The following is a 143,269-nucleotide window of genomic DNA, read 5'->3' on the forward strand; positions in this document are numbered from 1 at the left end:
TAGACCAGCGAATGCCTGAAGTATGAAACATCAAAACGCCGGCATACGTTTGATAAGTTATGTTTTGTTTAAGTTATGAAGACGCTGAAACATGACATACGGCGAGAACGTCCCGATCTATGCCAGCGTACGTACGCTTATACTCGAGCTTCTACAGAAACTATGAGTAATGGAAGGTGGCTCACAGGAGGAAACCGTTAGTTCTCCTCCAGACTTCATCCCCATCATAAGGCCTGGTTATCATCCTGCAGCAGCGTGTTGCAGATATTTTTTTATTTATGCCCAATGTTGAAGCGTGGTCTGCGCTGTTATTCCACGCCACAACGCCAGAGGGCCAATCAGGAACTAGCTGTGGGTCTAGATACGGCCGAGGCGGTGAGGAAGTGGGGACGACAACGGAAGGACATGAGGGCCAAAAAGAGCGGGGATCCAGGTGGAAAAAGGGTCCCAGCGTTCTGGCGCACCTCGCTCTGCTAGCTGCTCCATCTTCACCAGTCGTTTTCCAATATGGCGGTCAGACAAACAGAACAAGCCGATAAGGAAACAAACAGGAAATACGCATAGAGTAGAGCGGATGTAGATCTGACCAATCAGAGCCCTCCTGTCTGCGCTCACCTATAATTTTTTAGAGGTGCAGCAGAGTGACTGCGGAAGGGGGCGGGGCATATCTGCGTTAACTGCGACGCATGCAGACGACCTGGTTTCTGAGCATAAAGCAGCCTATAGGGCAGCTAGGTTAATACTGCGATCAAAGAAATCTTTTTATGCAGACGGGGCGCCTGCAGGCGCATCGCTGCTCCTGTGGGGGGCAGCAATGTTCCTGAGAGAAGCAGCTTTAACTGACGCTTCGTAATGCCGTTACACTGCTGTACGTGATGCATAAGTTAGGCTGTCGTCGGACATAAGTTCTGAATGTTTTAGGAGATTCTGGGATGTCGGGCATAAACTGGCTAAATCATCATGGTGTGAAAGGGCCTTAAAACTCTAACTCCCAGCATGCTTTAGGTTATCTTCTGACCTGATCTAACAGCTCTAACCAGCTCTCCCGCTTTGCTTCCTCCAAAACAGAAAGCTTCAGAAAAACTAAAAGAAGAAGAAAGAAGAAAACTGGCAGAGGTTCAGGCTGAGCTGGAAAAGCAGAAGCAGCTGGCCGAGGCGCAGGCGAAGTCCGTGGCCAAAGCAGAGCAGGAGGCCCAAGAGCTGAAGCTGAAGATGAAGGAGGAGGCGGACAGGAGGCAGGATGTGGCCGTGGACTCGGAGAAGCAGAAGCAGAACATCCAGCAGGAGCTGCAGCAGCTGAGGAGCCTCTCTGAGCAGGAGATCAAGTCCAAGAGTCAGCAGCTCAAGGAGGCGTTGGACAGTCGGACCAAGATCGAGGAGGAGATCCACATCATCCGGATCCAGCTGGAAACGACGATGAAGCAGAAAAGCACGGCCGAGTCCGAGTTACAGAACCTCCGAGACAAAGCGGCAGAGGCGGAGAAGCTCCGGAAAGCAGCTCAGGACGAGGCGGAGAGGCTCCGCAAGCAGGTCGCAGAGGAGACCCAGAGGAAGAAAAACGCTGAAGATGAGCTGAAGCGCAAAGCTGAAGCCGAGAAGGAAGCGGCCAAGCAGAGGCAGAAAGCTCTGGAAGAGCTGCAGAAGTTTAAAATGCAGGCCGAGGAAGCAGAGAGGCGCGTGAAGCAGGCCGAGGAGGAGAAGCTGAGGCAGATCAAGGTGGTGGAGGAGGTGGCGCAGCAGAGCGCCGCCACCCACTTGCAGTCCGAAGCCAGGTCGTACAGCCGAAAGACGACAGAACTGGAGAACTCTCTGAGGAAAGAGCAGGGCACCGTCCTGCAGCTGCAGGAGGAGGCGGAGCGGCTCAGGAGGCAGCAGGAGCAGGCAGAGAAAGCCAGAGAGCTGGCAGAGCAGGAGCTGGAAACATGGAGGCAGAAAGCCAACGAGGCCCTCCGCCTCAGGCTGCAGGCGGAGGAGGAGGCCCAGAAGAAGAGCCAGGCTCAGGAGGAGGCGGAGCGGCAGAAGGTCGAAGCCGAACGAGACGCCAAGAGGAGAACGAAGGCGGAGGAGGCGGCGCTGAAGCAGAAAGAAAACGCTGAAAAAGAGCTGGAGAAGCAGAGGCAGTTCGCAGAGCAGATAGCGCAGCAAAAACTCTCCGCCGAGCAGGAATGCATCCGGCTGAAGTCCGACTTCGACCACGCTGAACAGCAGAGGGCGCTGCTGGACAGCGAGCTCCAGCGTCTGAAGAACGAAGTGAGCGCTGCAGAAAACCAGCGCAAGCAGCTGGAAGAGGAGCTGGCCAAAGTCCGCAGTGAAATGGACGCCCTGCTGCAGATGAAGGTCAAAGCGGAGAAGGAGACGCTGTCCAAGTCGGAAAAGAGCAAGCAGCTCTTGGAGTCCGAAGCTCTGAAGATGAAACAGCTAGCCGAGGAGGCCGCACGGCTCAGAGCGGTCGTTGAAGAGGCAAAGAAGCAGAGACAGATCGCAGAAGACGAGGCGGCGCAGCAGAGAGCGGAGGCCGAGAAGATCCTCAAGGAAAAGCTGGCCGCCATCAACGAGGCGACGCGATTGAAGACAGAGGCGGAGATCGCCCTGAAAGCCAAGGAGGCGGAGAACGAGAGACTGAAGCGCAAGGCGGAGGAGGAGGCGTATCAGAGGAAGCTCCTGGAGGACCAAGCTGCCCAGCACAAGCAGGAGATAGAGGAGAAGATCACCCAGCTGAAGGGCTCCTCTGACTCTGAGATGGAGAGGCAGAAAACTGTGGTGGAGGAAACTCTGAGGCAGAAGAAGGTGGTGGAGGAGGAAATTCACATCATCAGGATCAACTTTGAGAAAGCATCGAAGGAGAAGTCCGGCCTGGAGCTGGAGCTGAAGAAACTGAAGGAGGCGGCGGATCAGACGCAGCAGAGCAAACTAAAAGCTGAGGAGGAGGCGGAGAAACTGAAAAAACTGGCAGCAGAGGAGGAGAAGAAGAGAAAGGAAGCCGAGGAGAAGGTGAAGAGAATCGCTGCCGCAGAGGAAGAGGCGGCGCGGCAACGCAAAGCTGCTCAGGAGGAAGTGGAGCGACTCAAAAAGAAGGCGGAGGAAGCCAACAAGCAGAGGGACAACGCCGAGAAGGAGGCGGAGCGGCAGGCGGTCCTGGCCAAGGAGGCGGCGCAGAAATGCGGCGCTGCCGAGCAGAAAGCTCAGAATGTTCTCAGCAAGAACAAGGAGGACCTTCTGGCTCAGGAGAAGCTCCGAGATGAATTTAAAAACGCAAAGAAGCTCGCTGAGGCTGCCGAGAAGGACAAAGAGAAGGCGGAGAAAGAGGCAGCGCTGCTTCGACAGAAAGCCGAGGAGGCCGAGAGGCAGAGAAAAACTGCTGAGGACGAAGCCGCTAAACGGGCCGCCGCTCAACAGGAAGCAGAAAGACTGAGGAAGGAGGCAGAGGAAGAGGCATCGAGGCGAGCCGCCGCCGAGGCAGCCGCGCTGAAGCAGAAGCAGCAGGCGGACGCAGAGATGGCCAAACACAAGAAAGAGGCCGAAAAGGCACTGAAGCAGAAATCCCAGGTGGAGAAGGAACTTTCAGCCGTCAAGCTGCAGCTGGAGGAAACAGACAAGCAGAGAGAAGTGCTGGAGGCGGAGCTTCAGAGAGTCAAAGGAGAAGTCCACGATGCCGTCAAACAGAAAGCTCAGGTGGAGGAAGAGCTTTCCAAAGTAAAGAATCAGATGGATGAGCTCCTCAAAGTCAAACTCAAGATCGAGGAGCAAAACCGTCTCCTCATGCAGAAAGACAAGGACAGCACCCAGAAGTTACTCCAGGAGGAGGCCGAGAAGATGAAGAACCTGGCAGCAGAAGCAGCCCGGCTCTCTGTGGAGGCTGAGGAGGCGGCCAGGCAGAGACAGATGGCGGAGGCAGATTTGGCTGAGCAGAGAGCGCTAGCTGAGAAGATGCTGAAGGAGAAAATGCAGGCCATCCAGGAGGCAACGAGACTGAAGGCTGAAGCAGAGGAGCTCCAGAAACTCAAGGAGCAGGCTCAGGAGAAGGCACAACAACTGCAGCAGGACAAACGCCAGATCCAGCAGCGCCTTGAGAAGGACACAGAGGACTTCCAGAAATCTCTAGAGGTGGAGCGCACCAGGCACCGGGAAGCTTCTGCTGAGGCAGAGAAGCTGAAGCTCAGAGTCAAGGAGCTCAGCGAGGCTCGGTCCAAAGCCGAAGACGAGGCCAAGAAGTTTAAAAAGCAGGCAGAAGAAGCTAAAGGCCGTCTCCAGGACACAGAGATACAGGTGAAGGAAACCGTTGTGCAGAAACTGGAGACTCAGAGGCTGCAGAGCAGCAGGGAAGCTGATGATCTGAAAAAAGCAATAGCGGAGCTGGAGGAAGAGAAGAAGAAGCTGAGGAAAGATGCCGAGGAGCTTCAGAGGAAGACTCAACAGGTACAGTCAACAGAAGGAACGACACAGTCCGGTTTAACCCTCACGTTAGCATGCTTTAGCATATTTTATTCATGATCTTATTTTCATAATAGTTAAAAAGGAAATTTCATCTAGTAACCGATTTGGGCTAACAAACAGACAGAATAGCAAATCTAAAAGCCTTTACCATCAGCCCATTTTTGGTTTCTCCCGAATGGGAAGCCGTGTCAGTTCCTCACTCAAAGCAGGACTAATGCTACGTTCACACCGAACGCCATCAAAGAAGCTTCTGTTGCTTTATTTCTGAAGCTTTTCCACATTAAGGTCAGACGTCCAGTAAAGTGAGTCCAGATGCTTCTGCTGCTCCTGTGTTCAATGCCAGAGAGCAGCTATGCTATATTAGCTGTGATCAGCGGGTAGAAAGTAGTTAGAATCTATTTTTAAGTGAGAAATTCCTCCTGAAAACATTATGATCCTGCCTTTGAATATTATTTCGCTATCGGAGGAGCATGAAACCCCTGTACACCGGCGGAGTGCTGTCACTGGGAATCCCCAGCAGCAGCTGCCTCAGGCCCGCTCGCCTCTTGGGGGTTTTCCCCTCCTGTTGATGGCGACTGTTAGCTCTTTTGATGGACGTAATCCAAACTGCAGGCACCAAGAAATAAACGCGAACATATTCTGTCGGCAGGTTTCTACATTTGAAGTTAATTTAGGCGTTAACAAACTGTTTCAGAGAAGTGATCATAGCGCTCTGCATCAGCAGTGCTGCGTCTGACTCCCTGCCAGCTCCCAGATTAGCTCCTCTGATTGGTTGATGTGGGGCGTCCAGCAGCTGAAGGTCAATTTTTCCAACTCCATCCATCCGTCCCGCACCTCAAACGCGCAGCAGGATCTTTTGTTGCTCCTTGATGCACGTCAATTATGTAAACCTGCTGCTTCAATTGCGTGCGGAGTGAACGAAGCATTAGACCCTCAGGGTAGTACTCTGATTTTTTTTTACATTGAGCCCTTATAGTGATTAGCTATGAAAGCTACAACTTTTTTAACCAATTTGTTAAATATTTGATCCCTCTCTTTCTGAAAGTTGTGCCTATAACTAAGAGGTTATACCCCTTCTCTCCCACAGATGGCGACTGCCCAACAGGAGCAGATTGAGCAACAGAAGGTCCTACTTGAACAAACGTTCCTCTCTGAGAAGGAGCTGCTACTGAAAAGAGAAAAAGCCGTGGAAGAGGAGAAAACAAAGCTGGAGAAACAGTATGAGGAGGAAGTAAAGAAGGCAAAGGCATTTAAAGAAGAACAAGAGCGGCAGCTCACACTCATGGAGGAGGAGAGGAAGAAGCTGCAGGCCATAATGGACGAGGCTGTGAAGAAGCAGAAGGAGGCTGAAGCAGAGGTGAAAAACAAAAAGAAGGAGATGGAGGAGCTTGAAAAGAAGAGACTGGAGCAAGAAAAACTCTTGGAAGAGGAGAACAAAAAGCTCAGAGAGAAACTGCAGAGTTTGGAGGTTGCTCCTAAAAAGGGTACGTCCAAAACAAAGGAAATAGAAGTTCAGACTGAACAAGTTCAGGAGGAACAGCTGGGAACCACCAGGAAAGTTCTCAACGGCTCAGTGGAAGTGGACGGGGTGAAGAAAGATGGCGGATCCCCATTTGCATTTGACGGAATGAGAGAGAAGGTTCCAGCAGAGAGACTTCTGGACATTGGTGTCCTGAGCAAGAAGGACATGGACAAACTGAAAAAAGGCAAAGTCACAGTGCAGGAGCTTATGAAGACCGACAAAGTCAGATCGTGTCTCAAAGGCCAGAGCTGCATCGGAGGCATCCTGACTCCATCCAAAGAAAAAACGAGTGTCTACAAAGCCATGACTGAGAACAAGATCACCCCGGAGGCTGCTGCAATGCTTCTGGAAGCTCAAGCAGCTTCAGGCTACATTGTTGATCCAGTGAAGGACAAACTTCTCTCTGTAGACGAGGCTGTTAAGGAGGAGTTAGTTGGACCTGAACTCCATGAACGTCTCCTTTCTGCTGAGCGAGCGGCCACTGGCTTCAGAGATCCATACACCGGAGCTCGAATCTCTGTGTTTGAGGCCATGAAGAAGGGCCTAATGGATAAAGAGCAGGCCACCAAATTCCTGGACGTGCAGCTTGCAACGGGTGGAATCGTTGATCCCATCAACAGTCACAGAGTCCCACTCCAGACGGCTTACAAGCAGGGGCAGTTTGATGCAGACATGAACAAGAAACTCACAGATCCCAGTGACGAGTCCAAGTTGTTCATTGATCCCAGCACTCAGGAGCCACTCACATATAAACAGCTGCTGGAGAAGTGTACCAAAGACCCAGAAACGGGCCTGCTGATTTTACCGGTTACAGCGCAAGCTGGTCAGAGAGAGAGAACATACACGGATATGGAGACCAAAGAGGTGTTCAGCAGCTCCAATGTCAACGTTCCGTTTGGAAAGTTTAAAGGAAAAACTGTCACCATCTGGGAAGTGATCAATTCCGAGTATTTCACTGAGGAACAGAGAAGAGAGCTGATCCGGCAGTACAAGACTGGTAAGATCACCGTGGAGAAAGTCATCAAAATCGTCATCACTGTGGTTGAAGACAAGGAGAAGGAAAGCGGAAACCTCTTCAAGGGTTTGAGGGCTCCAGTGACCGCCAATGAGCTCCTGGAGTCTAAGATCATAAATAAAGACTTGTTCAACAAACTGAGCAATGGGAAGATCTCAGTCAAAGAGGTTTCTGAGATGGATGCTGTAAAGAAGGCCCTGCAGGGTACCCCCAGCATCGCAGGTCTCCTGAACGAACCAACTAAAGAGAAGATGCCTTTCTATCAAGCCTTGAAGAAAGAACTACTGTCCCCAGAGACAGCTGTGAATCTTCTGGAAGCTCAGGCAGCAACAGGATTTCTGATCGACCCTGTGAAAAACGAACGCATGCCTGTTGACCAAGCTGTTAAATCGGGTCTCGTTGGTCCAGAGCTGCATGAGCGTCTCCTGTCAGCAGAGCAAGCTGTCAGCGGCTACAAAGATCCCTACACGGGGAAAAAGGTGTCCCTTTTTGAAGCCATGAGCAAAGGCCTCGTAAAAAAAGACCAAGGAATCCGTCTGCTGGAAGCCCAAATTTCAACGGGCGGAGTTATAGATCCTGTTAAAAGCTGTCGCGTCCCCAATGAAGTCGCCTACAAAAGAGGATACTTTGATGAAGAAATCAACAAGACCTTGAACCAAAGCACAGATGAGACAAAACTGTTTTATGATCCCAACTCACAGCAGGAAACCACCTATGCACAACTTATGGATCAATGTGTCAGAGACAAAGAGACCGGACTGCCATTACTTCCCCTTTCAAAGAAGGCTCCAAAGCCGAAAGAGGACAAACAAATAACTGAGGCCAAAACCAAAGAGGCTCTAAACGAGAAGACAATGGAGCTGGAATATGGACCTTTCAAAGGAAGAAAAGTCACAGTTTGGGAGATCATAAACTCTGAATACATCACAGAGGAACAGAGAATAGAACTGATCCGACAGTATAGAATGGGACTGATAACAATCGAGAAGCTGATTAAGATTGTGATTACGACGGTTGATGAAAAAGAGGAAAAACCAAAGGAAGAAGCTTGTTTTGAAGGCCTGAGAGAACGGGTCAGTGCCAGCTCACTTCTTGATTCCAACATTATTGACAAGGCCACATTTGAGCAACTTCAGCAGGGCAAAAAGGCCCCCAAAGACATCAGCCAAACTGATAAAGTCAGAAAGTACCTGCATGGCTCGGACCGCATCGATGGCATCACCATGGAAGACTCTGATGAGAAGCTGAGCATATATGAAGCAATGAAAAGGAAGGTCTTACAGCATAACACTGGACTGGAACTTCTTGAGGCCCAAGCTGGGACTGGTTTTATAACTGATCCAGTGAAAAATGAGAAATACTCTGTGGATGATGCTGTTAAGGCTGGAGTCGTTGGCCCCGAGCTTCACGAGAAACTTCTGTCTGCTGAAAAGGCAGTGACAGGATACAAAGATCCATACACTGGCAGTAAGATTTCCCTGTTCCAAGCCATGAAGAAAGCTCTGGTGTTGAGAGAGCACGCTATTCCTATTCTAGAAGCTCAGATGACAACTGGTGGAATCATCGATCCAGTCAGCAGCCATCGTGTTCCTGTTGACGTTGCCGTCCAGCGTGGCATCCTCAGTAAAGAAATGTTAAAATCATTCAACGAACCGACAGGTGATATTAAGGGCTTCACCAACCCGGGCACCAATGAAAGGGTAACCTACAAACAGCTGCTGGAGGCATGCATTCGAGATCCCAACACAGGTCTGTGCTACCTGCCATTGCCAAAGGGTGAAGCTCCTGCAACGACTGAGAAGTCCTACGAGTACACAGAGGAGCAAACTCAAAAAGATCTAGCAAACACTCCTATTGAAATCCCACATCAGAGCTTTGCAGGAAGAACCATGACCATTTGGGACGTCATGAACTCAAACATGCTCCCTGAAAGCGAGAGACAGCGGCTGCTAGAACAGTATCGCTTGGGACAAATCACCAAGGAAAGGATGCTCATCATCATCATCGAAATCATTGAACAAAGAGAGACTCTAAAGCTGGAGCAGGGCATGTCGTGTGATGTGATCAGGAGAAGAGTCACTATCGAGGAGCTGTACAGCGCTCGAATTATTGACCTTCACACATACAACCTCCTGAAGCAGGAGAAGATGAGTATCCGAGAGGTGATGGAGATGCCATCGGTCAAGCAGTACCTCTTTGGGACAGGTTGCATTGCAGGGATTTTATCAGACAGTCCTCCTAAAATCAGCATTTACCAGGCTATGAAGAATGGCAAAGTTAAGCTTGAAGTTGCTTTGAAACTTCTCGAGGCCCAGGCAGCAACGGGATTCATGATTGATCCAGTGAAAGACGAGCTCCTAACAGTTGATGAAGCTGTACGTAAGGGCCTTGTTGGCCCTGAGCTCCATGACAAACTCCTCTCAGCTGAGCGTGCGGTAACAGGATACAGGGATCCATACAGTGGGAAGGTGATTTCTCTCTTCCAGGCCATGAAAAAAGGCCTGGTTCCTGAAGATTATGCCTTAAGGCTTCTGGAGGCACAGAATGCCACTGGAGGTCTGATGGATCCTGAATACTACTTCCACCTTCCTGTAGATGTTGCAATGCAGCGCGGATACATTAATAAGGAAACGCTTGACCGGATAACCGAACCTACGGCGGATGTTAGAGGTTACATCGACCCAGCGACCGATGAGGAACAGACCTATGCACAGCTGCTGAAGAGATGCAGGGTTGATAAAGAAAGTGGAATGCGGTTGCTGTCCCTGGCCGGCAGTCAGCTCTTCAAGGGTCTCAGAAGACAAATCACTGCAGACGAGCTCCTTCGTTCACAAATTATTGACCAAAAGACCTACAACGATCTCACTGATGGCCTCATCACAGTGGAGGAGATCAGCAGAGGACTGAAGAAGTACCTTGAGGGCACCAGCTGTATAGCAGGTGTGTATGTCGAGTCTACCAAAGATCGCCTTTCTATCTACCAAGCAATGAAAAAGAACATGATCCGGCCAGGAACAGCCTTTGAGCTGCTTGAGGCTCAAGCTGCCACAGGATACATCATCGACCCCATCAAGAACCTCAAACTGAATGTCACAGAAGCTGTTAAGTTGGGTGTCGTTGGCCCAGAATTTAAAGACAAACTCCTCTCAGCTGAACGAGCAGTCACAGGCTACAGAGACCCTTACTCTGGACAGATTGTCTCGCTTTTCCAGGCGATGAAAAAGGATCTCATTCTAAAAGACCACGGCATTCGGCTGCTTGAGGCCCAGATCGCCACTGGGGGGATTATCGATCCCCAGGGGAGTTACCGTTTGCCAGTGGAGACGGCATATGAGCGTGGCCTTTTTGACGAGGAAATGAATACGATCCTCACAGATCCCTCAGATGACACAAAGGGCTTCTTTGACCCAAACACAGAGGAAAACCTCACCTACCTGCAACTGATGGAGAGGTGTATGACAGATCCAGAAACAGGCTTTCGTCTGCTGCTGATGAAGGAGAAGAAACATGAGAGGAAGACGTCGTCCAAGTCTTCGGTTCGTAAGCGAAGGGTTGTCATCGTTGATCCAGAGTCTGGCAAGGAGATGTCTGTGTATGAAGCATATCAGAAAGGTCTGATTGATCACCAGACATACATAGAGCTCTCAGAGCAGGAGTGCGAATGGGAGGAGATAACGATAACTTCATCTGATGGAGTGGTAAAGTCCATGATCATCGACAGAAGGTCCGGACGGCAGTATGACATTGATGATGCAATCTCAAAAGGCCTGATAGATAAGTCTGCACTGGATCAGTACCGAGCAGGATCCCTGTCCATTACAGAGTTTGCAGACATGCTTTCTGGAAACATGAGTGGAAGCAGATCACGTTCCTCCTCCTTTGGCTCCTCCTCCTCCTATACCTCAAGCCCAGTACCTTCCATTAAAACACCAGCAACCACCTGGAATGACCCATCTGAGGAAACTGGGCCTGTAGCTGGAATATTAGACACAGACACACTGGAAAAGGTTTCTGTCACCGAGGCCATTCACCGAAACCTGGTTGACAACATAACAGGTCAACGGTTACTGGAAGCTCAGGCCTGCACTGGGGGGATTATTGACCCAAACACAGGAGAGAAGTTCTCTGTAGCTGATGCGATGAATAAAGGACTTGTGGATAAAATCATGGTGGACCGCATCAGTTTAGCCCAGAAGGCGTACAATGGATTTGAGGATCCCAGAACTAAAACCAGAATGTCTGCTGCCCAAGCCCTGAAGAAAGGATGGCTTTACTACGAAGCCGGACAGCGGTTCCTTGAGGTCCAGTATCTTACTGGTGGGCTTATTGAGCCAGATGCCTCAGGCAGAGTCTCCATTGATGAGGCTATGAAGAAGGGCACCTTAGACACCCGCACAGCCCAGAAGTTAAGAGATGTCAGCGCATATTCAAAATACCTCACCTGCCCAAAAACCAAGCTCAAGATCTCCTACAAGGATGCCATGGAAAGAAGCATGATTGAGGAAGGAACCGGTCTGCGGCTGCTCGAAGCATCGTCTCAGTCCACCAAAGGCCTTTACAGCCCGTACAGCATCAGCGGTTCTGGCTCTGCTACCGGATCACGATCCGGTTCCAGAACCGGTTCCAGATCAGGCTCCAGGAGAGGCAGCTTTGATGCCACGGGATCCAGTTTCACAACGACCTTCTCGTCGTCCTCCTACGGTTCTCCGAGCTATAGCCGGCGCTACTGAGGACGGATGTGCTTTAAAATCACAACGCTCACCAGATGCCTACTTCCCTGTGGAATAATAACTTCTTTTATTGTGTTCTGCATGGGGTTGTTACAACACTTGCAATTTTTTTTATTTTTTACCAGCTTATTTTTTTTTTGTTTATTGTATATTTGACTCCTCATTAGATTCATGATCATGTACTGTAAGCAGTACAATTGTCTTGGTTTGACTTTTTTTAATATTCATTTTAAGATACGTATTTAGTCTTCCACAAACATACAATCATTTCCCAAAACCTACTGTCGGACTGTTAACCCAACCAAATCGGATGTACAAACTAAGGTTTCTGTCCATGTGTATATTTCTGAAAAGTCAAGAGAAAACTCTTCTCTGCAGAGCAGAATATGGAGTCAATGGATAGTCTGCTTAAAGGATGCAAAGCTTCAATATCTTTCCTCTCCTGGGCTTCACTGCCATATTTACTCTGAAATGCATAAACTCAGCTTCATCACCAGGTTCTGAGCGCTGCAGTTAGAGCGACGTGTGCACACAGTGCAACAGGCACCAAGCAAGGAACATCTGCCTGTTTGACTCGGATTGTCTAAATTCCTGCTTATCGTGGAGGCACAGAGAGCCGATTATAAAGAGAAACTTTGGATTTAGTTTGATATCCGATTTCGAGGATCGAGTGTGTTGAATATCTGTGTGCGCTACTCGGACTCGTCTATCCGGGAGCCAAACGTGTAAAAGAGGGATATGAAGCTAACTAGAGGGAAACGCGCTGCCTTGGTAATTTGTGCAGTTTTGTGCTGAACGCCCTAAAAAGAAAAGGCGACGACGGAGCTACTACGATAGGAACTACTCTGGTAGCTACTTCGGTCAGTCAGTTACAGAAAGAACTCTATGTAACTCGCGTTCCCACCATGCTTCTGTGTTTTCGTCTGAGAGAAAGAAGAAGAATCCTAGTTTGCGTTGTCACTACCCGATCCGTCCCGGAAGCACGATCCGTCCTGCGTAAACAGAATAACTTCTGGGTAGGCGAATACTTAGTTTTTCTTACTTTTTTATTATTTTGTCCTTTTCGTGCCGGAGGGCTACCCACCTCTCCCCATTTATATCACGGTCTAACAGTTACTTTGTTCACCTGAAACTGACCTTTTTTCAGTTTTGTTATCGATCAGGTAAAACTTCATTGGTCATTAGACACGCTAACGCTACAGATGCTCCAGACTCGGCACACTGACGCTGCGGGATGTTGTTATCGTTGTCTGTTTGACATCATGTGGCAACGTTCAGCCAATCATGTAGCGTAACGTCACTGGCAGGAAGCAGGACCAGAGCAGATCTGGTAGCTACGGCGGCTTTAAAACGCCACATCGCTGAAACACCAGCGCTGCTCTGCTGCTCGGTTCGGTCGCGTTGCTCTAAAAATCTGCAGAAGACTCTTTGAGCTTTGGTTGTTCAGAGAAGCATCCAACTGATGCATGACTCAAAGCTCAGCTAAAAAACAGCTTCCAGCCGTAAAAACCCTGCTGGTTACAGACGTCAGGCCTTCTTTAGCCCAGGTTAACGTCACTCACTCACAGTTTTAATCCCTAGACTTCGTATTCAGACTGTAGGGATGATAAATGAACAGCAGGAAAAGCCATAAGTTAAAATTTTTTGAGGAAGATCTTTAAGCTTTGCAGCACATCCAGTATTTGTATTCGACACTAAATGTACTTATTTCATGTTAAATCTTCTTTGTAAAGCAGCCCATTGATCTATATCTCATTTTATTTTCATATTCTATATTTCTGCTTCGCATGATTTACTAACATATAATAGAAGCAGCAGGTATTATATCCTTCCAAGCTTATTTTTTGCTGTTTCTAGAGGCTTGAAGGATTGTATCTTAGTGAGGGTTCATCAAGCCTCGTTTGGTGTATTTATAAAAATAAAAATGGGTTGTGGAAGTTTGTTGTTACACCTTAAGCCTGTAAATAAACACAGAAACTAAAAAGAAAAAAGTGTCTTTTTGTTTTTATTACTTTTTATTATCAGCTGTCGTTATCAGATCAAGATGAATGCCTGCTGTAAAACAAAACGTGTTTTTTATAATTGAAATATACTCAGAAAATACAACAAAACACATAATCATCAACATTTTTTTTTGTTTAATTTGTAATTTGTTTAGTCATTTATTTTAAGATGGATACTTTATTAATTCATTTAAAACACTTAAACTATTTATGACATAAGAGTGTTTTATTTGTGACACTTTTTCATGTAAACAATTACACTAAAAAATTATCTTGAAAATTTATTTTGATATAAAAACAAGATAGAAATAATTAAAGCTAAATGAATGAATAAAGTTTTAAGTAAAGAAATGCATAAAGTTAAGATTTTTTTTTTTATAGAAAATGTTTTATTAAATAACAGAGGTGTTAAAACTATTCATGTTTATTCCTCTAGAATAAATCCTGCTGTTTAAAAACACTTTGGTAGAAGTTAGAGGATCGACTTCAGTTTTTTACTCCAGTAAAATGTAAAAGTAGCATTTTAAAAAATATACTTAAGGTATAAAAGCAAATGCAGGCCAGAAGCTTTACTGTATGGAAGAGGATTAGGGCCACTGAAAAAAAACAAAAAAGTTAACTGATTTTTAAATTTTATTTCAATTTAATATGGGAAAAAAGTCAGAATTCTGAATTAAATCTCAGAATTGTGGATCTTAATGTAGATGGTCACCATAAAGGAAGAGATGTGGAGCACTCAGCTTCACTGACAAAGATGTGAGTTGTTTGAGGTGGCCAGTGACACATTGGTGGAAAATGACGGAATTAAGCAACTTTTTACGTGCCTGAGGGGTCCCCTCATTAATGGAGGAGCAGAAGGTCATTAAAATTAGAGAGCTAGTCTCTAAAACAGACATGGCTATGGCTTGATGCTAACATGTTTGTTAGCGGTCAGAATTCTGAGAAAAAAGTCAGAATTCTGTGAAAAAAGTCAGAATTCTGACTTTTTTCACATACTAAACTGAAATAAAATTTAAAAATCAGTTAACTTTTTTTTTTCCCCACTGGCCCTAATCTTCTTCCGTATTACTGCCCTACTCTATTAAAGGAAAAAGTTTCTACAATTCTGGATGATAACTTTCTTAGACTTCATTTTCTTAGTTTTAAAACTAATGGTAACAGAGTCACATTTAACTTTACATCATCTTGAAAAACTATTTATGTTGGTATGTGGTGAGCAACAAGTTGGGGCAGCACCAACCTAAATTAAATACCAACAGGCTATAATGAAAATTAGCTTAAATGAAACAAAACTAAGGAATCTATTTTTAAAATGTAAGGAGTAGAAGCAAAAAGTTGTCGATAAGATAATTACTCCAGTAAATTATAGATAAACAACATTTCTTCTTAAGTATTTTATTACTTGACACCTCTGATAAACAGTATTTTACATTTAATTTTTAATAAAGTGTCTCCATCTCACCTCTGCACATGACGTCATGTATGACATAATTCCAACGGGTTCTTGGACCCTCGTGGCCCTTTAACACCTGGTTTTGGGGGAATCTCACTGATCTCTATTCACTGGATTGCTGATTGCCCGAAAAAAGTGAAGCTACCGTCGGCCATCTTGGTACTCCCCACTCCCACTACAATGCCTCCCTCTGCAGAAACCAGCAGTTTCCTGGCAGTTGGAAGTTTTTTTCACAGGTAATTTTACAGTCAGGGTCAGTGTGAGCATACATGCTTATATGTATAGTTTTTCAAATGATCAAATTCTTGTAACTAAGAGCAAAAAGCAAAATATGAACTTGATGTTTTCTGTTATTTTACCAATTGATGTGATTCTGCTAGTGTAGAAAGTGAAGCTCTGGAGTGATCAAACTTTTAAATCTGTCAGACTTAAAGGAATAGTACACCCAAAACATGATTAGCCTTCATTTTCTACTCCCCCCCATGCTGAACAACACTCTGGAGTACTTTTTTGATATCTCAAATGCATCTGGAGATCTGGGAGGCTTCTTGCTGTCTGCTGACATTCAAATAATGGAGGTCTATGGCGCCCGAGACAGAAAGGTCCACAAAAGTCCACAAAAACTTGTCAATATTCCTCCATACTGCTCGTCCAATGTAATCCAAGTGTCCTGAGTGGGTAGCATCCAGAATTTACTCGAAACGAAGTCATTTAGAACGTTTTAGAGCATAAACAGTAGTGTATAGGATTTCCTAATAGCGCCCCCATGCGCGCTCACGATTCTACGAAAGCCGGCAGACCAAACCAGCGCATTCAGCTCGGCAAAGAACTCATGCTCTTCCTCAACACTGAAGTCCTCAGACATTTTTCTTTCGTTGTTTCTTTCTTTGCACAGGTAAACAGCACATTTCTTCTTCTACGCTTGCATTATCGGCAGACCAGACGCTGAATGCGCACTTTCTTCCGGTTTGGTCTGCCGGCTTCCGTAGAATCGTGAGCGCGCATGGGGGCGCTATTAGGAAATCCTATACACTACTGTTTATGCTCTAAAAACATTCTAAATGACTTCGTTTCGAGTAAATTCTGGATGCTACCCACTCAGGACACTTGGATTACATTGGACGAGCAGTATGGAGGAATATTGACACGTTTTTGTGGACTTTTATGGACCTTTCTGCCTCGGGCACCGTAGACCTCCATTATTTGAATGTCAGCAGACAGCAAGAAGCCTCCCAGATCTCCAGATGCATTTGAGATATCAAAAAAGTACTCCAGAGTGTTGTTCAGCATGGGGGGGAGTAGAAAATGAAGGCTAATCATGTTTTGGGTGTACTATTCCTTTAAAGGCTAATTTAAAGACGCGGCATAAAGTATACGGCATCATGCATGCAAAATTTGCAAATAGAAAAATACTACAGCATAAACAGACATGTGCTTTTAATTCAGTCTTTATGTAAATGTTTTAAAATACATGTAATTATTGTAACAATGACTTCATAATGACTCTGCAATGTGATGGGCCGAATTTTTTATTCTCAGTTAAAGTTAATCTACTGATGCTGTGAAACAGCCAGTCTGTGTCAAAGTGATGAATTTATCCCCCTGAAAATGAGAACATCATTGCTGTTCGATGCTGTGGTGCACAGATTGTTTACATTGAGACTGGTCCAATGAGGGAGTACCAATATGGCAGCCGGTGGCTTCACTTGGACCCCTTAATACCAACGAGCAATCAGCAATCCAGGGAATAGGGGGTTTTCAGTGACGTCACTGGCCACCTCCCGGTCCGCCATCTTGGGTGGCATATTATCGTATATTAAATATATCATGTCGCGAATGGATAAGTACGCCAGCACGCTAGAGCCACCAGATCATGGAACATATCTGAGGAAATGTTCCGTGATCGACCATATGGACCCCTATGCCCTCCACGGTGCCTTGTTTAGCACTAATCCAGATGATTGGCCAAATGTAGAGCACGGTAACATAGTTCATTACCCGGTGTTCAGTGAAAACCCTCTGCACACTCTGGAGGGAATGAGAGCGTACAAGGGTCTAGAGGCTCACAACCAGTTCACATCTGGTTGGGTACGAGATGTCGAAGTGATGTACATGAAGGAAATCGCCATCATACGTGGACGGGTGAGTTTTAATAAGATGGTAAAAATGTAAACAATCCGACGCAGGGCTCGCTATGCTAGGTGGCTAACGGCCGGCGGTGCGCGAACAGTTCCAAAGCTACAAGTCCTTGGAGTCTCATGTGCAGTTTACGAATGGATGGGTTCAGGAGCTGCAGCTCATAAAGCCAGCAAACAGTGCTAACCGTTAGTGCTAACAACCACTCAGGCATGTAATGTACTTTTAACTAGCTGCTATGTTTTTCAAAGGTTTGGTTAGTAACGTTAACTGCCAAACCTCCCTAAACCCTCCGGGTTTCTCACATATTTGAGCCTTTTCCCGCCGGTTGAAATCAAGTTAAGGTGAAATTAATCAAATTAAAACACGGCTGAGAGAGGGAGTCCAGTACGCGGTGGTCATAGGCAGTAGTCTGAGTAGCGGCGGCGGAGACGGTCAACATTGCGGCCACGGAAAGTAATACGTCATGACGCCTAAGCCCTATTATTAATATATTCTTACATGTTTTAAATGCTTGACAGTTAATTACCTGTGACAAAGTGAGCACTGCAGACTCTGGCGTGTTCCAGCTTCACACCGTCCAAATCGGACCTGGATATCCGTGTCAGCCATAGGTGACGGCGTTGTTCAGATAGCTGTTTTGTTTTTTCACATTGATTCACGATTACGGCTGGTATGCGATAGAAAGAGCGTTGATCTCCACCTCCACGGGCCGTGCAACCAACAATTACACACGATTTCACCATTTTTCACTGTCAATACTGCCTAAGGCTACCACCCAATATTGCGGACGCGCTGAGTAGTCACGTGAGCGCGACGTCACATGAAAACCCCCTATAGAGGTCAGTGGGGACTCCCCCTGGAGGTCACAGGTGGCACCATGTTGATGGAAAGGCTGCGTCTGATTGGTCAGTTTATTGCTAGATTAGTTCCCACAATCTGGAGAAAAAAAAATCCAAACCCGGGCTGGATTATTACCGCCATGTCAGAACCAAGGTGGCCCGAATGCTCCCGGTCTGCAGCCTCCTCACCCAGCAGAGCCGGGTCCAGAGAAGGGTCTGAAATGGTGACGGAACCCGGAGCGTCGAACCGAATCCAGGGCCGCTGCAGAACAGGCTGGACCTGCAGGGCCCCGGGGCCCTCAGAGTGTCTGGAGCCACCGGCCTCACGGTAGGAACTGCTTCCACACCTTTGGTGGATTTCAGTGAAAAAAAAAAGATTTTTTGAATCAAATTTAGAAATCAGAAGAAAATATTTGGTGATAAAATTTTCCATAATTAGATCAAATTTACTTCTAATTAGAAATTAGTGCAACAGAAAATAACAAAAGCAATATGATCAAAATAAAATTTCTACTCATCCAGTGGGATTATCTACATTCAGATTAAAACCTTTAGCACAGATTAAAATGCTGATATTTTACATATTTTCCCAGAAATTAATCATCCTTTAACAAATTATTTTACTAAAGTGAAAATCAGCTGCATTTAGAAAATGTTATTTTGCAGATATTACATAATAATTAAGAGTGTGTGAATTTAGGCAATAAAAATTTCATTAAATCGAATATTTGCTAACAGCATTGAGGCTCCACTGTTTTACACTATTATAACTGAAACTATCCAGTAGATATAGATAAATTAATAAAAGTAAATAAATTAAATGTTGTGGTTCACACAATAAGCAATGCCTCGACCCTCTTCCGGTTTAATCTGGCTGAAATTTTACATGTGCAATTATTTATAACTCTATAGATTAAGTGGTAAATTTAAGCTCTGAACTAACGTTTGATGATGCTCCATCATATGACCATATAAGGTCATATAAAACGTGGATCAGTGCTCAACACTCAACATTTCAGACATGACTCAGCTCAAACGCGTCTAAATCAGAAACCCCAGTTAGTTCAGAGCTGGAATTTACCACTTAATATAAGGAGATATAAATAATTTTACATGCAAAATTTCCACTAGATCAAACAGCTGGAAGTGCGACAGAGACATTATTGAATGGCTGTGGTCAGAAAATGTAGTTTCTCTTATTTCAAATATTAATTTATGCTATTAACTCACTAAAAAAGTTTTTTACTCAGTCAGTTTCACCTGCAAAGCCACACATTTCCTGAGTGAGGGGTGTCTGTAGACATGACATCCCTCACTGGTCCCTTAACAAGCTCATTTGTTGATCATTGAAATGGAAGAAAAAAACAAAAACTCAATGAAACCAAGATGGCTGACACACAGAGGAAAAAGACCAAACAGCTTCAGTTTCTACAGAGGAGCAGAGGAAACAGCATCCAGCAGAATAACATATTACAACTGGAAAACTAAATTACAACTATATCTATGCAGCTACTTTCTTGGTATGTTGATTGTTTTTACTGCATAAAATGCATAAAGTACACTTTACTGGACAGATAAATATTTCTGAAGAATTAAAATTTGTTTAGCACCTTGTTTTAAATGCCTATGGATGTATAAAAACACTCAGTAAACAAAATCCTGCCTGAGTTTCCCATCATTCATGTCCTGCAGAGCGTCCTGTCATCCCCTCCTCCACCAGCAGAGGTCAGACCTGCAGCTGTAAACTGACTGCTTTCCTCAACAAACGGTTTGTTTTTGATGAAAGGACGAATATGAAGTGAATGTTGCTCCATTAATGCTGTAAATGGATATTTAAAGAAATACAGTCCAGGAATTCTTATTCAAAAAAGGGTCTGAGAGAAACTTTGCTGTTCAAATCTAAAAATGTATTATTAGCCTTATTTTTTTATTCTTTATTTTTTATCTCTATTTCTTTTTTTTATTTTACAGATTTCTTTTTAAGCTTCTGTTTTTCAGGGACAAAAAAAGTATTCTTTTCAATTTTTCTTTTCCCAGATGGTATTTTCCTGACTTTCTGCCTCCTGATCAATAAAATGTTCTGGTTTACATCCAGCAGACTAATAGACACCAAATGAAGCCCCGCCCCCAGAAAGAGGAAGCCCCGCCCAAAAAAACAGCCCCCGCCCCCAGACTGGATTTAAAAACTATTTAAAAATCATCCATCCATCATCCATCCATCATCCATCCATCCATTCCTCATCCATCCATCATCCATCCATCCATCCATCCATCCATCCCTCATCCATCCATCCATCATCCATCCATCCATCCATCCATCCATCCTGGAGTTTCTACCTACAAATATTGAGCCTGATGGACTGAAGAGACGTTTCTTTCATCTTTTATCTCTCAGTTGATGTTTTTTTCCATCCTTAGTCTAAATTTGTTTCAAACACAGTTTCTTGTTCATGTCTCCTAAACATGTGAATCTCAAGTTTACCTCTGAGCTTCAGCCCAGAGTTTATAGTTGGTTGTTTAAATTATACTAAAGAGTCAAAGTTCTGGTGTTTTAATCGTAATCTAAAATAAATGCTGCATAAAAAACAAAGAGATTGAAAATTTGTCACAGAACAAAGTAGAAAAAGGTTTAGAGTTAGCTGTAAATAATGTAAGCTTTATATTTAAAACTGAAAATAAAATTTCAAACTGCAAATAGTTAAGCAATTGTAAGCACAAATTATATGGAGATTAACTGGAGTCATACGTTTTTCTCAAAAAAATTTATTTTTTTAACCTGGAAAAAACATTAAATTATAAAATATTTTAGAAACGGAAAAATATAGTTTTCGAACCAAAAAAAATAAATAAAAGAAAAATAAAAGAGCAAGCTCAGCAGGGAGTGACCTTTGAAGGTGGAGGTTCACTCTGAGTCAGCTGATCAGCTCTGGGTTCACAGCCACCTGCAGCTGACCCGCCATGGCTGGTGTCTGGTGTTGATATTTGTAGCCGAGGTGTCAGAGCTCCATGAAGCCTTCCAGCAGGAATGATGAGGAATGCTGTTCTGTCAGATGAGCATACCCGATCAGACCAGCATACCTACAGTCAATACCAGTTTATCTCTTTAATTTTATACGAAAAATAACTTTAAACTACCTCAATGTGCATTTTTCTGTTTAGTCATGTACAAAAAACTATTTAATTACTTCGTTTTTGGTGTTTTTTGAAGCGTATGACGATCTGACCTTAAATAGTTTTTTTGCACATGACTAAACGTAGTTGAGGTAGTTTAAAGTATGTTTTTCACACAAAGCTAAAGTGATAAATGCAAATCTGACGTCTTGTGCATGCGTGTTGACATGCTGGTCTGACAGAACGCCTCCAGCAGTAGAGTCTCCGTGGAAGGAGTCTCCCTCTCTGATAGGTTTGTCTGATCAGAATTAGGGGAACATTCAGCTTCCTGTTGCTGCTGTTTGTCAGTGAGGGCCTCTTTGCTGGGAACTGAGCAGTGATCTGATCGTATAGACGATAGATGATAATAGAGAAAAAACGTCTGTCGCCATGATAAGAGCTGTCTGAATAGTGCTGGCAGTGAGGAGGTAAAGTTTATAAAATCTCTTTTACAGACGGAGTCACCAAGCGCTGTTCAAAGAAATCAGGACCAGATAAAAACATAGAAAAATAAAATCATATAACTATAAAATAAGAAAAACATTAGTATGGGATCAGATGACTGTCAAAAGAAATGTTTTTGTGTGGATTTATGAGTTTTTAAATGAGCTTCGTCTGCAGGGACGCTGGACTCTCCTTTAGCGAGAGGGTGAGGAGCTGCTTCTCCTCCACATCCAGTCAGCTGACCTTCTGTTTAAGATGCCCTCCCCCCTCTGAGGCCTTCCAGGCAGGTCCCACCGGGAGGACGACAAGGGCACCATTAGGTGGAGGTCTATGGAGGGAGGGAAGACCAAATCTGTTAGGGCAGCTGGAAAAACAAAAAAAATGTTTTAATAAAGATAACTTTGAATCAGTGATTCATGCTCCTGTGATGCACTGGAATCAAAATCTAGATAAGTCAATTAAAATATCTAGATAAGTAATTTTTTCTTAAAATAAGTGCATTTGTTCTCGAATTGAGAAGGTAAAGGAGACCTTTTGCCAATGGAACAAGACAATTTAAATTTAAAATAAGAAAACACAGTTGCATTGTCTTATTTCAAATGCATTTTATCTAATTATCCTCTTTTAAAAGTTAAAATACTCATTGCATTGGCAAATCATCTCATTTAACTACTCAACTTAAAGGAATATTACACCAAAAACATGATTAGCCTTCATTTTCTACTCACCCCCATGCTGAACAACACTCTGGAGTACTTTTTTGATATCTCAAATGCATCTGGAGATCTGGGAGGCTTCTTGCTGTCTGCTGATATTCAAATAATGGAGGTCTATGGCGCCCGAGGCAGAAAGGTCCATAAAAGTCCACAAAAAAACGTGTCAATATTCCTCCATACTGCTCGTCCAATGTATTCCAAGTGTCCTGAGTGGGTAGCGTCCATAATTTACTCGAAACGAAGTCATTTAGAATGTTTTTAGAGCATAAACAGTAGTGTATAGGATTTCCTGAAAGCGCGTTCATGAGTCTACGGAAACCGCGGCAGACCAAACCAGATGAAATTTTTTCCAATTCCACAAGCTGCTGCGTCTGAAGCGCGTCAGATGCTCATGACGTGCTGCTCAAAACGCGCTGCAGGACCTTTTTCTGCGCCTTGATCTGCATAAACCATCGACTTTGCATGTAAGCTAGCTGCTTCTGCTGCCTCTGCTGCAGCATTAGTCCTGCAGCCATCTGGGTTCTAGAGAAGATATTTTCTCCATTTATCTGAACATCCATGTTGGTTTCTGCTGTAGCATCAAATTTTGGATCAATTTCTCTCAAAATTTAAGTAAGAGTGAAAGAAAATGAATCAAAACTGAGTTAAAAGGCTTTAGAAAGATGGCGGACCTTGGTTTGCGTATCTAAAGGTTATTGCTACTGTCTTACCAGCCTGTCATTGGTTTATTTAGACATTGTTTACATAGAGCTCAATCTGTGCAACTAGTAATCAAAGCTCTGGACTCATTTCAGTACCTAGATCGTGCTTTTCAGTCCTGATTTGATGAACTCTTGTTTAAAATGCTAAAAAGCTTCTAACTCATGCACTAAAGTAAAAAAAAAAAATGCTGAAGCCTGCAGAATCTGTTTCTGCAGGAGGAAGTTCAGCTTTTGTCTGTAATCAACAACTCAGGTTATAAAGGGATCAGTCTGACTGACAGCTTTTCATCGTTCATTAAATTTTTCCTTGTAATGGAGGCAGAAAGCGGCGGCTGATTGGGTGGGGTTACTGGCATCTACCCCTCGTCTTCCAGAGAACTCCATCAGGGGAAATTCCTCCCTCTGCCTCGCCCTGCAGGTTGAAAAAGAGACATGCATTCAGACGCAGAGCGGCTCACATCTGAAGGCTGACAAATATCTGTCTGAGGAGGCTCGTCTTTACAAAAACACATTTGGTGAATCAGTGAAGGAATAAAAGGCCCGTAAGGCTGCTGATCTACATTTAAATCAGGCTAAAAGAGGGATAAAATGATCAAATAACTGATTATAAAGTTATTTGATTCTGGAGGGTGCATGGGAGTTTGCCAAACCAGTCTACATGTGTTTTGCGGATCAGGAGAAGGACTTCGACCGTGTCCCTCAGGGGGTCCTGTGGGGGGGTGCTCTGGGAGTACGGAGTACCGGGCCCTTTAATAGGGGCTGTTAGGTCTCGGTATGACCGGTGTCAGAGCCTGGTCCGCCGGCAGTAAGTCGGACTCTTTTCTGGTGAGGGTTGGACTCCGCCAAGGTTGCCCTCTGTCACCGATTCTGTTCATAACTTTTATGGACAGAATTTCCAGGCGCAGCCAAGGAGTGGAGGGGGTCTTGGTGGCCTTAGGATTGCATCTCTGTTATTCGCAGATGATGTGGTTCTGTTGGCTTCATCAGGGCGTGATCTGCAGCTCCCACTGGAGCGGTTCGCAGCCGAGTGTGAAGCGGCCGGGATGGGGATCAGTGCCTCCAAATCTGAGACCATAGACCTCAGCCGGAAAAGGGTAGAGAGCCTTCTCCAGGTTGGGGAGGATGTGCTGCCCCTAGTGGAGGAGTTTAAGTATCTTGGGGTCTTGTTCACGAATGATGGAAGACGGAGCGGGAGATCGATAGGCGGATTGGTGCGGCGTCTGCTGTGAAGCGGGCGCTGTACCGGTCTGTGGTGGTGAAGAGAGAGCTGCACCAAAAGGCAAAGCTCTCGATTTACCGATCGATCTACGTTTCTACCCTCATCTATGGTCATGACCGAAAGAACGAGATCCTGGATACAAGCGTCTGAAATGAGTTTTCTCCGTAGTGTGTCTGGGCTCTCCCTTAGAGAGGGGGAGGAGCTCAATCATTCTGGGAGGACTCAGAGTAGAGCCTCTGCTCCTCCACATCGAGAGGAGCTAGTTGAGGTGGCTCGGACATCTGGTTAGGATGTTCAGGTCTACACCTCTCAGCCGTAGACAGTTGGAGATAGACTCCAGCTGCCGTTGCGACCACAGCTGGGATCAGCATGACGGAAAATGGAATAAATATGTTGTCTAGAAGGTAGTAAGGAATGGAAATGAATACAAAATAAAATCATAATATAAACCTGCTGGTGAAGGTTCTTAGTCATCCAGGTTATAGTCATTCCAGATAGCGTTTAGTTCCAGGTTTTATCCAGCAGCCCAACAAAGCCTGGTTTTAGTTTAGAAAACATGCAAATAGAAACGGATGAACGGGCCCCCCCTTTGGAATGGGGGTCGTTTGGCTTCTTTGTTAGCCTGCAATGCCCCATACCTGTCTATGTCTCTGAAAGGGGGGTCGTTAGAGGGAATTGTTGGCCTGGCTGAATAGGTGAGGTCTTCTGTTCTCCTGTAAAGGGGTTGGAGCTGCAATGACAGCAGGCAGGAATCAACTCTATTGCTGCATTGTAGGTTAAAGGGAAAAGCCTTTAAAGGAAGTTCATTTACATTGGGTCCTTGATTTTCCGTTATTCCATCATGTTCTACTCTCCCATATGAGTTTAGTGTCATTTGGAGCCGTTCTGGAGATATTCCGTTAGGTTATATCCAAGTAACGTCTTCCTCTGGGCAACGACTTGAAGGCACAAACTAAACTGTTCATTTATTCTTTATGATACGCCAGCATTCAGAACATGGAGGCCAATCACTGTCCCACAGACATCCGCCGTTAGATTTTTATATCTTTTAAAACAAAGAGGAGTGTGTATGACGTCCTATTTTTTTTGGAATAATATAAACCTGTATTTAAAAAACTGGAGCTCCTCAGAGTTAATTTGACTTTTCATATATATTTATGTAAAAGTAATTCTATTCAGTTTATTTCTATAGCTCCAATTCACATCATGTCATCTCAGGTCACTTTCCAGTTCACCAGATCATCCAGTCAGATTGATTCAAAGTTTTCTATCTAAGGAAAACCAGCTGATTGCATCGACTCATTGACTCTTCAGCAATGCCTCACACTAAGCATGCTTGTAGCGACAGTGGAGAGGAAAAACTCCCTTTGAACAGGAAGAAACCTCCAGCAGAACCAGGCTCAGTGTGAGCGGCCATCTGCAGAGGCCCACTGGGGTTCAAGGAGACAGAAGCAGACATAGAAAAAGAAGCATAGATACAAAAGGTCAACCAGCTCCACAGGCGGCCCCGTCCAGGAAACACACAGCCAGGCAGACGAGCTCCGAGCCAGCTCCCATGTCAGAGGATGAAGAGAGCACATCCAGTTAGTCACAGTCAGAGAAACAGGACTACACTGGAAAACAGGCCAAGCTCCAACATCTAGAAACAAAGGTGTTGATGGCAGCAGCACAGCTGATATTTCTCTCCAGGATGGAGTCACAGCCAAACAGGAACAGACCAGATGAAGCTACTATGAGAAAAAGCAGAGAGAGCAGAACGTTAGAGATTGAACTAACAGATTCTGCAGAGTGGGAGAATAGAGATAGAATGAAGCAGAATGATGAAAAAGGGGTCCCTATGTCCTCCAGCAGTCTAAGCCTATAGCAGCAGAACTATAGAGATAGATCAGGATAACCTGAGCCACTCTAACTAGAAGCTTTATCAAAAAGGAAAGTTTTAAGCCTAGCCTTAAAAGTAGACAGGGTGTCTGCCTCACGGACTAAAACTGGTAGTTGGTTCCACAGGAGAGGAGCCTGATAACTAAAAGATCCGCCTCCCATTCTACAAAGTAGAACCTTCTAAGTAATACCTTGTTTGCACCTTGTAACTTGTGCTTTTTTACTTCTTGGCCAGGACATTGTTGTAAAAGAGATTATAAATCTCTATGGATTTCTTTCCTGGTAAAATAAAGGTTAAATAATTCACTGGGATGGTTCGCAGCCCTGATTTCTTCATGATTGATTTTAAATTGAGTTTCTAAATTTATTTTCTACGCGTTTTTTTTGGAGACTTTGCCTGTTACTTTAAGCAGAAAAGCAGCTGTCTGGAGGAATTTCTCTTCTTCTGCATCTAAAAGTCTTATCTAAGCACGATGACTGTAGCTCTGACAGGACTGTAGTTGTGTAACATCTGTGTAACGATTCCCTCCTTGTCAGTAAGGCTGCCAGGACCTTTGTTATCCGTTCCTCCATGAGAGGAGAAAGGCCGGGTGTGTCTGAGATAACACGGAGGATGAAACCAGCTCGGCGTGCCTCTGGAATGCAAAACACGTTACTTTCACTCAGACTCACTGGATTGTTTCAGAATTCAAACTTGAGGAGTTTTCCAGGAACTAAAGGAGCGGCCTTATCATCCGAGGCTCAAACCTCTGCAGTCTGAGACCCGATGGCATGACAGCGGGTTCAGATGGTCAAACATGCAGCTGGGAGGATTTTAGTTTGTTTTTGAAGGGTTTACTGTCTAAATCACAGCTGATGTATTAACAGCTTTCTGAGCTTTTTTCCTTAAGCCTTTGTGCTTAATTGAGATTTTACATTCCGCATAAGAGATAAGATCTGCAGAAACAGAACAAGAAAAGCAAAGTGTCTGGGTGCGGTGCCAACAGAGACCCTACAATGAAAACATGTTTATAAAGTAAATGCCTGAGCTTCAGGAAGAGCCCAGCAATATCCTGCTGGACCTGAACAATGAGCAGGTCTGTGGAAAAAAATCATCTTCCAGTAATCAGCCCATTGGAAACATCTGGCATCTGCAGGAACACAAGTCTGCTTTTCTGACATTTTGGTTTTTCAGATTTAAAAAAACATTTTAATATCCAAAAAAAAAACCTGATAAAAAATAAAAATGAACTTTTTTAAATTATGTTGAGGAGAAAGAAACTGAGGCATTGCAGAAGTAAACCTCTTCCGTTAGTCAGACGCTTCACCCTCATTATGTTACGGTTTAAAATGCAACATGGCTTCTCCTCTTACTGAATAAATCAAAACTTTGATTTCTGATTTGGATCAATATGGAGAGATAACAATCAAAAACAAAAATGTGCTGACAGGGGCAGATTTAGGAAATGTGAAGACAACACATCAAACAGCCCCATTCTCCAGATGTAGAAATGTTAATAGAATAGACATCCATTATCTGTTCTAGGTTGTGTCCCTCTCTTCTTGTCCCTTTTCTTCTTGTTTTCCTCTCTATGTTTTGTACTCAGCTGACTTTTCATGCTGTCTCTAAAGGAATGAAAGATTTTTTCCAAGCACTAAGCTCACTTAGCTGATTGCTCCTTCCTGTGTTTCCAAAAAGGCCAAAGTAAATAACCCAGTCCTTCTTTTCACTGTAGACAAGCCATGATCTGCTTATCTGTTCTCCATTTTTCATTTGGATGAAATAATAGCTGCATGAATCATGACAGCAGACAAGATAGAGGAGAGCAGGAGGCGGGGTTACCAATCTACTCGCTCTGGAGAGCAGAGTTCGCTGCTTTTAGATGTTGTCTCCAAAGTCTCCAGTAGCAGAAAAAAGTCTCTAGATTTGGCGCTAGGAGCTTTTTAGAAATCAAAGTGCTAGAGGGGTCTGAAAAGTGGCTAAATATAGCGACTAAAGCGCTAAGTTGGCAACACTGCTCTTTGCATGGTTTGTTTTCAAATGGTTTGCTGCTGTCTGTTTGGACCTTTCTGAACATGTGCAGCAAATGGACTGATCCAATATGGTGGACACTGAAGGGGGGGGGCTGAGACACACTTAATATTATCAGCGTTCTGATGGCATTTTAGCAAAAGAGTTTTTATCAAAAAATAATTAATGTGCATAAATATGGAATAGTTGTATTACCATACATGGAAACAGAGTTTTATGGGGCCCCCAGGAACTTGGGGCCCTAATTTCGCCTAATGTAGATCAGATCTTCATCTGTGAAAATACAAGTTTAAAAGTTATGGATACAAGTTATAGAGTTAGAACTTTGCAACATGATGATGTGGATCAACATTTGCTTGGATGCGGAACTAGAAAGGGATCAGGATAGTCTTCCCCCCCGGGGGCCCGGGGATTGGAATGCGAGAGGGACAGTCCGAGAGGGAGGGAGGAGGAGGGGGTGTAGGAGGGAAGAGTTGATTGGCTGGAGCTGAGTGAGGGACATGGCAGGTTTTTCAAGTGTAGCTGAATAATCTAGAAATGAGTAAAAACTACTTAAATTAAGTGTATTTACACTTAATTTGAGCAGATAAATATGATTTGCCAATGGAATGAGTATTTTTACTCTTAAAATAAGATCATTGGATAATATACACTTGAAATAAGACAATGCACTTATTATTTTAAATGTAAATTGTCTTGTTCCATTGGCAAAGTGTCTCAATTACCTCCTCAATTCAAGAAAAAATTGCACCTATAAGAAAAAATTAGTTATTTTTGATTTAATTGTTTTGCATTGTTGTTTTTTTTACATCAGTAACATAACATATCAAAAAATCCATGAATTTACAAATAGAAAATACTAATAAAGAAATTAATAAATGTAAAAATACAAATCGCAAATCAACAAGTACGAATCGAATGTTACACATATTTTTGATTTGTATGCATAAATTTGGAACACATGCTCATATGTCATGATGTTACGTGATGTTCAGACCCAAATGCAGAAAACCGAACAGAGAGACGAGGGAAAAGGTTTAACAGGATTTATTGAAGAGGTTAAACAGAGGGAGAAGTGTTGCTCTGAACGCAGCTCAACCGGAACTGTAAAGTGAGGGGAAGACACAGCGGTTAGTTCAGGCTCAGTGGGGAATTTGACTCGTGAAACTTGGAGAAGAGGATTTAGTTGCCGACTCACGTTTCCAAGGAAGTTCTTGAATCCTTGATTCCTGTCTGTGTGCCGTGGTTCCAGTGTTTGTCTGATTCGGTGGAGGGCGGAACAGGGTTTACCCAGAATGCGGTTGATAGTTGGTGAACGGAGAAACTGACTGCCACTCAGATTTCCTGCGGTACTTGAATGGGTCGTAGTGGAGAACAATCCCTTTCTCAGTGTGAAGCTCAAACGATCTCTTGGGGAAAGTGGATCCAAACCTTCTGTTTGAACCCCAGCTCAGTTTGAAGCTCAGTTGATCCTTCCAGGGAGAGAAGGTCCGAGAAAACCAGTTTGCAGGATGACTTCCTGCAGAGAAGCAAAGACAAAAACAAAGTTAAACTCAGGTTTAGAAAAACTCAGTTTGACTCAGCAAACACTCTGGCGTCGAGGTAGTGGCAGTCAGCAGCTTAAGAACGCTCCGTTAACGAGGAACCATCAGCAGGTGTGTGAGGAGGCGGACCAGAACCAGGCGCCTCCTGGTGGAGGAAGGGAGGCAAACACAGACACAAAGACAGGAGTCTTGACATCATAAATGTGTTTCCTATTTGTAAAATTTAGATTTTGTTTTTATTTTTTACTTGCATTGTTACAAAGCTGTAAGGTTCTAACTTGTTTTTATAACTTCAAATTTTTTCTGAATTATAAATTCTGTGTTTATCAACTAAAATTACCTTCAATTAATTCCGATATCTACTCAAACGTATAAAGTGATAATTATCTAACCCCCATAGGGGAACAGGGCGGAGCCTCAGTGTTTTCTGCTGGAGATCTGAATGACTTAAGAGATCCTTGATTTAAAGTTCTGCTTAAAAAACTTCAGAGCAGGAATAGAATCAGAGCAAATAAAGTTCAGTTCAATAATGTCCAACTTTCTGTAAGAAGCACAGCTCTGGGTTTTTCTTCTTTCCAAACCCTCCAAGTGGATGCCCCACTAAATCGGGAATCCAAGGTGAAAATCTCATGGTGAACAGGTGAGAGCGCACAAATGATCTGCAAGATCTGCAAGAGGGGACATGCAGAGAAATGAACAAGTCAAGTGTTTCAAAAGAGACTAGAGTCACAGCTTTATAATCAGGCTTATTTCACTCCCACTGAAGCTACAGACTAAAGGAAGACCAATAAATCTACCAGTTTCCTGCTCCACTCCCTGACCTGAAAAGTCAACAATCCAATCCAAAACATGAAGTCATCATTAATGAGAGTTTCAAATGACAGCACGGGTCCAGACACATCCTCAGACATTTCGAGTCAGCGACTCAAGGACTCTTCTGCCTCCCACTCACAGTAAACAGCAGTCTAAGATGGAGACGATGCCCTGGGAATCAGTGAACCTCAAACAGGGTCTGCTGAGGAGGACTGAGATCATTGTTTACTGCTGACTCCCATAGAGGTCATAGATGAGGGGGCTGAGGAGGACAAACCATTAAGCCGCAAGAAAATGATACTGAGCCTCACTAACATACCATAAAGGAAAAGCAAAGCAGACGGTCTCCCTCCAGCTGTGCAGGAGAAACCAGCCGAGAAAAACTCCCAAGAACTCTGAGTTTGACATCATATATCATTTTATTTAATTTTTTTAGTGTCATGTCTGGCAATGTGGCAATAAGACTAATTGTCTTGATGCCAAAAAAGGGTTCAACAGATTTTACTTTCACATGTGGAGCAGTACGGCTATCGCCATCGTGTTTCAGTTTGATTTATGCATATAAATAGCTTTATTATAATTAATGCAGGGAGTTTTAAAGATTATTTGGACACTGAAATGTAAGTAGAACAGGAAATGAAAATTATATTATAAGAAGTATTATTAAATCTGACATTTATACTGTTTTAGCTGAAGAAAAGTGTTTTTAATTCAGAGTAATTTTCATGTGAATGTGCTTTACTGGAGGCATCCATGTTTGTCAAAGAACACTACTGCCACCTACTGGTTAGTGACATTGTCACGGTGCGGTATCGGCTGTTGATCAAGTCCCAGTGCTGTATCTGGTGTTTGTCACAACGCGCTATTATCCAAGTCATCTTGAAAACATTCTTCTTCCAAATGTTGGCTACATATTACGGGTTTTTTCTCTGGCCAGAAGTTCGATGGCAAATCCTCCCTCTTCAAGTTGGCGATCCAACGACCAACCCGTCCGTGGAGGATCAGGAATCAGAAAGGTGGAATAACTCTTTTTTTTCACTTTCCCCCAATGTATTCCAGCATCCAGCTGCCATGCACGTGGGCATTGTCAGTTTCACTATAGCTCTGGTGAATTTCAATGGTGAAGTCCTCTGGAAATCTTCAATAATTGTTGTTGATTGCAGATGTGTCTAGTAGTTCCCATTGATTTAGCTTGGAAAGCGGGGAGAATGGCGCTAGGCTTACCGCACCGTGATGTCACTGCTGGAAGATGGCAGGAGGGAGGGGCTACCATATTTGGGTAAAAATGGCCGCTCTCAGACTCGGTGATCACGATGAAAAATTATTGGCCGTTTCTCACTATGTGTACTTGTGCGTTCTCGTTCCAATTCAGAAGAACATGAAGACTGAGAACGGACAAAGTCCCCGGATGTTGTTCTGGCCCCTCCTTCTTTACCCAGCATGCATCAGAGCAGACTTGTCCGTTTTCCAAACTGACAGCAACCAGACTCAAACCTTCGGACCTCCGGGGCTAACAGCAGCCAGGGCTAACGTTAGCCCGTCTGCAGTAGCCAGGGCTAACGTTAGCCCGTCTGCAGCAGCCCTCTCTCTCCATAGCCATGTGTGAAGTACCGCTGGCTCTGATGGAGGTTTTTTTGTTTTATTTGGCAAAATGTTCATTTTAATCGTGTTTATCTGGCTGTTCATTATTATTTCTGCACTAAATGAAAAAAGTCAGAATTTCTTATTATCCAGAGACTATTAATAACAGGAGTTGAAATGCAGCTTCAGAGGAGCTTTGATCGTGGTGATGTCATCAGTACGCTGATCCAGTTGACCCAGTTGTATTCTGCATGCTCCCGTTCTCCCAGAGTCCAGACTTTACTGGGTTCTTCTCAAGAACAAACTTGGCGAGAACACGAGTTCATACTCATATTCTAGTGAATTGAGAAATGGCCATTGGTAATTCATTAAATCACAAGGAACCTTTTAGTTTTAGGTATAGATAATGATCCATTGATCATTCTTTGCAGACCGGACTTTTCCTTTAACATCTGAAATGGTTTAAAAGGGCAATTCTGTCGATTTTACACTTTGTCAGCTTTTCTTTACTTTGTCTTGTCGCAAATCAGGACCTTGGATTTATGGTGAAAGGAAGGCAAATAGAAAATCACCTTGTTATCACCGTGCTAACATTAGCCTGCCTTGCATTAGCCTGGGGGAAAAAAGGGAAAATCTGCAGAAACCTAAACTGTCTGACGTGAGGGAGACTCTGACCCAGTCAACTGGAGATCAGTCACTCACCTGAAGGTAAACAGCACAGAGTTGTGTCAATACTGGGAGAAAAACAGGTGTAATAGTCAAGAACCAAGTCCTACAGCATGAGGAAGAATTGCAGGTTTGATTTGGTAGAAAAGCTGTATGACATTCTTCAAACAGCTAAGCCATCTTTTAAATGAACTACCAGATAAATACATGAAGGTTTACACCAACCTGACCGAGGATCTCTGGTGGAACAAACGTTACCAGTTGAAAGAGACATCAGTCTCACTGGTCATGCACTGGTCAGTTGTCCAAGTCCCAAAAAACAACATATTCCAGGACAGGCCGTGAGTGACAGCAGGTGGTTTGTTTCCTGAAACTTTTAACCAGTCTGACTGTATTTAAACTGATTCTAAATGACGTGAATTGCCGCTATAGAAACAAACTGAAATGAATTCTTTAAGAACCATGATGGACATTATGAAATGCTAAAGGCGGCGGGTCTTATCCAATCAAAATAAAGACAGATGGTTCCATCTGTCTCATTATGTGTCAGTTTAAATGTCCAAAGAAACCAGACAGAACGATACAACAAGAACATAGACCAAGAAAACCAAACAGTGCTATTAGGAATAAGGATGGAAAGTCAGAGGTCATGTTTACAGGACCTCCCCCCTCCAACCCAAAGCAGATGGTTGAAAGAGCTGCATAGATACACACTACAAGGAAGCTGCCAGAAATGCAGGGACAATAAAAGTAGATTTGCCTAAATGGATTATCCTTATCATCGCTGTTCCATCCTGTGGCACTTTGAACACGGTCATAAAAAGCTAAAAATAAGCTCCATAAAAGAGATTAACAATAGAGTCTCCTCCGTCATCCATTTTTTATTTAGAGGAGGAAAGCGGGGACGAAGATGTTGTGGAAGAGGACGCCAGGGCGGCAGAAGCTTGGTTTGGTGTAGAAGGCTTCCAGCCGTACATGTTTGAGCCCTTGCCTCGCAACGCTGCCAGTTCTGTTAGCTCTACGCCTGCCGAAGACACAGACGTCCATCCCCGTGAACACTGGGACGCAACTCAATGGGAAAGGAAAGGATTCTGGTTTCAACCGTTGCGTATATTAGCTGCGACACATGAATCAAGATGCTATGACTGAAAACATTTGATTGACAGATGAGCGTTGATATATGATTGGCCGAATTTAGGTGTTCAGGCTGACGTAGAACTAACTCGCCTGCAGAAGATAACGGAAATACAGATTTTAAGACAGGATTAATTTTCTAAATTTTGGGACAATATGGACTGATAAAGAGTAGATTTATAGATTTATATACATGTTTAAACCAGAATGATTTAAAATAAATATGACTTCCCTACGACTTTAAAGTAAATCATCCAGCCAAAATCTTAAATTGGTCCAAATCAGTAAAAGTCTCTTCTTTCATTTTTTTTAATTAATTGCATCTGCTAATTGCATCAATTTAATTGTGTGTTTTCAGTGCAGGGGCCATAAACGGGGTCAGGACTAGTTCTACAGGGGCACAGGCCCCTGTGGGCCCCTGTCTAGAACCGCCTCTGGGCCTGATACTCTGTACTTGATCAGCGTAGCTATTCTGATTGTTAAATTCTGTTGTTAATTCGTCACATTTATATAAAGAGATTTTCTAGCATATTTTTAAATGATCATCAAACCGTGATTTTATTTTTCTTCTTAGTTTGTAGGTTTGGAGATTTTCGCACTTTTCCACCACAGGGCAGAAGCAGCAGTCGCTCCGCGGTGCTGATGTTGATCTCAGGTGACCCTCACCTTTCCTACGCTTTTGGGTCACTGCTGTTGTGATCAGAGAAGCTGAACGTCAGAAGCTCCTGAACTGGGATGTGAAGATCTGCAATCCCTCTAACTAAATGATCTTCATAGGAATTTAATGTGTCTGATCTTGTCTTTGTTTAAATATGCTTCATAAACCAGTTTGCAGCTGTTCCACAGCTGACAGGTGATTTGACACGTTGACAGTTGCTCTGTGGAAAACTTTTACGGTCCATCAAGTGATTGCGGTGTAAGGTGAAAAAGGGACGGATGAGACGTGGTGCAGATGACGCCGCTCTCATGGCCACCCCTGGCCCCCCATCTAGCTCCGCCCCTGTGATGCAGAGCAACAAACATCCTACTGCTGCAAATATGGACCTGCCTCACATCAGGCTGTTATTAACAGTTAATTTTGTCGACTGTGTGGCTGTTTTATCTCCCGGGCAGAGACGCCCACGGCTCTCTCATCCAGTTTTAAGCGAACCGTGAAGAAAACCATGGTTCTTCCACTGATTGCATTTATAATGAACACCTTGATGAGGTCAGCCTCTGTGCTGAGGTGTGGAAGGAAGCCCGACTCGAACAAAAGTATGAATCACACTTTTACTAGTACAAATTACAAATTTGCTAATCAAAAATTCACATATTTATGAGAACAAAGTATCCCAAAGTCAGGAGCATGAATCACTCGTACTTTCAGATGTAATTCACATCCGTCAGTTTGTGAATTTCTGAAAAGTTGTACTTTTCTAACTCTTATTCCTGACGTCTAAACTTGAATCCTCAAAAGATTCTCTGGTTTTAGGTGCATATATGAGATGGCAACAAGTAAGAAATACAAATCCATAATTTATTTACATTATTGACTTTCATTAACAAATCCTGATATCTGGTTTCTACTGACGGCTCACTAAACCTAAGAGGACGTCCATCAGCACAGTCACAGTGTTAGAAGGGCGGCCATGTTCAATCTATAAGACATACTAAAGGTTATCTGAGTTACCTTTATGTGAAGCTCACTGGAAAATATGTTTCAAAGTACTAAAGCGACGTCTGGAAATGTTTAAACTTTATCGACATCTTAGAATAGATTAAATGCTCATCTTAGATTAAATGTTCATCTTAGACTAAATGCTCATCTTAGACTAAATGCTCATCTTAGATTAAATGTTCTTCTTAGATTAAATGCTAATTTTAGATTAAAAGTTCATGTTTGACATTTGTTGTTCTGCGCTTTAATCACCTCAACAATTTTACCCAGAAAATAATTTAGTTTGACGTTCGATCTTTATCACTGATTAGGCCCTGAGGGATTCCCTGTTTGTAGGACGTAGAACAAATATTTCAGTAAAGGTAGAGGAAAGTTAAGCCAAGTTCACAGCAGTTTGTGAGACTCAGGGACCTTTGGTGTTCTGCCAGGTTTTGCACTTCTAAGCTTTACAGTAAGTGGAAAAAAAGTCTTTTTTCTCTCAGTGACAGAAGCTGACTGATTTATTGCCTGATCTGAACCCGCGGAAACACAAAGCAGCGTCTTCCAATCAGCCTTAAAGGAATAGTACACCCAAAACATGATTAGCCTTCATTTTCTACTCACCTCCATGCTGAACAACACTCTGGAGTACTTTTTTGATATCTCAAATGCATCTGGAGATCTGGGAGGCTTCTTGCTGTCTGCTGACATTCAAATAATGGAGGTCCATGGCGCCCGAGGCAGAAAGGTCCATAAAAGTCCACAAAAACGTGTCAATATTCCTCCATACTGCTCGTCCAATGTAATCCAAGTGTCCTGAGTGGGTAGCATCCAGAATTTACTCGAAACGAAGTCATTTAGAATGTTTTTAGAGCATAAACAGTAGTGTATAGGATTACCTAATAGCGCCCCCATGCGCGCTCGCGATTCTACGGAAGCCGGCAGACCAAACCAGCGCATTCAGCTCGGCAAAGAACTCATGCTCTTCCTCAACACTGAAGTCCTCAGACATTTTTCTTTCGTTGTTTCTTTCTTTGCACAGGTAAACAGCACATTTCTTCTTCTACGCTTGCATTATCGGCAGACCAGACGCTGAATGCGCACTCTCTTCCGGTTTGGTCTGCCGGCTTCCGTAGAATCGTGAGCGCGCATGGGGGCGCTATTAGGAAATCCTATACACTACTGTTTATGCTCTAAAAACATTCTAAATGACTTCGTTTCGAGTAAATTCTGGATGCTACCCACTCAGGACACTTGGATTACATTGGACGAGCAGTATGGAGGAATATTGACACGTTTTTGTGGACTTTTATGGACCTTTCTGTCTCGGGCGCCATGGACCTCCATTATTTGAATGTCAGCAGACAGCAAGAAGCCTCCCAGATCTCCAGATGCATTTGAGATATCAAAAAAGTACTCCAGAGTGTTGTTCAGCATGGAGGTGAGTAGAAAATGAAGGCTAATCATGTTTTGGGTGTACTATTCCTTTAAGGGAGCAGCTCTGCAGCCTTTCACCTCATCAGACAGGAATGTTGTTAATTGTAGTGTAGCAGAAGACCTGCTGCAGAGCCGTCGATGAAAACTGTGATTCTGTAGCAGTTATAAAAAGTCTGGCCAAACCCTTAAACATAATTCCTTAATCTCATTTTCTTTATATACTTTACCACTGATTCAGGAGATGATTTCAGGATAAAAACACTCTGGTCGCATGTTTTTCACAGCCCTACATTTCATCTAAGCCCCTTTCTGTAACAGAGCTTCCAGATTATTTAACCTGTAAAGATATTTAAAGGAAAATCCATCAGGAACAATCAGGTCTCTGATATCAGATGGAGCTTGGCCATTTAAGGCTTTATATGTGAGAAGGAGGATTTTAAATTCTATTCTGGATTTAACAGTAAGCTTAAAGTCGCAGAGAAGCGGCCGTTCCAACCGTTGCATTTCCGAATTCTCCCCAGTGGTGCCCGACTTTACACGAGTAAATGAAGCGAATGTGATTGGTCGATTATCAAGGGGGCGGGATTGTTGTGGCGAAAGGTTCTCAAGCATGTTTGGTTGTGGCCGGTTTGTGGGAAGCATCTTGCTAACCAGTTAGCATCTTAGTGCTAGCAGGTTCCCAATGGGAAATTCCATTGGGACCAAGTAGCACTAAATTGGTGACTTAGAAACGACGCTGTCAAGGAACGCTATGGACAGCGGAAACATGCAAGAGGAGGAGAGTTTAGTGTCGGAGGTCGTGGATGAGTCTCCTCCGTCATCCATTTTTTATTTAGAGGAGGAAAGCGGGGACGAAGATGTTGTGGAAGAGGACGCCAGGGCGGCAGAAGCTTGGTTTGGTGTAGAAGGCTTCCAGCCGTACATGTTTGAGCCCTTGCCTCGCAACGCTGCCAGTTCTGTTAGCTCTACGCCTGCCGAAGACACAGACGTCCATCCCCGTGAACACTGGGACGCAACTCAATGGGAAAGGAAAGGATTCTGGTTTCAACCGTTGCGTATATTAGCTGCGACATATGATTTAAGATGCTATGACCGATCCCTTTGTGCATCTGGGGCTTTGGGTCCCCCGGCGCTCTCCTCGGTGCTCTGGCGGGGCGTGTCTTTGGCTCCTCACAACCACTATTAAGCTTTTTTCCTTTGGATAAACTTTACATGCACAAGTGCACTTTCACAAACAACTACAGGTGCTTGGTTCCAGGTACTTAGAGATTCACTTCCATACAGAAAGCCCATATTCTGATCTTCAGCTCCCACAGTATACATGTCAGATTAAATAATACCACATATACTTCAGCGATAGTATCAAGGTGTTACTTTATTGCATCTCTTATACTATATCCGTTAGTTGTGCCGTTCTTTTTACATCTCTTTGCAGGTGATGAAGCAGACTGCCTTTCATCTCCTCTTTCTTTCTTTTTTTCTCCTTTTTCCTGTTTTTTCTTTCCTGTTCTACCTACATTGCAGTGTCCATATAATCTGTAATACTCCCTGCATAATCAGAATAAAGCTATTTATATGCATAAATGAAGCGGAACACTATGGCGATAGCCGTACTGCTCCACTTGTCAAAGCAAAATCAGTTGGACTCTTTTTGACATCAAGACAATTATTCTTATTTCCACATCGCCAGACAGGACACTGTAAAAAAAAAAAAAAAGATAAAAAAAACTATGACCCAAAAAATGTGATTGACAGATGACCGTTGATATATGATTGGCTGAATTTAGGTGTTCAGGCTGACGTAGAACTAACTGACCTGCAGAAGATAACAGATATAAAACATTTTTTAAATAGATATTTTCTAAATTTATATACATGTTTGAGCCAGAATGATTTGACCTTTAAATATGAATTCCCTGCGGCTGTAAGGAACCTGCCTTCTAGTCACGCCAAGATGCTTTTCAACATGTTTTGAAGCTTTTCTTGGGTACATTTCCCTGCAAGGCTCTGCCAGTTTCTCAGGAGCAGCCACACCTTCCCTCCTGCTCAGATGCAGGTGTCAGATAATTAATGACAGATGAACTAATCGCTGCAGTCACCAAAAGTTTGTTTTTTTAAATGAAGGTGTGAAAGGGGAGTTAAAAATAAGGCATCAGTTTGGGAGATTTTAAAAAACAATTATGGGTTCAGCGTTTCCAGTGAAGGCTGTGCCTGAGGCTGACCGCATCATTAAACCCGGTGGTTTCACCCTCAGACGTGAAATATAGGATCAGAGCTGAAGATTAACACAATATGAAAGCTGATAGCACCTGCTGTCAACAAAAAGGTGCAAATTTCTCCTAATTAACAGAGCAAAGCTGCAAATTAACCAAACCACCTGCTTGAATTTGAGTTTACATAGAAATGTTTGGGTGTGTTTTATGGAGTGACAAGCATTTCAAAATAACTTCTAGATGACTTTTAGGACGTAAAAATTTTTTCAAGAGGTTGAAGTTAGATCACAGAAAGACCGTGAAGATTATACCAGCTTTCCTATATCCTAAACCAGGGGTAATAAAAAATTAGCGCGGTCCGAATAAAGAAAACCATCAACCAGTAAAAGTCCGGAGGTAATTTACAAATGCTCTCTTTTTCTCATGGTCTTCTCCTTCTTTCCCATCGCCCGGCTTGCCACAGGTTTGCCTGCTGTGTCTAAAAGTAGCAGCAGCAGCAACCCAGACTGACAGCTCATTGGCTCATATGGATCACGTGCAGCCTGGAGCCGGACGCTCCCCAGGGCTTTACCGTATTAACTGGAGAAGAGGCGCAAGGGAAGTTAGACACTGCCGTCGGACAACGTGCGGTAATCTATTAATACTTTAAATCAGGGTCGGTCCGGATCAGGGCCCAGGTCTGCTAATCCGTGACCTCTATCCTAAACCATGACAGCTAAACGAAAGTTTTATTTCTTTATTAAACACTTGAACCTAATATATAACAGGTGTTTGGGACTAAAAAGCTCACCTCCCTTGCTTAAAAATAGGCAAAAACTAAAGATTAGCAAGAATAAATTACTATCAGAACAACAGCAGAAGCCTTCGGTCGGAGGCCATCTGCACCTTTAACTGTCTCAGCCTGCTCCACTCAGTTCAGCTGTTATGCTTCACCAAATGAAAACAACCAGACATGCCCATGCAACGTTATACTGTATACTTAAAAAAAAATTCACCTTATTTTATACAGTCCCGACTGTCTGAATAGTGAAAGAGACGATGGCAGGAAGAGTTTCTGCATGTTGTCCTTTGAGCTTAAGTATAAGTAGAAACCTGAGAATTAAGAAACAATTAGAATTTTCAAAAAGAGAATCTGTGCAAATTCAAAGCTTAATGCAAAGTATGGGGTAAGATAACTGTCAAAAAAAGGTGTCTGAAATTCAGGACAAGTTAGTAAGTTATGATCTCTAACAAATACACAAAAAGAACAAATTAGAAAGTTACCAATAGGAATAAAACATTTCTGGTTATAAATTTGTGTTTCCTGTTTGTCAATCTCACGCTCCATGGAACATACGGAACAATCGCATCTTTTTGGGGTTTTTTTTACACCTATTTTATTTAGGTATAAAGAACTTAATTTGGACTAATTTCTTCTATGATGTCACACGAGGAAGCAGCGAATTTGAGGCGTCGCCCTAAAATACATCCACAGCTGTTAACATATCAAAATGTTTTCGTAGATTTTAGTAACGGGTTCTCTAAATAGCTTCAGCTTCACCTTCAGCTGGTCCAAAATGCTGCAGCCAGAGTTCTGATGAAAATGAAAAAGAGAGATCATATTGTCGTGATCTGGCCTGATTCGGAGTCCTCAGGGTTTTGGCTAAGAACGTGGGGAGGATCAGTTTTATCCCCGTAAGCCTGGCTCCAAGGAGGAGACCAGTTTAAAGTTCTGTCCATCCTGGTTCTACGTCTTGTCTCTGTTACCCTCAACCACTGAGCCGTATCGACCAATGAGCCTGTTCAGTATCTGTGCGTATCCACCTGGTCACGCTTCTGGACTCCTTCGGACTCTGAACCTGTCTGTGAGCTCTGAGGATTCCTGGAAGCCTGGATCCAACTGTTCCTTTCTGATCTGTCTTCCCTGGACTCTGATCGGCTTCCTGCAAGTCCTCCGGGGCTGCAGCACCGAGGACACTCTGGGTGACGTGCGCCAGAGATTTCAGAGATTGGACTGAACTGTTAAACCAGGTAAGAGACTCACTCTGATAATCATCTCCTGTCAGATGATCGTGGTCACTTACCTGTGTTTCTCCCACAACCAGAGTGTCTGTGATTGGGCGGCTTCACTTCCGTTGTTTGTTTATGTTTTTATTTTGATAAACATTTTGAGCTTTCCTACCTGCTGTCTCACCCTGAATACTGGGTCCATCTGTCCTCCTTCTCACATATAAAGCCTTAAATGGCCAAGCTCCATCTGATATCAGAGATCTGATTGTTCCTGATGTTCCTAACAGAGCACTTCGCTCTCAATCTGCAGGTTTACTAGTGGTTCCTAGAATTTCTACAAGTAGAATGGGAGGCAGATCTTTTAGTTCTCAGGCTCCTCTCCTGTGGAACCAACTACCAGTTTTAGTCCGTGAGGCAGACACCCTGTCTACTTTTAAGGCTAGGCTTAAAACTTTCCTTTTTGATAAAGCTTCTAGTTAGAGTGGCTCAGGTTATCCTGAGCTATCTCTATAGTTCTGCTGCTATAGGCTTAGACTGCTGGAGGACATAGGGACCCCTTTTTCATCATTCTGCTTCATTCTATCTCTATTCTCCCACTCTGCAGAATCTGTTAGTTCAATCTCTAACGTTCTGCTCTCTCTGCTTTTTCTCATAGTAGCTTCATCTGGTCTGTTCCTGTTTGGCTGTGACTCCATCCTGGAGAGAAATATCAGCTGTGCTGCTGCCATCAACACCTTTGTTTCTAGATGTTGGAGCTTGGCCTGTTTTTCAGTGTAGTCCTGTTTCTCTGACTGTGACTGGTTCTGCTGGAGGTTTCTTCCTGTTCAAAGGGAGTTTTTCCTCTCCACTGTCGCTACAAGCATGCTTAGTGTGAGGGATTGCTGAAGAGTCAATGAGTCGATGCAATCAGCTGGTTTTCCTTAGATAGAAAACTTTGAATCAATCTGACTGGATGATCTGGTTGAACTGGAAAGTGACCTGAGATGACATGATGTGAATTGGAGCTATAGAAATACACTGAATTTAAATATGAATCTTTTTATTTTTCTTTAATAATTCTGTTTATCATGAAATACCTAAAATGGGAAAAGTTTGTTCTGTTTTGATGTGTTTTTTTTATGCAGTTGGTAAAACTCTTTGCTTTGCCCTGCAGATGTTCGTGCAAAGTGCTGAAATCAACCATATTTTGGAGGGAATCCGGCATCCTTAACATCTACCTGTAGGCCATGTGACCCGGTCTCCTCAGAATGCGTGAGGAGAACCCTGAGTATCGATGATGATGACGGTGAGAGCTTGAGGGGAGGAGCAGTGACCTCCTCCCAGTTTCCTCCCTACTTATCCTCAGGATGCCTCCAAGGTCACACCGCCTTCTGTTTATCTAACTTTCCTTCAGATGGATCCAAACCCATCCTCCTTTGGATCATGACGCATGTCGATCCATGTCCTATCTGCAGATACAGATGTTCCCCCTCATACTTTGGGTGTAAACCAGGACCTCTCTGAAATCTGACAACCTGCCAAACCTGAGCGACACTCTTGCACAACCATAGAGGCCCTGCAGCTATGCTTGTCCCAACTTGGCTGCCCTGATAAGAAGCTAAGCCCGCTGTCTTTGTGATCGGACAAATCATTAACTGGTCATCAGACTGAGAGCTGGGGACCATTATCTGTAAGAAACGGAGAGATCACAGCCGCTCAGTGTTACGTTCTCACCTCCTGCACAGCTTACTTTGTTTGCAGCCATTGTTTGAAATGACAATAGAGAAGTTTTGAGGAAATCTGCAGGAATTCTCGGCATCCTGACGCCGTTACTCCCTGTCAGCTGACAGAGAGGAGGCCAATCCCTGCAGCTGGAGGAGGGACCGGGGGAATAAATGAGCAGCGCACTGGGAAACTCCTCTCAGAGGTTCAGATGGACTTCAGCAGGAAAGAATCTCAATCCAGCTGAGAGAGAACGTCAACTCAGGTAAGAGCCGATCCCTGCAGCGTTTATGGAAAATTGATGCAAAAGATCTTTTTTTTATATTCTGCAAAAGAGTTTCCATTCATTCAATGCCTTTGAAAGGGGAAGAAGTGTATGAGGAAAGTTACAGTAAAGCCTAAAGTAAGATCTAACTGTCAGCCCACGCCCTGAGATAAATAACAGAGAGCAAACATTACTCCATGATCACCTTTGACCAGGCTGTTAGTTTAAGGCTTTTCACAAAGCTTTTTTTTTTTTTTTTACTCCAAAGGTGTTGAACAAGTTTGAACTCCTGATGCAAGCCAGAAAAGTTCCAGAATAAAAACCCCCGTTGCGTAACGGTGCTCCATGAACTCATGTATTCCAGTTTCTGTTAATCAGGCATTTCCAGGGTTTGTAATGATATGATGCAGCCGGCGGGTCTTCAGCTCGTAAAGTGAGATCATCCGGTGGCTGTTTCCTCTGAGGGGGGAAAACCGGCAGCTCGGGCGGTTCTCACGCCTCCTCCTGACGCTCAGAGCTGCCGTTAGAAAGTCGTCTGAAATACGGCTGCAGCTTGTTACACGTCAGGATGATTAAACTCTGTCTGAGAAAAGCTTAATGCTCCTGAAAATAAATCAGTCAAACATCTGCTGATGTCATCACATTAAGGAAGATTAAGCTGCAGCGATGATCAGGAATCAGAAGCTGCAGCATTTTGCTGATGTGAAAAATGATCCGCTCATTTTTTTCTTTAAGGTGAAAATATTCATTTGATCAAAAATTCTTTGTTTTTTTCATATAATTATGAAGAATTTCTGGGTCAACATCTGCGTTTCTTTTCAGTGCACTTTGACTAGGCCGTTTCAGGACCTTGATTTTTTTGACCCGTGTTCAAAATTCAGTAGCTGCAGAACAAACCAAAATAATTAACCCCCCCAGACTGGTCTGCTGTCATAACCTTTGACCTCCTAACTACTGCTCTGACCTTTGGCTGAAACTGGTGGGACGTCCATTACTGGAAAAGATTGGCAGCTGTCTGAGATCTTCTCCTCCTGTGAATAATTCTCATCTCTGTTGGTCGGTTTGGAGATGACCTCATAACCCTTAATGATGGACATCAGGTCATCGCTGTGTTTGGTCTGCAGCACTTGGCTGATACTTTTCACACTTTTGTCTGCATTTATGCTCCGGAATGCAGGTTCAACTGACTGCGGTCGACAGCAAGCGGCTCAGCTAACTGCAGAGAGGTGATAAATTTGCTTATGATAAGCTTCCACGGTGCAATAAATGCAAAGCAAACGCTTCAGCCACTAAATCGAACAGCAGCCTGGCGGCTGAGGAGCTTCTATGGTTAGAAAAAACAAGTTCATGCTGTGGGTGTAAGAGCTGGAAACCAGTGGCCCCACCCTGGATCCTCTGCATGTAAACACTCCTTTGGTCCACTGACCTGCGGACGACTGCCAGAGGCTTCTATTTTGGAGACTCTGAGTATTTTCAATCGTGTTTCTGGTAATTTTTAACAGAAAAAGATAAACAGAACTTTGTACATCGTTAAGTAATAAAACAGCTGTTTCCGCAGCTTCATTGTTAAACTGCATCACAGAAAGCAGCACGAGCAGAAACCTCTCCCAAGGTTAAACTCAATATGCATCAAATAACTCCTTACAGACTGCTATTTTACAGTTTAGATAAAATAAATAAATAAATAAATAAATAAACTTACTCTTGTTAATTTCCCTCCTGGTGACATTAAAGGCGTCATAGATGCAAAACCAAGTTTCCATTGTCATAGATGAATGATGGTAGTTCAGTGGGTGAAATGGACGTACAGAGAAGTTCAAACCCCATCATCGCCTCCTTTCTCTGCAAATCTCACTATTCTAAACTTCCACCATAAAACAGGCGAATTTAAATGAAGCAACGAGTTGACAGAAACTTGGGATGTTGCCTTATTTGGTTCTGACTTGTAATTTTGTCACGCCCAAAGTTGACATCCTTGACATCCAGACCAGTTCACAGATTGACCGGTCCAGTGGTGGGGGCGGGGTTATGAAGTGTCGACTGGGCCAATGACTGGACCAGACCTCAGCAGAGAGCCATTAGCCACCTGTCCTCAGCCGGAGAAGGGGGGGCCGCCTGTGTCCAGGCTAACGTCCCCGGGTCGGGTTTGGTCGCACCTTCCCCCACTGGCTCCCTGCTCCCATCCACCGAGCTTCTCGGACCAGCCCCGGAGCTGAATGCTTGGTTCTGCTTCACTGTAGGCGACCAAAATCCCAGACAATTTTGAAATTCCCCCCGGAAATTTTTTTACGTATGAAAAGTAGGACATATCCGGGAAAAAGAGGCCGTCTGGTCCCCCTACCATATCAACAATCTGATGTTTCAGTGACTGAGTGCTTGTTGCTATGACGCATTTTTGCTCAGCAGCTTCGCTGGTTATAAACCAACCAATCAGAGCACAGCTCATCTAAATATTCATGATCAAACCATAAAAGGAAGAAAACCTGTGGTTTCATTCTGGGGCTTTTAACCAGGCTGCATTAGGGCTCATAAAAAAGCTAATATGCCATTTTCAGTCCAACCAATGTTACACAGTTTTGTTGCAACCTGAAGTGTGAAATAAACTTCAGTGGAGTTTGAAAACAAAATATGTGTATAGATTTATTATATCTGGTTGAACGATGTGTGTGCCCAGTTGATTCTTTCTTTTTTTTTTTGTGAGGGGGGGGTGGGCGTGGACATTATATTGTAATCCAAAGGGGGGCCCAGAAGAAAATCTTTGGGAACCACTGCCCTATAGAATCATTCTATCACCCTATTAGAGACCTGAAGGACCAGATACCCTATAGAATCATTCTATCACCCTGTTAGAGACCTGAAGGACCAGATACCCTATAGAATCATTTTATCACCCTATTAGAGACCTGAAGGACCAGATACCCTATAGAATCATTTTATCACCCTATTAGAGACCTGGAGGACCAGATACCCTATAGAATCATTCTATCACCCTATTAGAGACCTGAAGGACCAGATACCCTATAGAATCATTTTATCACCCTATTAGAGACCTGAAGGACCAGATACCCTATAGAATCATTCTATCACCCTATTAGAGACCTGAAGGACCAGATACCCTATAGAATCATTCTATCACCCTATTAGAGACCTGAAGGACCAGATACCCTATAGAATCATTCTATCACCCTATTAGAGACCTGAAGGACCAGATACCCTATAGAATCATTCTATCGCCCTATTAGAGACCTGAAGGACCAGATACCCTATAGAATCATTTTATCACCCTATTAGAGACCTGAAGGACCAGATACCCTATAGAATCATTTTATCACCCTATTAGAGACCTGGAGGACCAGATACCCTATAGAATCATTCTATCACCCTATTAGAGACCTGAAGGACCATATACCCTATAGAATCATTCTATCACCCTATTAGAGACCTGAAGGACCAGATACCCTATAGAATCATTCTATCGCCCTATTAGAGACCTGAAGGACCAGATACCCTATAGAATCATTCTATCACCCTATTAGAGACCTGAAGGACCAGATACCCTATAGAATCATTCTATCACCCTATTAGAGACCTGAAGGACCAGATACCCTATAGAATCATTCTATCACCCTATTAGAGACCTGAAGGACCAGATACCCTATAGAATCATTCTATCACCCTATTAGAGACCTGAAGGACCAGATACCCTATAGAATCGTTCTATCACCCTATTAGAGACCTGAAGGACCAGATACCCTATAGAATCATTCTATCACCCTATTAGAGACCTGAAGGACCAGATACCCTATAGAATCATTCTATCGCCCTATTAGAGACCTGAAGGACCAGATACCCTATAGAATCATTCTATCGCCCTATTAGAGACCTGAAGGACCAGATACCCTATAGAATCATTCTATCACCCTATTAGAGACCTGAAGGACCAGATACCCTATAGAATCATTCTATCACCCTATTAGAGACCTGAAGGACCAGATACCCTATAGAATCATTCTATCACCCTATTAGAGACCTGAAGGACCAGATACCCTATAGAATCATTCTATCACCCTATTAGAGACCTGAAGGACCAGATACCCTATAGAATCATTCTATCACCCTATTAGAGACATGAAGGACCAGATACCCTATAGAATCATTCTATCACCCTATTAGAGACCTGAAGGACCAGATACCCTATAGAATCATTCTATCACCCTATTAGAGACCTGAAGGACCAGATACCCTATAGAATCATTCTATCGCCCTATTAGAGACCTGAAGGACCAGATACCCTATAGAATCATTCTATCGCCCTATTAGAGACCTGAAGGACCAGATACCCTATAGAATCATTCTATCACCCTATTAGAGACCTGAAGGACCAGATACCCTATAGAATCATTCTATCACCCTATTAGAGACCTGAAGGACCAGATACCCTATAGAATCATTCTATCACCCTATTAGAGACCTGAAGGACCAGATACCCTATAGAATCATTCTATCACCCTATTAGAGACCTGAAGGACCAGATACCCTATAGAATCATTCTATCACCCTATTAGAGACCTGAAGGACCAGATACCCTATAGAATCATTCTATCACCCTATTAGAGACCTGAAGGACCAGATACCCTATAGAATCATTCTATCGCCCTATTAGAGACCTGAAGGACCAGATACCCTATAGAATCATTCTATCACCCTATTAGAGACCTGAAGGACCAGATACCCTATAGAATCATTCTATCACCCTATTAGAGACCTGAAGGACCAGATACCCTATAGAATCATTCTATCACCCTGTTAGAGACCTGAAGGACCAGATACCCTATAGAATCATTCTATCACCCTATTAGAGACCTGAAGGACCAGATACCCTATAGAATCATTCTATCACCCTATTAGAGACCTGAAGGACCAGATACCCTATAGAATCATTCTATCACCCCATTAGAGACCTGAAGGACCAGATACCCTATAGAATCATTCTATCACCCTATTAGAGACCTGAAGGACCAGATACCCTATAGAATCATTCTATCGCCCTATTAGAGACCTGAAGGACCAGATACCCTATAGAATCATTCTATCACCCTATTAGAGACCTGAAGGACCAGATACCCTATAGAATCATTCTATCACCCTATTAGAGACCTGAAGGACCAGATACCCTATAGAATCATTCTATCACCCTATTGGAGACCTGAAGGACCAGATACCCTATAGAATCATTCTATCACCCTATTGGAGACCTGAAGGACCAGATACCCTATAGAATCATTCTATCACCCTATTAGAGACCTGAAGGACCAGATACCCTATAGAATCATTCTATCACCCTATTAGAGACCTGAAGGACCAGATACCCTATAGAATCATTCTATCACCCTATTAGAGACCTGAAGGACCAGATACCCTATAGAATCATTCTATCGCCCTATTAGAGACCTGAAGGACCAGATACCCTATAGAATCATTCTATCACCCTATTAGAGACCTGAAGGACCAGATACCCTATAGAATCATTCTATCACCCTATTAGAGACCTGAAGGACCAGATACCCTATAGAATCATTCTATCACCCTATTAGAGACCTGAAGGACCAGATACCCTATAGAATCATTCTATCACCCTGTTAGAGACCTGAAGGACCAGATACCCTATAGAATCATTCTATCACCCTATTAGAGACCTGAAGGACCAGATACCCTATAGAATCATTCTATCACCCTATTAGAGACCTGAAGGACCAGATACCCTATAGAATCATTCTATCACCCTATTAGAGACCTGAAGGACCAGATACCCTATAGAATCATTCTATCACCCTATTAGAGACCTGAAGGACCAGATACCCTATAGAATCATTCTATCGCCCTATTAGAGACCTGAAGGACCAGATACCCTATAGAATCATTCTATCACCCTATTAGAGACCTGAAGGACCAGATACCCTATAGAATCATTCTATCACCCTATTAGAGACCTGAAGGACCAGATACCCTATAGAATCATTCTATCACCCTATTAGAGACCTGAAGGACCAGATACCCTATAGAATCATTCTATCACCCTGTTAGAGACCTGAAGGACCAGATACCCTATAGAATCATTCTATCGCCCTATTAGAGACCTGAAGGACCAAATACCCTATAGAATCATTCTATGAACCCTTTAAAGGAAAGTCCGGTCAGCAGGAATAATCAATGTATCATTATTTATACCTAAAACTAATACGTTTGCGGTGATTTAATGAATGTAGCGTTAATTAGTAAAAAAATAAAAGCAATAATTTTCGTTGCGATCACAGAGTCTGGGAGCGGCCATTTTTGCCCAAATATAGTAGCCCCTCCCTCCTGCCATCTTCCAGCAGTGACGTCACGGTGCGGTAAGCCTAGCGCCATTCTCCCCGCTTTCCAAGCTAAATCAATGGGAACTACTTGACACATCTGCAATCAACAACAATTATTGAAGATTTCCAGAGGACTTCACCATTGAAATTCACCAGAGCTATAGTGAAACTGACAATGCCCACGTGCATGGCAGCTGGATGCTGGAATACATCGGGTAAAAGTGAAAAAAAAGAGTTCTTCCACCTTTCTGATTCCTGATCCTCCACGGACGGGTTGGTCGCTTGGATCGCCAACTTGAAGAGGGAGGATTTGCCATCGAACTTCTGGCCAGAGAAAAAACCCGTAATATGTAGCCAACATTTGGAAGAAGAATGTTTTCAAGATGACTTGGATAATAGCGCGTTGTGACAAACACCAGATACAGCACTGGGACTTGATCAACAGCCGATACCGCACCGTGACAATGTCACTAACCAGTAGGTGGCAGTAGTGTTCTTTGACAAACATGGATGCCTCCAGTAAAGCACATTCACATGAAAATTACTCTGAATTAAAAACACTGATCATTTATTGAACAGGATGGAATCATTTCAGATTTAAAGAACTTTCAGAAGTTTGAATATGAGTGACTTTTCCTTCAAATCAAAATGCATCAATTATGCAACAATACTATTGTTCTAGAGTTATAAAAACCACTCCTGTGTTTACTCAATAAAGAGCAGGAGGTATTAACAGGGTCCTAAAAGTTGGGCGCGGCGAAGCGAAACAACAGCAGTACGAGTTCAGTGGAACAAGTAGATAAAAAAACAGGGTTAAAAAAATAAACCAAACAAAACAGTAAAAATCAAATCCTGCTGTGGAGAATATTTCATCCCCTCACCATGACAGCTAAGGTTAAACACCCATTTGTTTAAAGCTGCCTCTCTTAACTGAAGTATTTTTAGTTTAAGGTTGTGGTCCAGCTTTTTTATTTGCTTTTATGATCTTATTTTTTTACTTTGTGCTTTTATTTTACTGTTTAATTGATGTTCAGCACTTTAAATCATTGTTTTAAATTCTGCTCTAGAAATAAACCTGCCTGTCATATTTATCCTGTTTGTGTCAAACTGTCATATTTCAGCTCATCTAACTCATTTTAACCTTAACTTTAGTCAATTTAAAAAGCAGTTTTAGTTTTTTTTTTTTTTTTACTATTATGATTTATTTTAAGAAATTCATTTGCATGCATTGCTAAAGTCAGGGCGTACACTGTACGATTTTTTGCCCTTTTCGGGCCGATTTTCCAGTCGTGTGAGAATTTTCCGATCGGGCCGACTTTCAGTCTGATGGTGCGTGGTGTCGTGAACAGGGGGTAACGAGGGGCGATCAGCCTCTAACGACCACCTCCCCATCAGGAATCAGAAGGCTGGGAGAAAATCAAACATGTCTGAAATCCAGTCGGCCGTCGTAAGGTGGTCGTGGGCAAACAAGGATTCTTCTGCTTCGTCTTCCTCTCAGATGAAAACACAGAAGCATGGCGGGGGTACAATGAGGGAAATGGAGTTCTTTATGTAAAAATGACAGACCGCAGTAGCCACGTTTGCTCAGCCATGTCTTTGTCCAAATACGTCGTCGCACAAAATTGCACAAATTTCCAAGGCAGCGCGTTTCACTACAGTGAGCTTCACATTCCTCTTCTACTCGTTTGGCTTCCAGAAAGATGAGTCCGGGTAGCGCCATGATCGGTGTGAGCGCTCTTCAATTAACACATCTCTGTTCCGTTTGTCCCACAGCTCTGCCACCATCTTTCCTCCATCTGGGCATCCGGGTGAGACGACCGCTCACAGCTTCTGCCTGCACAGCTGCTTCCTGCAAAGCTTCAGACGGCGGCATTCAGAGGTACTGATCCCAACAAAGCTAGATAGCTAGATAGCTAGATAGATAGATAGATAGATAGATAGATAGATAGATAGCGGCCTTGGGGAGCAGTGGGCTGCCATTGTGCGGCGCCCGGGGAGCAGTGTGGAGTTAAAGGAATAGTACACCCAAAACATGATTAGCCTTCATTTTCTACTCACCCCCATGCTAAACAACACTCTGGAGTACTTTTTTGATATCTCAAATGCATCTGGAGATCTGGGAGGCTTCTTGCTGTCTGCTGACATTCAAATAATGGAGGTCTATGGCGCCCGAGACAGAAAGGTCCATAAAAGTCCACAAAAACGTGTCAATATTCCTCCATACTGCTCGTCCAATGTATTCCAAGTGTCCTGAGTGGGTAGCATCCAGAATTTACTCGAAACGAAGTCATTTAGAATGTTTTTAGAGCATAAACAGTAGTGTATAGGATTTCCTGAAAGCGCGCACATGCGCGTTCACGACGCTACGGAAGCCGGCAGACCAAACCAGATGAAAGTGCGCATTCAGCGTCTGCTCTGCCGATAATGCAAGCGTAGAAGAAGAAATGTGCTGTTTACCTGTGCAAAGAAAGAAACAACGAAAGAAAAATGTCTGAGGACTTCAGTGTTGAGGAAGAGCATGAGTTCTTTGCAGAGCTGAATGCGCACTTTCATCTGGTTTGGTCTGCCGGCTTCCGTAGCATCGTGAACGCGCATGTGTGCGCTTTCAGGAAATCCTATACACTACTGTTTATGCTCTAAAAACATTCTAAATGACTTCGTTTCGAGTAAATTCTGGATGCTACCCACTCAGGACACTTGGAATACATTGGACGAGCAGTATGGAGGAATATTGACACGTTTTTTGTGGACTTTTATGGACCTTTCTGTCTCGGGCGCCACAGACCTCCATTATTTGAATGTCAGCAGAGAGCAAGAAGCCTCCCAGATCTCCAGATGCATTTGAGATATCAAAAAAGTACTCCAGAGTGTTGTTCAGCATGGGGGTGAGTAGAAAATGAAGGCTAATCATGTTTTGGGTGTACTATTCCTTTAAGGGTCTTGCTCAGGGACCCAGAGTGCAGGCTATGGGATCAAACCGGGTACTTGCAACCTTCTCAGAGCACTGCTATAACCATTAAACACTCCCCTAAGGCCAATAATATAATAAAAAGCTAATGATTTATTTATAGTGCACACTTTTATATTTACATGTTTTATGGCTCTAAAATGTCAAATTTCCGTTTATTTGTCCATAAATTGGTCAAGCACATTTGTTTGAAGTTAAATTTTTATCAATGAAAGGGAAAATATCTTCCTAAAGTAATATCTAAAGCCGTGTTTAGTTCTTTTAATGGTCTGAATGTGATTCAGACTCTTTAGTTCTTTCCTTCCTTTTATTTTTTATAAAGTTGTTCACAAAGTTCCTAAAGAAGGTTTTTATGTGACATTCTTAGGAATGTCTTTGTCCTAATCAGCCATTCAGGATTTTCCTTTCTGCAGCGGGTGTGAGCTCATTCCTTAGCATATGCTCTTTGTATCTTCTAATCTATCTGAGGGCTTGGTATTATCTACTCTAGAACTGAAGACAGGGAAAGTCTTGCGAAAGGTGTTCATACCACACATTCAATTGTTTGTTTTTCCATGCTTGGTGTTACAACACGGTGAATCTGGCTCTTCTGGTTTTTACCCATAATGTCTTGTCAGATAACAGAGGATAAGCAAGGAGTTTATTTAATCTCCTGCCTCCTCTGACCTCTATACACAACAACATGTAAGAATAAGGGAAGACTTAATAAAAGAGAGGAATTTTAAAAAGAAAGGGTTAGCAATCTGATTGATAAATGTGTGAGAAAATAAAAACCCTTTTTGTTATATCTCTGTCTTTCAGGAGAAAACCTCTATAGTCCTGCAAAATCAACCGCTAATTTCTGCATCCATCTTCCTGGACTTCAGAAGAAGTGGTGAATCAGAGGGATTACTTCCATTTTCAGACTCATCACAAAACTAAAAGGTTTGATATAAACTAAATGACCCAGAAAAAGCCATCCAATATCATGTAAAGTGGTTCATGATCTACTGCCTGATTACAACACCAGAGTATTAACAGTGTAATAATAATAGTAATCATATTATAATAGTAAAACTAATAATAGTAATGCAGAATAATAATTTTATTATAATATACTATTAATAATAATAATAGGATATGATAGTTAAAAATTGTTTTTTTTGCAAAAAAAAAAATTTAAAAAAAAATAGAGGTGGGCCAAGGACAGATCCCTGAGGAATACCATCAGTCAAGTGGGGAAAAAAACCCTAAACTTCTACATTTATGTATCAAGTTTTCATTGAAATTAAACTGGTGGAATAGAGATTCTACATGAATGGATCGTAAGTGATTCCAGAAATGTGGATATTATACCCATGAACGGTCCCCCCAAACACCATCCATCCATCCACCATCCATCCATCCATCCATCCATCCATCCATCCATCCATCCATCCATCCATCCTTCATCCATCCATCATTCATCCATCCATCCATCCATCCATCCATCCATCCATCCATCCATCCATCCATCCATCCTTCATCCATCCATCCATCCATCCATCATCCATCCATCATCCATCCATCCATCCATCCATCATCCATCCATCCATCCATCCATCCATCCATCCATCCATCCATCCATCCATCATCCATCCATCCATCATCCATCCATCCATCATCCATCCATCCATCCATCCATCCATCCATCCATCCATCCATCCATCCATCCTTCATCCATCCATCCATCCATCCATCCATCCATCCATCCATCCATCCTTCATCCATCCATCATCCATCCATCCATCCATCCATCCATCCATCCATCCATCCATCCATCCATCCATCCATCCATCCATCCATCCATCATCCATCCATCCATCATCCATCCATCCATCCATCATCCATCCATCCATCCATCCATCCATCATCCATCCATCCATCCATCCATCCATCCATCATCCATCCATCCATCATCCATCCATCCATCCATCATCCATCCATCCATCCATCATCCATCCATCCATCCATCCATCCATCCATCATCATCATCCATCCATCCATCCATCCATCCATCATCCATCCATCCATCCATCATCCATCCATCCATCCATTCATCTACCCCTGCATTTTGCCCATATTGTTGGAGATCTTCAGAAATAAGGGTGAAAGGCAGAATAAACCTTTGACAAAACATTATGTTTATATCTTGCTTTGTAATCCTTTATTGGCTTCATCTTACTATCATAATGGCCACTTGAGGGAACTGTCAGTATACGTTCTCATGTAAGGCTTTAAGAACTCCATAAGCAAGTGGTAATGAAATCTAACCCGTCTATTCTTAGTGTCTGCTTAATTTCATTTAGTATTCTGTCTCATAACTCTTTCAAAACCTGTGAACTAATCTTGTGCCTGTTATAGACATGCTAGCTGCTTACACATTAAATACTTTTGAACTGTATCATGGGTTTGCATGTGGAACAAGTATGCTGAATTCAGAACATTTCTTGTGGGTACTTAACTAGGTGTTATTTTCTTTATATCAGTGAATGCATTCCCTAAAATAATAGTTAGCTACACCTAAACAAGTTTAAATAACTTGTGTTTTACAACTGTGTTTTAGGTCAAGATGAAATCCATCGAGCAGAACGCTACAGCAAAGCAAAATGGATGTGAAGTCCATGAACCTGTGGCAGGCATATTTCTGGAGAAGACAGGAGAGAAGATCACAATTTATCAGGCAATGAAACAACGTTTGCTTAAACCAGGGACTGCATTAGCTCTACTTGAAGCACAAGTTGCCACAGTGGGTATTATAGATCCGATTGGCAATCGAATACTTCCTGTTGCAGATGCTGTTAAAGAGGGTGTTGTTGGTTCAGAAATGAGGGAGAAACTCCTTTCTGCAGAGAAAGCCATTAGTGGGTATATAGACCCTTACACTAATCAGATGATATCAGTGTACCAGGCTATGCAAAAAGATGTAGTCCCCAGAGATTATGGATTGAGGCTACTGGAAGCACAGATAGCCACCAAGGGTATCTTTGACCCTGTGGAGAAGACAACCCTTTCAGTTGATGATGCAATTCGAAAGGGTCTTTATGAAAAGTCTTTGATCAGTGACCAGATGTCAGAGCTGAGAGTCTTCTACAATCCAAGCACACAAGAAAATCTTAACTACCGAGGCCTTCTGGAAAGATGCACTGTGGAGTCTGACACTGGCTTAACGCTTCTTCCTGTCTGCATTGCCTTCAAAGGTCTGCGAAAAGGCATTTCCTCAAGTGAACTATTAGCGTCAAAAATCATTGATCAGAAAACCTATGAAGACTTGAAAACCGGAAAAACCACCACGCAAGATGTGATGTTGATGGAAACTGTGAAAGAATACCTGGAAGGTAAAGGCAGTATAGCAGGAATTGCTGATCTTTCAAATGGTCAGAGAATGAGCATATATCAAGCCATGAAGCAAGGGATACTGATGCCAGGTACAGCTCTTGTTTTGCTGGAAGCACAAGCAGCAACTGGGTTTATGATCGATCCTGTAGAAAACAAAAAGTACACTGTAGATGAAGCTATTAAGCACAAACTTGTTGGCCCTGAATACCATTTGAAGCTTCGTTCTGCTGAACGAGCGGTAACCGGATACAAAGATCCATATTCAGGAGACACTGTATCCTTGTTTCAAGCAATGTCAAAAGATCTCATCGTCAAGGAACATGGAATTCGACTTCTGGAGGCACAAATTGCGACAGGTGGGATAATTGATCCAATCAACAGCCACAGGCTTCCCACACAAGTGGCCTTCAAGAGAGGCTTTTTTGATGCAGAAATGAATGAGATACTAGAAGATGAAGGAGACGACACAAAAGGATTTTTTGATCCAAACACAGAAGAGAATTTAACATACCTCCAGCTGATCGAAAGGTGCGTTATCGATCCCGTCACCGGATTGTGCCTTCTTCCTCTACATGATAAGACAGGGAAATTTAATTCTAGCTTTATAGATTACATAACAAAAACAGTCTTCAAAACGGAGAAGGTCAAAGTGGCATGTGGGAAGTACATGGGAATGGAGGTATCTTTGTGGGAACTACTGATGTCAGAGTATTTTGATGAACAGCAGAGGACAGATATATTTCTGAAATACAGGGAAGGAAAGGTAAATATTGAGACTATCAAAAAAATAGTTTTGCAAACCATAGAGACATCTGTAAAATCAACAAAAACTGTCTTTGGGGGCATCAGGGAATCTGTCACAGCCAAGCAGCTTGTTGAAGCAGAAATTATCAGCAAGGATGTGCTGGAGGATCTGGAAAAGGGAAGAAAGTCGGTAAAAGATGTAATGGAAGATGAAAATATAAATGTGTACTTACAGGGAAAAGACAGCATTGCAGGTATTCTGCTTCCAGATTCCCAAATTATGACTATCTACCAAGCAAGACAAAAAGGAAAGCTAATGCCAGGAACGGCTCTGATTCTACTGGAGGCACAGGCAGCAACTGGCTTCATTATTGACCCTATTGGTAACAGGAAGTTTTCTGTGGATGATGCTGTCAAAGCTAAGGTTGTGGGACCAGATGTTTGTCACAAGTTGCGGTCAGCAGAGAGAGCAGTGACTGGCTATAAAGATCCACATGATGGAAAAATAATTTCCCTGTTCCAAGCAATGCAGAAGGACCTGATCGTGAAAGACCATGGGATTCGACTTCTAGAGGCACAGATTGCCACTGGTGGTATCATTGACCCAGTAAACAGCCACCGAATCCCTGTGCACGTAGCCTATAAGAGAGGGTACTTCAGTGAGGAGATGAATCAGATTTTGAGTGATCCAAGTGATGACACCAAAGGTTTCTTTGATCCAAATACACATGAGAACCTGACGTACTTGCAGCTAATGGCCAGATGTGTCAAAGATCCCAGTACAGGCTTGTGCCTTTTACCTCTGAAAGGCAAAGGGAGAAAAATAAATATTGATGACAAGATGAGAGAGGCTTTTCAAAGAACGACAATCAATGTCAAGTATGGCAGATTCAAGGGCAGCACAACTCTGTGGGAAGCAATTAATTCAGAATATCTGTCTGAGGACAGACGACAGGAGTATTTCAAACTTTACAAATCCAGGAAAATCACCATAGAGCAACTAACACTTATTATCATAGAGATAATTGAGAGTAAGGAGATAAAGCAGCAAGAAGAGCTCAACTTCAGAAGTCTCCGAGGAGAGGTCTCTGTTGTGGATCTTTTGGATCTTGAAATTGTGGATGATAAAACATACCACAATTTAATTGATGGAAAGATGTCAAGTAGTGATTTAATGAAGATGGAAAGTGTCCGAGCTTACCTGCAGGGCACAAGTTGTGTAGCAGGTTTGATACTGCAACCCTCCAATCAAAAGCTAAGCATCTATGAGGCACAGAAAATGGGTATCCTCACCCCAGGCACTGCCCTATGTCTCCTTGAAGCACAGGCAGCTACAGGATTTATTGTAGATCCTCTTAAAAACCAGAAACTTACAGTGGAAGAAGCACTGAAAGAAATGGTCATTAGTCCACAAACATACGAAAAGCTGTTGTCAGCAGAGAGGGCTGTCACTGGGTATAAAGATCCTTACACAGGTCAAAAGATCTCCCTATTCCAAGCCCTAAAAAAGGATCTTATTGTCAAGCAGCATGGCATTCGTTTACTCGAGGCTCAAATTGCCACTGGCGGCATTATTGATCCATTGAAATGCCTTCATTTACCTCTAGAAGTTGCATACAGGAAAGGTTATTTTGATGCAGAACTTAATCAAATCTTAACAGACCCCACTGATGACACAAAGGGCTTTTTTGACCCAAAGACACAAGAAAACCTGACATACATGGAAATGTTGAGTAGATGTGTGAAAGATAAAGAAACTGGACTCCTTCTCCTGCCACTGAACGACACACCAAAGACTACGAAAAAAACAGAAAAAACCTACACGGAAATGGAAATAAGGCAAGAGTTTGAAAAGAAATTTGTCACTGTAAGTGTGGGACGGTTTTCAGGAAAATCTGTTTCTCTCTGGGACCTGATTCACTCTTGTTATTTTACTGAAGAACAGCAGCTGGAAATGATTGAAAAAGCAAAATTGAGGCAGATGACCACCCAAAATATAATTACATTAGTGCTCTCTGCAATCGACAAACTGGAGAACGAAACCCTGAAAGTGACAACGGGACTGAGAAAAGAGGTCTCTGCACAGCAACTTCTCAATTCTGATATAATTGACTCAGCCATATTCAAACAGGTTAAGGAAGGAAAACTGGACTTTAAAGAAGTATGCCAAAAGGAATCCGTTGCAAAATACCTTAGGGGAACCGAAAGCATTGCTGGCATCAAAATTTATCCAACTCAGAATGTAATGAGCATATCTAAAGCAAAACATGAAGATCTTTTGACACCTGGCATTGCATTGGTACTGCTCAAAGCACAGTCTGCAACAGGATGGGTGATTGATCCTGTGAACAACAAGTTCTATTCAGTCGATGAAGCTGCGAAAGAGAATGTAATTGGACCAGATCTCCATGAGCAGCTTCTTTCAGCTGAGCGTGCTGTCACTGGCTATAAAGATCCTTACACAGATGGCACTATAAGCCTATTTGAGGCAATGAAAGAAAGACTGATTGAAAGAAGGGAAGGTCTCCTTCTTCTTGATGCACAAATCGCTACTGGAGGAATAATCGACCCAAATCAAAGCCACAGAATACCTTCTCATATAGCTATAAAAAAGGGATACCTTGATGAAGAAACTCACAAACTTTTGTTAAGCCCAAGTGATGATGCAAAGGGCTTCTTTGACCCTAATACCAATGAAAATCTATCATATCTTCAGCTAATGAGTCGATGTGAGCGAGATTCCAAAACTGGGCTGCTTCTTCTGCCACTGCATAAAGAAGAGTCCAGGGTGTTTCACACAGATGAGCAGGTGGAGCTTGCCTTTAAAAACAAGAGTATTTCCCTAAATGTAGGAAAATTCAAGAACAAAGAAGTAACAGTGTGGGAGTTGTTGCTTTCTGAATACATCACAAAAGAAAAGAGGGAACAGCTGATACAACAGTACAAAACAGGAGTTCTGAAAATAGAGGAAATAATTGAAATCCTCACAGTAATTATTACAGAGCTATCATCCAAACAAAGAAAGTTCAAAGGACTAAGAAAACAAGTTTCAGCAAGTGAACTGTTTGAGTCGAAGATTATTTCAAAGGAACTATTCAGCCAAATTATACAAGGCGAAGTAAGTGAGGAAAATGTAAACAAAATGGAATCCATTCAGAAGTACCTTGGAGCTACAAACTGTATAGCGGGTGTCAGAGTTGAATCTACAAAAAAAGTTATGAGCATCTATGAAGCCAAAAGTAGAGGTCTACTGACTCCTGGTACCTCTCTGGTTCTGTTGGAGGCCCAAGCTGCCACTGGCTTCGTCATTGACCCGGTCAACAACAAGAAACTTTCTGTAGAAGAAGCTGTTTCTCTCGGAGTGGTAGGCAAAGAGTGGAAGAACAAACTGCTTTCAGCAGAAAGAGCAGTTACAGGATACAAAGACCCCTACACCGGGAACACAATTTCTTTGTTCCAGGCCTTGCAGAAAGACCTAATTGTCAAAGATCACGGAATCCGTCTCCTTGAAGCACAAATTGCAACAGGAGGAATAATTGATCCAGTCCACAGTCACAGAGTGCCAGTACAGGTGGCATACCAAAGAGGTTACTTTGATGAAGAAATGAACCAAATTTTATCTGATGCTGATGATGACACCAAGGGTTTCTTTGACCCCAATACACAAGAGAACCTTACCTACCTGCAGCTAATTGAAAGATGTGCAAAAGATCCTGTTACAGAGCTCAACTTATTATCAATTGTAAAAAAAGGAGAGTTCTACTTCTATATTGATGAGGCCACAAAGCTCATTCTCAAGTCTACAACAACAACCAAAGCTGGCGGGAAATACAAAGGGATCACAGTTTCTCTGTGGGACTTGCTATACTCCAAATACATCACAGAAGAAAAGAGGAGGGACCTTGTCCAACAGTTCAAAGCTGGAACAATCACCATTGAACGCTTTTTAGAAATCATCTTGACAATCATTCAGCAGCAGACCACAACATCCACGCAAACCATCACCACAACAATTACAGAGACCACTGAAGACAAAACATTAAAGGGCATAAGAAAGGATGTAACAGTATCTGAGCTGGTTGAATCGAACATTATTGATGAAAAACTTTACAAGGAAATTACTTCTGGAAATGTCACGGTGGCTGAAGTTAGTGAAATGGACTCGGTACGTAAGTACCTTGAGGGAACCAACAGCATTGCAGGAGTATACATTCAGTCCACAAAGGAGACACTGAGCATATATGAAGCCAAAAGTAAAGGTCTACTGACTCCTGGTACCTCCCTGGTTCTGTTGGAGGCCCAGGCTGCCACTGGCTTCGTCATTGACCCAGTAAACAACAAGAAACTTTCTGTGGAAGAAGCTGTAGCTCAAAGTGTGGTGGGCAAAGAATGGAAGGACAAACTGCTTTCAGCAGAAAGAGCAGTTACAGGATACAAAGACCCCTACACCGGGAACACAATATCCTTGTTCCAGGCCTTGCAGAAAGATCTGATTGTCAAAGATCACGGAATCCGTCTCCTTGAAGCACAAATTGCAACAGGAGGAATAATTGATCCAGTCCACAGTCACAGAGTGCCAGTACAGGTAGCATACCAAAGAGGTTACTTTGATGAAGAAATGAACAGGATATTATCTGATGCTGATGATGACACCAAGGGTTTCTTTGACCCCAACACTAAGGAGAATCTCACCTACCTACAGCTGATTGAAAGATGCATTATAGATCCTGTCACAGGTCTAAGTCTGCTGGTCATTGTCAAGAAAGGAGAGTTCTACTTCTACGTTGATGAGGCCACAAAGCTCATTCTCAAGTCTACAACAACAACCAAAGCTGGCGGGAAATACAAAGGGATCACAGTTTCTCTGTGGGACTTGCTATACTCCAAATACATCACAGAAGAAAAGAGGAGGGACCTTGTCCAACAGTTCAAAGCTGGAACAATCACCATTGAACGCTTTTTAGAAATCATCTTGACAATCATTCAGCAGCAGACCACAACATCCACGCAAACCATCACCACAACAATCACAGAGACCACTGAAGACAAAACATTAAAGGGCATAAGAAAGGATGTAACAGTATCTGAGCTGGTTAAATCAAAGATTATTGATGAAAAACTTTACAAGGAAATTACTTCTGGAAATGTCACAGTGGCTGAAGTTAGTGAAATGGACTCGGTACGTAAGTACCTTGAGGGAACCAACAGCATTGCAGGAGTATACATTCAGTCCACAAAGGAGACACTGAGCATCTATGAAGCCAAAAGTAAAGGTCTACTGACTCCTGGTACCTCCCTGGTTCTGTTGGAGGCCCAAGCTGCCACTGGCTTCGTCATTGACCCAGTAAACAACAAGAAACTTTCTGTGGAAGAAGCTGTAGCTCAAAGTGTGGTGGGCAAAGAATGGAAGGACAAACTGCTTTCAGCAGAAAGAGCAGTTACAGGATACAAAGACCCCTACACCGGGAACACAATATCCTTGTTCCAGGCCTTGCAGAAAGATCTGATTGTCAAAGATCACGGAATCCGTCTCCTTGAAGCACAAATTGCAACAGGAGGAATAATTGATCCAGTCCACAGTCACAGAGTGCCAGTACAGGTGGCATACCAAAGAGGTTACTTTGATGAAGAAATGAACCAGATTTTATCCGACTCAGGTGATGACACCAAGGGTTTCTTTGACCCCAACACTAAGGAGAATCTCACCTACCTACAGCTGATTGAAAGATGCATTATAGATCCTGTCACAGGTCTCAGCCTGTTGGTCATTGTCAAGAAAGGAGAGTTCTACTTCTACGTTGATGAGGCCACAAAGCTCATTCTCAAGTCTACAACAACAACCAAAGCTGGCGGGAAATACAAAGGGATCACAGTTTCTCTGTGGGACTTGCTATACTCTAAATACATCAAAGAAGAAAAGAGGAGGGACCTTGTCCAACAGTTCAAAGCTGGAACAATCACCATTGAACGCTTTTTAGAAATCATCTTGACAATCATTCAGCAGCAGACCACAACATCCACGCGAAACCATCACCACAACAATCACAGAGACCACTGAAGACAAAACATTAAAGGGCATAAGAAAGGATGTAACAGTATCTGAGCTGGTTAAATCAAAGATTATTGATGAAAAACTTTACAAGGAAATTACTTCTGGAAATGTCACAGTGGCTGAAGTTAGTGAAATGGAATCGGTACGTAAGTACCTTGAGGGAACCAACAGCATTGCAGGAGTATACATTCAGTCCACAAAGGAGACACTGAGCATCTATGAAGCCAAAAGTAAAGGTCTACTGACTCCTGGTACCTCCCTGGTTCTGTTGGAGGCCCAAGCTGCCACTGGCTTCGTCATTGACCCAGTAAACAACAAGAAACTTTCTGTGGAAGAAGCTGTAGCTCAAAGTGTGGTGGGCAAAGAATGGAAGGACAAACTTCTTTCAGCAGAAAGAGCAGTTACAGGATACAAAGACCCCTACACCGGGAACACAATATCCTTGTTCCAGGCCTTGCAGAAAGATCTGATTGTCAAAGATCACGGAATCCGTCTCCTTGAAGCACAAATTGCAACAGGAGGAATAATTGATCCAGTCCACAGTCACAGAGTGCCAGTACAGGTAGCATACCAAAGAGGTTATTTTGATGAAGAAATGAACAGGATTTTATCCGACTCAGGTGATGACACCAAGGGTTTCTTTGACCCCAACACTAAGGAGAATCTCACCTACCTACAGCTGATTGAAAGATGCATTATAGATCCTGTCACAGGTCTCAGCCTGTTGGTCATTGTCAAGAAAGGAGAATTCTACTTCTACGTTGATGAGGCCACAAAGCTCATTCTCAAGTCTACAACAACAACCAAAGCTGGCGGGAAATACAAAGGGATCACAGTTTCTCTGTGGGACTTGCTATACTCTAAATACATCACAGAAGAAAAGAGGAGGGACCTTGTCCAACAGTTCAAAGCTGGAACAATCACCATTGAACGCTTTTTAGAAATCATTTTGACTATCATTCAGCAGCAGACCACAAAATCCACGCAAACCATCACCACAACAATCACAGAGACCACTGAAGAAAAAACATTTAAGGGCATAAGAAAAGATGTAACAGTATCTGAGCTGGTTGAATCGAAGATTATTGATGAAAAACTTTACAAGGAAATTACTTCTGGAAATGTCACAGTGGCTGAAGTTAGTGAAATGGCCTCGGTACGCAAGTACCTTGAGGGAACCAACAGCATTGCAGGAGTATACATTCAGTCCACAAAGGAGACACTGAGCATCTATGAAGCCAAAAGTAGAGGTCTACTGACTCCTGGTACCTCCCTGGTTCTGTTGGAGGCCCAGGCTGCCACTGGCTTCGTCATTGACCCAGTAAACAACAAGAAACTTTCTGTGGAAGAAGCTGTAGTGCAAAAAGTGGTGGGCAAAGGATGGAAGGACAAACTGCTTTCAGCAGAAAGAGCGGTTACAGGATACAAAGACCCCTACACTGGGAACACAATATCCTTGTTTCAGGCCTTGCAGAAAGATCTGATTGTCAAAGATCACGGAATCCGTCTCCTTGAAGCACAAATTGCAACAGGAGGAATAATTGATCCAGTCCACAGTCACAGAGTGCCAGTACAGGTAGCATACCAAAGAGGTTACTTTGATGAAGAAATGAACAGGATTTTATCCGACTCAGGTGATGACACCAAGGGGTTCTTTGACCCCAACACTAAGGAGAATCTCACCTACCTACAGCTGATTGAAAGATGCATTATAGATCCTGTCACAGGTCTCAGCCTGTTGGTCATTGTCAAGAAAGGAGAATTCTACTTCTACGTTGATGAGGCCACAAAGCTCATTCTCAAGTCTACAACAACAACCAAAGCTGGCGGGAAATACAAAGGGATCACAGTTTCTCTGTGGGACTTGCTATACTCTAAATACATCACAGAAGAAAAGAGGAGGGACCTTGTCCAACAGTTCAAAGCTGGAACAATCACCATTGAACGCTTTTTAGAAATCATTTTGACTATCATTCAACAGCAGACCACAAAATCCACGCAAACCATCACCACAACAATCACAGAGACCACTGAAGACAAAACATTAAAGGGCATAAGAAAGGATGTAACAGTATCTGAGCTGGTTGAATCGAAGATTATTGATGAAAAACTTTACAAGGAAATTACTTCTGGAAATGTCACAGTGGCTGAAGTTAGTGAAATGGACTCGGTACGCAAGTACCTTGAGGGAACCAACAGCATTGCAGGAGTATACATTCAGTCCACAAAGGAGACACTGAGCATATATGAAGCCAAAAGTAAAGGTCTACTGACTCCTGGTACCTCCCTGGTTCTATTGGAGGCCCAGGCTGCCACTGGCTTCGTCATTGACCCAGTAAACAACAAGAAACTTTCTGTGGAAGAAGCTGTAGCTCAAAGTGTGGTGGGCAAAGAATGGAAGGACAAACTGCTTTCAGCAGAAAGAGCAGTTACAGGATACAAAGACCCCTACACCGGGAACACAATATCCTTGTTCCAGGCCTTGCAGAAAGATCTGATTGTCAAAGATCATGGAATCCGTCTCCTTGAAGCACAAATTGCAACAGGAGGAATAATTGATCCAGTCCACAGTCACAGAGTGCCAGTACAGGTAGCATACCAAAGAGGTTACTTTGATGAAGAAATGAACAGGATATTATCTGATGCTGATGATGACACCAAGGGGTTCTTTGACCCCAACACTAAGGAGAATCTCACCTACCTACAACTGATTGAAAGATGCATTATAGATCCTGTCACAGGTCTCAGTCTGCTGGTCATTGTCAAGAAAGGAGAGTTCTACTTCTATGTTGATGAGGCCACAAAGCTCATTCTCAAGTCTACAACAACAACCAAAGCTGGCGGGAAATACAAAGGGATCACAGTTTCTGTGTGGGACTTGCTATACTCCAAATACATCACAGAAGAAAAGAGGAGGGACCTTGTCCAACAGTTCAAAGCTGGAACAATCACCATTGAACGCTTTTTAGAAATCATCTTGACTATCATTCAACAGCAGACCACAACATCCACGCAAACCATTACCACAACAATCACAGAGACCACTGAAGAAAAAACATTTAAGGGCATAAGAAAGGATGTAACAGTATCTGAGCTGGTTGAATCGAAGATTATTGATGAAAAACTTTACAAGGAAATTACTTCTGGAAATGTCACAGTGGCTGAAGTTAGTGAAATGGACTCGGTACGTAAGTACCTTGAGGGAACCAACAGCATTGCAGGAGTATACATTCAGTCCACAAAGGAGACACTGAGCATATATGAAGCCAAAAGTAGAGGTCTACTGACTCCTGGTACCTCCCTGGTTCTGTTGGAGGCCCAGGCTGCCACTGGCTTCGTCATTGACCCAGTAAACAACAAGAAACTTTCGGTGGAAGAAGCTGTAGTGCAAAAAGTGGTGGGCAAAGAATGGAAGGACAAACTGCTTTCAGCAGAAAGAGCGGTTACAGGATACAAAGACCCCTACACCGGAAACACAATATCCTTGTTCCAGGCCTTGCAGAAAGATCTGATTGTCAAAGATCACGGAATCCGTCTCCTTGAAGCACAAATTGCAACAGGAGGAATAATTGATCCAGTCCACAGTCACAGAGTGCCAGTACAGGTGGCATACCAAAGAGGTTACTTTGATGAAGAAATGAACAGGATTTTATCCGACTCAGGTGATGACACCAAGGGGTTCTTTGATCCCAACACTAAGGAGAATCTCACCTACCTACAGCTGATTGAAAGATGCATTATAGATCCTGTCACAGGTCTCAGTCTGCTGTCATTGAAAAAATAAAATCAATTAATGGGATCAGTATTAATGGCTAGAATTTGTTTACCATCTAACTGTAATAATGCGGTAAACAAAGCATGTTTTTGCTCGACCTGCAGTACATACAGCCCTTACACTCTACAAGGGGGGAGTTCTTGTTTTTCATAAATCACAACTAAATCGAAGATGTAAATTTTTTTCTGTCGATAATACAGCTTTTTAGTTAATTATGAGAATTGAAAGGTTAAAAAATCTTGAAAAGAAATTAAATTCTTGTCTTATGGCATGGAGATGTTTTTTTTTATTTTAAATATATTTTCCTTTTAATCTGCTGTTTGTTTCAAACCAAACTTGTTTGCTTTTTCTATTTTGGGATGTAGTCTAAACAAGAAATCCCTTTTCATTTTCTCTTATTCACAAGCTTAAATAAACTGCTGTAACATACATTTTCTCATGTTTTCTTTTTTATTTTTCTTTCCCTCAAGAAATAAACTTTTTATCCTTAGCATTTAGTGCTTGCATGGTTTTTACGTTAGCCCTCTGAGAAACATCTTTCAACAGTAAAGTATATGCATACAGTCTGTAATAAAGGAGGAAATAAAAGTCACAGATTGCTAAGACAAATGGTTTATTTGTGCTTTTGAATTAAACGACTTATAAAAAACATGAACCGTTATTGAAATTTTTTACAAATAAAGACTTTGAAAACTGTATAAAAAAATAACAACCCTGAGGAATGGCATGTTTTAAAAAACAAGCTGGAAGCTCCCTTTGAACAGTAGAAACCTTATGCCGAACCAGGCTCAGGGTGAGCGGCCATCTTTTCAGGCCGACTTGGGTTCAAGGAGACGGTGTCAAAGGCGTGAGACACCGAAAGGCTCTGCCATCAGTGCAGCTTGACCAACAGCTCACGAATCTCTCCTTGGCTCCTGTAGATCTTTTTCATTCCTCTTGGAAGGTTGCGACATGATGTGAGATTAAGGTAGTTTAAACCCGTCAATCGCTCAACAACTGGCCTGCGACAACAAATGGCATTTAGTGAGAAGAAATGGCACGGGTGATTAAAGGACTAGATTAGTCAATACTGGAAGTGAAGCAAAGTGATACATTTTTCCCATTCCATGATGCACTACTTCATTTATTGTTTGTGTAAGAACCAATGGCGGCTAGTGGAGTTTTCTCCAAAAAGCAATCAAACTTATACTAAGTTATCACACCAGTATATTTATATAAATCTTGCCCTTCTAAAGGCTATGAAGGTAAATATGTGTTTTCCATGGTCCTATATTGTGTCACAAACCTCAAAAAAAAACTACCAGTTAAACAATGGAGAAGCTATTAGTCAGCTTTTAGTCAGCAAATTAGACTATATTCTATTGTTTTCCATGTGAATCCCAGATTGTTCATTCATCTTTGCCTTTTCTAAAAAGTGCTTTAAATCAGTCCTATGTAGTCAGAAAAAAAAGTATTCAACTATTTGCTCCAGTTAAATAAAAGGAGATCGATGGATTTCGCTTGATCATCAGTTAATTTTCGTATCTTTGCAAAGATAGAACGGTTCATCATACGGCCCTTTTTGCACAGTAATCAGCCCTGTTCTGCCTGAGCAGCGTTCGTTCCTCCTTATTTAAAATAATGGAAAGTAGTCAGAGTCAAAACTAATTACAGACACTTTGGTTAAACAGTAACATGTTATGAATAAACCTTCAGAAAGAATCTGGTTTGTTATGGGAAGAAGCTATGTCTGGTCTAAAAACACCCTCACAGGGGAATTGTGTGGCCTTGCAGGTGAAACAGGCTGAGTGAAAACTTTTATAGTTAGTAAATAGCATAAATTAATATATGAAATAAGAGAAACTAAATTTTCCTACCACACCCTACCTGTCTTTATCCATGCTGGGTTAGATCCTGATGTTTGAAAAAGGAGGCAGGGGAAGCAAAATAAAGCGTTAGCCTCGCTGCATGCAATTAGCCTAGCCATGGGTATAAACCAAGTCCTGGAAAAAGACGTTTCTTGCACCTTTTCTCTCTCTCTCTCCAATGTGTCTCTTACTCCCACGACTCGACCTGTCACTCATGGTGAGCAAATACACTTCCTGTCGCTGCTCAGCTCCGCCCAGAGCTCTCCTATAGCTTAGTATTGCAGAGGAAATACGTCACAAATCTGACGAAAAATTGTTAAATATTTCTCCTGCACATCTAAAAAATATAAATCAATATGTTTCAAAATATTTTTAATTTAAAATATATAAAAAAAGCTTTTTGTCTTTATTTTGTTTTTATAAACTAGATTTTAAATGCGATGATAATCACAATTAATTTTAATGCCAATTAAGGCCTTTAAATTAAAAAAAATAATAATAATTTTATGAATTTCAATGGTTTTTAATGATCTGCAGAAACCCTGATGAATATCTTTTAACAATCTATTAATATTTGTTTTATTTAATTCAAAATAAAACTGCTCTCCAACACATTCTATCATTAAAGTTTCACTACAGCTGCTTGCAAAAAGTTTTCAACTCTGTTTTCTGGTCTATATCCCTAAGGCCCCGTCCACACGAAGTCCAAACGAACACGAAACGCTAATATTTTCCAGGACATTTGTCTTAAAGACGGAGACATAAAATAAATGTGATCGTCCACACGAATGCATGAAAACGCTGCAAAATGTATGCCAGGCCTGTAAGTGGCGCTGTGGTGCCAAAGCAAAAACAGGCGACGAAATGTTGGGCATGCGCACTAATATTTATACATGGTTGCCCTGCGGGTCCATTTTGGTGGTTCAGTCAAATTCAGGTGCTGAACTATGTGGTCGATATTGCTCTGTTCTTCCTGGAGATATTCCAGAAGAAGAAGATTCTGTTGTAAGCCCGACAGCAGGGTGAGTAGCATGAGCAGCAACCATTCAACACAGTACGGCGCCATTGTTGTTGTGATACTGTGTCACGCATGCGTGTTTAGAGGTGACGCTATGACACATGCGTGTAAGAAAAAAAATGCGGTTAGAGCTTAAAGATGGAAACGCGAAAACGGCGTTTCAAAATCTTCCCAATCTGAAGGCTTAATAAAAAAAGATCGTTTACAGACCCCCGAAACGCCGGCTTCGTATGGATGAGAGGCTGATTTGGTGAAAAATTTGTGCGTTTAGGCCAGGGTTTGACATCGTGTGGACGGGGCCTAAGAATGTCTCTTTTTTTTCTCAAAACTTTGCAAAAGCTTAAAAACTCGTCCAATTTAAAGTCAGTTGTAATAGAATCAATATGTCTGCAGTGTTTCAGTTGATTTTTAGAACAGAACACGCACAAAACCAATAATGATTATAGTTATAATCCATAAAATTAAATTTTATTATTTAATTGGTTCTATTTATTTTTTTATCCCTTTATTTGTAAAAGTTCAGATAGAAATGATGCCGGTTTTACCTGAGCGCCTTCGCCGTGACCTTGGTGCCGGTGAGGTTCAGTGAGACGAGCGTGTTTGCATCAGACAACTGAGAGAGGAGTCTCAGCGAGCCCTCCAGGTCGGCCTCAGTAAAAGGCTGATTGGTGATGTCGAGCTGCCGGAGCGTATGACCCCACTTCTCTATCAGCAGGTGGAGGTTGTCCTTGATTCCATAGGGGTTGGTGAAATACACGCCCCAGAAAAGGCACTCAAGCTCTGAATCAGAACACAAAAACCAGCAGAACGGATCAGCAAAACTCTCCGAGTCACAAACCCCGAGTCAAAATCAATAACCTGCATAAAGAGTCTTTTTATTTTTTTGCCAGCGGGACATTTTCTCAGCCGAAATAGAAGGATTTATTTAAGCTTAACTGTAGAAAATGAAACTTTTATCTTAACTGTTGTGAAGTTTTACTCTCCTATGTAGGAATTTATAAAATTAACCAAAATAAAGTGTCTGGTTACAGAGTTAAACAAGTCACGAGACGTAATGATGTAGAAATATAATCTAAATGTATTTATTATATAGGGTCTTTAAGTAATAGAGCTGCAATTAACAGTTACTTTGCAAATAAATTAATCTTTCGATTCTTTTTTTGATCAATCGATTAATAATTGGAGAGACAAAGGTTCCTTAAAGAAGACTTTTTTTTTTACAAAATCAAACGAGGTGAAACTAAAACGTTTTAAATTAAGCTCTGGATTATAGAGCAGATTGACAGATGAAAAAATGTTTTTTACGCTACCATTCAAAAGTTTGGGGTCACATTGAAATGTCCTTATTTTTGAAGGAAAAGCACTGTACTTTTCAATGAAGATAACTTTAAACTAGTCTTAACTTTAAAAAATACACTCTATACATTGCTAATTTGGTAAATGACTATTCTAGCTGCAAATGTCTGGTTTTTGGTGCAATACATTCAAATAGGTGTATAGAGGCCCATTTCCAGCAACGATCACTCCAGTGTTCTAATGGTACAATTTGTTTGCTCATTGGCTCAGAAGGCTAATTGATGATTAGAAAACCCTTGTGCAATCATCATCACACATCTGAAAACAGTTTAGCTCGTTACAGAAGTTACAAAACTTACCTTCCTTCCATACAGCATGGTACTTGCAAAATGGCTATCTAAATAGTGCAGATTGAGTTTCTGGAGCATCGCATTTTTGGGGTCAATTAAACACTCAAAATGGCCAGAAAAAGAGAACTTTCATCTGAAACTCGACAGTCTATTCTTGTTCTTAGAAATGAAGGCTATTCCATGCGAGAAATTGCTAAGAAACTGAAGATTTCCTACAACGGTGTGTACTACTCCCTTCAGAGGACAGCACAAACAGGCTCTAACCAGAGTAGAAAAAGAAGTGGGAGGCCGCGTTGCACAACTGAGCAAGAAGATAAGTACATTAGAGTCTCTAGTTTGAGAAACAGACGCCTCACAGGTCCCCAACTGGCATCTTCATTAAATAGTACCCACAGTAGCCTGTTTGTGCTTTCCTCTGTAGGGAGTAGTACTGGTGATGTCATCAAGAATCACCTCTCGGCCTCAGTCCCCACAGAAACTGTCCCACGCCGTTTATTGCTGCGTTTTTCTTTTCTTTAGACGTAGATCTCATTATGTTTTTAATTGATGAACATTCTCTATCTGTTCTGGTTCTAGATCCTAAACAGACTGGTTAAGTGGAGCTTTGCTTTATACAGGGTTCCTACAGCATAAGGCCAGTTAAATTCAAGACTTTTTAGTGCCACTTGAAATAAAAATGTAAGACCAAATTCACAAAAACCACAAGAAAAACCCAAAGGTTTATTTTAACATAAACCACTGCACTAATGTTTCAAATGTTGAAAAGCTTCCCATACAGGAAGAAAGCTAAAGACACACAAATGACAGATATATTTTAACAATTATTTAACTGAATTCACAAACTTGGTTTTAGCAGCGAACAAAACAAATCAGTTTTAAAGCCACAACATAACCAGTGCTAAGTCTTTTTAGCAGCTATTTTTCTTTGTATGGTTTTCTTAGGATGTTTGATTGGTAACTCGATTTTGACGCTTTCTGTTTCGTGCTTCGCATGTGCGACTCCACTGCCATAATTCCCATCGTTCGTGGAGAAAACTCAATTTTGGTTACATTTACACTTGCTCATATTTTCCAAACAAAAAGTTAATGGAGCATCTCCCAAATGTCCCGGCCGCAACAACGCTTTTATTGGTTCCGCTATCGGGACGGAACCAATAATGAAGAGCCGTTATTTTTTTTTCAAATAATTTTTTTTTTTTTTTCAATTTTAATGTTTTATTTAGATTACAAAAATAAATCGTAATAAAAATAATCCTATTTATGATATTTTTAAAAATAGGACCTACGAAAGACTGATTTAAGAAATTTTAATACCAATTAAGGCCTTAGTTTTATTTTGAAGAATTCAATGCCTTTTAAGACTTTTTAAGGACCCGTGGGAACCCTGGTATTGAATGAGCCGGTTGTTATTTTTCAAATAACTTTTCATAATCTGTTCCAGTCAAATGTGAGGAATTGTTTTAATGTGTGTGTATCACAGAGACAGAAGCGAAAAAATCCGCTCACCCTCTCTATACGCAGTTAGTGTGATCGGAGGTTAAAAAGTGGCATGCAGCTGCTGTGTTCAAGGCTTAAAGGTTGTTCACCAGCCCGCATTAAATGAGAAGAGGAAGGAGACGGAAGCATAACCATCCATCAACGCCATAAAGCTGTAGATTGGTACCTGTAAAATTCGAAGTTAGTTCTCATAGATCCGGGTACTCGTTAATTTGTAATTTATATTCGCAAATGAGTGGTTGGATGTCGTGCATTCAGTGTATTTGTTCATGCATTTTTGCAAAGTCGCTCTGTTTTTGTAACATTTATACTTGTATAGGGCTTGGTCGTCATGACGTAAGCACTTTGCGTTGCCGCCATATTGACGGCCTCTTTTACCGCGGCTCAGACTACTGCCTATGACTACCGCATACTGTACTCCTTCTCAGCCTGATTAATTTCACCTTAACTTGGTTTCAACCATGGTAAACCGTTGCTGTATTGTGGGCTGTAACAGCTCAACACATGATCGCCATGGAAACATAGAAAATGGGTTAACTTTCCACCGCTTTCCTGCCTGGAGGCGTAACCACGGAGACCAAGCGTCAGAGATAAAGAGTCATCGTCTAGCTTGGATCGCGGCTGTAAGACGACCGAACATAACTTTCCACAGTATTCCAATGTCATTGAGAGTGTGTTCCCTGCATTTTCATTCTGCTAAGTTAAAGATGCACGGTTTTATTTTATAGCCTACTTTGTTTCTTTCCTTCAAAGTTGGGATCTTTTACGGGAAAATAATAAAAACGGCAGCTGGAAAAGGCTCAAATACGTGAGAAACCTGGAGGGTTGGCAGTTAACGTTACTAACTACACCTCTGAAACACATAGTAGCTAGTTAAAAGTACATTACATGCGTGAGTGGTTGTTAGCATTAGCGGTTAGCAGTTGCTAAACTAGCAGGTTCCAGAGCCCGTCTGATCACAGCGTACCTTCGTACGGATTACTGTGTTCCCACTGTTTGCTGGCTTTATGATCTGCAGCTCCTGAACCCATCCATTCATGAACTGCATATGAGACTCCAAGGACTTGTAGCTTGGGAACTGTTTTGAAGTATAGGCGCTCACTCATCGGTGCTCCACTGATTGTTTGGAACTTCATATGGATCCAAAGGATTAATAATGCTGATTTTGTCAACATACCGGTCCCTGGCTTCTCTATTTAATGTGTCCCGGTAAATTCCAGATCTTTTTCGGGATTTTAACATCTTTTTTCTCTCTACTTCTGTCAATATGACCGCGACGTCCCACAATGCAACGTGGATCCCGAGCCCTATTCTCACAAATTTATGTAACGCTTTTATTGGTGGTTATCTCACCCCGTATGGTTTCACAATCAAAGAAAACCATTTGTTCTGTGGAAATGTAAAACATTAAAGCAGAAAGGAGGCCCTTTTTTTACTCACCTTGAGACGGCAGCTCTGCCAGCCCACCGGCTGTAATCCGCTTAGCCCCACGTAGGTCCAGCACTCGCAGTTTGGTGGAACCGAACAGAGTATCCAGCAGAACTTCGTCCGTCATGTAGGAGTGTGCAGCGTTGGTGACACAAAACTCGTCCAGAAGAGGGAAACCGCACTCGGACTCGTCTATCTTACGATTCACCTTTTCCGTAATCTGGATGTTCATCATCCGGAAGATCTGGAACAAAGCGGGAAAACAGGATTAATGGATCATCAAACACTGGAAATTGGCTCTATATCGAAAATTTTAATTCAGTTTATTTCTATAGCACCAATTCACAACACATGTCATCTCAAGGCTCTTTGCAGTTCACCAGATCATCCGGTCAGAGACATAGACAGGTATGGGGCTTTGCAGGCTAACAAGGAGGCCAAACGACCCCCATTCCAAAGGGGGGGACCTGTTTGATCGTTTTAATCTGCATGTTTTCTAAACAAAAACAAGGTTTTGTTGGGCTGCTGGATAAAGATAATGACCTGGATAAGTGAGAATCTTGACCAGCAAACATCGGGACGATCGGAGAGCTCAGCAACAAATCTGGTTCTGGATTACTGGGCCAATGATTGCTTCTTACCGAGATATACAGGGTTCGTACACCTTTTCCAAAGTCAAAATCAAGCACTTTTCAAGCACTTTCAAGGTCCATTTTTAAACTTTTTCCAGCACCTTGGAACCACCTGGATCCCCGTTCTTTTTGGCCCTCATGTCCCTCCGTCGTCGGACTAAACTCGCCCCCACTTCCTCGCCGCCTCGGCCGTATCTAGACCCACAGCGTGTAGCACAGACCACGCTTCAATATTGAGCATAAATCAAAAATGTCTGCATCAAGCTCACTGCTACACACTGCTGTAAGAGTATAACCAGGAAGCGAGGTAGGAGGGCAGAATAGGTTTAGCGCCACCGCAGCACGGGAGGGAGAATTACGCCCAGGAGCAAATGGATAAAAATAGACCGGAGCAAAAAAAAAACATGAATCGATTCTCTTGCGGACGAATCGATGCATCGGATCGTCGGCTGTTGGATCGATGCATCGATACAAAACGATTATTATTTACACCCCTAATCTAGCCTAGAGCTGTCAGTCTGGTAAAGAATCTGGTTGTTATTCCAAATTGTAAAGGTTCACTTTTTTTTTGCAACATAAAACGGACTAAAACCTCTTTAAGTTTTAGTCGACTAAAACCGACTAAAACTATCACATATCGTACTGACTAAAATGTGACTAAGACTAATAATAGTATTCATCCTGAAGATTAAATCTAAGACGGCTGCTAAAAAAAACAACACTGTTAACGGAGGAGGGGAACTGATGATGAAGGTGCAGAAAACTCCCACCTGTGCTTTACATGGGGCAGATTAGTGGTTTTCCTGGATTGAGTCTGATGCAGCCAATCCAGGCCTTACTGTTGCTCTCTTGCTTCTGTTTAAGTTTTCTTTTGAGTTTTCAGTTTCACGTTGATCCATGTTTTTCTTTGTTTTCTAGTTAGTTATTGGTTTAATTCCTATTTCGAGGTGTTTTCTAAATCTATTTGAGATCTTAGGGATTTCTTGGTTGCCCTCTTGTGTTGGTCTCCTTTTCCCTGGCTCCTTTCTAGGCTCCTCTCTTCATCCCAAACAGCTCATTAGTCCCGTCGTTGTTCTGTCTCCCATATATCCTCTCCACGTGCAGTTCCTCGTCTTTTCCCGGCTCCTCACACATGTTTTTCCCTGATGTCTCCAAGGTTATGGTTTTTTCTGTATTTATTATGTTGGATTTTTGGATTCCTGCCTCAGTTGCCTGTGAGTACTACATTAAAACTACAAACATCACCTCTGCCTCCTCAACTCTCTCTGCATTTGGGTCCTTAAAACCTCAACCCAATCCTGACACTTATGGGTTGAAAGTGAAATAAGGAGGATGAATTCATTAGATAGATACGAGGAAGCTTTGTCTCAAAGAAATAGGTTTCTGCTGTGACAATAGGGAGTAGGGCTGCAACTAACAATTATTTTAAAAATCGATGAATCAGCCGATTATTTTTTCGATTAATTGATGAATCGGACAAAAAATATTTTTTATATTAACCTCTTTATTCCAAAATAAACATTTTAGACGGAACAAACAAGCACACAAGTACAGGTTGCTCATTAACTGTCCTGGTGCAATATGAAAAATAAATGTTTGTGTTAAAACTACGCAAACTTACATGAGAAATGTAGCTGTACATCCACAAAATATAGGCTAGTTTGTTTCATAAAGTGCAAAAAAAGACATTTTTGTTTTTAAAAGCCCCTAAGGGGTTCAAACAATAGGCCCCCCCATTTCAACAAATGAGTTTTTTTAGACTAGAAGAGTTCTGCCTTTTAAGACAGGAAAGTATAGCAGTTAAAGTTGCTACTTGAGAAAATACTGAACCATAGAGATAAAAATAGCCCTGTGATTCAAATTATAAATTGTAATTGGAATAAAAATGAGAGAACTAGGGGTGCTAAAAAACACATCCTCCAAAGACAGATATTTACATGGGAATGTGGCAGATAATTAATTGACATATTACTGATCTTGCTGGATTTTATTCTGCTTTACTTCCATAAATTGCAGGATCTTCTTTACTTTATCTTTGCCAGAAGATTTAAACTTTAAAAGCCTTGCCCTCATAATTTGCAAGTTAATTTATTTATAAAAGCTATTTTAATTATTGTGATCAATTTGCGCCGTCAATCCCGGTGCATGCGCGCTTCATTTGCAGTCTGGACGCTGAAACATCCTGCGGCTCTGACTGCAGCGCTGAGAGGGACTCCTGCGGGAGAACGGGGTTGGGATGGGGGAGGCGCCCCACGGCAGAGTAGGAACAATACATGCTTTCACGTAAGAGTCTCCAAAAGCCAACAGTGACACCGTAAAAAGTCGCCAGATTTGTCGCTAGTCGCTTTTTTGAAAAATAGTCGCTGGAGGGGTCTGAAAAGTTGCTAAATATAGCGACAAAGTCGCTGAGTTGGCAACACTGCGCACCTGCAGCGCTGGCACGCTGTGCGGTAATATTTTTTCTTCCCCTGTTTCAGTCAAGTGGATGTGATGATGGCGGCGGCGGATGATGCATTAATCGTGCGACACAACTAATCGATGATGAAATTCATTCGCCAACGCTTTTAAAAGTCAATTTTTATCGATTTTATTGATTCGTTGTTGCAGCCCTAATAGGGAGTATTTCTTACCTTAAGTTTTGGGCAGGAGTGCTGCAGCATCTTAAAGCAAACGCACATATCTGTGTCTTTACTCGCCACGCTGTTGTTAATGTCCAACAGCTCCAGATTAGGACAGCAACCCCTCTGCAAAAAAAGAAAGAAAAAACCATGAGCAGAGTCTGTAAAATGAGGCCAGCTGACTGTTTTCCAGCCGACAGGAAGTAGCCTCACGGAGATGGCCGACAGAAGTTTGTCGTGTCTGCTGCTGCGGGTGAACAGCATCTGCCTGATCTGGTTCCCGTGTTCCTCCAGGTACTGCACGACCGCATCAATCTGAAACTACAGCAAAGCAAGAACGATAGCTTTAAAACTGATTATGAACTCACAGATAAAATTATTTCACTTCAATCAGTCGAAAGAAAATGATTTAACATTCTTTTAATAAGAACATGCATATCTTAGAATGAGGCTGCCTAGATACGCCTGGCCAGCCAAACTAATATCTATTCAGTTTATTTCTATAGCTCCAATTCACATCACATACATTCACATCTCAGCTCACTTTCCAGTTCACCAGATCATCCAGTCAGATTGATTCAGATTGACCAGGGAGACGTCCAGGAGGCATCCTAACCAGATGCCTGAGCCTCCTCAACTGGCTCCTCTCGATGTGGAGGAGCAGCGGTTCTACTCTGAGTCCTCCCAGGATGACTGAGCTCCTCCCCCTCTCTAAGGGAGAGCCCAGACACACTACTGAGAAAACTCATTTCACCTGCTTGCTGCATCATGACCATAGATGCGGGTAGGAAGCATCAATAAACGATTTATTGATTACTAAATTAGTGGATGATTATCAGAATAATTGTTTCAGCCCTATTTGAATGATGGTCAAAAAGGCTGATTTTGGGTGATTGATGGCAGATGAATGATCCCATTTATTACTAGTTTAATATTTGTTGCTATTATTTATTTACTGTGTGAAAAGTGGAAGAAAAATGAATTTTCTAAACACTAAAAAACAGCCTCTGTTCTTCACCAACAGCAAATAAAAACCTCAGAGTTCAGTTTAAGGACGTAGATCATTTGCAGTAGAATGGGTGACGTGGCGGATCTACACAGAATTCAAAACAAAGACAATCTTCATACTTCTTACAAACACAGGAAGTCCACAGATGAAACTAATCCCACCAGAAAAGGGCGGAGCTTATTTTTTTAGACCAAAATCTGAAATCCCCAGAAGTTCTCCCTCCTGTTCGTGTTGAACTGTGAAAATACTGACTGCCTTCGATAAAAAGGATAAAATGCCGGAATGAGAGCGGCAGCATCAGCACATGTACCTGCGAGTGCTGCAGATTGATGGTCTGCAGGGAGCGGCTGTGCAGACCCAGGCTGTGCATCCCGCTCGCCGTCAGACCTTTGCAGTACGACAGGTGGAGGGAATGAAGGTGGGGACAAAACTTTGAAATGCTCTAAATGAGTCAACAAACAGAAACAAAGCCATATTTTTCATTTAGGCGATTTATTTCGATGGATTTTTGGTACATCTTTAACGTTTAGAATAAAATCATTCATTTTCAAAAGAGGAGTTTCTATGACGGAGTTTTAGGGCCAGGCTAGGGATTTTTATTTCAAGAATAAAGGCGTAACATTACGAGAATAAAGTCATATAATTACAAAAATAGAGTCATAAAATTACCAGAATAAATTCTTAAAATTTTGAGAATAGTTGTATAAATACAAGAATAAAGTAATACAATGTTAAGAATAAAGTTGTAAAATTACAAAAATAAAGTCATTAAATTACGAGAATAAAGTCATAAAATTACGAGAATAAAGTCATAAAGAGAGTAGTCATAAAATTACAAAAATAAAGTCATTAAATTACGAGAATAAAGTCATAAAATTACAAAAATAAAGTCATAAAATTACGAGAATAAAGTCATAAAATTATGAGAATAAAGTCATAAAATTAGGAGAATAAAGTCATAAAATTACGAGAATAAAGTCATAAAATTACAGTAGTCATAAAATTACAAAAATAAAGTCATTAAATTATGAGAATAAAGTCATTAAATTACGAGAATAAAGTCATAAAATTAGGAGAATAAATTCATAAAATTACAAAAATAAAGTCATTAAATTAGGAGAATAAAGTCATTAAATTAGGAGAATAAAGTCATTAAATTAGGAGAATAAAGTCATAAAATTACGAGAATAAATTCATAAAATTGTGAGAATAAAGTCATAAAATTACCAGAATAAAGTCGTAAACGAGAAAAAAAGTTGTATTTTATGGCAACTCTTCCCAGAATCCCTTTCTTCCCTAAAATGAGGAATGTGGAGCATCATGTGAAGTTCTACTTTAGCATCGGTTTGACCAATCAGGAAATCTTTTAGCAGCAGCATCAAACTGGGCAGGATGTCAAAGTTGACTCTGGTTGCTGATTGGTGGAGCTGGTCGGCCGTCATCTGCTGGGCGGAGCTCCAAGCTTTCTTTCTGAAACATGTTGCTGTATGATGACTTTATTCTCGTAATATTACGACTTTATTTCCAAAATAAAGAAAATGTAAACATTTCTAGCCCGGCCCTAATACTCCAACGTAAGTTTCTCCTTATGGGTTTAAAAAGTTTAAGTTGTAGATTTAAAGTCCTTTAGTTTCAGATTTACCTCTAAGGTGAAGTCAACATTCTTTGCCCAGTGACAGAGAGTAAAGTCCCGCAGCTGTGAGAACCTAAAGAAGAACAACAGTGAGGTTTTTAGCTCCAACGAGGAGCTCAACTGGTTCAAACATCAGCTGTCCTCCAGAAGCTCTCACCTGTTTTCCGTCAGCCAGGCCACGGTCTCCTTGATCCTGTCTCTCGTCTTTGCAAACAATTTCTTTGCTGGCTGATACCAACAGTAACCTACGGTCACTTTTCTCCACAGAATCGGGGTGGAGGCAGCGGCGTTCCACAGACGACAAACTCGTCCGACCCTGAAGCACAAACCAAGGAGAAAATGTCAGATAAAAGCTGTGAGCAGAAGTGAGACCACAGCAGAGAGGAGGAGGAAAACAGGGTTCCTACCTGCAGAGGAAAGGCACCGCCCCGTCTTCAGCAGCCACCATTTGAAAGATGTAGACCAGCACCTCCTCTGGTAAATGCTGTCCCCACCTGTCCTCAGACTCGGCCGCATGGACAGGAGGCTTCTCCCGTTCTTTCTCCTGATCCGGGGACACAACAGGAGGTTTCTTTTTCACTGGTTTCCGTTTCAGCGGAGGTTTTTCCTGAGAGACTGATTTCTTTTTCTTAGGCGACTTTGCTTTGGACACTATTTCACTGTCTTCTGACCAAGGAACGTCGTCAGAATCAGTCGAATCATCTATCCCAAAAAACACGATGTCTTCCCCTGGCCCGTTGAAGGTGGGCTGTTGGAAGTGGAACGGTGGGGTCTTTTTGGCTTTCTTTGCTTTAACAGCCACATTGCTTTTCAGCCGTTCTTTCCTGGGCGTGGTTTTCCCAGATCCAGATGCTCCAGATGCTGAATCGACACGGCTGCCTCCAGGCTGGACTGAACTGTTGTAGTCGAATTCCTCCATCAATACTTTGGTTTGAAATGTCTAAGAACATCAGGAGAAAGCACGACAGAGAAAACTCAGTTAGACATTATTTCAACGCCACAAGTTCAAGTTGTTTTCCTACGATGGAGTATTAGGGCAAGGCTAGATTTTTTATTTTTCGAGATAAAGTCATAAAATTACTAGCATCAAGTCGTAACAAAAAAATTCATAGAATTACGAAATTAAAATCATAACATTACGAGAATAAAGTAATAAAATTACAAGAATAATGTCATAAAATTCTGAGAAAGTCGCAAAATTCTGAGAATAAGGTCGTAAATTGCGAGAAAGTCTTAACAATTAGAGAATAAAGTTGTAAAATTACGATAATAAAGTCATAACAATACAAGTAAAAAGTCATAAAATTATGAGAAATATGTAATAAAATAATGAGAATTAAGTCATAACATTTATTTCAAGAATAGTTGTAAAACCATTAGAATAAATTCATAAAATTATGAGAACAAAGTCATACAATTATGAGAAAGTCATAACAATAAGAAAATAAAGTCGTAAAATTACGATAATAAATTCATAACAATACAAGTATAAAGTCATAAAATTATGAGAAATACGTAATAAAATAATGAGAATAAAGTTGTAACATTTCAAGAATAGTTGTAAAACTGTTAGAATAAAGTCGTAAAATTATGAGATCAAAGTCATACAATTATGAGAAAGTCGTAACATTGTAAGCATAAAGTCGTAAATTGCGAAAAAGTTGTAAATTGCGAGAAAGTCTTAATAAGAGAATAAAGTCGTAAAATTAAGATAATAAAGTCATAACAATACAAGTATAAAGTCATAAAATTATGAGAAATACGTAATAAAATAATGAGAATAAAGTTGTAACATTTCAAGAATAGTTGTAAAACTATTAGAATAAAGTCGTAAAATTATGAGAACAAAGTCATACAATTATGAGAAAGTGGTAACATTATGAGAATAAAGTCGTAAATTGCGAAAAAGTTGTAAATTGCGAGAAAATCTTAACAATAAGAGAATAAAGTCGTAAAATTACAATAATAAAGTCGTAACAAGTATAAAGTCATAAAATTATGAGAAATACGTAATAAAATAATGAGAATAAAGTCATAACATTTCAAGAATAGTTGTAAAACTATTAGAATAAAGTCGTAAAATTATGAGATCAAAGTCATAAAATTATGAGAAAGTCGTAACATTATGAAAATAAAGTCGTAAATTGCGAAAAATTTGTAAATTGCGAGAAAGTCTTAACAATAAAAGAATAAAGTCTTAAAATTACAATAATAATGTCGTAACAATACAATTACAAAGTCATAAAATTATGAGAAATACGTAATAAAATAATGAGAATAAAGTCGTAACATTTCAAGAATAGTTGTAAAACTATTAGAATAAAGTTGTAAAATTATGAAAAAGTTGTAACATTATGAGAATAAAGTCGTAAATTGCGAAAAAGTTGTAAATTGCGAGAAAGTCTTAACAATAAGGGAATAAAGTCATAAAATTACGATAATAAAGTCGTAACAATACAAGTATAGAGTCATAAAATTATGAGAAATACGTAATAAAATAATGAGAATAAAGTCGTAACATTTCAAGAATAGTTGTAAAACTATTAGAATAAAGTCGTAAAATTATGAGATCAAAGTCATAAAATTATGAGAAAGTCGTAGAATTATGAGAATAAAGTCGTAAATTGCGAAAAATTTGTAAATTGCGAGAAAGTCTTAACAATAAAAGAATAAAGTCTTAAAATGACAATAATAATGTCGTAACAATACAATTACAAAGTCATAAAATTATGAGAAATACGTAATAAAATAATGAGAATAAAGTCGTAACATTTCAAGAATAGTTGTAAAACTATTAGAATAAAGTTTTAAAATTATGAAAAAGTTGTAACATTATGAGAATAAAGTCGTAAATTGCGAAAAAGTTGTAAATTGCGAGAAAGTCTTAACAATAAGAGAATAAAGTCGTAAAATTACGATAATAAAGTCGTAACAATACAAGTATAAAGTCATAAAATTATGAAAAATACGTAATAAAATAATGAGAATAAAGTCGTAACATTTAAAGAATAGTTGTAAAACTATTAGAATAAAGTCGGAAAATTATGAGAATAAAGTCCCAACATTACAAAAATAAAGTTGTGATATTATCAGACTAAAGATACATTTTATGACAAATCTTATTAGAAACACTTTCTTCCCTAAAATGAGGAATGCAGAGCATCATGTGAAGTTATATTTTAGCATTGGTTTGACAAATCAGGAAATCTTTTAGCAGCAGCATGAAACTGGGCAGGATGTCAAAGTAGACTCTGGTTGCTGATTGGTGGAGCTGGTCGGCCGTCATCTGCTGGGCGGAGCTATAAGCTTTCTTTCTGAAACGGGTTGTTGAATGATGAATTCATTCTCTTAATATTAGGACTTTATTATCGAAATATTACCACCTCATTATTGTAATTTTACGACTTTATTCTCGTAATAAAAAAATATATATCTCTAGCCCAGCCCTAATACTCCGTTGTAGATTTCCAGCTATGAGGGAAAACATCAGATTATACACGTTATAAATCATATTCCTCATCCAATAAAGGAAAATAGGAAAGGAAAAAAGGAAATTTCCCGATAGATCTCAAATATAAAAAGAAAATCCAGCATAAAAATAAATCATTTCTCTTTTCTCCCTCATTTCTCAGCAGTAAACAGTGAAACAAAGTATGGATAAATCGACAAAATTTTTATCCACTAGTTTAGGCAGTTTAAAGTTAATGTATATTTAAAGTACTGAAATGTTTCCTTTGTAGAAATCTAACAATAAAAATAACATTGATAATGTAAATGAGTGCATCTTGATAGCAGTTTTAAAGCTTGCATATTTTTATGCAAGCTTTAAAACAATAACACAAATCTAATCTAATCTAGTTTTCCTGTGATTTAAAATCCTTTTACACTTGAGTTGGAATCAGTTCCAGTATTGTCTTATTATTATAAAATGCTAAATTCTGCTAAATGTAAGATAAATTTGGTTTTCACACAGGTCATTGTATAAAAGAGTTTTTCCAGAACATCCAGTATCTGTGGGAATAAACCAGTCTATGCAGGTTTCTCCTACAACCTGCGTTACTTTAAGGCACTGCTCCTAATTTGAAAACTAATTTAAAACCCTTTTTTGACCATAATGCAGCAATAAATTAACAATAAAAAGTGTAGAACAGAAAACCTCGCAAAACTGAAATTATATCCTACTACATTTTCAAATTTTTCCATTATTTCTGCAAACTAATGTACTTAAATGCAGGTGTTTAGTGGAAAGGTGAAATATATCTTCAAGTAATGTAATTTTCCATTGTAATGTAGCGTTATTACTAAAGGAAAACCTGAAGCACACAAGTATTGCCTGTTTAACTTTTCTTTAAAGCTTTCCTCTCATTCATTTAATGGTTTCCAAATAGTTTCCGACCTTTGATTAATCTGTCGAGTAAAAGCCTCAGAGTTAAAACTGCCAATAAAGCAAACATTGATACATGCTTTTAGCTGGTTTCCTTTTGTTTTGCTTTGGTTCTTTTATTTCCTCTTAGTTCAGACGAAGCTGCGCGCGCATCTCCATTATTTACAACCCGAAGCTTAGCATCGCTGAAAGCAGCGTCTGCTAACTGCTAACATATCGACTAACTAAAATGAAAAAACCATTACAGATATATCAGCACAATTTCAACTGGTAACCGTTCATGTTCCGACAGCTACTATATACAACAGAAGGGTCTTTTTTTATATATCTGTATATAAATAAGAATATACTTTACATTTTGTTATGCTAGCTGGAAACCATCAAGCAGAATCAGGAAGTATTCCGTCTTTCTGATTGGTCAAAACCCCAACTCCTACCCGCCTTTAAATGAAACTGACCAATCACAGAACAGAGACGATTGTTTAAAAAGTCATTTGGGAAGGGGGAAGGGACATCAGTTATTAAGAGTAAAGAAATGGAAAAATGGCAAAAAAGGTGGAATGAAGTTTAAAACAGAATTATATAAAGTACAAAAGTCAGTATATAATAGAAATATGAATAAGAGAAACAGAAGGGAAGAAGTAATAATAATCAGATTAAGAGTGGGTTATACATATTTAATGACAATTTATATTTAATACGGAGGAGAAATTGTGAACAATTTGAGGAATGTGGAGAAAAATCCAATTTAGAAAACATTCTAATGAACTGTAAAACGTAACAAAATGAAAAGGAAAAAACTGAGAAGAATGGTTGGAAGGAAAGGCCATTAATGCAGTCTGAAAGGAATGTTGGGAAATAAAGGAAATATAAACGATATTAACGGATTATGGAAAGCATTATTTTTTATATATAGAATACAAAACAAAAAAAACAAAAAACAATTTGATCAAAGTAGAGTAATGTTGCTACACGCTCATGTACAGTAGGTGGCGGTATGCAGCTTAAAGTTGCTCGCGATCCGCCATAACAGAACAGAAGAAGAAGAAGGTTGGGTTGCGCTGGAAACAAGGTGGGTTTATTTTAAAACTGTTTTAACTGCTTTAAAATCTGCTATTATTGACAGTAGAACCGAACCGTACAGCTACTGATTTATTCTCCACTTTGCATGATTAAAGTTAGCAGAGTTTTTATTGCCGTTAAAGAGCGTGTTTATAGAGAGGAGGGTCCCATGGCTAACAGTGCAGCATGCTAACTGTTCTGCTACTGTTAGCATTTCCACACACATAACTCTGTATTTGCTGAATTTATTCTATTAATTTATAGATTTTACTCATATTTCCATCTTTTATTTAATTGAATGAGTCAATGAGGGTAAACCGAAGAATATAGTTAGATTGTTGGGGGAAAAGAAAATGATTTCTTTGGTTTTTGTTTCTAGATATTTCTGCATATGGGGCCTTTGATTAGTAAATATGAGACTTTAAAGTCATAGGGAAATCATATTTAAATGTTAAGTCATTCTGGCTTAAACATGTATATAAAGGGGCTCTTTATCAGATGATATTGTTGCAAAATGTAGAAAATTTCTATTTAAAAAAAAATCCTGTCTCAATTTTTTTTTCCGTTATCTTCTGCAGACCAGTTAGTTCTACGTCAGCCTGAACACCTAAATTCGGCCAATCATATATCAACGGTCATCTGTCAATCAAATGTTTTCAGTCATAGCATCTTGATTCATGTGTCGCAGCTAATATACGCAACGGTTGAAACCAGAATCCTTTCCTTTCCCATTGAGTTGCGTCCCAGTGTTCACGGGGATGGACGTCTGTGTCTTCGGCAGGCGTAGAGCTAACAGAACTGGCAGCGTTGCGAGGCAAGGGCTCAAACATGGACGGCTGGAAGCCTTCTACACCAAACCAAGCTTCTGCCGCCCTGGCGTCCTCTTCCACAACATCTTCGTCCCCGCTTTCCTCCTCTAAATAAAAAATGGATGACGGAGGAGACTCATCCACGACCTCCGACACTAAACTCTCCTCCTCTTGCATGTTTCCTCTGTCCATAGCGTTTCTTGACAGCGTCGTTTCTAAGTCACCAATTTAGTGCTACTTGGTCCCAATGGAATTTCCCATTGGGAACCTGCTAGCGCTAAGTTGCTAACTGGTTAGCAAGATGCTTCTGAACCAAACCTGCTTGCGAACCTTCTGCCACAACAATCCCGCCCCCTTGATAATCGACCAATCACATTCACTTTATTCACTCGTGTAAAGTCGGGCACCACTCGGGAGAATTCGGAAACGCAACGGTTGGAATGGCCGCTTCCCTACTTTTTATGAAACATGGTTTTTCTTCTGATTTTTTGTGTTTTATTTCTATAAGACATGTGCACCATTCCAGTTTTTGCTTCTTTTCTTGTTGATTTCACTCCTCTTCAAGAATCGTGTTGAACCTTTGTATGTCCTTTAATCTAATAGATAAACCATTGTCCATTCCTGAGGACCAATGAGCAGAGGTGCATGCAGTACAGTGTATACTTTTTGATAGTTTAAATTAAATGCAGCGAAACACGAGTAGCAACTAAAGATTAATAAATGTCAAAATTTGCTTTTTAACAGTGGTGATTAGTGATGGCTTACTGAGGCATCTTGAAGAGTTTGGACACATTGCCAAACTTTATTGATGCTGCATTGATACTGTCTCAAAGAATACTGACACCTGCTGGACATTCAATTCTATTCAGTTTATTTCTATAGCTCCAATTCACATCATGTCATCTCAGGTCACTTTATAGATCCAGATCAACCAGATCATCCAGTCAGATTGATTCAAAGTTTTCTATCTAAGGAAAACCAGCTGATTGCATCGACTCATTGACTCTTCAGCAATCCCTCACACTAAGCATGCTTGTAGCGACAGTGGAGAGGAAAAACTCCCTTTGAACAGGAAGAAACCTCCAGCAGAATCAGGCTCAGTGTGAGCGGCCATCTGCTGAGGCCCACTGGGGTTCAAGGAGACAGAAGCAGACATAGAAAAAGAAGCATAGATACAAAAGGCAACTGTCAACCAGCTCCACAGGCGGCCCCGTCCAGGAAACACACAGCCAGGCAGACGAGCTCCGAGCCAGCTCCCATGTCAGAGGATGAAGAGAGCACATCCAGTTAGTCACAGTCAGAGAAACAGGACTACACTGGAAAACAGGCCAAGCTCAAATAGAGCATAGTGTTAGAGATTGAACTAATAGATTCTGCAGAGTGGGAGAATAGAGATAGAATGAAGCAGAATGATGAAAAAGGGGTCCCTATGTCCTCCAGCAGTCTAAGCCTATAGCAGCAGAACTATAGAGATAGATCAGGATAACCTGAGCCACTCTAACTAGAAGCTTTATCAAAAAGGAAAGTTTTAAGCCTGCACCTAAACAGTTGGAAACCCCTAATGGAAATTTAGTTAAAATTCTGAAGCGTGAGCCTTTCTGCTTGTTGGAAGTTGCTTCTCTTAAAGGGAAAAAGATTTTCACAGGTCTTAAGAAATTCTATTTACATTGATGTTGTTTTGAGGCCTTTGAATGACGTTTGCGTTTGTCTGTGTTTCTTTAACAGAACATCATGGAGGAAGGACGGGATTTTTCTCTCCATGGAAAAGCAGTTGTGAAAGATGCTAATCTGAGTAAGACTGGACCTTTTTACTGTAGACGTCTGCACCGGTTGTCCTGTTAGCAACATCAAACTCAAGCCTCTTTTTAGTTTTTTTTTCTTACCAAGTTTCTAAACCTTCTTGTAATCCTGCAAAGCAGAGGTGTTGACCTCATTCTATATCGGGCCGCCTAGGTGTCGTCAATTCTTTAAAGGAAAAGTTCAGTCGGCAGGAATAATAAATGGATCATTATTTATACCTAAAACTAATACGTTTGCAGTGATTTAATGAATTTAGCGTTAATCAGTAAAAAAAACCCATTAATTTTCATCACAATCACTGAGTCTGGGAGCGGCCATTTTTGCCCAAATATAGTAGCCCCTCCCTCCTGCCATCTTCCAGCAGTGACGTCACGGTGCGGTAAGCCTAGCGCCATTCTCCCCGCTTTCCAAGCTAAATCAATGGGAACTACTAGACACATCTAGCCTGACGTAGTCCTACTCAATTCTAGTCAGAATGAGTCTGATGCTGCTCCATAGAGCTGTGATTATGGGGCGTGTTTTGAACGGACCAGGAAAAAAAATGCCTCTGCACTCAATTGGATAGACCTACAACCAATAAGAGCAACGGAGTGCGTGACGTTATGTTCAGCGACGCATAGTTGTTGTCAACAAAAATCAAAGCGTGCAGTTTCACGCCTAGAATAAGAAGATGAGCCTTGATCGCGTTTCTCTGTTCCTCTTTTAAAATTAATTTGCTGTCGATATCTTCTAGAACAGACCTAATAGCAGAATCTACTCACCTAAACTGTCCAGCGGCAGCCATTGTTGTTGCTGCCCAAGCGCGCTTTGGTGACGTGGTTGATTACATTACTGTTGATCATCTGTCCATCATCGTTTAAAGCCCGCCCCAACAATTTGATTGGCCCGCCAGATATTGTGCGAGCATAGTCGCGCTACTATTGAACAATGCCAGACCGAACTTCCCAACCTCAAACGTTGTGGGCGGGACTAAGTTCGGAATGGCACCCAGGCTAGAGACACATCTGCAATCAACAACAATTATTGAAGATTTCCAGAGGACTTCACCATTGAAATTCACCAGAGCTATAGTGAAACTGACAATGCCCACGTGCATGGCAGCTGGATGCTGGAATACATCGGGTAAAAGTGGAAAAAAGAGTTATTCCACCTTTCTGATTCATGCTAAGAAACCAGGTCATTTGTGCGTGTCACAGTTAACGCAGACCCTAACCGACACACGGACCCCCAGAAATCCTAGCTAGTTCCTGATTGTCCCTCTCGCGTTGTGGCGTGGAATAACGTTGCGCAGCCCATGCTTCAATGTTGGGAATAAATAAAAAATATCTGCATCATACCTGCGATAAGCTAACTGCAACACACTGCTGCGGGAGGATAACCAGCCCTTAAACTTGGCAATGTTCTCAATTTTTGTGCTTCTTTAAAAAAATTCCCAGCAGGTAAAGATCAATCTATTTTATATTTTTTTAGAGAAATCGAATATTTTAGTTTCTGGACATTTCCTTCTTTTTTTTTTCCTTTTTCTATGTCAACTCGGATGCAAACAAAGGCACAGGGTGGTTTTGGATGTAAATAGTCAAACTCAATAGAACTTAAACATTAACGTCTCCTTCCTGCTGTGACCTGAAGGCCTTGTTGACTCAAACACTCCTGTTACTCTTATCTTACTTTTTTTGCACAGCAAATATGCAACAATTAAAATCAATAGACGTATTAATAATGCAGGGCAGCATGGTGGGAAAACACAGCAGTAAATATTCAGGAAGCACATCGCTCCTCCAGGAAACAGAACGTTCAAAACTGTTACCCAAAGACTGCCATCATGGTTTAAAAAATCACTTTATTAGCGCATTTAGGAGTATATTAATATATATGGATATTACCATCTACTAGTGATGGTGAGGTGAAGCCTCATTGAACAGTTTGGGCAAATTTCTTCAACGATCCCCACAGTTTATGAAGCTTCATGTGAATATGTCTCCACCTACTGGTAGAGTGCAGAACTACAGTTAGTAATAGAATCTGTGATTTGTGTTTTTTTTGCAATTGTTTTTTCCCCCACATAAGTTGCTTTGATATTGTTAATGATTGGTCTGTATAATGAAACTTTTTGGGGTGTAAAATGTCTTCAAGCGAACAATCATTTAAGGTACACTGTTTATCTGCCATTTTAGTGAAATAAGCACAAGCAGACATTGAAAAAGTTTGTGTAAATTGGGCAATGATGAGCAAAATGAAAGGTGTTAGTCGTTTCTATTTAAACATAATAGTTTTTCCACCGTTTTTACTTTTAATCGGGTTGGAAGTTATGTGTTCAAGCAATCATTTGGTCAAACCAACCAATCTAATTTGGCAGAATTTTTACCCAATCTGTATTTGTACTAGGACAAACCAAAACAAATTAGTCATGTTGTCACTCGTTAAGTATTATCGCAACTTTCAAAAGTCTAAGGTGGGTCTCAAATCAACAACCTAAGGAACGACGGACAATGTCTTACAGCTGATGCCACCAACATTGGTAACTATCGCTAACAGACAGCAATGCTACTTAACAATAACGTTACAACTCTAGCCACTCGTTCACATATTGATCAATATATTGTTTAACCAAAATAGTTTTAACCAACTAGATTGGTTGAGAAACACTACCAATCTATTCTTAAACTCTATCCAACTGACAGCAACTCTCCTACAATCTCCTACATCCTGACTGAACACTGCGGCTGTTTAGATGCCTGTCGAAGTTCTTGCGCGGTCTGAAGCACTTCCTAAAGCGGTCGCGCGGTATTACAGTAGCTAGGCTTCGGGCGTCAACAGTTTTGGCCCCTCCCCTAAATGAATCAGACCTTGGCGTGCTCTGGGGAAACGCCCCCACCATTACTCGACACACGCCTCGAAGCCTCGGCTCATCTCATGACATGGCTGTTAACGGCACACATTAGATCAATTACTGGGCTGCAATTATTAAAGAAACGGAAAAGTGAAAAAGCTTTTAACAGTTTAAAAATCTGACTTCTATTCTGCTATCAGGCCTTTTAAATGGGTTAAATGTTTTTTTTTCAACATTTTTCAAATGTTTTTTTTGGCCGATATCCGATATGCCGATATTTTAAAACTCATGTAGCCGATAACCGATATCGATACCGATGTTAAAGCTGGACAAAAATAAGTAGTCATTGAAAATAGCAGTTTTGTTATCCATTTCTGACACTTTGAAAAATAATATACTCAAAAATATTTTCATATGCTGATATCAAATTGATTTTTAAAAACGCTGTATCGATCTATTTTACTTTCAAAATCTGGTGAAATTTCATCGTTCTGTTACAAACTCTCGTGATATTTTGCAAATTCTTGTGAGATTTTGTTAGTAAAATAGATCGATACCGCGTCAATATATCAACATATAAAAATATGGCAACATTTTGTGAATTTTCGGGGGATTTCGTAGCATAACAATGACATATAGCAATATTTCATTGGTAAAAGAGATTGATATGGTGTTTTTAAATTGCAATATATCAACATATGAAGATATTGGGATATTTTAATGGATCAATATTTTTTCCCTCGTCTTTAGAAGTTTTTAAGTCTGTAAAAAAGAAGTTTTTGAGGAAGAAGAAGAAGTAGTATTTTATTATTTTGTTTTTTAGAATTTAGAAACTCAGAAGCTGATTAAATATCGGTGGGGTGGCCGATGTCCGATATTCAGTTTTAAGGCCGATACAGGCAGATACCGATAGGGGGCGATTATATCGTGCATCCCTAGACTCCACCCTTTCTCTGAGTTACAGGGTCTGACCAAGAGAAGGCGCTTCTCTTTAGATCTTAATGTCCACAAATCATCACAGAAATAATATTTTGGTACAAAGATTGATGTTTCTAGGGGACCAGCTGATGACCAATCAAGGAAAGGGGTTAGTTGGTGTCATGGTGTGTACCACACTCTACATGAACCAGATGAAGAGGCTTCATAAATTTCTGATGAAACAAATGTTAATCTAATAAATCAATTTCTTTACATTCCTACTAGCAACATGGAAAAGATTCAAAGATTTTAATGATTGCAATTGGATGTTTTGTGCAGCTTTATCCACGTTTTATTTCTGTTTTATCATCAGAAATTAATTTAATTTTTTCTCTCCAACTCTTCTGATTCCAGGGGATGAGTACTACTGGAAGCTTGTTGCAGACTTTATTGGACCTCAATCAGGCGAGGAGCTTAACCTGAATCAAGGACCGTGCAAGAACAGATTTATGATCCAAGTTGGGCTTTTGAGGGAGGACAATAATTTTCCCTGGCTCGCCATCATAGAGTGGCTGAAGAAGATCTTCCCTGGTCACCAGTCCGCTGACTTCCGGTGTTTGATTGAGAGAGGCATTGCAACAACACTGAGCTTGGGCACTGAAGCGGTGTTTACCTTCCTGGAATCGGATGTCAACTTCAGCTTTGTTGGCCCAATATGTGACAGCATCGGGGTGGAGCGCCAGCATCTTCTTGAACTGAGGGATTTCTCAGAGCGAGCGCGGTCAATTGAAGTCACTAATGGACTGATTATAGAACTGAGCAACTTTGTTGCCAGGGAGAAAATTTCTCCAGTCGTCATCGTTACTTGGCTAAGGAACTTCAACCCAGAGTATTGTAAGGACGGGTGCATTCAGAAAGCGTATAAACTCCTAAGGGCCAGGATAAAGAAATTAAAAATTTACTGTCGTAACTATGAGACGAGGAGTCACAGGAAAAATGCTGCCATTGAGAAAGTTCTTCAGAGTCCGTTTGAACTGGTTCGCAAGAAATCACCAAAACTGTTTTTGAAGAAACGCATGAGGAAAATCTATTATGAGAAGGTTATGGTCAAAGAGAAAGAATTTTCAGAAATCTCACAAGGCGAAGCCCTTGAGGTACGCAAGGAGGTTGTAGGAAAAAAAACACAGAGAGGAAATGCTAACAAAACAGGCGAGGAGGATCGAAATGCATCGAACAGCAAAGAGAAGAGCCCAGCCGACTACGGAGAATCCCTGACCCTGCTGGACATCGCCATGCTGTCCGTCCAGAAGTTGTTGAGTGTTTACGGTGGAAAAAACGAAACGTGCAACAGGGTTTCTTTGGATCTCCTCAAGAATCACTATGCTCTGACTTGCAAAGAGACTCCCGCCATGGAGGAGTTTGAAAACAAAGTGAGCTCCTTCTGTGAAGAGACTGCCCTCGTGCCTCCCGTGAAATTTTTACACTACAATGCCAATTTCCTAGTTGATCTACACAATGCTGTGGAGAAACAGATCCTGAGCTTTGAAAAGGAGATCATTTTGTCAACGGGACAGAAACTGGGCCGAGATAATCTTCCAAAGTTCAAGAACTTTGTTAATTTGCCAGAAAGTGCCACTTCGCGTTACATCCACATGGCCTGTGATCTCCTGAGCCCAATCAGTCCAGAAAAACCGAACTACAGGAAGCATTGGGTGGCTTTCTGTGAAGAGAAGGGAAACCCCTCCAGACTCACTGTGAACCAGTCAAACAGACTGAATAACTACTTTGAGGCAGCAGCAGGTCTTATCCACCATCACAAAGAGGCTGCGCTATTCTTTGGCGATCTCTTGTCACTTACTAGCGACCCATGTCCCAACATCATCTTGGAGAGCATTACAGCAGATGCAAACGACTCCACAATCCAGAGTTTTGTTTGTGTCGTGGCTATAATTTACTGCAAGGTCCTCGGCCCCTACTGGCAGCTCCTGAAGAGCGGAGGGGAGTATGCGCTCTTCAATCAGTTCCTGCTCTGTCTCTACCAAAGGTTCATTGATTGGTCGAAAGATCCCTCAACTCTGCTCGAACCAGAGGAGGACAGCAACGTCTTCCGGCAGTTTCCTTTGCAAGAGAAAATCTTTAGCGGGGTGTTTAACTTCTGCGCCCATTGGCACACAAACCGAGACCTCATCCGGACTTGTCTGAGGAGAACCATAAAGGTGATCGCTGCCGTCACTGAGGAACACCTGAAGACCTTTCTGCCTGGAGGATCGTTTTCCCAAATTCCTCCGTTAGATGTGTGCTTGCAATTAGTCAGTTGCACGTTTTCCGTCTTAATGGCGGAATACCCCTTCGGCCATGCATATCCCTACAAGAAGAAACGACCTGACAAGCAGTCCAACAATTCCTCTCAGAGCTTGTTGGACAGCTCCCAGGAAGATGAAGCTTTTTCCGGCAACAGCTCTGATGAAGCCTCGAAGAGTGGAACCCACTTCCAGATCGGCCAAAGGGACGAGAAGAGTCCTCAGACGAAAAAGGCTACCAGGGTTTTCCAGGAAGAGGAGCAGGAGGAGAACATGGATAAGGACTACATTATCGCCGTGGTGACTAAAAATGGAGGTCCGTGCAAAACCCAGCAGGACATTGATAAATTGATGCTGCGTCTTGACGGGAAGTCACGGCAGGAGAAACGGGAGGCAGTTCGCTGCGAGATTCTGTACCAAAAAATGGTTCTAAACAACATGGACCCAAATTTGGACCATCGCTGCCTCAACACAACCCAGATGGTGTTGAAGCTGAAGCTGTCTCTCCCCCGGGTCAAACCCGGTTTCTCTTTGGTGCTGGCACCCAGGAAGACCAAACAAAGACGTTTACACCAACCTGCTCCAGATAATCCAGCTGCTCAAGGTGCCAACAGCGTCTTGTTGGCGTCCGGCATAGAAAATTCACACACTTCCCCGGTGGATGTAGAGATGACAAACTTAGCAGAAACACTATAAAAGACGTCGGACCCATGACTCAAACACGTACCAATGTCCTGTGATGTACATGTGATCTTTCTGAACAATAACAGGAACTTTTGCTTTGTTTTCGGTGCCTCACCATGGTTAGCATGGAGCCACTCTCCAGGCACCTCAGGAAAGGAAACGTCTACATCTGGGACAGCGACCCTACATTGGGTTCAAACTTGTCCTTAATGTAAAAATAAACATTTTTTGGTCCATTTCTTCTGACTTTTTTCATTATATTACAACACCAAATCCCAATTCTTTTAAAATCAAGGCACCACGGTTTAAGTATTAACTCAATCTGAGCTATATTCAGAGCAATATGTAGCGCTTGGTGCGTATTGATTCTTTGTTTCTTCTAGTAATTTGACGGTTACATCATTGCTTTATGGTACTTTGGGTTATGGCTAAAACACCAGAGCTAACTAAGCTAGCAGTTGTTCTTGAACCAATCTGATCTGAACCTTACCCTAACAAACATACTTCTGGCTCTCTGATGTATGCTGGTGAAGATATTCAGTCATCCAGATCAAAGTCATTCAAAAAAAGTTACAAAACAATTCACTGGACTTGGTTTGAAAGTTTGAAGATGTTTCGGTTCTCATCCAGGAAGCTTTTTCAATTCAATATGTCAGAATAAGCGTTGAGTTCAAAGCTCGATTCTTGCTTTGCCTTAGGAAACATGCAAATTAAACCAGGAGAATGGGGGTCAGGATTGGGGAGCCATTTTGGGTTCTTTGTTAGACTGCAATTACCAATCCTGGGCTATGCCTTTGAAAGGGGGGTCGTTAGGGGCATTTGTTGGCTTGGCTGCCCAGGTAGGATGTCCCCTGTATAGGGTCGGGGGGGATTGAAATGATAGCGAGAAGGGATCAAGTCAATCGCTGCATTGTAGGTTTTTGAAAGCTGGAATGTTGACTCCACCCCCTCTGTTTAAGATTGGTTTTTCTTTCTTAACATAGATGCCCCCCCACCGATTGTGTACATTCTGGTTAAATGGGTGTCTCTTGTCCTTAAGGTCCAAGTGGACAGCAGAGTCTTGTCCAGAGGAGGGCGCTCATGGTTGTTGGTCCATGTGTCTGTGGAGAGGTTGTTTGGTTTCTCCAATATAAAGATCAGATCATTCCTCGCTGCATTGAACTGCTGTTTAAGGGTCTGTTTGGTTTGAAATGATCTAGGATTTTGTGTTTGGAGAAAATCGTCTTTAGTTTCTCAGAGACTCCAGTAACATATGGGATGGAGATGTTTATGTGTTTGATCTTCTCACCGTTATGTTCTGCTGCGTTTCTTCTGGATTTCCTTGTTTATTTGACAAAAGCCCAGTTTGGTTCTCCACAGGTTAGGAAAGCTTCTTCCATGCTCACTAAACAGTCCAGGAAACGTAGCTTGTTGTCGTTGGCATCCTCTCTGCTGATGTGTCTGTGTCTGTGAAAGCTTCAACTTCTTTTAGCTGGATTCTGACAAATGTGTCATCCACATATCTAAACCAGTGACTTGGTGTTCCTCTGAAGGTGTCTTCTTCTTATGAGGTTTTATCACGGTGGTAAACCTGTGAAATTTGTGCATTACCGCCACCAACTGGTATGGAGTAAAGCAAGGAAACAGGAAATGATTCACCCCAGGAAAAAAAAAAAAAAAAACCTGTGTAACTTAATCCGACATAATACTAAATCACATTTGCCCTTATAATTTTAATTTACTCTAAGTAATTGTCACTCTGCCAGTTTCTGATGGTCCTATGGGTCCTCCCATCATGCTTCCAATCATCTCCCAGTTCAAATCTTTTACGTCCAGATATTTTTCTGCAGCCTTCACTATTATTTTGATTTTTTCGGGGGTTTTTTGTCGTCTGCGCCGTACAATTAATCACTTCCACCATGAATAGAACAAAATTTCTCTTTTTAACAATTAGTGAGTCTTCTTCAATTTTTGGACATTTCTCTAGAGGTTTGGAATTTGCCGTGTGTTGAACTGTAGGTTTGGGTTTTTCTAACTGAGATGGGATCCTTTTTGCAGCTTCAGCGTAGGATATTCCGAGCTCAAATTTCATTTTTTTTATTTCCTTAGACCTTTTGCTCACTTCACAGCCGCGATAAGCAGCAGCATGTTCTCCACCACAGTTACAGCATTTTATTTTAGCTTCTTTTCCACATTTTCCGTACTCATGCTCTCCTGCAGTCCTTCCACATCTCTGTTTCCCTTCACAAACTGCTGCTATGTGTCCGAATTTTTGGCATTTAAAGCATCTCAATGGTGGAGGATTGTAGATTTTGACATTATAACTGATGTAACCAATGAATACTTTGCTGGGTAATTGCTCTTCCTCGAGTTTAATTAGCACCGATAAACTGTCAGGTCTTTCTCCGTTTCTTGTTGTTTTTAACCGTTTTACTTCTTTTACTTTTGCACCGCTTATGTTTTCCAGAATCTCTTTTACAGAAACTCTTAGAGGAACTCCTCCAATGACTCCCCTGCTGATCTTTTTGTTCTCCATTAAGCTGCACTGAACTCTTATCCCGTCAGTGTTGTTGATCTGTATTGCTTTGCCCTGCTGGGCGCTGTCTCTGCAGTTAATTAGCAGGTCTCCACAGCACAGGATTCTGGCACCTCTGACTTCTCCAACAAGTTTATGTTTTTTGTTAAGTGAACCGGATTCCAATTTGTAAAAAGAGTCTGCCTGATTAACGACTTTGAATATGACTTTATATTCATGTTGTTATGCTGTGGAATGTATGGATAGATCATCTCTGGATTGTTCTGAACTGGACTCCCCTTTAACTGATCTCTGTTTTTTTCCGCTTTTTCTCATTGCTATCTTCCAACCTTCTTGTCACTATTTGCCTCTTCCATCCCACAAGAATCACTTCCTGTTTCCTCACTACTCACGGCCCAGGACATTTCTCCACAAGCGGCTTCAAAACACGCGCCATGCCCCAAACGACCATCCCCTCTGAAGGTGTCCAAAGCTCTTTTTCCCATTTCTTTCAGTCATATCCTGGTTGAAAACCTAGTTTTGTCAAAGGTCCTAATTTTGTTTTATTGACAATATATTTTTACAGTCATGAAAAAGTAATGTTTATGAATAGCTGTAAATTTGTCTGTTGAAAAAAAACTGTAAAGAGTTATACCACCAAATCGTGTTGTGTTTGCTTTGACATATATAAATTGGTCCATATGCAGCTGTGGACATTTTTACAGTGTTTTAAAGTGTTTTTAGATGAGGGAGAGAGAGAGGACGATTCCTCTGTGAATTATTGCCTCTTTATGTTCTGAACTTAGCTCTGATATTTTGTCCTAATCTCTGTGAGATAAAGAAGCAGTTAGAAAAACAAATGAGGCCTTCACTGTCAGCAGAATGCAGGAAACTGCAGTACTTGTATGTAATAGTCTCCTGGTTGTGCTTCAAAGTACAATAAAGATAAATGATTAACAAAATAACGTTTGAAGAATATCAAATTTCTACCTTTGAGCTAATTGGGATGTAATTTTGAGTTTAAACAGAACAGCATGGAGAATGGCAGCTGGACATTGGCATATTAGGGCCAGGCTAGTAATTCTCCTAATTTTATGACCTCATTCTCGTAATTTTTCAACTTTATTCTCATAATTTTTACTCTTCTCCCTAATTTTATGACTTTATTCTAGTAATTATATGACTTTATTCTTGAATAGAAAAATAAATCTCTAGCCTTGCCCTAATACTCCGTTGTACTGATCAAATTAAATCCACCGTATTTGGATTAAAGAAGCTAAAAAAAAAAAAGCACAGAATTCGTTATCGACATAAACAGAGGTCCTTTTACCAAAATATAAAATAAAACCTTTTTCCACTCCGGTAAAGAAAACGAGCGTCCCTGAACGCATCTGAAGGGGCGGGAACTTTTCATAACAGGCGTCCATTGCAGACCAGCAGCGGCGGCGGTGTGTTGAAGAGGCCGCCGGTTCATCCGTAGATCCGGGGCTTTTCTGAGCGGAACCATGGCGGGCAGCTGGTGGGACGGTGCCGCGGTGACCCACGGACTGATGGCCATGTTCGCGATGGGCTCCTGGGTTTCCGTCAACAGTCTGTGGGTGGAGCTGCCGGTGGTTGTGAGGGAGCTTCCCGAAGGTCAGTCCTCATCTCCCCGGAGGAGAAGGTCCTGTTCTGCTCACCGATTTACCAGAACCGAACCGAACCGCAGCAGCTTTAAGGGATCATTTAGAATTTACTTAAGTTCCATAAAATCTGACCTCAGATCCGCTCATAAAGTGACCCCCCCCCAAGTTAAAGCTCTACTTACTCATTGTTGTCCAATCTGGATCTTTTGACCTTTTTATAATCCAATAACATCATATTAATAAATAACCGGTTTAAATCCTCATTTCTTATTTTTGTCAACAGTCAGGCGGTAGATAAAGTTTTCCTGTCTTTGAACTTTGACCTTTTTTCTCTCCATTCAGCTCCTTTTAGTTGAAACTTTATGGGATCAGATAACTAAAAACAATCAATAACATTTGCTGAGCTGCCTAAATTCAAAGCTGCAGGTCAAAATAAGTTATGAAGTTTATTAAATTTATTTGTTCCTTTTTTCAGACAGGGGCGGATTTAGGAAATTTGGGGCCCTAGGCAAAGACAGGCAGGGGCCCCTCATCAGCGTTCTGGTGACATTTTAGCGAAAGGATTTTTTATCAAAAACATAATTATGAGCACAAATAAGGAATAAGGGGCCCCAGGAAATTGAGGCCCTAGGCAGCTGCCTAGTTTTGCCTAATGGTAAATCCCCCCCGATGTCAGGTAATACATGTGACATCATCTGTAGGAATATCTCTGATAAAGCTGTTACACTCCTTGCCATTCGGTGGCAGTAACGCACCTAAAGGCTGTCCTCCTGCTGCCATAAATAATAAGTAGAGAGAAACAAAATCTTTGGTCGTGTATTACATCGCTCCTAAAATGGTTCTTCTTCCTGTTCTTCTCTGGTTGGTGGAAATGCACTGCTCAAAAAATAAAGAGAACGCTTGCATAACTGATAAACCAGACTAAATGTGAGATTAAATGTGGAATTTAGTCTGGCCCAGATGAATGAGACATCGGAAGATCGTTCATGAGAACTCGTTGTTTTTCAAACCATGTCTGTTCCTATTGGCCAACGCTCTGACCCATGAGAGCAACTGACTGTGACGTAGGAAGCGCAACAGGAAGCTGGTGGGGGAGTGGAAACAGCCTGTCAGTAAAACGGCGAATACGTCCTCCTTAAAAATGAATGAGCGTAGATCCTCTTCCTGCTTACGTTTCAATGAAAACCCAAAGTCTAATCCTTCCAGAACTGATTCCAAAGCTGAGTCAAAAATCGCCATCAGAGCCAGCGCTCCTTCACACACGGCTATGCAGAGAGAGAGCCGCTGCAGACGGGCTAACGTTAGCCTCGGAGGTCCGCTGGTTGCCGCGGTCCTCTCAAGTGCGGATATAGTTTTTTAAACTACGCTTTAAATCCGTAAATGCACCATAGTGACGCTTTAAAGTATAATATTCTCACCTCAAATTATCTTAAAATGTACTTTTATTGAACAACAGAACGAGAACTTTTAACTTTCAATGGAGTGCTCCATTGAAAGGTGCCGCAGTGAATGCTACTGTTGTGTATTCTCCAGCGTCACGCCCTCAAAGCCCCGCCCACTTTGCATCCGAAAATTCAAAACAATTCTCTGCGTTGTGATTGGCCCGCCAGTTCTAGGGCCTGGGGCATTGATCGAGGCTAGACCACTGAAGGCAAAAATGATTCTGGCCGCTAGCAGGTGGGGGCTAGTTTACTAGGCTAATAACATCACAGACCTGAACGAATGAAATGTTTTCATTGAATTCTTTCTTCTTTACAAAGTTGAATGTGCTAACGACAAAATCATACAAAGATTATCAAGGACTGAGCGTCTCTGATGGCAAAATAATATTTGAAGGCAGGAATTCTGTAAAAATTCAGAATTCTTTCTCAGAATTCTGACTTTAATCTCAGGATTCTGTGCCTCAGGGTCGTCTGTCGGACGCTTTGCGTCTCCGTTTCCGCCTGCTAACTCTGTTTTCCTGTTCCAGGCTGGAACCTGCCTGCGTACCTGTCGGTGCTCATCGCCTTCGGGAACCTGGGTCCGATCGCAGTGACGGTGACGCACCACTGCGCCCCGGGTCGCCTTAACGAGCGCCTCGCCATTCACTGCATCCAGGCGCTGGCGGTGGCGGCGTCCGTGTTCTTGGCCATTTTCTGGTCCCACACCGTGACGATAGCGGGAGTGGAGAGGTCCCTCCCCTTCCTCATCCTCACCTTCGTCCTGGCGTTGGTCTGCTGCACTTCTACCGTCACCTTCCTGCCCTTCATGTTCCGCTACCCTCCTCAGTACATCCGGACGTTCTTCATCGGGCAGGGCTTCAGCGCCTTGTTCCCCTGCATCATGGCGCTGGGGCAGGGGGTCAGCAAGCTGGAGTGCAAAACCGAGAACGGCACCGTGAAGCCGGAGTATTTGGAGGAGAACTTCCCGGCCCAGAACTTTTTCTGGTTCCTGTTTGTGATGCTGACCATCTCGGCGTTGAGCTTCGCGGCTTTAACGCGGAGACAGACTGAACCCCTGCAGGAGGCGGCGCCCAAAGAGTCCGGCGGCACAGACGCCGCAAAGGACGGAGAGGAGACGCACCGGCTGTACAACGGAGGAACGCCTGTGTCTGAAGAGCAGGTCCGAGTCGAGGAGGCGCCGACTTTTTGGACGTCGAGTAACATTTATCTGCTGGTGCTGCTCGCCGTCTCCAACGCCCTGACCAACGGAGTCCTCCCGTCCGTCCAGAGCTTCACCTGTCTGCCCTACAACAACATGACCTTCCACCTCTCTGTGGTCCTGGGCAACATCGCCAACCCTCTGGCTTGTTTCCTCGCCATGTTCTTCGTGCTCAGGTGAGAATCAGGAGACGGAGAGACGCTCATCTGATCGGTCAGATGATCCTTTAGCTTTTTTTCTTCTCGCCTCCATGAGTCCAAACATCCAGAAGCTGAGAAAAAGATGTGGAACGCAGACATTCTAACAGAAACTCAGATATATTGGAGATCTCAAACTCAAATCTCTAAAATGAGCTTGTTAGCAGAGCTAGCCTGCTGCTAGCGAGGCGATTTAGCCGCTCGATTGAGATGTTTAGGGTAAACGCATCGAAAAAGCAGGAGGTTTGAGTTTGGGGCCCCCCCCCCCAACGTAGAGCTTTAAATTCCACTGAGCGAGGCTTAAAAAAATACGATCATGTCCAAAATCTGGACACCATGTTAGGATATAAATGATCCAGGAATACAAAACGAAAGAAATAATTCATAAAAAAAATACGATCTAGAAAAGTTTTCATTGTAATTTAATATTTAGAATTTTTTTTGTTTGTTTTTCATATTGTTTTATTTCATTTTTATTGCATTTTTTCAGATTTTTTTTGGATTAGATTAGATGAGCTTTATTGATCTCACAGCGGAGAAATTCACTCGTCACATGTTGGCATCGAAGTTACAGAAGGTGCAAACAGGGAGGAAAAAGGTGCATTAAGAATAAGCAATATATATACCGTATATCAAGATAAATAAGGATTAAGATGCAAGTGTACATGTACCACAACACAATGAAAAAACAAAATAAAAATAAGAAATAAAAATATGTACAATCCGGATGGCTTATATACAGGTGGATTTACTTTTACGTTAACGTGTAGTAGGTGAGGTGGTGGTATGACTATTCTATTCACGTATATTGCACACTCAGCATATTGCACAGTATTGTATGTAGTTTTCATATTTTTTCATATTATTGTTTTAATTAATTTAATCCGCGCGGCGGACTGGAGTTGTGATGGGCAGCCCGGGCCACAGGCGGCTACGCTCTACCCCTTCTATTCATTCTAGCTCATCTGAATCGTTCATCTGGAGAGCGAGATCATCTGTAGCAGCACTAGACATCTTCCAGGCATGAGAGGAAAACTAGCTGCAGTTCAGCGGACAGGAAGAAGGAACGGCGGCCGGCGCACGCTGATGACGTCATATAAAACAATATAAATATAAAAAATATAACGGTGGATGTCTGGGGGACAGTGATTGGCCTCCATGTTCTGAATGCTGGCGTACCATAAAGAATAAATGATGAACAGTTTAGTTTGTGCCTTCAAGTCGTTGCCCATAGGAAGACGTTACTGGATATAACCTAACGGAATATCTTCAGAACGGCTCCAAATGACACTAAACTCATATGGGAGAGTAGAACAGGATGGAATAACGGAAAATCAAAGGGCCGATGTAAAAAAAAAACAGCATTTCCCCATAGAGGTCGTTTCACAATTCACAAGAACGCGAGTAGGGACTCCTGTTGTCGCGAAGTACGTTCTTAAGAAGAACACAGGAAAGTCTGGACTCAGTGAGAATGGGAGCAGGCAGAATAAATCTGGGTCAATTGGAAGAGAAGCATCCTGATGACATCAGAACCCGTTCGGCTCGTCTGGAACTGGTTTTGACCTCCTGTTATTAATAGTCTCGCTAATGCTAGCCCGTCTGCAGCAGCCAGAGCTAACGTTACCCTGGCCGCTGCAGATGGGCTAATGTTAGCCCTGGCTACAGTTAGCCTCAGAGCTCCCCTGGTTTCCACGGTCCTTTCAACATCAGAACTTTTTTTTTAAATTAAGCACTAAATCTGTAAATGTTCCATATAGTGACGCTTAATCCTTGCCTCAAATTATTGTAAAACATACTTTTATTGAACAACAGCAACAGAAAAGAGAACTTTTAACTTAATCCTCTGCTCTGTGAGCGCTAACCTGTTAGCTGCTGCTGCAGTGCATGCTGGGACGGCTGTCAGTCTGGAGAACGGACAAGTCTTCATGTTCTTGTGAACTAAAACAGTACGAAGGCTGAGAATCATGAGTTTCACAAGGACACGAGAACGCACAAGTACACACGTTGAGAAACGGTCGAAGATTTGGTTCAAAGGAGGAACTGAAAATGAACCAAAATGGCTTCATAAAAAGCAGCACAGCTGCTGACCTTTGACCTCTTGTCATTATTTCAGGTCGTCTGTAGGTTTGGGTTTCCTGTCTCTGGCTGCAGGCGTGTTTGCTGCGTATCTGTTGGCGCTGGCGGCGCTCAGCCCCTGTCCGCCGCTGCAGGACAGCCTCGTTGGAAAGGCGTTGGTGGTGAGCGACTTCTTCTTCTTCTGGGCTTTTTCTCAGCTGACTTGGATCGATAAAAGTTTAACTTTGAACAGACCCTTATTCTGACCACATTAACTATTCATGAATTGATCTAAAGCTGGTTGAGCTTATTTACTGGCTAATAATAAATATAAAGCAGCCATTTTCTTAAAAATAAGCACTTCCATGTCACAGGACTTTATGACTTTTCAGTTAGATTACACAAATTTATTCAAATTAAAAACAATTTAAACTGTCGTCAAACTGGATGAGAAATCTACATTCTATATTCTAAATGTTAATTAATATAATATCCAATCCAATAAATAGACAACATTTTATATTAATGTATATAGTTATATGATTTCTAAAATGACATAATTATTCACCTCTTTTGGAAATTCAAACTGTTTAAAACTCTTTTCTCTGCTTCAATACAAAATTGAAATGATGCATTAATTTACTAAATAATTCATATTAATCGTGTTTCCCCTGAAATGTTGACATTTTCAGTCGGCCAGTTTATCGTTTTAGAGTTACCGCGTTCTGAGTGTCTGAAATCATAACGTACCGTATACTTTAATTAACGTCTCTCTGTGACGGCAGCCTGGTCTGACCAAAGATGGCCGCTCTGTCGGCACGCCTCGTGCCCACTGGTCTCTATTTTATTCACTGGATTGATAGCCTGCTGGTTGTACAGGGTTGAAGTGAAGCCATCGGCCTCCATATTGGTACTCCCTAGTTAGACCGGTCGCAATGTAAACAATCTGTGCGCTACATCATCAAACAACCATGTCTAAACGTCCAAACGTCTTCCCAGAGCCCTGCTTGTTTTTGCAGTCAAATGGTAATTACATACTCCATGAGAGTGGGGAGTACCAATATGGCGGCCCATGGCTTCCCTTTTCGGCCAATCCAGGGAATAAATAGAGAATAGTGTTCTCACCCTAGAGAGCCTATGTCGCTCTGACAGACAGTCGGACTATTTCAACACTTTTTGTTTTTCTGTGAAGTGGATGCTAACTGTGAGCTAGCTCTCTATTTTAAGTCTAATCCACCAATCAGAGCTGGAAGAGCCTTGGTTCTGCTAGCAGAGCTTTAAACAGGAGCTTCTGGTTCTGGTTCCCCTCAGAGGGACGTTAGAACTCGGCTCCATGAAGGTCATGACCTCATAAAGCTCCTCCATCCACCATGCTAACTGCTAGCATGTCTTCTTCTATCCTGTTCTGCTGCTCCTCCATCAGCGCCGCTAAACGGACCCTTTAGGAGAACCGGAGTTTATCAGAGTTTAGATTCACTAACGGAACCACAGGAAGTTCATCCTGGATCCTGGGATCCGTTAATCCGGACCGGATTCTGGATCCAATTATGGTTCTGTTCTAGCATGAATCTACTATAACTTAACTACATTTAAAATAGCAGCAAGGCTCTACTTAAGAATGAACAGAGGCGCCCTCTGCTGGGTGACGATAAAATTAAGACATTGAAAGAAATTTCTTTTGTTGATGCATTTAGCGCACACAAAGTAATACGAAAGAGTATAAGGGCCAGACTAGAGTTTTTTTTCTTCTATTTTGTGAATAAAGTCGAGAAACAAGTTGTATTTTATGACAACTCTTCTAAGACACTCCCTAAAGTGAGGAATGTGGAGCATCATGTGAAGTTCTACTTTAGCATCGGTTTGACCAATCAGGAAATCTTTTAGCAGCAGCATCAAACTGGGCAGGAGGTCAAAGTGGACTCTGGTTGCTGATTGGTGGAGCTGGTCGGCCGTCATCTGGTGGGCGGAGCTCCAAGCTTTCTTTCTGAAACAGGTTGCTGTATGATGACTTCATTCTCGTAATGTTACGACTTTATTCTCGAAATAGAATAAAATAAAATCTGTAACCTGGCCCTAATACTCTGTGGTAAAGTAGACACAACTCTAAAGTGGACGTTTAAAGTTGATCTGATTTAACTACTTTTACTGTTTATAACTGATCCAAATTATTCGTAGGTGGATTATTTAACATTCTTACCAGAAACTGTCAGAGCAGAACTGATCCCGTGTTTCTCTGCAAACAAACCAGTCGTCTCTGCGGGGAGGAGAGAAGAGCTGCCATGTTTCTAAAATAACGGCAAAATAAACTTAAAAGAAGAACTTTTAGTAATATAATTACATTATTTATGACCACCTGGGTAATATCTGGTTGCACATGCAGAAATGAGCCGATGGTACGGATCGTGCTTCCAGTGCGGATCCGGTAGTGACACGCACTTCTTTAGGTGGACTTTCACATTAAAAGCCTCACTCACCCAGCTGCCCGTGTTCGCCCCCTGCAGGTCATCTCCTGGATCGTCTTCACCGGCCTCTTCTCCTACCTGAAGGTGGTGATCGGCACTCTGCTCCATGAGACGGGTCACGCCGCGCTGCTGTGGTGTGGCATCTCCATCCAGGCGGGCTCCCTGGTGGGAGCGCTCACCATGTTCCCCCTGGTGAACGTCTACCAGGTGTTCCAGAGGGCCCAGGACTGCGTGGCTCCGGTCTGTTAGCAGCGGGCCCCCCCCCCGGCTCCCGAGCCGTGAACATGAACATTCCTGGGTCACCGGGACCGTTTGTGCCTGGAACATCATCCCGGAGCCTCTTCAGCTCCTGAGGATTCAAAGGTTTACATGGAAGCTCCTCACCATCATTACCTCCAACCATGGTGAGGATCCACAACATTCCCTGATGTCATCGCTTTCCTTCAGTTTTATATTTTTAGGGATTTTTTGGGGGGCGGTGTTAAAAGGAATCCGCTGGTCAGACTGGGACATCTGAGCCTCGCTTCCTCATTCAGCTGCTCTGGGATCTGCTGAAGCAGCAGACGTCACATGATTGTTCAGCAGAACTGACTCTAGAGCGCCAAATAAAACAGGAAGTCACTCCAAGCTGAGAACGGAGAGCTGATCGGGCGACGCTGCACCCCTCCGCCATCCGTAGGGGAACATCAGACCATCCTGTGGTGGATTTTGGTTTATTGATGTTTCTCTGCTGAGTTTCTTAAAATGTTTTTAAAGTGTGCTGATGAATAAAAACCCAGTTAAGTCGGATCTGTTTGTATTTTGTACGTTGATGGAGCTGCAGCCATGATGGATGCAGCTGATGCTAACTGCTAAATCAGGTCTGATGTCGGCCTTTTTCATCTGGGCATTATTTTATAAAGCAGAGTTCTTTCACCCCCTGGTTGCTCAGTAACACGGTTGTTTGGACTAAACCTCAGTTTTTTACTTTTTTAGCTCAGTTTTAGATTTATTGAATGTATGAAATATTAGCGTGTGAAGCTACAGACCCTGCTATGGACACGCATTCAATGCACAGGCGAATAATTATGATGAATAAAAAGAAAAACAATTTTTACTTTAACCCCTCGCGACCCCAATTGGGACAAGCGTGTAAGATAATGGATGGATGGATGGATGAATTTTTACTTTAGATCTTTTGTATTTAACACGTTTTCTTTAAATGTAGAGTTTTTTTCTCTCACATTTAGACAAACACTAAACCTAAATGTTAGATTTATTCCCGGTTCCTAGATCTATATATGAATATTAGATTTAGGTCTGAACCTTTAAAACCTTTAATCTTAAATTGCAAACTTTGATTGGTTGATATGCAAACTAACCACGCCCCTTTCACAGCTCAGCTTGTAGCCTGAAGGACCCTTCTGTTCCGTATCCCCACTGGGGGGGCGTGGCCAATTCTGGCGCTGTGGATTCACATAAGATCCCTATAGAAACGGCCAGCGGTGAATTCCAGTGGAGATCAGCAAGAGATCAGGCTCTGGATAGAGGAGAAGCTTATACTTAAAGACGTAGGGAAGTAATATTTAAATTTCAAATTATTCTGGCTTAAACATCTATATAAATGTTCTCTTTATCAGACAATATTGTCCCAAAATTTATATTTAAAAGAAAATCCTGTCTTAAAATCTGTGTTTTTTCCATAATCTTCTGCAGGCCAGGTAGTTCTACGTCAGCCTGAACACCTAAATTCAGCCAATCGTATATCAACAGTCATCTGTCAATCAAATGCTTTCGGTCATAGCATCTTGATTCATATGTCGCAGCTAATATACGCAACGGTTGAAACCAGAATCCTTTCCTTTCCCATTGAGTTGCGTCCCAGTGTTCACGGGGATGGACGTCTGTGTCTTCGGCAGGCGTAGAGCTAACAGAACTGGCAGCGTTGCGAGGCAAGGGCTCAAACATGTACGGCTGGAAGCCTTCTACACCAAACCAAGCTTCTGCCGCCCTGGCGTCCTCTTCCACAACATCTTCGTCCCCGCTTTCCTCCTCTAAATAAAAAATGCATTTTGAAATTACCCGCTGGTAAAAGAAAAAAAAAAGGGAATTTGATGTTTTTTCTGTAAAACAAAACAGGAAAACATCAAGAAATGCAATTATGACGAGTCCTACAGCTGACAAATATTAATTAGAGTCAGTTTGATGGTTTCAACTGGATGCTAACAACTGGCTAACTGGGCCTGGGCGTCTGTGTCCAGTTCCTACTTCACGCCGCTCCAGAAGAAAGACCAGCAAACAATCAGGATGGTTCTGATCCATGTTCACCGGTGTACCGTCGGTCTGGCTGTTAACCTGCCTGCTTTCACTTCCAGGTCTAAAGCTGGGAGATGGAGATAATAAAGCTACAGGCATTGCATCATCGCTCCTCATATGGACGCAGGGATTCTGTTAGAAGGCCTTCCTCTGATCAGAGGCGTTTCTTACGCTTTTGTCAAATGGTAACAAAAAAAAATGTCCTTCAATTAGTCGGTTTTCTCTTAATAATCAGAACAGATTAGCAGGAGCTGCTTCTTCATCACCATTATCCTCATTTTTATCCTCTTTATCCTCTTCTTCTCCATTCTGCTTGTTAGTGTGGCGCTGTAAGGTCAGAGGTCAGTTTCTACAGAAGGTCTAAAGATCTTTTCAATTCAGTTCAATTTATTTCTATAGCGCCAATTAACATTCGTGGGGAAAAAAGAACTGATTGGGTTTTGATCAATAGAAACTTTCCTGTTTCAGTCTAATCTTGAAGAACAAAAAGTTTCTATTAAAAAATAATAAATATTTCTCAAATAACCGTAAGAGTTTAGAGCGTTGATGGTGAGTTTCAGACCACTGCTGCACTTTATGACATCAGCTCTCTTTAGCCATTTAAAGGGCAAGTTACCGTTTTTGATCCCTTGCACACCCCCCCCCCCATCCCTCAGCGAGTTCTAGAAGCACAAGCTCTATATCCAGCCATTCAGCTAAGATGCTGTTACATGACTGCACATCTTCTTTTGGCATTTCACCAATTAGATGGAAATTAAGTTGGAAAAATATTTTTTAAGTTAATAAGCCTAGTTAACAATTATATCCAATCCATTTTATTTATATAGCACGATTTCAATAAACACAAGGTTTCCAAAGTGCTGCACAAGAAAGATAAAATAACTAAAATAAAAGCACTGCCCGCACAGGATAAAAATATGCATGTGTATAGATAAAATCAACACTCTACATGCTGTTAAAAGCCAAAGAAAAGAGGTGGGTTTTAAGAAGAGTTTTAAAATGAGACGGAGAGGTGGCCTGTCTAATGTGCAGCGGCAATCCATTCCAAAGTTTTGGAGCTGCAACAGAAAACGCTCAATCCCCTCTGAGCTTAAGCCTTGCTTGAGGCACCGTCAGGAGCAGCTGATCAGCTGACCTGAGAGATCGGCTGGGCGTGTGGGGGTGCAGAAGCTCAGAGAGGTAAAGTGGGGCAAGGCCATTCAAGGCTTTAAAAGTAAATAAAAGAATTTTAAAATTAAACCTAAGATGGATGGGCAGGCAGTGGAGTGAATTATATTTAGGTTTATGAACTAAAAAATTTAGGTGCCAGCATCAGCATTAATGCCTCTAAGGCAGGGGTCATGGATTAGCGGACCGCGGGCCAGATTCGGACCCAACCTGATTTTAAAAATTTATAAATTACCGCATGTTGTCTGATGACAGTGTCTAATTTCACTTGCTCCTCTTCTCCTGTTAATACGGTAAAGCCCTGGGGAGCGTCCGGCTCCAGGCTGCACGTGATCCAAATGAGCCAATGAGCTGTCAGTCTGGGTTGCTGCTGCTGCTACTTTTAGACACAGCAGGCAAACCTGTGGCAAGCCGGGCGATGGGAAAGAAGGAGAAGAGCATGAGAAAAAGAGAGCAGAGAAAGTGTGGACTGCTGGAAGAACTGCGGTGAACTGGTGAAAGAAAAGTGAAATGGCGTGCTCAAAGATGACCCTGCACATTTAGAGGATGTTTGGCTCAACCTGCTGCTGTGAAGCAGGATTCTCCACCATGAACAGAATCAACAATCAATCTGGATCCAGGCTCAAAATGAGCTCCTTGATATGTGCTTGAGAATGGCTTAGTCTCCGGTTAAACCCAGGTTTAAAGCCTTGCAGGGCAGCCTAAAGCCCACTGCCAGCATTAAGACAGAAAAAAGAAAGAAAATAAAAAACCATCAGTTCAGGGGTTTGAGAAAATATGGGAATCAGGAAATTGTCTATAAACCAAACTGAACGATTGTTGTTCTCTACTTCAAAAAACACTTTAGATTTTAAAATGAAAATAATTTTCGTATTTAAAAATTGGATGCATTAAAAACCTAACTTTATTTCAGTGTTAAATTCTGTTTAAAGTAACAGATTATAATTAAAAATGTCTCTGGACCTTTACTGGTTGATGATTTTCTTTATTCGGACCTGCTGATCTTTAATTGGTTACCGCTGTTCTAAGGTCATATTGTACCAAAAAAAAAAAAAGAAAAAAGTTTTCTTTCACTCTCAGATTGTTTTTCATGAATTTCTTCTAGAAGCACTTTTGTTATTTTTCTTAATATATTCAGGCAAGTTGGCCTTTCTTGTTATTATATTGACATAAAGTTTTGCAATCAAAATATCCACATTTTTTTAATGTTCTAAAGGTAATAAGGTCCTGGATTCCAATAATAATATTGGCTGGAAATTCTAATTTTTAAAGTAAGTGCAAAGCGCACTTAGTGAAATACTTTGAAAATAGTAATGTATAAAGTTGGAGACTTCTAATCATAATTCTACTTTATTTTCTTATTTTTTATGTCATTTAATTCTATTGTTTAATGTAAACTTTACAATTTACAAGGATCTTATATTTTCTCAAAATCTCAGACACATAAAGAAGAATTTTTCCAAATAATTTGTTGTTTGCAGGAAAAAGAAAAAGTTCAAAATGTTAAAACCAAAACGTGACTGTTGAGCAATCTGCAGCTGAGGCCTGCAGCCTTGTCTCTCCCCCCCCCCCCACCCGCTCTCTTCATCCCCTTAAGAAGATTAAACCGAATTCTGCAGATGTTTCAAATTCTTCCAGGAAAAAGCACGAAAGCGGTGGAATGATGCTGAAAAGTGGGAGAAGTCGCTGAGCATCCTGACGTCCTTCACCGTGGAGACAGCTGTAGGTGGATCCTGGTTGGCTGCAGGATCTCACACCCACTCGTCTCCTTTAGTCTCCAGGCACGCTCCTACGGTAAACTACTCGGGACTTTGGCTCCTTTCAGGCTGCAGGAAAACTCTCCATTAAGCAGCAGGTGAGTCTCTGCAGAGATCATGCTTTCTGTTCTTTATTAAAGTTCTTAAATCAACATAAATCTGCAGATGGACGGAGCTCAGCTCCAAGTTCAGCTTTATTCAATAAAATAGGTCCTGTTTTACTATCTAAATGGTTCATTCTATACTCCTTCGGTTATCCACATAAATGAATAAACGTTTTTTTGCAGAATAAGTCCAGATATTTGCTGTTTTTAACTCCTCAGCATGTCCTGGTTTAAATAAACAGCAGCCTGTGGGTCAATGTTTTCTCAGCTTACATAAAGGACGGCCGGTGCTGTATGTGGTCGCGTTTCTGATCGTAACTCTCAAGCTGATCCAAATCTAACAAAGAAACAAAAAGATTTCCATCCTGTTTCAGCTGCAGTGAAGAAAAGACGGCAGAATAAACGAAGAGCTAAAGGTTTACTGGATGCAGGAATAATTCACCTGCTAGTTGGCAGATGATGCCTCCTCATGGTGACACATTAATCTGGATTTCTGTCCTTCGGCCTCAAACTGGTTTCAGCAGAGAAAATGTCTCAATGCATTTAAAGGTTTTCACAGGAAACACATTTTTATGTCCTGATAACTGAAGCTGTTAAAGAGAAATCCTGCCTTAAAGTAAAAGCCTTTAAAGGCTCCAGACATAAACAGAAAGGCTTTGTGACGTTCTGAGCGTTTCTGTAAGAAACCAGAGCATCTGTGAGGTCAGACACTGATGTTGGACTGAATTCATCCTGAAGCTTCTCCTTTGACTTTCCTTTCACACCAAACTCCTCCCATCAGGCCGCTGTCCAATCAGACCTCCATCCTGATGAAGCTGGAGCAGATCAGGCTCAAACGTTTCCTCACAAAGTTTAGGGCAGTAAAATCCTCCAGAGACGTTTGGTTTGTTAAAGCATCAAAAGCTGCTGGTTACCTGGCAACGGCTAAACTTATGCTGCGATCTTACAGAAGGCGTTAAAAACGCGCAAACGCCGAAATCTGGATGCTGGATCAAACTGGTCAAGATGCTTTGATGCTCTGGCTGCTCAATGCCAGGGGCGGATTTAGGAAATCTGGGGCCCTAGGCAAAGACAGGCAGGGGGCCCTCTGAATGGAGAAGACAACACATAGAACAGCCCCATTCTCCAGATAGAGAAATGTTAATAGAATAGACATCCATTATCTGTTCTAGGTTGTGTCCCTCTCTTCTTGTCCCTTTTCTTCTTGTTTTCCTCTCTATGTTTTGTACTCAGCTGACTTTTCATGCTGTCTCTAAAGGAATGAAAGATTTTTTCCAAGCACTAAGCTCACTTAGCTGATTGCTCCTTCCTGTGTTTCCAAAAAGGCCAAAGTAAATAACCCAGTCCTTCTTTTCACTGTAGACAAGCCATGATCTGCTTATCTGTTCTCCATTTTTCATTTGGATGAAATAATAGCTGCATGAATCATGACAGCAGACAAGATAGAGGAGAGCAGGAGGCGGGGTTACCAATCTACTCGCTCTGGAGAGCAGAGTTCGCTGCTTTTAGATGTTGTCTCCAAAGTCTCCAGTAGCAGAAAAAAGTCTCTAGATTTGGCGCTAGGAGCTTTTTAGAAATCAAAGTGCTAGAGGGGTCTGAAAAGTGGCTAAATATAGCGACTAAAGCGCCAAGTTGGCAACACTGCTCTTTGCATGGTTTGTTTTCAAATGGTTTGCTGCTGTCTGTTTGTCTTCCTGCAGGGCGCCTCCATCATGTCCTTGTTCACCCACCTGTTGGCGGTCCTCTTCGGGATGGGCTCCTGGGTCTCCATCAACGGGCTCTGGGTGGAGCTGCCTCTCATCGTCCCTCAGATCCCAGAGGGATGGTACCTTCCCTCTTACCTCTCCGTCCTGATCCAGATGGCCAACGTGGGGCCGCTCTTCGTCACCCTGATGCACCGCTTCCAGCCGGGCGTCCTGAACGAGGCGGCTGTCGTTTACGCCATCATCGTTCTTGGAGCTGCGGCCAGCTTCCTGCTGGGTTTCTTCTGGAAAGAGACGGTGCTGATCGCAGGCGTTCCCCGCAGTCTGGCCCTTCTGGTATTGACCTTCTTCCTCGCCGCCGTCGACTGCACCTCCTCCGTCACCTTCCTGCCCTTCATGATGCGCCTGCAGCCTCAGTATCTGACCACATACTTCATCGGCGAGGGTGTGAGCGGCCTGCTGCCGGCTCTGGTGGCTCTGATCCAGGGTGTGGGGGTGGTGCATTGCGTCAACACCACGCAGTCGCTCAACCACACCCTCAACGCCTCCATCGGGTCAGGAAACGGCGACCTGCAGGCCCAGTACCAGCCGTCCAACTTCTCCGCCGAGATCTTCTTCTTCTTCCTCAGCGCCATGATGCTGGTGTGCCTGGTCTCTTTCCTGCTGCTGAACCGCCACCCTGCGGTCGCCAGGGAGCATCCCGCCCCGCGGTACACCAACGGGACGAAGGAGACCTCGGAGAGGAGGACGCGGGCCGAGCAGAGACCCATGATGGATCCGTTCAGGCATCAGAACCACAATCCCCGAAGCAGCTTTGGGAGCGGCTCATACAGCTGGATGCAGGTGCTTTATATCTTCGTGGTTCTGGCCTGGGTGAACGCTCTGAGCAACACGGTCCTCCCATCCGTCCAGTCCTACTCCTGCCTGCCGTACGGAAACAACGCCTACCACCTGTCAGCCACGCTGGCCGCCGTGGCCAACCCGCTGGCCTGCTTCATCGCCATGTTCGTCTCTATCAGGTCAGCGAGAATCATCTTGTTCCTGTAGGTGGGCGGTGGTACGAAATGAGCAGGAGAACCAGAGACCTGAAACAGTAAACAGATGTGATTCTGCAGGTCGCTGGTGTTCCTGGGGTTCCTGACGGTTCTGGGCTCGGCGATCGGGTCGTACATCATGTTGGCGGCGGCGCTGAGCCCCTGCCCCCTGCTGGTTAACCAGACTTCAGGTTCAGCCGTCATAGTGAGTCCACCTCTGTCCTCTGTCTGAAAGTTTCCCGCTAAATCCTAACGGCTCGTCCGTCTGCTCCGCAGGTTCTGGCCTGGATCCTCTTCATCCTGTCCCTGTCCTACGTGAAGGTCATCATCGGGATGATCCTGCGAGACGAAGGCCACAGCGCCCTGGTGTGGTGTGGAGCGGTGGTGCAGCTGGGCTCCCTGCTGGGGGCCGTCACCATGTTCCCTCTGGTCAGCGTTTACACCGTGTTTTCAGCAGGAGATCCGTGCAACACCAGCTGCCCCTGAGGTCACCCTCCGCTCGGTTCACACCGACCCCAAGGTTCTGCTGTTTCCCACTGAGATTCCTGTGACCTGAACGCATCATTCCAGTCCCTCTGGTCCAGAAGATGTTTGCTGTTATTTCAGCTCCATTTACCTGCTCAGGTAGCAGGATAAGGACGGGGGGGTGTGTTGTTTATTCTGAGGAGACAGCATGGGCGTAGGTTTGCATAGGGACCATAGGGACATGTCCCTACCAAGATTTTGGACCGAACTATTTATCGATTTGAATAACTTGTTTATAATTAAAAATTCAGCATGGTGGATCACACACAGCCAAATCGTTTTCTCTCGCAGCTCAGTAGCTGCTGCCGCCGCTCCATCTGAATCCTGTCCCTTAAATCAGTAACTGGTGTTTAACTCCACTCTCATTGGTTGTTCGGCCTCAAGTTCCGCCTTCCCTTTTCCTGATTGGCTGTTTTCTAGTCCGTATGAGCGTATGCATGCTTGGAGCATGAAATAAGAATTTTATTTACGCTACTTCAAATAATATTAGGCTTCGAAAAAAAAAACGTATTCTATCTACACTAAAACAGGCGAAAGCTGCTGATTGCTGATTCTTAGTCACAGCCGACTGAAAAAGAAAATATGAGGGTTTCCCTTTTAACAGTAATTCATTGCAATTACTGTTTTCATTTTATGACGACCCTTTGAGGCAGTTCAGCTATATATAGCAGGTTTTATTTCTTTTATAGAGTATAAAAACACGAGATGGCGCCTTAACATCTGATATTTTTTGTTTAGAAAGTATAATTACGGTTCTACATAATATTGATATTTCTTTGACTATTTCTACTTTTAAAAATGGGATAAAGCCAATAACAAACATAGGAACACTATTTATATCGATTTTATTTTACATAGATGTCCACACAGTCCATAAGTTAATTATTACAAACATTAGTTTGCATCTAGAAGCAAGAAATGCTGCTTTTCTCTTTAAATGAAATGCACCCTGATGCTCACTTCAAGCATAAAAAAGCATGCATATTTTTGCATGGGTAAAATGACATTAATGAAACTTAGGAGCAATAGTGTCCCTACCAAACACTGCATGCAAAGTGGGATTTTCGTCAATATACGGCACTGTAGATTGTCGTGGAACTTCAGGTTAGCGGCAGTTTACGGAATTTTGAAACCTTCGCCAAAAACCCCCGTAAATTGTCAAAAAATTGGGGGAAATTTTTCTTGGCAGTGTTCCCCCCTGCCCCCCCCCAGGGAATTTCTAGGGGAGGTTTTTTTAAAAGTTAATGACATGTGGAGCTATACAAATGCAAACCCAGGGTTGGGGGGGGGGGAAAGCAACCCGGGTAAGAAATTTCTCTGATACAAAGAATCAGGCTCGAAATGCCTTTACATTTTAGTTTAAATTGATTTTTTTAATTAAAGTTTAGGGACCAAAAAGATCTTCGGCGCCCGAGCAATACATTTGGGCCAGTAATTATTTTTTTTTTTTAATTTCATTTAAGATAAAAAATAAAATGTTGTTTTAATATGCTAAATTCACAATTACTTAAAGTGGAAAAGTTTAAAGAAATGATTTTGAGATGATTCCTTTATAACTGGCGCATTACCCCTGTTGGAAGAAAGGCCTCAAAGATTGGTACACGTGGTCATAAGGACTTAGGTCGCATGTAAATTGGTTTTAAGGGGCCCCAAAGTGGGGCAATAAATTCCCCCAAATAGAGGTAGAAATAGATCAGGTCATTATACCCTAATTATAGCCCCTTACATTTTAGTTGAATTTATTTTTTTGTTTAAAGTACGTAATTAAGTGTAGAAAATGTTTTTAAAAAAAAAATACACAAAATAATTTACTTAAAAAAATTAGTTTTAATCAAAACGTTGGCTGAAAGGTTAATTTTCTTTTTTTAGTTTTCCCCTTTTTTTTTTTTTTTTTTTTTGTTATTAAATTTAAAAAGAAACAATAACAATCTCAAAAAAACAAGTCAAATAACAAATATTTCAATACAAGAAGAAATATCACAACTCCGCTTTTGAAAAAATAAAATTAAATGCACAGGGGGGAACAAATTTAAAAAAATAAAAAAAAATAAAAAAAATAAATAAAATAATAATGTAGTTAAAGTAAATTAATCAGGGGGGACCCCAAACTAAAATTTCTTAAATTTAAACTCAAACAATTTAATTGCATTTAAATTCTCATCTTTTTCAACATCTTTTGAAAAGGGGAAAGTTCATTTTGGAGCAGGAGGAGAGGGGCTTTTGCATAGCGCATTTATGGATATAAAACTTTTTCAATTTTAGAATATTTTAAAAATTCAAATTTTTTTTTTTCTTTAAGGATAAAAGAATTGATTTTTTTAAAAGGGAAAAAAATCTAAATTTTTTTGTTTTAGAAGACAGAAAGGTTCGAAGTTGATCCCAAAATTTAATACTTCTTTACATTTAAAAGAGTTTTTGTTTTTTAAAATTTTAAAAAAGCCCCTTTTTTAAATTTTAAAAATTTTTTCTCCCTTTTTTTAAATTAAAATTTTTTTTTTTATTTTTAAATTGAAAATTTTTTTATATTTGGGGAAAATTGGAATTTCAAAAAATTTTTAAGGGGCTTCTTAAATTTTTTTAAAATTTTTAAGATTGTTTTTTTTTGGGTTCATTTATTTTAAAATTTTTCCAAAACTTTTTCATTTTTTCCAAAATTTTCCCCCTGCCCAAACAATTTATGGAACCCAAAAAACAATTTAACATTTTGGGGGCTTCCGAAACCCCCAATGAGGGGAGGGTTTTGCTCCCCTTCGTTCAATACGTGTTGGTTGGGGGCCAAGACTTTGGCCCCCCCGGCCAACTTTGAGCTTTTTTTGACACACTTTGGAGACCACAAATTTCGTTTTTTTTTGTTTTCTAAAAACTGAAAACTTCTCCGTTACCGGTTTTATTTTTTGCAAAAAATTTTCCGCCAGCTGGAAGAAAAGCTTTGTCCCCCTTCGGCCGCCCCAACGAGAGGGAAAAAAGTGAGCTATAGGGATTCTCTCAGTTGCCCCCCGCCCGGGGACAGAAAAGGGGCGCTGGGAAAATTGGAAAGGGCTCCTAAAAGGAAGATGGGGCTGGGGGTTTGCGGGATTGTGGGGGGGCGGGTTTTCAAAGACTGCGGTTTGTTTTCGGTGTATGGGGGGCCGGGTGTTGTGGGTGGCCCTTGTGGTAAGTGGTTGTTGTTTTTTTGTGTTTTTTTTTTTATTACGGGTGTTTGGGGTTTTTGGGATAATTTGGGCGGCGCTAGAAAGGGGAAGGTGGGGTTTTGTTGTTTCTTTCGGGGCGGGCTATGTTTTTTTTTTTTAAGCTGCGTAAAAGGGCGGTGCCCCCTTTTTTGTGGGGGTTTTAGTGTTTTTGGGGTGGAAGTGTTTTTTTGTTTTTTTTGTTAGGACTTTGGGTTTATTTTTTTTTTTTTCTCCTTCTTTGTTTTGGGGTGGGTTGGGTATTTGGGGTTGCGGGTTTTGTTTTGGTGGGTGCCCCCCGGGGGTGGGGTTTGTGGGGTCGGGAGGGGGGGGTTTGACTTATTTGGGGGGTTTTTTTAGGGGATTATAAAGTGTTGGTTGGGTGGTGTTATTGGGTTTTTTTTTTTGTGTGGGGAGGGAATGGTTCTGGGGTGGTCTGGAGGGGGGGTGGGGGGGTCCTGAATTTTTTGGTTTCCCCCCATTTGGGGGATTCCTGCTTGTTTAATTGGGGGTGGTGGGTTTGGGGTGGGCCCCGCCAGTAGCGTAAAGGCCGTCTTAAAAAAGCGGCGTTTCCTCCACCCCGGAAACAAACGGCCCTTCAGGAAATTTTTTTTTAGTAGTTTGGGTTTTTTAGGTTTTTTTTTAATAAGTTTTTTTGCTAAAAACTTCCGGAAACTATTCTTTAAAATTACGGGCCGAGGTGTTTTAAAATTGTTATAGGTAAAAAAAATTAACCCCCATTGATTTTTTAAAAAAATTAATATTATAATTTAATTAAAAAAAAAATGAAAAAAAAAAATTTGTTAAAATATTTTTAAAATCCCCGACTTTACTTGTTTAAAAAATGGTTTCAAAACCCCCATGGAAAAAAAAAATGGGGGGCCCTTTTTGGGGTTTTTCCCAATTTTTTGAACGTTTTTACCCCGTTTAGTGGGGGTTTTTGCCAAATTTGGAAATTTTTCAGAAAATGGAAAGGGGGGTTTGCTATTTTTCTATTAGGGCCTTAGTAATGTGTTCCCAAAACGCAAGTCCGTTTTGTTTTAAGGGGAAAAACGGGAAGACGGGTTGCAAATTGTCGGAAACTGACGAAAATCAGGCAGATCTGCGGGAGTTTACGGGGGTTTACGGGGACGAAAATCTCACTTTTCATGCAGTGAAACTGGAAATCAAACCTACTCCCTTGGGAGACAGAGTCCTCAGGGTTCTGCCTGTATAAGTCCACTTTTTCTACATTAACATGATTGGTTGACTTCCTTACTATAAAAAAAAATCACTCCTATTTTTATTCCCCTCAAGGCAGGAAAACAGCTTAATTTGGCGCCTTAGAACTTTTCTCATGTTTTGTAAATCCTTAAAGTCGTAGGGAAGCATCCAACGGTTGCATTACCGAATTCTCCCAGTGGTGCCCGACTTTACACGAATAAATAAAGTGAATGCGATTGGTCGATTATCAAGGGGGCGGGATTATTGTGGCAGAAGGATCGCAAGCAAGTTTGGTTGTGGCCGGTTTTTGGGAAGCATCTTGCTAACCAGTTAGCAACTTAGCGCTAGCAGGTTCCCAATGGGAAATTCCATTGGGACCAAGTAGCACTAAATTGGTGACTTAGAAACGACGCTGTCAAGGAACGCTATGGACAGCGGAAACATGCAAGAGGAGGAGAGTTTAGTGTCGGAGGTCGTGGATGAGTCTCCTCCGTCATCCATTTTTTATTTAGAGCAGGAAAGCGGGGACGAAGATGTTGTGGAAGAGGACGCCAGGGCGGCAGAAGCTTGGTTTGGTGTAGAAGGCTTCCAGCCGTACATGTTTGAGCCCTTGCCTCGCAACGCTGCCAGTTCTGTTAGCTCTACGCCTGCCGAAGACACAGACGTCCATCCCCGTGAACACTGGGACGCAACTCAATGGGAAAGGAAGGGATTCTGATTTCAACCGTTGCGTATATTAGCTGCGACATATGAATCAAGATGCTATGACCGAAAACATTTGATTGACAGATGACCGTTGATATATGATTGGCCGAATTTAGGTGTTCAGGCTGACGTAGAACTAACTGGCCTGCAGAAGATAACGGAAAACACAGATTTTAAGACAGGATTTCATTTTTAAATAGAAATTTTCTAAATTTTAGAACAATATCATCTGATAAAGAGTACATTTATATACACTTTAAATCCAGAATGATTTGACATTTAAATATGATAATTAGGAAATGCAACATTTGGAACAGCCACTTCCCTACGACTTTAAAAGTTTTTAACTGAAATATGTTTAAATCGGAGCTGAATGATTTCTGTTAATAAACTCTTATATTTTGAACAGAAGTTGTGGTAAATTTATTCCACAAATGGATTCTGCACATATGGATATGTGCAGAATTATCTCTTTGACTATGAATTGAACTCGATTCAACCTTTGATTTATTGTTTTAACACACAGCCAGTAGGGGGCGTGTTCATAAACAAAATATGACAGACTGAATAAAATCTGATTAAATAAGATATTTGCCCCCCCTCCTGGTTTGGGCAATAAACATCTTCAACTATCACAACATAATATGGCGTCTCCGCTGGCTGGCATTGAATATAACAGTAACAACTGTTTCATCAGAGCTCATCCAGTGTAGGATAACACTAATGACTGGTCTCTGCTGGGGGGACAGACTAGTTGCTGGACTCCACTGCCATGCTTCTAATACTGAATTACTTCACCTGTATGAAACAGAGGTTTCAGGTATGAAAGCCTGAAACCTCTGTGTCCGTTTTGAGGCCCCTCTCCGTCATAAACTGTCTCCACCTGCTAAAGTGGGGCTGTTTTCTTCTGGTCATTACTTCTTTTTCTTTTTTGGTTTGTTTCACTTGCCTCTCATCAGACAAAGAGAAGGGTTTATTCTCCATGGCAACAGAAAGTGGAAGGTAGAACGATCTACGGTTGTTTGTTCTTGGTTTAAACTCCTTCGCCTCCAGAAACAAGCCAAACAGAAACCCTCCTTGGTGCTTTTGCTCTTGGGGTCCTTTTGATCTTATGGGGCTTTTGGTCCCCCGGTGTTCGCCTTGGTGCTCTGGCGGGGCACGTCTTTGGCTCCTCACAACCACTATTGAGCATTTTCCCTTTGGATAAACTTTAAATGCACAAGTTCACTTTCAAAAAGAACTACAGGTGCTTAGTTCCACGTACTAAGAGATTCACTTCCATACAGAAAGCCCATATTCTGATCTTCAGCTCCCACAGTATACATCAGTGGCGGCCGGCCTATAGGGGGCGCTGGGGCACCGCCCTCCCTGATAAGAAGAGAGACGTAAAATATATTTTTAGAAATTAACTCATAAATGTCACTTTTACTCTCTAGAGTGTGTAACTATAAGCAAAATAAATTATATAAACTACATTTCCCTATCTACTGTCATTAATTTGTGGATTTCCACAGACAGACTCCTACCGTCTCTGTTCTGGGGGCGCTGATCAGACAGCCCCACATTTGCAGAGAATCTGTCAATCATGTACTATTGCTAGGTGAATTTAATGGCCAATCAGCGTCTCAGAACTTTTTGGTCTTGGGGCGCTGAAAATACTGCGCTTTTACAGGCTTCTGCACCCAAGCGCAGGTGCAGACAATTAGAGGGAAGATGGCGAACGTAACGAACGAGATGCAGCTTCCACCAAATTCGGTGAGATCCTTATTTATCTACCCGTTTGCCAGAAGAATATCCCTGTTGTAGGATATGAACATTTCATGTCATGGTTATTGTGACTGTGACGAATCCACCTCGTCGCTTAAAACAACCTCTCTAACTTTGCGCGCCACACACACATTCCTGTTATACTGTGTTTGTGAGGACCAATTCACTCGCGCTGAGACCAGTAGCTCCATGAACTTAAAACACACAAGCTGTTCCTGGTTACCTGCTGGCGTATTGAGGGTGCACACTTAATATTTCAGTGGGGTTAGCCGTGTGTGTGTGTGTGTGTGTGTGTGTGTGTGTGTGGGTGTGTGTGTGTGTGTGTGTGTGTGTGTGAGTGTGTGTGTGTGTGTACGTGTTTATGCTACGGGGACTTGTCATCTTCAGTCTGGCTGCGTCTTTGCTGGGTTCAAACCCAGTTTGGTGTAATTGAATAAGTCAATGAATCTGTGTAAAAGAATTAAGTTGTAAAAATTATTTGTTTTTGTACATCAATTGTTTGTGGAGGTAATATATGGACAAAACTGATTAATGAGAAGAAATCAGAAATAAGAGAGCCTGAGGGTAGGGGCTTAAACTATTTAATGAGGGCTGTGGGAAGAAGAGCGGCCATTTCTGTTTTATGTTTCTTTGTTACATTGCCGGTAACTGGAGGGAGGCTGAGGCCCAGAGTATCTTGTATATGTTTAGTTTCTTTTGCACCCTGTTTTGAGTTTTTGAGCACAATAAATCACCAACACCGGTAACCCGACTGAGCCTGGATTCTTGGAGGCCAAAGAACCCCATCACAGTGACCCAAATCATCACTGTTACTGTTATTATATAGTAAATTAAAATTATTACTGTTAAATTGTATTTCATTTCCAATTGTTTATTTGAATTCTTATTCCGGATTAGTTGGAGACATACACTAGGCTATATCAGCCCCACCAAAAATATTTTTCACCAGCCGCCACTGGTATACATGTCAGATTAAATAATACTACTTATACTTCAGCGATAGTATCAAGATGTTACTTTATTGTATCTCTTATACTATGTCCGTTGGTTGTGCTGTTCTTTTTACATCTCTTTGCAGGTGATGAAGCAGACTGAATATGTTTTATCATTTTCTCCCTTTCATCTCCTCTTTCTTTCATCTTTACTCCTTTTTTCTATTTTTCCTTCCTGTTCTACTTACATTGCAGTGTCCATATAATCTATAAAACTCCCTGCATGAATTATAATAAAGCTATTTATACGCATAAATCAAGCGGAACACTATGGCGATAGCAAAATCTGTTGGGCTCTTTTTGGCATCAAGACAATTATTCTTATTGCCATATGGCCAGAAAGGACACTGTAAAACATAATAAAAATAAATACGTAAGAATGACAAGCTAATCCGCTTTCAGCTGCTCTGATCACAGCTGGTGATACAACATGGCGTCTCCCATCGGATGCTCCGCCTCCTATGTATTTATGAACTACTTCTAAGCTATGAGGACACTTTCATTTTTGATGTTGTGTGATTAGATCTTCGCAGAATACGTATTTATAAAAGCAATACTTGATGTAGTCTCATAAAATTCTAATTTATTAGACACTGTCCCTTTAAATTGAAGTATTATTCTAGAAACGTTGATGTTTTTGCCTCTTTTTTTAACACAGTAATTCATTATTTTCCACTTTGCTGCAGAATGAGTATCTCTCCTGCTGGTATGATGTCATTGTGCAGATCTGCTGTGTTCTCAGGTCTACATTTATTCAAACATCTCTGCGTTGGTTAAACCTCTGATGGGATGAAGTCCTGCTCTGTTTTCCTGGGAACGGAGCTTCGGTCCGTGTTTTCCTGCCTGCTCCTGTCGTTTTCCTCTGCTGGATGATTCATGTTTCCCTGTGAAATACTTTTTAATCAGTTTGTGGTGCAGATAGTTTCTGTCAATAGTGTGTTTGATTTAGCCCCCTCTAGTGGTTCAATGAATGAATTACAAACCACAGACTGGGGCCTCCCCCACTGATCTCTATTTATTACCCGTTGGTAGTACAGGGTTGAAGGGAAGCCACCGGCGGCCATATTGGTACTCCCTACTTAGACCAGTCTCAATATAAACAATCTGTGCGCTGCAGCATCGAACAACGATGATGTTCTCATTTTCAGGGGGACCAAAGAGTTTAAAAAATAAAGATAAATTCATCACTTTGACACAGACTGGCTGTTTCACAGCATCAGTAGATTAACTTTAACTTAGAATAAAAAAATAATCATATATTGCATCATTATGAAGTCTATAAATCATGTAATATAACATATTATGCAAATAAATCAGAATAAGATTAATGTGTTAATGGAGCAGAATAATACAGATGAGCCAAACGTGCTAAGGTGATGATGTTCATGTAATATACATGCATTTATTACATTATGGTAATTAGATCTTACATATGATTTCGGGATTTTACATCAAGACCAAATTACAAGGACATATCTGTTAACGCTACGGTAATTTTCAATGGGAGAAACAGAGAACTACAGTTATGGTGGAAAGTTACTGAAATAAATAAACAACGGTGGATTAAATGTCACAAATTTCCAATACATCTTTATTCATTCATTAAATGGTTTGTTTTATACAGAAGATGCACATATTTCTGTTTTAATTTAATTGATCATAATACATAGTTACCAGTGTTGTATAGTAAATACTTCACTACTGTACTTAAGTATATTTTGTAGTACATTATACTTTCCAAGAGTATACATTTTTTGAGAACTTTCACTTTTACTTCACTACCAGGGGCATAGCCAGAAATTTTTTATAAGGGTGGCCAGGTAATAACCAATGTATACTGAGGGGTGGCCGAAAGTGGATCGGCACCAGAACCTCAGGGTCAATCTCCACTGTTCCAACAGGAAAATAAATGAGAAAAACATCCATATTTTCGAAATAAAGACAAAATATACTTTCCTACTGCCTTTGCTAACAAAAAGACGCATATATTTAAACATCTGTTCTTGAAGGGGATGGGATGGAAGGATGATAGATGACTTGCGCTATGACTTTGTTTAAAGTGAGGAAGAGTTGCGCAACGTCAACCTCACTCTCTCATCCGAGACCGTCTAGACCCAGTGGCAAGACAGGGCAAGACAACTGGAGACGGGAATGGATGCAGTGGATGGCCGTGGCATCCTACGCGTCCTGTCACACCCTATGCGCTCCACGAAGCATTGCTGGCAATCGCCTTTCAGCCCGTTGATCACAAGAGGTAGTTCCTCCGCGCTGTCCGCCGAATCCAGACTTCACACACTGGGTGGACAATCCCCTAACAGTTGGGTGATCGAGGATCAGCAACTACCACATATCATGCGGTATGCTTGCATGATAGTGGAGACTCGTGGTGGTGGAAACGCCCAGCTTCCCTCCATGATGAGACCTCTATCATGCCACTACATCAGTCATTTCTAGATAAAAGGCATAGTTTTGAGTTCTGGGGCATAAATCTCTTCCATTGCCATTACTACTACTTTATCATGAATATTCTGCTTAAAATTTTGCTTAAAATTGATATTTACAAGCACTAATATATACATAAATTGATTATTTGATAATTTTTTTATTAAAACTGTTATTTTATCTTTGATTTCTCTGAAGACTCTTAGATGGTTTGCAGAGACACATCATTTTCTCTTTACTCCATATAACACAGAATCTAGTTCTGAAAAGAGCATGAATTCTGTACTTATCATCTTTAATGTTAGTATGTTTATGTGTATAATTAACCACATTTTTTTTTATATGCCACTTGAGAGTATTACTGCTGCCACCAATTAAAGGGGGGGGGGGAATGGTCACCCCTGGCCCCCTATCTAGCTCCGCCCCTGTTCAGTACATTTACAAACTGAATTGCATACTTTTACTCGGATACATTTTCAATATTTGGTTTAGTTACTCTTGCCTGGGTTCGTTCATCAACACCAGTAAAGCCAGTCTAAGTTTATCCTACATTTGGTTGTTTATTTTATTTTAAGTGAATTTAACCTTCAAAGTTTCCAAAAATGTTTAAAAAAAATGTCATTCAAACTGCATTTACTTTTTACTATTACTTTTCACTACATTACTTGAGTACATCTATTTTTGCAGTAATTCTTATACTTAAATAGAAGCCATTTCAGATACTTTAAGACTTTTACTCAAGTAACATTTCAGTGACTCGGACTTTTACCAAAGTCATATTTTGGAGGTACTTATACTTTTACTGGACTCCGAGATTTCAGTACTTTATACAACACTGATAGCTACAATGAATTTATGATAAATATATTGTACAGATTCTTGGATCTTTACAAAGTAGATCGAAGAATCTGCTCTCTTGTTTGTTTTAATCAATCAATTTCTTTATTGTAACCTATAATTTGCATTCTAATCGAGATTTCAGTTTCATTACAAACTGTTCATCACATCCTTTGGGGGGGTTGGCAACGATTTACTGAGGCCGTGCTGCCGTCGGTGCTTTCTTAGGGCTCCCAAGGGCCCCACCATGAGGTGGTTCCCTATACCACTGCCTTATGCATATATATATATATACAGAAGAGCTATATGTGTACATATTTTTATCTTTATTATCTTGTGTGGTTGGTTTTGTATATAACTGTAACTGGAGCGTGTAACAAAAGTAATTTCCCTCTGGGTTTATTAAAGTATTTCTGAATATCTTTGTAGAAACATAGGAGACAACATAGCCAGGCCAACCATCCCCCCCACACTGGAAATAATCTAAATCTAGATAAGTCATTTTTTTTTCTAAAAATAGCTGCATTTGTTCTTGGATTGAGGAGGAAAGAGAAACATTTAGCCAATAGAACAAGACAATTTACATTTAAAATAAGAAAACACAATTGCATTGTCTTATTTCAAGTGCATTTTATCTAATTATCCTATTTTAAGAGTAAAAATACTCATTTCATTGGCAAACTATCTCATTTACCTGCTCAAATTAAGGGGAAATACACTTAATTTAAGACATTTTTTACTTATTTCTAGGTTTTTCCAGTGTAACGACCCCCCCTTTCAGAGACATAGACAGGTATGGGGCATTGCAGGCTAACAAAGAAGCCAAACGACCCCCATTCCAAAGGGGGGGACCCGTTCATCCGTTTCTATTTGCATGTTTTCTAAACTAAAACCAGGCTTTGTTGGGCTGCTGGATAAAACCTGGAACTAAACGCTATTTCTGACATTTTGAATTGAAAAAACTGGGAAGAGAAACGTCTTCAAATTTGGAAACAAAGGGATGGAAAAGATTTTAAAATTTTTCCTTGTTTAAAACCCACATTATTCGTTTTGTTCTTTGTTACAATTATAATGAATTTCTTTTTGCTTTAGTTTGAAAACAAAAGGAAAGAATTAGTTTGAATTGTCAATTCAATTCAGTTTATTTCTATAGCTCCAATTCACATCATGTCATCTCAGGTCACTTTCCAGTTCACCAGATCATCCAGTCAGATTGATTCAAAGTTTTCTATCTAAGGAAAACCAGCTGATTGCATCGACTCATTGACTCTTCAGCAATCCCTCACACTAAGCATGCTTGTAGCGACAGTGGAGAGGAAAAACTCCCTTTGAACAGGAAGGAACCTCCAGCAGAACCAGGCTCAGTGTGAGCGGCCATCTGCTGAGGCCGACTGTCGGAGCCTATTCTCTCTGCCAGATGTCTCTGCGGTCACACAGCTTTACATTTCAGTCATTTAAATCCGCCTCTTTAAGCATGGAAACAGCTCCCCCTTGGTGGAAAGGTAAAACATTGGGTGTACAACACTGGCAGCCGATAAAATGAGCAATAAAACGGGGGTGAGAGTGCACTGGAACCAGATTTCATCCTGATTCAACTTCTGCACCAAAGCAACCGGGATGTAGAAGAGCAGGTTTATGGCCGTGGTTGCCCAGATGATTCTGAAGGCTTTCCTCTTGGCGGGATGCAGTCTGTCACGTCCTGGGCTGGACTTCATCAGCACCCTGACCATTCTGACGGTGCAGCACGCCATCAGCACGGTCATGAGCAGCATGACTGAGGGAGGGATGTTTTTAATCATCTTCTGTATGAGGGAGGAGATGTTGTCCTTGGCCAAGGTGTTCAGTGTGAAGGTGGACAGACAGCTGAGCCAGACTGTCCCCACACAGACCTCCCTCCACCTGTACTTCTTCAGCAGAGGGTATGAGGTGGGGTAGATCACGGCCACGTACCGCTCCATGCATATGAAACATAAACCCATGGAGCCTCCAACTTGGCTGTAAATTAATAAACTATTGAGGAGGTCCGACTGTTGCTGCTGGAAGACGAACAGGAAGATGAGGTGCAGCATGTATGCCAGGTACAGGAAGTTGTAGAAGAGAGCTAAGTTACAGTTAAGGATATCGATGGACTTCCTGGCGGTGAAGGTGATCCACAGCAGTCTGGCTGTTACAGGCTGACCGATGACGAAGGTGAAGACGTTGATTAGAGCTAGACTAACCAGATATCCTTCTTCCTCTAAACAGCCTTTATCTTCACCAGAGGACGAGTTATTGGTGTGAGAATCCTCCTCCATCATAGCACTGTAAAAAATCACACCATCACAGTTTCATCTTCAATTCAGTTCATTTGCTGATTTTTTTTCTTTTAAATGTCTGATTCTTTCCTATAAATTTCTGCTCCTTTCTGGTAAATTTCTCATTCTTCCTTTTAAAGTTCTGATTCTTTCTTATAAATGTCTAATTTTTTCATGTAATTGTCTGATTCTTTCTTTTAAATTTCAGATTTTTTTTTTGTTCTACTTTTCTTATAAATGTCTAATTCTTTCTTATGATTTTCTCATTCTGTCTTATAAATTTCTGATCCTTTCTGGTAAATTTCTCATACTTTCTTTTAAATTTCTGATTTTTTTTTATTTCTGATTCTTTCTTATATATTTCTGCTTCTTGTAAATGTCTGATACTTTCTTATAAATTTCTCATATTTTCTTTTAAATTTCTGATTCTTCCTTATAGATTTTTGATTCTTATACATTTCTGCTTCATTGTTGTAAATTCCTAATCCTTTCTTGAAAATTTCTTCTTCTTTCTCATTCTTTCTTATAATTTTCTCATTCTGTCTTATAAATTTCTAATTCTTTCTTTTAAATGTCTCCTTTTTTCTTATAAATTTCTCATACTCTCTTTTAAATGTCTGCTGCTTTCTTATAAATTTCTTATACTTTCTTTTAAATTTCTGATTCTTTCTTATAGATTTCTGATTCATTGTTGTAAATTCCTAATCCTTTCTTGAAAATTTCTGCTTCTTTCTTGTAAATGTCTGATATTTTCTTATGAATTTCTCATATTTTCCTTTATATTTCTGATTCTTCCTTATAGATTTTTGATTCTTATACATTTCTGCTTCATTGTTGTAAATTCCTAATCCTTTCTTGAAAATTTCTTCTTCTTTCTCATTCTTTCTTATAATTTTCTCATTCTGTCTTATAAATTTCTAATTCTTTCCTTTAAATGTCTCCTTTTTTCTTATAAATTTCTTATACTTTCTTTTAAATGTCTGATTCTTTCTTATAAATTTCTGATTAATTCTTGTAAATTCCTAATCCTTTCTTGTAAATTTACACTTCATTCTTATACAATTCTCTTACTTTTTTTTTTATTTCTGATTCTTTCTTGTAATTGTCTGATTCTTTCTTATAAATTTCTGATTCTTATTTGTCACAATGTTGTAATTTAAATTCTCGCAGAGGAAACATCTGATCTCACACATATTAACGAGCAAAAACAAGGAGCAAATAGGAAGCCAACACTGACTTCCTTTAATAAATGTAGAAGCCTAGTTATAGGTTTTTATTGACAGTCATCTTATATATTTTACCCATTTCCTCTCTTTATCATTTAGCCATCATCATCTATTGATCCTCATTAAATAAACTCAACTAGTTCCTTAAATTTCAGATTATTTCTGTGATACTAGTTTATATCAAAGCAATCTGGAACAAAGTTTCATCTGTTTTTCATGTTCGTCACAATCTCAGCTTTATTCTGATTTTATTTTTTTTCCAGACAGATTCAGGATAATATCTGGATTTCTTCCCTCCATCTAATGAGCAGAACCTTCTGGGTCCGCTTCCTCTGACCACCTGAACCTCCATCGTCTCCCTTAATGAGGATTAAACTGTCCTTACAGAGGTCTGCAGGTCGAAATGTGCGTGTTTCAATAAATAAATAAATAGCCGTCTCTTTTTTCAAGATTTTTTCAAAATTCCTTTTTTGGAAAAGCTTGAAAAAAACTCGACACTTTGATCCATTTTCAGCTAAAATTGATTTAAGAAATAAAACGTTTTGCCAGATAAAAACTGATTCTCTTGTTTCTTTGGAAACTTTAAAGTGTAATCAACATTTTTTTCTTTAATGCTTAAAGAATTAGATTTTTTTAAGAACTTTCTGAGGGCCTGTCAGAGATGTTCTCAGAACTTTAGTATTCTAGCTATTCAGGAGGTTCATCCTTAACATAATTATTGGGGTTTAAAGTTATGAAACCATCTGGAAACAGAATTCAAACTCACCTGTGATGTTCTGCTGCTGAGTCTGAAGAAAACCTGGACGCTCAGAATTAAATCAGTTACTGATTTCCCTAAAAGCTGAACCAGCAGGTGAGGAGAAGGCTGAGCAAAGTCAACAACCTCCTCTGGTTTGCATAACAGACAAAGCATCAATCAGAGAGAGCAGAGGGCAAAATTCTGATGAAAAATATAATTCAGATTCAGACTAAACAGATGTTTCCTCATCAGTTTTAGGCCAAAGAAAAGGGAAAACCCCTTTTCTTTCTCTCCATTCTCTACTTCCCTTAGAGGAAAAGTAGTAGGGAAGTGTCAGCCTCGCGGTTAAGGCGTAGAGCTTGGAATCCAGAGGTATGAGTTCAAGTCCCACTATCACAGACTGCCCCTCTGGGTCCCTGAGCAAGACCCTTAACCCCACACTGCTCCCCGAGCGCCGCACAATGGCAGCCCACTGCTCCCCAAGGGGAGGGGTTAAATGCAGAGATAAATTTCTCCAATGTGAGATCAATAATGTTCAATTATATATTAGAGGAACTTGGTCAAACGTTTAAATGTTCTTCTCACTAACTGGTTAAACGGTTTTTAGGATCAGCTGAAAGCTCCTCCAGCTCAGACGCTTTTCTCAGGTTTCATTCATTCATTTTTGCACCCAAATAAGATGATGAGGCCTTCATGTCTGACCCGTGTTTTAATCGATTGATTGACTTCATTGATTTCACAGTGGAGACATTTACTCTTTGCATCAGCTCAAAGTAGTCAAAGGAGAAGAATGTGCCAAAAGAAGAAAACGGTTTTATTTAGAAAGTAGCTTCATCTGGTCTGTTCCTGTTTGGCTGTGACTCCATCCTGGAGAGAAATATCAGCTGTGCTGCTGCCATCAACACCTTTGTTTCTAGATGTTGGAGCTTGGCCTGTTTTCCAGTGTAGTCCTGTTTCTCTGACTGTGACTAACTGGATGTGCTCTCTTCATCCTCTGACATGGGAGCTGGCTCGGAGCTCGTCTGCCTGGCTGTGTGTTTCCTGGACGGGGCCGCCTGTGGAGCTGGTTGACAGTTGACTTTTGCATCTATGCTTCTTTTTCTATGTCTGCTTCTGTCTCCTTGAACCCCAGTGGGCCTCAGCAGATGGTCCGCTCACACTGAGCCTGCTTCTGCTGGAGGTTTCTTCCTGTTCAAAGGGAGTTTTTCCTCTCCACTGTCGCTACAAGCATGCTTAGTGTGAGGGATTGCTGAAGAGTCGATATCTACTGCTTCTGCCTGCTCATCCAGGAGGAGAAAATCCTTTAAAGTGAATCACTGGATGCAATTAGATGGTTTTTACTTGGAGAGAAACTTTAATCATTTAATCTGACAGGATGATCTGATTGATCTAGATCTACAATAGATCTAGATTATGTGAATTTGATCTCACTGAATTCTAATGTTGATTAAAAATCAGCAAAAAATATTTATTTTCTTTCTTGGGCCTAATATCTTAAAAAATTATTATTTTTGATAATTTAAAAATAATTTCTAATTAGTGAATTAAATCAGTTATAGAGATCTAGATGAAAAAAGGACATTTTATTGACCTGCATTTTTTTAATATTATTTCACAGTAATAAAATATATAAAATTTTCCTTTAACAATTAGTTTCTTAGAATTCTCCGCAAAGCTTCAGAAAACAGTAATTTTTCTTTTCAAATATGGAAATGATTTAAATGACATAAGGTTTGCTTTGCATCAGGCAGGTGCTAAACAAATATTCTCACAGCTCTTTGCAGAGATGATGCATCCAGATGGAGGAGAGGAAAATCAAACACTCTTCAGATTAAACACATTAATTCATTTTTATTTGACAAATACAGGAAATGATAAAGTGGAGCTACGAGATGTTCAGGGACAAGAATCTACTCAGTAAACATGGCTTCTCTTCCTCCTCAGATACACAGATTAAGACTAATAAATACATAAAAGACAGCATGTTGGTAAAAGGAGCCGATAATCCAGAACAGGCAGGTCTGGGTCAGGAATATAAAAATACAAAGTGAGTATTTAAACGTGCGGCTGTGCAGAGCGCTGAAGGTTTCTATAGATCTTTAACCATCAGTTATCAAACTTCCAGATCAAATGTCAGCTTTTAAAAAGCAAAAAAATCATTTTTCCTGTAAGAGATCAAGTTTTTCAAAGTGTGCTTTAAGAGGCCTGAGGAATAAAATAAAACAGAGTTTTAAAAATCCACGTAGGAAATAAGAGATTTTTCCCTTTTTTTAAAATCTGATCAGAATATTTACAGGAGAAAAACAAATCAGAGTACGGTGGCTGAGAAAGGTCATGTTGCATAAGGCTTCAGTGCCAGAAAACCACATCCGTCACTTTACTGGTAATTCCCTTCATGTATGCAAACGCTGGACCTGCTGCGAAAATCAAACATGCAAATTAAGAGAAAATGGATCTCAGAAAAAAAAATGAAGTTTAAAAAGTTTCTTATTCAGCTTTGAATGTCAGAAAGTGGAGAAATGATGTGAAAATGAGCTAAACGTTAAAGTTTTAGCTCTTTTTTTTTTGGGATGGAATGAATCTTTGGAGAAATTCCCACTGATCGGACAGAAGATAAGTGGAAAATATTCAAACCTGTTCGTTGGGAACTTTACTCGCCTTTAAGCGACATGAAAACACGAAGCTAAAGATAAACTGAAGAAAATACAGAAAACAGTTTGAGCTCTTTTAAAATCCTGATTTAATTATATTTCTTCTGCTGTTTTTAAATATGCCTCCAAATGCTCCGAAAGGATAGATTTTAGGTAAATTCATTATAAATTTAGATATATATAGTGCATCGTATTTATAGTTTATGTTTAGTTTGACTGTAGTTTAAAACAATTATACACGAGTTAATTTGTGTACCTGCTGCTTTGAAATTAATGGTTTTTATTTCTGTTTTGTATTTGAGACATTTGGGACTAAAGTCACTGCTTTGGTTTATAGACTGTTTGTTTTTTTGCACTAACTGTGACCTAAAAGTGCAGAAAAGGTGCTGGATGATTAAGCCAGAGCCTTAAACGTGTAGTCTGTCTAATGGCCACCAGAGGGCGACACCCGCAGGTAGAAAGGAGGCCAGTTTGCATGGGACAGGTCCATGCATGGAGTCTCTGGATGAACATTTAAAGCTTTTCTGTTAGGAATGAAACATCTGGAGACATCTGGATCAGAACATTTGGAGATCAGTGAGGAAGGAGATGCAGCTCTGCAGAAACAAGCAGCTTCAGGGAGGATGCAGGAAAAATCTGCTCTGCAAGGAATAATCAACGGATCATTATCTAAAAATTTAGCGTCAATCAGACAAAACAATTTTTTTTCTCAAAAATCACTGAGTCTGGGAGCGGCCATTTTTGCCCAGATATAGTAACCCCTCCCTCCTGCCATCTTCCAGCAGTGACGTCACGGTGCGGTAAGCCTAGCGCCATTCTCCCCGCTTTCCAAGCTAAATCAATGGGAACTACTAGACACATCTGCAATCAACAACAATTATTGAAGATTTCCAGAGGACTTCACCATTGAAATTCACCAGAGCTATAGTGAAACTGACAATGCCCACGTGCATGGCAGCTGGATGCTGGAATACATCGGGTAAAAGTGAAAAAAAAGTTATTCCACCTTTCTGATTCCTGATCCTCCACGGACGGGTTGGTCGTTGGATCGCCAACTTGAAGAGGGAGGATTTGCCATCGAACTTCTGGCCAGAGAAAAAACCCGTAATATGTAGCCAACATTTGGAAGAAGAATGTTTTCAAGATGACTTGGATAATAGCGCGTTGTGACAAACACCAGATACAGCACTGGGACTTGATCAACAGCCGATACCGCACCGTGACGTCACTAACCAGTAGGTGGCAGTAGTGTTCTTTGACAAACATGGATGCCTCCAGTAAAGCACATTCACATGAAAATTACTCTGAATTAAAAACTCTGATCATTTATTGAACAGGATGGAATCATTTCAGATTTAAAGAACTTTCAGAAGTTTGAATTCTTAAATTGACGGACTTTTCCTTTAATGCTCAGAAACTAAAAGAAACATTTTAGTTTGTTTTAGAAGAAACAAACTGAAGCTAAAATGATTTAAAGCAACACATCAAACATGTTTGTCTTCATTTCCAGTTTAAAAAAGGCACTTTTTTTTCAGTAAAGCTGATAAGAAAAAGCACAGGCTGTTCATACATAGCATCATCTGTAGGCACTACAGTAAAACAGAAAACGAAAACAGCTTTGGTCCTCTGGAAGCATCCGTTAAAGGGAGGACAGAGTCTGGGATGCTGCAGTTCTCTCAGGGACGCGTTCCCGGGAATATTCTACCTGAAGAGGAGGAATACGAGACGCTGAAGGCACATCTTGGACCCTGGAAGTCTGGAAAATGTTTTCGCGATTGTTCTGGTTGCATTTCCTCCTGCTGCTCCCTGCAGGCCAACAATCAGTTTCCCCTTTTTTCTCCATTTCCTGATAAGTATGCAGGTTGTGGGCGGAGCCTATGCATGGCTGTGGACGGAGATGCTGGACAGGTCGTTCCGGATGATCTCGTTGACTGGAGGATAAAACAGAGATAAAAGGAAGTTAAACATCTTTAAAAAATCCAAAGAAAAACAACATTTTTATGGATTAAATTCTATTCAGTTTATTTCTATAGCTCCAAATCACATCATGTCATCTCAGGTCACTTTCCAGTTCATCAGATCATCCAGTCAGATTGATTCAAAGTTTTCTATCTAAGGAAAACCAGCTGATTGCATCGACTCATTGACTCTTCAGCAATCCCTCACACTAAGCATGCTTGTAGCGACAGTGGAGAGGAAAAACTCCCTTTGAACAGGAAGAAACCTCCAGCAGAACCAGGCTCAGTGTGAGCGGCCATCTGCTGAGGCCCACTGGGGTTCAAGGAGACAGAAGCAGACATAGAAAAAGAAGCATAGATACAAAAGGCAACTGTCAACCAGCTCCACAGGCGGCCCCGTCCAGGAAACACACAGCCAGGCAGACGAGCTCCGAGCCAGCTCCCATGTCAGAGGATGAAGAGAGCACATCCAGTTAGTCACAGTCAGAGAAACAGGACTACACTGGAAAACAGGCCAAGCTCCAACATCTAGAAACAAAGGTGTTGATGGCAGCAGCACAGCTGATATTTCTCTCCAGGATGGAGTCACAGCCAAACAGGAACAGACCAGATGAAGCTACTATGAGAAAAAGCAGAGAGAGCAGAACGTTAGAGATTGAACTAACAGATTCTGCAGAGAGGGAGAATAGAGATAGAATGAAGCAGAATGATGAAAAAGGGGTCCCTATGTCCTCCAGCAGTCTAAGCCTATAGCAGCATAACTATAGAGATAGATCAGGATAACCTGAGCCACTCTAACTATAAGCTTTATCAAAAAGGAAAGTTTTAAGCCTAGCCTTAAAAGTAGACAGGGTGTCTGCCTCACGGACTAAAACTGGTAGTTGGTTCCACAGGAGAGGAGCCTGAGAACTAAAAGATCTGCCTCCCATTCTACTTTTAGAAGTAACTACTAATAAACTGCATGTTCTCAGAGGATGCATGGGTTCTCTCTGGGTACTCCATCTTCCTCCAACTCCTAAAAACACATTGATTCGTTTGTTTAATGTCTCTAATTTAGCTTTTTAATGTGTGATTATTAGCATCAGCATCCTGATGATCATTATTCTCACAATTTGGGGGCTGGACTCTACAAAAACCAGACGATAAAAAAACAAATAACTGAATTAAAAAGACTTCCTGCTTCGCTTTCAGAATTTTACTATTTTTAAAGGAATTAAATGTCTTTCTATCTTATTTTATTTATCTCACGTAAACATTTACTTGTTTTATCTCTGCTTTTTGAGATGTTTATTAATTTATTGGTTCTACTTAGTTGGAAATAATTTATATGAAAACATTTCTCTTTGTATTTGTAGCTGAGCCAATCAGATGCATGAAGTCGGACCAGAACCTGCAGAACCGTTTGCTAAATTCCCTGAGGAGTGTTTCTGGAAAACATCCCCGGATATATTCTATCAGGAGAGATGCTGTAACCTGCGGAGAAGCAGGTGCCGGCTTGTTGATCTGTTTTGATTGGCTCTGTGCTGACGGGCTCTGATGTTGGATCACAGTCTGTCTCTGATTGTTTTCAGGTTCAGGAACGAAGCAGCAGGTTCTGAGGAATCACCTTCCACTGCAGGAAAAGCTGCCTGGATTTCCCTTCATTCACTGACAGGAAATTCTTTCAAACTTTAAAGCACCAGAGGAATCAGGGGGGGGGGGCTTCCCCCCCCAAATAACACGTTTCCTTCAATAAAAACATGGCGGCTGTCTCAGTCGGCCATGCAGTAAAAGCAGAAGGTCAATGAGGCTGAAAACAGTTAAAGTTAAAGTGTTTTATCATCTTGGAAGCGAACAGAAGGGATCAGAGAGCGAGAAGCTCCTTCAGTCAGTCTGACAGGTGTGAAGACGACGCCGCCGAGGCAGAACGACGTCCGCATGACCTCAGAGGAGCGGCCGGCCCCTCCCATCGACCTGGGAAGGGTCATCAGGTCACCTTCAAGCGATCAGATATTTTGCAGAGAGGAGAACCTCCCAGGCAGCGATTCCAGCACGGAGGTGGAGGAATGATGCTTTGGGCTTGTTCTGCAGCCAGATGACCTTGAAGGATTTTGCAGTTTAACGTGAGTCCAGCAGCTGAAACTGGGTCATCAAGTTCAGCCCAACTTCGCACCGATTCCATCACCTGAGCGGCGACTAGAACCGGTTCTACAGCCGACCTTTTTGGACTTTCCACCAAAATTATTTTTAAATACAGATGCTGGATTTACCTCTACTTCATTTCCATAAAATAAAGTGACATTGATTTTATTTTGGATGCATATTCTTCCTCCTCAAATTGAAAACTATGTAATTTATTATTTATTCTGTTAACATCAAGCAGAAGCAAATGAATCCAAAGGCTTTAAGCAAAAGTTTAGCTTCTTTTTTCTATGTTAAACTAATAATTAAAAGATTGTTGTTCAAAGACATTTCCTGCAGTGAGAAGGAAGAAATAAAGCGTTTGCCCAGCGTTAGCTTATTGCGTCGTAGCCCAGCGGGGCCATAGGTCTCAGAGGACTCCGCCCCGTTTGTCATCCTGCTGCCATGGTCCGATTCTCGTGGTGCCGCCACATTTTAAGGGAACCAACTAATTGAATGGAGGAAAAGTCAATTCATTGATCTCTAAATGACGAAGCCCTAAAAATAAAGCCGGCGGTTATTTAGGTCACATTGATTCAGTTTCTGCTGACAGAAAGCAGCAGCGTTCGAACTGCAGGTTCAGCCCAGCTGTGCTGAGGTGGTTTATGGTGCAAAGGAACCTGGAGAAACCAGAGATAACTTTTAAATTATTTACTTTTTTTGGACCAACTTGTAACACAGCTTCCTGCAAAGAGTCAGAGATGCATCTGCTGAGCTTCGCTCTCCGGCTCCTCCTGGGGGTCCTAAGAGGGCCCCCCCCCCACATTAGTTGCTTTTACTGCTGCTGGATGATGAAGCTCTTGCACTCAGCCCATCGCTCTGACCAAAGTGCTGCACGGAGAACATATATCTATAAATATATGGGGGGAAATTGGGTCCATTTTTGCAAGAAAAAAAAATCTATTTTACAAATGGAAATTTTAAAAATACACATTTTATTTTTCTTTTTTCCTTTATTTATTTATTTTTTTTTCTAAAAAAAAACAATTCACATTTTTTCCCGAACATTCTTTTCAAATTGCGTTTTCCAGATCAAATCCTCTTCACTTCCACCTCAAACTAAATTCTCGACGAACAAAATTGTTCTTCCTAACGTCCAGCAGACCAATAAAAATGCTTCTTTGCTCCTGATATCAGATAAAAGCCCCGCCCCCAGAAGTGAGGAGCAATAAAAGATAATAAAATAAAAACAAAATTTGTAAAGATGTAATTTCGAGAATTTCAGTATGAAAAAATACAATAAATTAAACTCGAACGAAAAAAAAAAGTATTTACTCTCGAACGTTTTTTAATTACATTTTTGGATTGTTTCTTTTTGTTTTGTTTCATGTTTTATTTTTATTTTATTTAAAGGTGTTCCTTTTTTTGCAACAATAATGGAACAAAATCCACTCCATATAAAAATCTATACATAAAAATCAAAGCAAAATCAATGTGGATTAAAAGTAAAACAAAAGAAAAAACAGATGAACTCCTGCTGGGTTAAAAGTTTTCAAACCAGTTTAAAGTGATGGAGGATTACTGGATGACCAGCAGCCCAGTTCACTCCAGATGAAGCGTCGGCTCTGACCAATGGGAAGCGGCCGGCCTACTGGGAGAATTATAGTTCTGTTCTGCAGCGTTTGGTGCCAACTATAGTCCCAAAGGAGCGGTCGACTTCAGGTGTGAGGAGAAAAAACCCACGGACAACGATTTCAAGATGGCGTCCAGCCAGGAGGGGCTTAATCTTTGACAGCTTGGACTGAAAAAAGGCTCGACTGCGGCGGTTACAAGAACATCAGGTCAGTTTAAAGTCCTGAATGAGGGATGCTGGATTTCTCAGGAGAAGGAATATTGTTTGGATTTCTGGATCCAAAGAGGGAAACTGAGGAAATTCAGAGGAAATCATCTCCTGATGTCATTTAGAAAAATCCGTTAGAGGTTGAACAGAAACGGTATATTTTACAGGAAAACTGGGCGGTCATCAGCATACAGATAAAATGGCAGCGAAGGCGTCCTGGAAGTGGACAAAAATGGGGGGCGGACCGTGTAAACAACAGAGATGGACCCCAGGGGGACTTTTCCAGGGTCACATCCGGTCGTTTAGATCTGTACTTCCAGGATGGAACAGTTTTCAGTTCTTCGTCCGTTTTAATCCCAGCATCGATCAGTCGAATTTAAAGAAGTGGGCAGAAAGTTTCAGCTCCTCAGAGGTGACTGGATGGGCTCTCCTGCTTTCTGTGCCTCTCCCAGGCTGGCTCCAATCAGAGGCCTGGAAATCTGTCCAGTCAGCAGGTTTTACAGCGGGGGCGCCCCCTCCCCCTTAACCCCCCCCCCCCCCCCACTCAGCCCAAACTGTTCTCTACATCCAGCCCAGAAAACACAGCTCACACTTTCCACAAACAGACAAGTCTTTTCTTGTCTTCCCAGTGGGAAACATTAAAAATGAACTGGGAATCCTGGGGTCTCCCAAGCTGGGATACAATGCAGCCTTCACTTCCTCATCCTTCAGTTCTATTCAGTTTATTTCTATAGCTCCAAATCACATCATGTCATCTCAGGTCACTTTCCAGTTCAACCAGATCATCCAGTCAGATTGATTCAAAGTTTTCTATCTAAGGAAAACCAGCTGATTGCATCGACTCATTGACTCTTCAGCAATCCCTCACACTAAGCATGCTTGTAGCGACAGTGGAGAGGAAAAACTCCCTTTGAACAGGAAGAAACCTCCAGCAGAACCAGGCTCAGTGTGAGCGGCCATCTGCTGAGGCCCACTGGGGTTCAAGGAGACAGAAGCAGACATAGAAAAAGAAGCATAGATACAAAAGGCAACTGTCAACCGGCTCCAGTACCTTACTGGCTTGTTTTGTTTGTATGACCGCGATTGTGGAAAATGGAACGAGGTGCACGAGAACACTGGGACCCTTTTTCCACCTGGATCCCCGCTCTTTTTGGCCCTCATGTCCCTCCATTTCCACACAAACTCGGCTGTATCTAGCCACACAGCTAGTTCCTGATTGTTCCACTTGCATTGTGGCATGGAATAACGTAGCGCAGACCACGCTTCAATATTGGGTCTAAATCAAAAATATCTGCAACACGCTGCTGCAGGAGGATAACCAGGCCTTAGAATCCCACAGAGCTGCTCTGCCTTCAGGACTCTGGGACTGACACCATCAGGACCTGCTGACTGATTACCATTCAGTCTCTCTAGTTTTCTGCTTTACTTGACTTCTAAAGACAAGTAAGGAGCACCATCTTCTGGTTTGGCTGATAACAAACTCATAGAAGCAGTGGGAAGAGGAAACATTTAAACATTTAAAGGAAGCTTTGGGTCAAATGATGGTATTTAGATTGATAGAAAGATGCTGATCTTGTTCCTGAACTGAACCTGTTGAAGAATGGATTCAGTTCCTCGGCTCTGTCCAGACGTCCATCTGTCTGACCCTCCTCCTGCTTGAAGCCTGGATATTCTTCATCTCTGATATTGTTCTACTGGAGCTTCTTTCCAGCCTCTTCCTCTATACCTCCTTGGTTTCTCTGATCTTGATCTTAAGTTGCTTCTTTATTCTCCTCATAAATTTTTTTTTTACATTTTTTTCTCATAAACTGCAGCAGTAATTTGAGAACAGGTCAATCTTTTTATGTTTGTGTCAAAAATATCTTCCTTACTGCTGAGATTTAAAGTTTCTGTTTGCCAAATAAAAAAAAAATCAGAATATGAGATGTTTTTTGGGTTTTGCAGCCTTTAGATTCTTAAAGAGACAGGATGTGTGGCTGGAGTTGGCTAAATGTTCCTGCAGACGGAGCTGAGAGGTGTTGATGTCTTTCCCCAGACTGGTCAGAGGAAGTGGACTGGGAGCAGTCTAATTCCTGCAGGCCAGTCTGACTCCCTGTATTCAGGAAACTGAGCCAGACGCTTCAGCAGCAGCAGCTCCGCATTATGGATCAAAGCGCCGCAGCTCGGCGCTCTGATAGCTGCTGGGTAGTGTTTCTTCATCTCCTCGGCTCCTCTCCCTCACTGACTTCACACACAACCACAGACTGTTTTCCTAGCCGAGGCTGGGGATCAGTTATCCAATTTATTTCCAATTGGCGGCATGCAGAACGCGCAGCCTCCAAACCTCAGCGGTGAGCACAGAGATCTCCGGCGGTGAGATCATCCAGTCTGTCTCGGGGCGTCAAGGAGAAGAACTGACGGCTTTCAGGAAGCTTCCACACCTTCAGGGTCAATCAGAGCAAATAGCTCCCAGCTGCACGCGGCTCAGTGCGACGGCTGCAGGAATAACCCAGCAGAGACACCAGGAACAGCAGAGAGTCAGAAAAAGATGGAAAAGGGTTTTACAGGAGTCCAAAACGGTTCCTGGACATCTGATCAGCTTCCATCAGTCTGCAAACATTAAATAGTTCCTCCTTTTAGAGGAGAATAAGAATAATCCTAGATTTCTTTTTAATACAGTTGCCAAACTCACCCAGAGCCATAGCTCTGTTGAACCGTCCATTCCACCTGCTCTTAGCAGCAATGACTTTATGGGATTCTTTATAAATAAGATTGATCTTATTAAAAATAAGATCATAAGCACTCCTCTATCCGCGATTGTACCTGAGGTAGTCATGGAATCTGAACTGGGTTTAGACTGCTTTGATCCAGTTGAACTCTCTGAATTAGCAAAATTATTGTCTTCATCTAAGCCTTCAACTTGGATGTTAGATCCAGTTCCAACCAGGTTATTTAAGGAGGTATTCCCTTTGATCTCCTCCTCAATTTTAGATGTGATTAATCTATCTCTGTTACAGGGATATGTACCTAAAGCTTTTAAGGTTGCTGTAATTAAACCTCTGCTTAAGAAACCGTCTCTTGACCCAGATGACTTGGTCAATTATAGACCTATATCCAATCTTCCTTTCTTATCCAAAATTCTTGAGAAAGTAGTTGCCAAACAAGTTTGCGATCACTTCCACCATAATGAACTTTTTGAAGAGTTTCAGTCTGGCTTTAGAGCTCATCATAGCACTGAAACAGCTCTGGTGAAAGTCACTAATGATATTCTCATGGCCTCAGATAATGGACTTGTATCTGTGCTCGTCCTGTTGGATCTTAGTGCTGCATTTGATACAGTTGACCATAATATTCTTTTAGAAAGACTTGAATATTTTGTTGGAATTAAAGGAACAGCACTAGACTGGTTTAAATCTTATCTATCTGATCGAATTCAGTTTGTTCATGTTAATGATAGATCTTCAACACGCTCAAAGGTTACCTGTGGAGTACCACAGGGATCAGTGCTAGGACCAATTCTCTTTACTTTATACATGCTCCCAATTGGTAGAATTATTAGACAGCATGGGATTAATTTCCACTGTTATGCTGATGATACCCAGCTATATCTGTCTATAAATCCAGATGAAGCTAACCCATTACATAGATTACAGGCATGTCTTGAAGACATAAAAACCTGGATGACTCTTAACTTTCTGCTTCTGAATGCAGACAAAACAGAAGTTATAGTCTTTGGACCAGAGTCTCTGAAAAAGAAACTGATTAGCCAGTCACTTCATTTGGATGGGATTAAACTGATTTCAGATAATAAAGTAAAAAATCTTGGTGTTATTTTTGATCAGGACCTGTCATTTAAATCCCAGATCAAAGAGGTTTCTAGAATTTCCTTCTTTCATCTGAGGAACATTGCAAAAATTAGAAATCTCCTGTCCAGGGGTGATGCTGAGAAACTAGTCCATGCATTTGTTACTTCAAGGCTGGACTATTGTAATTCTTTACTATCAGGAAGTCCACAAACTGTAGTTAAAAGCCTTCAGCTGATCCAAAATGCTGCAGCCAGGGTTCTGATGAAAATTAAAAAGAGAGATCATATCTCGCCTATCCTGGCTTCTCTTCATTGGCTTCCTGTTAAATCAAGAATAGAATTTAAAATCCTCCTTCTCACATATAAAGCCTTAAATGGCCAAGCTCCATCTTATATCAGAGATCTGATTGTTCCTTATGTTCCTAACAGAGCACTTCGCTCTCAATCTGCAGGTTTACTAGTGGTTCCTAGAATTTCTAAAAGTAGAATGGGAGGCAGATCTTTTAGTTATCAGGCTCCTCTCCTGTGGAACCAACTACCAGTTTTAGTCCGTGAGGCAGACACCCTGTCTACTTTAAGGCTAGGCTTAAAACTTTCCTTTTTGATAAAGCTTCTAGTTAGAGTGGCTCAGGTTATCCTGAGCTATCTCTATAGTTATGCTGCTATAGGCTTAGACTTTTGGAGGACATAGGGACCCCCATTTCATCATTCTGCTTCATTCTCTCTCTGTTCTCCTATTCTGCAGAATCTGTTAGTTCAATCTCTAACCTTCTGCTCTCTCTGCTTTTCCTCAGAGTTGCTTTGCCTCGTCTGTTCCTGTTTGGCTGTGACGTCATCCTGGAAAGAAACATCAGCTGTGCTGCTTCCATCAACACCCTTGTTTATAGATGTTGGAGATCGGCCTGT

The 143,269-nt window shown here is 41.6% G+C and overlaps 8 protein-coding genes across 33 annotated transcripts in view; 5 read left to right on the top strand and 3 right to left on the bottom strand.

Moving 5' to 3' along the window:
• pleca (plectin a) overlaps positions 1-13,692 on the top strand; it is a 154,195-nt gene extending 140,503 nt beyond the window's left edge. For all 24 annotated transcript variants that reach the window (XM_038270716.1, XM_038270719.1, XM_038270717.1 and 21 more), the window contains 2 exons: positions 1,069-4,416; positions 5,522-13,692. In XM_038270716.1, the coding sequence (XP_038126644.1) occupies positions 1,069-4,416; positions 5,522-11,701 (9,528 nt within the window). In that variant the 3' untranslated portion in view covers positions 11,702-13,692. The remainder of the gene's footprint in view (positions 1-1,068; positions 4,417-5,521) is intronic.
• Positions 13,693-51,346: 37,654 nt separating this feature from the next.
• On the top strand, positions 51,347-67,140 carry eppk1 (epiplakin 1). Of its 2 annotated transcripts, XM_038270744.1 has the most exons (7): positions 51,353-51,468; positions 53,359-53,481; positions 55,142-59,682; positions 60,495-60,510; positions 60,704-62,428; positions 62,709-64,437; positions 66,466-67,140. In XM_038270744.1, the coding sequence occupies exons 3-7, from the start codon at positions 55,148-55,150 to the stop codon at positions 66,492-66,494; spliced, it is 8,034 nt and encodes a 2,677-aa protein (XP_038126672.1). In that variant the 5' UTR covers positions 51,353-51,468; positions 53,359-53,481; positions 55,142-55,147; the 3' UTR covers positions 66,495-67,140. The 2 variants fall into 2 exon arrangements, with proteins under 2 accessions (XP_038126671.1, XP_038126672.1); XM_038270743.1 differs by lacking the exon at positions 66,466-67,140 and having other exon boundaries at positions 51,347-51,468; positions 55,142-61,285; positions 62,300-62,828.
• Positions 67,082-84,676, bottom strand: fbxl6 (F-box and leucine-rich repeat protein 6). Of its 2 annotated transcripts, none has more exons than XM_038270745.1 (10): positions 84,553-84,676; positions 80,221-80,753; positions 79,971-80,129; positions 79,823-79,886; positions 78,491-78,622; positions 77,385-77,492; positions 77,184-77,297; positions 73,934-74,165; positions 69,896-70,130; positions 67,082-67,486 (listed from the first exon to the last, which is right to left on the bottom strand). In XM_038270745.1, the coding sequence occupies exons 2-10, from the start codon at positions 80,730-80,732 to the stop codon at positions 67,357-67,359; spliced, it is 1,686 nt and encodes a 561-aa protein (XP_038126673.1). In that variant the 5' UTR covers positions 80,733-80,753; positions 84,553-84,676; the 3' UTR covers positions 67,082-67,356. The 2 variants fall into 2 exon arrangements, with proteins under 2 accessions (XP_038126673.1, XP_038126674.1); XM_038270746.1 differs by lacking the exon at positions 84,553-84,676 and adding an exon at positions 84,210-84,351.
• Positions 84,677-85,190: 514 nt separating this feature from the next.
• On the top strand, positions 85,191-94,834 carry LOC119773662. Its single transcript, XM_038270753.1, has 3 exons — positions 85,191-85,269; positions 87,794-87,860; positions 92,031-94,834. Exons 2-3 carry the CDS (start codon positions 87,800-87,802, stop codon positions 94,610-94,612), a joined length of 2,643 nt encoding a protein of 880 aa, XP_038126681.1. The 5' UTR covers positions 85,191-85,269; positions 87,794-87,799; the 3' UTR covers positions 94,613-94,834.
• A 3,652-nt stretch (positions 94,835-98,486) lies between these two features.
• Positions 98,487-106,862, top strand: slc52a2 (solute carrier family 52 member 2). Its single transcript, XM_038270755.1, has 4 exons — positions 98,487-98,729; positions 100,689-101,535; positions 103,670-103,793; positions 106,113-106,862. Exons 1-4 carry the CDS (start codon positions 98,600-98,602, stop codon positions 106,320-106,322), a joined length of 1,311 nt encoding a protein of 436 aa, XP_038126683.1. The 5' UTR covers positions 98,487-98,599; the 3' UTR covers positions 106,323-106,862.
• Positions 106,863-111,168: 4,306 nt separating this feature from the next.
• Positions 111,169-115,560, top strand: si:ch73-196l6.5 (riboflavin transporter 2). Its single transcript, XM_038270748.1, has 4 exons — positions 111,169-111,390; positions 113,097-114,118; positions 114,215-114,338; positions 114,410-115,560. Exons 2-4 carry the CDS (start codon positions 113,109-113,111, stop codon positions 114,617-114,619), a joined length of 1,344 nt encoding a protein of 447 aa, XP_038126676.1. The 5' UTR covers positions 111,169-111,390; positions 113,097-113,108; the 3' UTR covers positions 114,620-115,560.
• Positions 115,561-127,225: 11,665 nt separating this feature from the next.
• LOC119773660 lies at positions 127,226-130,084 on the bottom strand. Its single transcript, XM_038270751.1, has 2 exons — positions 130,058-130,084; positions 127,226-128,072 (listed from the first exon to the last, which is right to left on the bottom strand). Exon 2 carries the CDS (start codon positions 128,066-128,068, stop codon positions 127,226-127,228), a length of 843 nt encoding a protein of 280 aa, XP_038126679.1. The 5' UTR covers positions 128,069-128,072; positions 130,058-130,084.
• Positions 130,085-134,205: 4,121 nt separating this feature from the next.
• Positions 134,206-143,269, bottom strand: part of nfatc1 (nuclear factor of activated T cells 1) — a 15,365-nt gene continuing 6,301 nt past the window's right edge. The window contains exon 3 of the mRNA XM_038270752.1: positions 134,206-134,612. Coding sequence (XP_038126680.1) covers positions 134,557-134,612 — 56 coding nt within the window. The 3' untranslated portion in view covers positions 134,206-134,556. The remainder of the gene's footprint in view (positions 134,613-143,269) is intronic.

This window comes from Cyprinodon tularosa, unplaced genomic scaffold, assembly GCF_016077235.1.
Source record: "Cyprinodon tularosa strain WSP-4 unplaced genomic scaffold, ASM1607723v1 ctg774, whole genome shotgun sequence".
Lineage (NCBI taxonomy): Eukaryota > Metazoa > Chordata > Actinopteri > Cyprinodontiformes > Cyprinodontidae > Cyprinodon > Cyprinodon tularosa.

Excerpts from the sequence above, each read along its gene's own strand:
- eppk1 (XM_038270744.1), top strand. The coding sequence starts at position 55,148 with ATGAAATCCATCGAGCAGAACGCTACAGCAAAGCAAAATGGATGTGAA. Across the intron at positions 62,429-62,708 it reads GTCTCAGCCTGTTGGTCATT|ACCACTGAAGACAAAACATT; the intron begins GTCAAGAAAGGA and ends ACAATCACAGAG. Across the intron at positions 64,438-66,465 it reads CATTATAGATCCTGTCACAG|GTCTCAGTCTGCTGTCATTG; the intron begins GTCTCAGCCTGT and ends ATCCTGTCACAG.
- fbxl6 (XM_038270745.1), bottom strand. The coding sequence starts at position 80,732 with ATGGAGGAATTCGACTACAACAGTTCAGTCCAGCCTGGAGGCAGCCGT. Across the intron at positions 79,887-79,970 it reads GCCTGGCTGACGGAAAACAG|GTTCTCACAGCTGCGGGACT; the intron begins GTGAGAGCTTCT and ends GTTCTTCTTTAG. Across the intron at positions 74,166-77,183 it reads ACTCCTGCCCAAAACTTAAG|ATCTTCCGGATGATGAACAT; the intron begins GTAAGAAATACT and ends GCTTTGTTCCAG.
- LOC119773662 (XM_038270753.1), top strand. The coding sequence starts at position 87,800 with ATGGAGGAAGGACGGGATTTTTCTCTCCATGGAAAAGCAGTTGTGAAA. Across the intron at positions 87,861-92,030 it reads TGTGAAAGATGCTAATCTGA|GGGATGAGTACTACTGGAAG; the intron begins GTAAGACTGGAC and ends TTCTGATTCCAG.
- slc52a2 (XM_038270755.1), top strand. The coding sequence starts at position 98,600 with ATGGCGGGCAGCTGGTGGGACGGTGCCGCGGTGACCCACGGACTGATG. Across the intron at positions 98,730-100,688 it reads TGTGAGGGAGCTTCCCGAAG|GCTGGAACCTGCCTGCGTAC; the intron begins GTCAGTCCTCAT and ends TTCCTGTTCCAG. Across the intron at positions 103,794-106,112 it reads TCGTTGGAAAGGCGTTGGTG|GTCATCTCCTGGATCGTCTT; the intron begins GTGAGCGACTTC and ends CGCCCCCTGCAG.
- si:ch73-196l6.5 (XM_038270748.1), top strand. The coding sequence starts at position 113,109 with ATGTCCTTGTTCACCCACCTGTTGGCGGTCCTCTTCGGGATGGGCTCC. Across the intron at positions 114,119-114,214 it reads GCCATGTTCGTCTCTATCAG|GTCGCTGGTGTTCCTGGGGT; the intron begins GTCAGCGAGAAT and ends GTGATTCTGCAG. Across the intron at positions 114,339-114,409 it reads CTTCAGGTTCAGCCGTCATA|GTTCTGGCCTGGATCCTCTT; the intron begins GTGAGTCCACCT and ends TCTGCTCCGCAG.
- LOC119773660 (XM_038270751.1), bottom strand. The coding sequence starts at position 128,068 with ATGATGGAGGAGGATTCTCACACCAATAACTCGTCCTCTGGTGAAGAT.